A 125197-nucleotide genomic window follows, 5' to 3' on the forward strand; every position below is an offset into this window, starting at 1 on the left:
GTAGTATCATAAAATGTATGCCAAGGAGGCAGAGTGTAAGCCTTGAGGTAGTGTAGAGTAAGGTTGTGTTGTGTAAAACTTCCTGTAAGCATGCAAGACCATGTGGAGGATATGCAGCCAAGGGAAGGCATAAATGTCCTTTACAGGATGCTAATGGATGTTGAGATAGTGCCACGAGCAAGCACGGTGTTTCACCACCAGGATTGGCTTTCATTTGGGTGATCCTTGGGAAACATATAAATAACAATATTGAGAGCACAGTGAATTCAAAGATCCTTTCGGAATCTGCAGATGATCTGAGACCATTGTTATGGACGGGTATAACATTTACTTGTGCTATGGTGAAGGTTATATTGGCTGTTAAATTTCCTGTTCGGTAACAACAACAACAACAACAACAACAACACCTTCACCACCAATAATAACAGGAGGAAAAAGGCGACGAGTTTGAGAAGGGAAGGAGAAGGAGATAAGGACCACATGGAGAGAAGGCATCAACATATTATTTTAAGCTGCCATGCCCTGTTTTCAAGCGGCACATATTTTAAAACCAACATAATCAGTGAAGTAGGAATCAGGAGTCTTCTGTATGAGAACCTGGGCTTGTTCAGTGACTCACCTATTCCCTAACCATGACAGATCAACTTCAACCCACTGTGATGGTCTGTGGAGGTTCTGCTTCACTTCTTATATCACACTCTGTGAGGTATTCTTCGTTGAACTCCTTCTCCTGGTGGAACCTACCTGTCAGACATTGAACTGGTGTTATTTCAGTGACTATTTCAAAGCTGCTTCTTGTCCTTTCAGGTGATCTATGTGCCATTCACTTGGCTGGTTGACTGGTGCATACCCTTGGAACTTATTCATCCCTCCAACCTCTCCTAATCTTGAAGTAACAAATCATTCTTCACAGCTTGGAGTTTCCATCTTCATCATCTATGATACAGCTGTTGTGTTTGAGAATAATCAGGTCTGGACCAGAGGCATACAACAACAGGATTTATTCATATCTCCACCTTATCCTCTACTCTTCTTCTTATTCTTATTCTTATTCTTATTCTTCTTATTCTTATTCTTATTCTTCTTATTCTTCTTATTCTTATTCTTATTCTTCTTATTCTTCTTATTCTTCTTATTCTTCTTATTCTTCTTATTATTCTTATTATTCTTATTCTTATTCTTATTATTCTTCTTATTCTTATTCTTCTTATTCTTCTTATTCTTCTTATTCTTCTTATTCTTATTCTTCTTATTCTTATTCTTCTTATTTTTATTCTTCCTATTCTTATTCTTCTTATTCTTATTCTTCTTATTCTTATTCTTCTTATTCTTATTCTTCTTATTCTTATTCTTCTTATTCTTCCAATACCATATTGCATTGTCAAACTCCCTCGCACTTCCAAAGTGGAATTATCATTTAAATCATAAATATATGAGCAGGACACAACAACAGCTTTACCTGCAGACTTGGGCTCATTTCCATGCATCAGTGATATGCGGACTTCACCTTCTGAAGATTTGTAAAACCATGAGTGTCCAGTCGGCTTCACCCTGCGGACACCCTCCGGACTAGATCCTTTCAAGCATGCTCATCGCTGACTTTTCACCCATCAATAACCCACTGGGGTTTACCATACAAACTGCTTGCTTAAGCTAAGTTTCCACATTGATAGTCTTGAGTTAACGTATATTGGCTGCTCTTAGAGCACCCTTATTCTGGACATTTCCATCAGTCTGTCTGTCCGCGAAACTTTGGTCAAGCCTCGGGGCTAAACCACTCAACCGATTCCAATGAAATTTGGTAGGTAGGACCAATATTTCTGGGAATCGTGTGCTTTCGAATATGGGACCCCGGGCCTAGCAATGGCATAGCAATGGCCCTTTAAAGTGGTCAAAAAATCGAAGAAAATAAAAATCGAAGCTTAGAGTTCTGTGCATAATCTATCTAACTCCCTTCATGCCAATTTGCAGCCCTAGCAAAAAATATTTGAAGGAGGAGATAGGTTTTGGGCGAGTACATGTCGAACATTTCAGAAACGGTTAATTGCGATTATCTCTAAGAGAAAGAGTCTGATTTTGATGAAACTTGGGTAAAATGTGTACAATCTGGCTAGCATGTACACAAAAATGAATGGTTGCTATGCACACCTCCATTGCTTAGCAACAGCTAAAATACTTTATCGTACATCGTACACTTATTGTGGACTGTACAAAAAAATCAATACCTCCGAAACTGGACCTCCAAGGGACCTGTTTTGTTTTGTGCCCAAGGAGAATGTCTTACAGCATCATAAAAAAAAGAAAAGTTTAGCGAATAGATAAATGGAATTACCAGGGCTGCCATTTGTTAGAGTCTCTTTGGAAACATGCCTGAAATTTCACAAGGTGGGTTTCTGGGCGCAAACTAAGAGGGCTGTGATAATCATATTTATTGTGCTAAATTGATTGATAGCATGTACATGAATATCGGCTAGTCGCGTCGGCCAGCTTTCCATCTAGAGCGAGCATCCATGTCGCCTACCTGCTTGTCTGCATTATTGTCTGTGATGTTTGCACTTATTTAATTTAGGGATTATTAAGAAAGTCATTAAGTGTTACATTTAATTGGTATTATTGTGCATAATGTACACAGTCGGGATTAATAAAGATACCCTTCTGTCTCTTGTCGTATGTTGCTTTCACCGCTAAAATAACACTTAGTGTATTGTTACGGCTGTGGAAAGTCGCAATACACCATAAAGGGTCCTCAGGTGAGATGTATCGATAAGTTCATGTGTACTTAGCCCACACCTGTTGTTTAGAGGGAATATGTGTGATTCATCTGGGCTGCGACGCTTTGAGTTAGCCATTTTTCTTTCTCCATCGTTATTTTGGACTATTAAGCCGCCAACAACTCAAACACCACCACCTTCTCCTCTTTACCTTCACAACTCCATCCCGCAAACATCGCTTCACCGCCATTCCCAAACGACGCCCGCCAACAACCAAACCACCACAGCAAACCCCCCACCACCTTTGCCTTTCTCCTTCCACAACCATCAATCACACCACCAGTCAACACCAAACGTCGTGCTGTCCAGGGCCCATTCGGTAATTGATGCCGAACGCGTCGAGCCGTGGTTACGAATGCGTTCCCTTCAGGAGGGGAAAACGGATCAGGAAGGCTTCACGCCCCTTTTTGCCCGACCAATGGCTGAACGTCGGGTGGCATGGCCCTGCCTCCAAGCGCGTTTTGATCTGCGAATCTGCATGCAGGCTCCTCCCCCGATCTATAAAAGACACGAACACGACGCAGCTCGGGGGTGTGTCCAGGAAGGAGCGTGAAGAAACGTGTCCAGAAAGGTGTCTAGCTCGTGTGTGCAGAAAGTGGCGCCGGTCGGTGGGGTCATGAAGTCTGAGGCGTGTGTTTGTGGGGATCGGACGGCGAAGGGGACGGAGTTCGGAGTGGAGCAGGGACGCAGAGGAGGGCACAGGGGCGAGAGTTCGCCGGAGTCAGGTGCGGTCCCGGGACCCCGCTAGCGGGACGGAGCGTCCGCCATTCCCCTCTCCCGACCCCGAGCATCAACAATTCCCCCCCCCCCCCATCTGCGCTGAGATAGCGCCGGTAACCCCGTCCGTTCCACAACCCAACCGTGGTGCCTGCGCGACGCACGCCTGGAGGAGCTCACCGACCATACCAGGGGCACGGAGTCAAGCGCGTTACGCGGACATTGCGGCTAGCCCACCATCGCGCCACGAGGGCGCGGGTAAGACCCCTTCGGTCTCGTGGACCTGGCCAATCACCCAGGTCACACGTTCATTTGGTCCATGGACCTGTCTGCCTCCTTGCCTGTGAGGGTGGCTTGTGTTTTCTTTGCTTTTTGTGTAAATGTATGTGTGGCGCCAGTCTTGTAAGTAAACCTGCATAAGTGTGCTGAAAATAATTGCCCTTTTTATTCGGTTGTAGCTCTGCGTTGCTTTTATTGTTTTAACTGTTATATGTGCATTACTATATGACTGTAAATGCTTGCCGTGTGTGTGTGTGTGTGTGTGTGTGTGTGTGTGTGTGTGTGTGTGTGTGTGTGTGTGTGTGTGTGTGTGTGTGAGATAAAGTGCTTGCTTGTTGAACTGTTTTCCCGTTTCGTTGCGTCCTTTCCTCCGTTGAAAGTTCCATCTTGCATCATGCAAGGGATTGGTAGTGGGTTGAAACACCCGATAAGTAATCTGAACCGTCGAGGTCGACGATAACTCCGCTCGGTTATCGCTGCAGCACGGAACGAGCCGCTTAAGCGGTCCGTGTCTGAAGTCGACCTGCGGTGAGGTACGATCGCCTGGTCGACCACTCGCGCAGGCACTTAAGTAGGTCGAATTTGGCGAGCAACCCTATCCTGCGCGGGTGGGCAATTGGCACGATCATGGTGAGGTTAAACCCCCACCCATGACTGGCTCCTGGCGGTAGTTCCAGGACGGTCACGACTGAATTGTCCGTTCCGGTGGGCGACGCGTCGCGATTCGAGTTACGTGGCTGATCGCACGCCGGACGGGCTGAAATTCGTAACGGTATTTATTTATTTTCTGCCGTGGCACCCTCCTGGTCACCAGTGCACTCGCTGCGGCACCCTGAGGTCAACACCTAATAGAAATTGGGGGCTTGTCCAGGATATGAAACCAAATTGCCAATACAGTACAAATAAATTGATTAAAAGAAAACCGAGTGAAACCAACAAACGATCATAATGGTATTTGATAAGAAGTTTGTTGAGTCATCAGAGGAGGAGGAACTTGGTATCTTATATATTATTTCCGAGTTTGTGGTTTCGTGTCACGCTATCTTCGACTTTGTTCTGCGCTCGAGTAACGTGATATTCGGCTTACATTATCTCAAAGACCATATTAGGTGCATGGTACAAAAAAAGTAAATAAAATGGTTCTGAAACAGTGAAATCGTATTCCACTTACTGCATTAAAGTAAAATTACTCCTGATACTCTGCATCAGTTCCTTTCTCAAACACACCCACCCCAACATGTCGCGCAGAGCGCAGGTTATGCTAGTGTTAAATAAGTCTGAGCTTTTGGAGTTGGATAAGTATTGCAACTTTGAGGTTAGATCAACTACAGCATAAGGAAGGCTGAAATTCTGTCAATGGTAGTAAATCATTTATTTTAGGAGAATCATTTGGAGGAATCAGCATTCCAATTGTTAATGGATGAGAAGTGTGAAAGTATTGAGTTGTAGAAATTGGAGTTATAGTTCAAAGAACTGTAGATTTGTAGCCAAGAACAAGAGAAGGAATGTAGGCTCAAATAACTGGAGATTCAGGGAGAGATTAAATAAGGGAATTCGACTTACTGAGTGGAAATAGTACCACACATCTCCTTCCTGATTCTCTCGGTCATGCAGTCAAAACACTTGGGACATTACCAGGCACGTGAGACTTGTTACCACTTTTAATGTGAGAGAAGTAGATAAGTGCTTCCCTCACTTTGAAAAAGTGGCACAAACCATGGCTTGGCCTAATGAATCTTGGAATACATTAATGCAATGTGTTTTTGTAGGCAAAGGTCAAGATATTTACTCTGCTTTACTTACTGATTAGTATTCACAGTATGATGAGGTAAAATGGGCAATTCTTAATGCCTATAACCTGGTTCCAGAGGCTTACAGGTAGAAGTTCAGGCAGTGCAGGAAGAAAGATGGTAAAACTCATGTGGAATTTGCTTGGGAAAAAGAGACTGTTTGATAGATGGTGTACTTCCAAGGAAATTGTGAACAAATTTGACAGATTAAAGCAGTTGATTTTGGTGGAGGAGTTGAAGTAATGTGTGCAGTCTGACATAAGGACACATTTGGATGGATGGAAGGTGGAGGAGTTGCACACTGCAACAACTATAGCTGACAATTATGCTCTGACTCACAAAATGTATCTCCACAAACTGGGTTTTCCAAAAGCAACCTAGGGGAAAACAGTAAATCAAGTCTGATGAAAAAAAAAAACTTGTATCACGGTTATCCAGAAAACTCTCATGCCAAGTTTGATTTCTTTTTAAAGCCTGCCAATCAGAAGTTAAATTTTTCTGGTGTTCAGAAACAGACCACAAAATTTTCATCCAGACTTGTGCTTATTGCAAGAGGAGAGGACACGTAATATCTCAGTGTCGTATTTTTAAAAGGAGAAACCGAAGTGATTGTCAGCCAAAGGCTACTCCAACTGCACTTGCTAATCTTCAAAACTGCTCTTTGTGGACAGTGACTGTTGAAGGGTCACTCAAAAATGATGTGACGCCAGATCCAGACATTATTAATGAGGGATATAAACCTTTCATTACAGAGGGTTTTGTGTCAGCTGTAGGCGACACTGCCAATCAGTAACCTGTGAAAATATTATGAGACACGGGAACATTCCAGTCCTTGATGATCGAGGGCATCTTGCCACTATCGGCGAAGACAACAATTGGTGCCCAGGTACTGTTACAAGGTGTTGGTGGCTTTATTATTGCACCTGTTCAGGTCGTTCACCTAAAGTCTGAGTTCATGTCAGGACTTATTATTGTAGGCTTTTAGTCTCCTCTTTTCAGACCCCTAAAACTCCAAAGACTCTTCACAACCCCAAGACCCATTAAGACTATGCGGACCCAAAAGACCCCAAGGACCCAACATACCCAGGACCCATAATACCCTGAGGACCTAAAAGAACCAAATGACAACCAAGGATCCCGAAGACCCAAAAGCCCCTGAAGACTGAAAAGACCCAGAGGACTCAAAATATCCCAAGGACCCAAAAGACCCAGAGTACTCACAAGACCCAGAGGATCCAAAAGACCCAAAATACCCTGATGACCCAAAAGACCCTGAGGACCCAAACGACTCAAATGACCCAGAGGATGCAAAGGACCCAGAGGAGGCAACGGACCCAGAATATCCAAAAGATCCTGAGGACCGAAAAGATCCAAAATACCTTTTAAGACCCCCTAAGACTATTTAGACCCTTTAGTTTTAGACCCATTGAGACATTTTCAGACCTTTCCACCCTTCAACCTTTAGACCTACAGATAATTTGACCTTTACAATTTTTTAGACCTTTGATCTTAACACATTTACAACTAGACCATTTAGACCTTTCATTTGCAATCAAGAACCTTTCATTAAGTACATCCTTCCATTCATTTTCCGCACAAAACAGGTCCTGGTGAGGGTCTGCAATCTCTGATTGCTCTTTCTTGTTTATCACTTAAATTAGCAGAGTCGATATCGTTACTTTTTGGATTCACTTTCCGGGAGTGGGGATAACAACCTCGGCTGGACGTGTGGTGACTTGGCTAGACGTGCAATGTACTGCATAATGATTGTTTTAGCAATCGTTTTTTTTCGCAGTGTATGTACCCGTACACCACTAAAACCGGATCACCTATCGGCTTTCACAAGATAGCAGCATGTACTCATACATTTCTAAAGCCTGATGACAGGCCACAAGTAGTTACACTTTGCAGTACATTGCTAAAGCAATTCCCAATTATTGATTGAAATCATGTTATCCAATCTTTGATACCTATAGAGTAATAAGATACGAGTTAATTTTGTTACTGAGTGTACTTTTGTTGTACTTTTCTTCACACAGTTTAGAATCCGTCTGAATTTTGACATCCTCAAAAAAATACACTTCTATTGCTTGATTCCTACTTGTAGTGCTTCGGAATGTACTCGGAAGTGTTTCAATACGCAGGGTTGTGCGAGTACTCAGACAGGTGCGATGCCTTCATTTAGATGTAAGAAAGATGGATGGATTTCGTTTTGTGTTCACACTTTAATTCAGTGTGAAACCGATGTAGGAATCGAACTTGCTGACTCTCACACGATACCATCCCTAATAGTGGGGCAACTTAGCATAACAATTGTGCATTTTGTGAGGAAAGCACCAAATTTGGCACACTAGTAGCCTATCATATTATGAACAGATTTGGATATTGGGCCATCTCAAAATTTTTGATGGCAGTGGAAAATGGCCGCCACAGCCATCAGCGGCTGAATTTGAGATGGCCCAATATCCAAATCTGTTCATAAAATGATAGGCTACTAGTGTGCCAAATTTGGTGCTTTCCTCACAAAATGCACAATTGTTATGCTATATTTAGCTAAGTTGCCCCACTATAACAATTGTTTGCATACTATTTGGCATCGCCATCCCTACACACTTTTGCTTTCTTCAAAATGCTTTTTATAACCTGTTACACTCTGCAGACAAAATGTCAAAAAGTCCACCAGAGAATTTGGATGATTCGGGTTAGATCTTCTACAACTCTCTACCACAAGTATTCTGTATTTAAGTCTAACTACAGTTGTCTTCTATAACTATCACAGGTTTCCTGTACACTTTTGCACCGCATGTAGCCGACATATCTCTCGATTTATTAAAGGTGTATTGCTAGTTGTTTTATGCTTTTGCATGATCTATGTCATACTTATATTTCAATATATAAACATGAGTGATTATATGAGTATTGCACCACATATTGAGTAATTACACCTTGCCATTGCCAAAGTTTTAATAGCGCCACTAAAACAGAGTTGTGAACAGTAATTTTGTATTCTAAATTTTATTTCCCTTGTACCAGCAATTTTACGGCCTCATCAGCAACGTCGGCTTAAGTCTAAATGCCAGCCGAGGTGAATAACCCCATAATGCATTTGGGGAATTGAGTTGATTCTCATCCAGCAAGCATCTTGGAATGGAGAGAGAGGGCATCAGGCTTTTGGTCTTAACCTCGAGCGCAACAAAGGCCGTGAGTATGACGATAGCGGTACAAAGGCTGGGGGGTTATCTTTCTCTCTGCTGGAAGTTGCCTCTTGTTGACTTTGGCCGCCCCGGCTGGTGTGGCCAGGAAAGCAGTGTCGCCTGCAGCCGAGAATTTGGACTCACCGGTGTCGGGTGCACTGTAAGCAATGTTGTCCTCCGGAGATGTTGCAGCATCAGAATGTAGAAAACTCATGTCGGCAACGGCTTTCACGTAAATAACTATATAAGTAAATTAACCAGAGTACAATGCAATGCTTCATAATTTGGGAGCTTTTGAATGCCAAGTGTCTGTTAATCCAAGTTTCTAGACTCAGTTTTGTTGACATTGACAATTCCATAATGTTTGTATTTTGATATCATACCTGTAACATGAAAGCCACAATCATCCACCAACACGCCAGTGTTATGAATTACAAAATCAAAGGAATACACCGGGATGTACAGCATTTAATATATCCTGCAGCTGGACACTTGTCCACACTAAGCTTTAGACCCATTGTGCTTTGGTCACAATGTGCCGAGTTCGAGCATTCAGAACCATGTACATTCTTTCCAAGTTCCAGAACCGTGTACACTCAGACTTTCTGCTTTCACCAAATTAAAGCGAAGGTTTGTCTTATCCGAGACTACTACTCACTTAACGGTCCCAGTTCTTCCCAACTTCTTGTGGGGTCCACCAAGGAAAGTTTACCTCCAAATCGTTCACAAACTGCCTTTCCGGGTCTAACATTCAACTGAAGGTGATTTGTACGAGAAATTTGTAATTTGTAGAGAGTGTTGGGATAACTCACCTACTCTTCGCGAATGACACTGTGGGTTATTTAACGTCCACAAAAACAGTTGACACATGGGACATCCAGCTTAACATTCATCCGAGGAGGAGATTGGAACCATACTCTGTGCAGAGCGTTGGTGCTGCCTAAACAGTCTCCTTGGCTATTGGGCACAATCCTGAACAGGTCGCCACTCCGACACCAGTATACCAGCAGGCAGACACTCATTTTGCCGACCTCAGAAGGATGACAGGCCGAGTTAACCCCACCTGGTATTAATTCAACAGCTGAGCAGGATTTGAACTCAGGACCCGAGGATCCAAAGCCTGACACCCTAACCACTAACCATTAAACCAAGACCAGGCATCATCTGAGGGATGGTGTACATATTGATGTACTGCCTGTGAAACACCAGGGTGACAATGTATAGATGGGTGCGGATTGAAACCCAGACGAGACAGCTCGATAACATGCTATCTGTCCTTTTTGGCCCTATTTCTCAACGGTGAAGAATCACTTAAAAATATTATCGGATCTGGATCTGGATCTTCACCAAAATATGAACAATTCATCCTTGTCACTTTGTTCATACCCAACTCCATGATCTACCTAACGGTCATGCCGACTCTATCTGTGATATTCAACCAAGTGATCTACCACTATTTATGATACCGACTCTGTGATACCCGACTTTATTTCACACCTGACTGTGTGATATCCGACTCCATCATCTCTCTGTGATGCACTGATTCAGTAATACCTAACGCTGTGATGCAATACACGACTCTGTGATCTATATATATATATATATATATATATATATATATATATATATATATATATATATATATATATATATATATATATATATATATATATATATATATATATATATATATCTCTCTCTCTCTCTCTCTCTCTCTCTCTCTCTCTCTCTCTCTCTCTCTCTCTCTCTCTCTCTCTCTCATACATAACCGACTCTGTATAATACCCAGTTCTGTGAGAAGCTGCATAAAGTCGGATTAAAATAGCAATTCGTTATATTCATTAGGGTATATAAAAAAAATCAATGAGGGGATACACAAAAAGAGTTTGCAAAAACAACAACCGAAAAAACTTTTCATTGGCACCATTCCATCGGCTGCAATAACCCTTGGCGAGTAATTTATTGGATTTTCGAAATTGGCGGGAATGTCGTGTTGCCGCTTGGAGTGCTGCGTGTAAATCATTAAAACGAGTGCCTTGTTGTGCCCAATGTCGTGGAGAATGAAAGAAATTAAAGAAGCGTTCCATCGGACCTCTTTCAGAGCGGACTGATCTTCATTTACACGATGGACCTTGACGTCTAAGTCGAACCATATAATTGCCTTTAAACTGCGAGCGAAACCCTTTGTTTGTAATTGCAAGGACAATGTTCAAACCCGAGCCGCACGTCCCAACCTATTGCTTCCTGTCCGAGCCCAAGAGGGGGTCGCTTTGGGGGCCCACGAGACAGGGAGGAAAGGAAAACAAACCCGAGCAGGTCGTGAATCCAAGAGGCAAGCAAATCATTAACGGAAGCGAGGCATGCATCTTAGCATCCATCAATTTCCACACACGCTTTCCTTTTTGGGTTGTTTTCTCGTTTTGCTCAAATTCATTTATCTTCACACGTGATTTAGGGACAAATCCCCCACCGAATTTTCTGCTTTCAACTGCTAGGAGACTTTGGGGAATTTTGGGAGCAAAGGTCGCTGCGAGCGCCAGGTCCGCGTCTTGCTGCAGCTGAGAATACTTCGAACGTCACAATACCACTGGGGCACCACCTGTGTACTGGTGCCTTGCAGCCCTGTTTAGCAAAGCGCTCTTACAATAAGTTTGTGCACAATTATATTCAGCGTTAGATCGATATTGGTCATGTCGTTCTGCACTACCAGTGATATCCTTGTAAAATAAGTATTTTTTAAAACTTGTTGGGCGAAAACACCCAAAAGTACAGAGGTTCATTACCTAATTGGAAAGTGAGATGTCTTTGTAAATCATTCGGGGGCGGAGATTATGTTTTCACCACTGTTTGCCTGTCTGTCTGTCTGTCTGTCTGTCTGTCTGTCTGTTTTCACTCACTGTCTGTCTGTGAGCAGGATATCTCAAAAAGTTTTGGACGATATTTGGTGGACAGTTTGGGAATGTGACAAGGACGAAATGATTCGATTTTGGTGAACATCTGGATCCGGATACGGTAAACTTTAAATTTTCTCAGAGATTCTTCCTCATTGAGAGATGGGGGGGCAAAAAACGATATATATCATGATACTTCAAAATGTTGTGGATAAGTTATGACGATTGACAAAACTTGGTGTTTGAGTTGATTTGGTGACACGTACAAGCCGGTTCGATTTTGGTTCAGGTCCGGTTCGATTCAGGCAGATGAGGCCTATCGGTGGGATACAAAACGGAAACTATTCAGCTTGGCGAAGGTAGGCACTCCACCTACTGAGTGGCATTCTAGTCACTTGGTGAAAATACAATTTTTTTGACCAGTCTGTTGATCGCTTCCGTTTGTTTGTCTGTCTGCTCACCTTTACAGGTCACAAAATGAAACCAATCTTCATGAAACTTAACCAAATGGTGGAGTTGGTGGTCTGATAGAATCTTATTTATTTTTGACGTCAACAGGTCATCATAGGCCAAAGGTCAACAACTTCTAGAAATTTCTAAAATTGTCAATTTTCATCTGATTGACTTGAAATTTGAACATCATTTACATATCAGGTCACTGAATTCAATCACCAGCTATTTTTGAGATCAACATCGGCCAAAATTTGTAAAATTGTGAATTTTCAAACGATTGACTTGAAATTTGAACAGGATTTGCATATCGGGTCAATGAATTCAACATAGGCCAGAATTTGTAAAATTGTGAATTTTCATCTGATTGCCTTGAAATGTGAACAGGATTTGCATGTCAGGTCAATGAATTCAACCACCAATTATTTTTAGATCAACATAGGCTGAATTTGTAAAATTGTCAATTTTCATCTGATTGACTTGAAATTTGAACAGGATTTGCATATCATGTCACTGAATTCAATCACCAGCTATTTTTGAGGTCAACAGAGGCCAGAATTTGTAAAATTGTCAATTTTCATCCAATTGACTTGAAATTTGAACAGCATTTGCATATCGGGTCAATGAATTCAACCACCAACTATTTTTAATGTCAAAATAGGCCAAAATTTGTAAGATTGTCAATTTTAATCCGATTGACTTTAAATTTGAACAGGATTTGCATATCGGGTCAATGAATTCAATCACCAGCTATTTTTGAGGTCAACATAGGCCAAAATTTGTAAAATTGTCAATTTTAATCCGATTGACTTGAAATTTGAACAGGATTTGCATATCGGGTCAATGAATTCAACCACCAACTATTTTTAAGGTCAACATAAGCCTTCTAAAAATGGAGAGATAGCCAAAAAACTATATCCAGTACATCATGAAATCTCAAAAAGTTGTGGACAAGTTGTGACAAAACTAGGTGGATGATTTGGTTCAGTGACAAGGACAAGCTGATTAAATTTTGGTTCAGATCCAGCCCATCAGTGTGTTGCAAAATGTAAACTGTTCAGCCTGGCAGAGGTACAGTATGTGTTCCACCGAGTGCCGTTCTACTTTTTTCTGTTTTGCCAAGTGTCGCTCGATGAGTGATTTTTCATTTGTTTGTTTGCTTGTCTGTGAGCACGATATCTCAAAAAGTTACATACGGATTCGGACCAAACTTGGTGGACAAGTTGGGTGTTTAACAAGGACGAGTTGAATAGATTTTGGTAAATATCCAGATCCAGATATTTGAATTTTAAGTGATTCCTCATCATTGAGAGATGGGGCCAAAAACTATATATATATATATAACACGATATTTCAAAACGTTGTAGACGGATTATGACAACTTGTTGGATCAGTTGATTAGGTGACAATAACAGGCTATTTAGATTTTAATTAAGGTTTGGATCCAGATACTAGAATTTTAAGTGATTCTTCACCATTGAGAGATTGGGCTAACAACTATACATGACATGATATTACAAAAAGTTACAGACAGATTTTGACAAAACTTGGTGGATGAGTAGATTGTGATAAGAAAGTGACAAGAACAAGCCGATTAGATCTTGGTTCAAGCCTGGATGTAGTTCTGGCCTGTCAGTGGGATACAAAACGTAAACTGTTCAGCCTGGTGAAGGTATGCGCTCTACTGAGTGACATTCTAGTTTATAATGATTTTATGTATAACTAGCAGAAGCCCGTGGAAAATACCACGATAGAAAGAAAAAAAACAAAACAAGAAGGAAGACTTTTATTCATGCGCTGGTTGAAAAAGTTCAAAACTGGAAGGTTCAATAAGGAATGTCTTGGGTTTTTGAGTGCACCTGGCGCTTAAGGCCCAGTCACACCTTGACGTTTTAGCCAGCGATGGCAACGTATTAAAATTTATGTAAAACATTGGCTGTCGTTGAACTTTTGATGTTTTTTTTTTTTTAAAGATTCGGACGTATTCACAGCGACTTGGTCTTATGTATAACGCATTACTAACGGACACAGAACGTTTCGTTGTGTTATAGATAACTTATACCAACGAATGCTGAACCTGTTGTCGGCCTACACAACCTATGCCCAACGATAGTCTAACTTAGGCATAGCGCGTTGCACGCATCGCCGACGATGTCGTGATGTAGCCTATTAAAAGGCTGACGCACAACGATTCGAATCATAACTGCCGTAGAAATGGAAGTGTCAACATCGCAGTCACACCTTGGCGATCTTGCCAGCATATGCCGACCAAAGAAAAATGTGTCTAAAACGTTGGGGCACGTCAAATACGGTATGAGTAAGTTTGGTATACGTGAGTACAACGCTAAAGTACGCTATCATACGTCGTAGTAAGTAGAGTACGTCAAGAAATTTTAAACATGTTCAAAATTTTACGACGTACTTGGCGTATGACACACGTCCACAAAGGCTACTTATAAGCTACTCATAAGTCGAAACACGTCGCGGTAATGTCTTTTTTACGCGAAACTTATTTCTAACTTATGTTTGACGTGCTTTGAACCAATTCTTTACGTAGTCCCAACACACATTGACGTATGTAGACGTATTCCAATGACGTCTTCCGGTCGACAAAAAAAATAAATTAAAGTGTTTCTAACTTACAACTGCCATATAAAGACGTGTTCCCAGCGGTTTTGTGAATTGATATATAAAAATGCTGCTCATAAAAGGGGAACCCAACAGTGTTTTCGAGTCCTTTCTGAGTCGATGTCCATGTCAGCAGTAACAGTATCAGTATTAGTATTAGTATTAGTAGTAGTTTGTTCATGTTGGCAGTAGTAGGTGAGTGTGAGGGGGAGGTGTGGGTTATGATGGATCCTCCTTGCGTCCGCGTGTCCACGGGTAGGAGACATCTTTGCACCATTGTTCGAAGTTCTTCGCGGCTAATTTTTTATGGGGCTTTTTCAACAATGAGCTATGGCTTGTTTTTACGATTTAGGTCTATTCATAACAGGTTGGACAAATGCACAATGAACTAATAATGTGCATAGAGCGCTTCGATAACTTATAGATACGGTATACCAACTAATAATTATCGTGAAGCCGGCGTTCACAAACTATGCCCAACGATAGCCTAACTTATCCATATCGTGCGGCAGTTTATCTTTGCCGGTGACGTGGGGTTTGCTATTCATAGGCTGCCACTCAACGATTTAAATGGCTGCATCTCCACTATTGAAAGTAGACGCTTGCGCTCAACAATTGGATTTTTTTTTACACTCAACGACTTTTAAACGGTACCACTCAGCCATTTTCATTGTTTACAATGAACGATTTAAATTGCTGTCACTCGCCTTTGTTTTTTGACGCTGGCGCTCGGAAATTTTTATCGTTTCTATTGAACGTGCTAAATCGCTCAAACCCCACTGTTGAAAGTAGACACTTTCGCTCAACAATTGGATTTTTTTTACACTCAACGATTTTTAAACGGTACCACTCAACTATTTTCATTGTTTACAATGAACGATTTAAATTGCTGTCACTCGCCTTTGTTTTTGACGCTGGGGTTTGGAAATTTGAAGCGTTTCTTCTGAACGTGTTAAAACGCTCAAACTCGACTATTTTAAATAGACGCTGCCGATGGACAATTGGAATCATAGCCAAGCGAGACATCGAAGTGTGAACATCTTTGTCATGCCGAAGAAAAGTTTGAAGAATGCTGCAAATAAGTGTCCTGGCCGTGGCCATGGACGCTGACGCAAGGACGATCCATTATACCGACGTCTTTCAGCCTATGAGTAACTTAAAAGTAACGTCTGTCGACGTGTGGCAACGATCGCCGCGTAACGTGCCAACAACACGTTAATCATAGGTTAGAAATAAGTTTCGGGTACGCGAAACATTACCTCGGCGTGTCTCAACTTATGATTAACTTACAAGTAGAATGTGTTGACGTCTGTCAACGATCGCAGACCGTGCATACAACTTGTGGCCAGCGTAGCGGAACGTGTGAGTCATACGCCGGCATACGTCGTGAAATTTCAAGCATGAAAAAATTTGAGGACAACCGAAAAGTACAACGTTTAAAGCCAATGTACAACGACGTATGGCAGTGTTTTTCAGCGTGCTCTCAATGTTATCAAAACATACCCATAACGTATTCAACGTGTGCCAGCGTTTTAGAAAAAAAAAAATTCAAAAATCGGCATACGTTGGCTAAAACGTCAAGGTGTGACTGGGCCTTTAAAGAAAAGGAGATTAAAATGACTTTAACAACATATTGATTTATTCAAAACATTCAATTGGGTAAACTTATCATGGATTATATGAAGATAATTTTTGGCTTCTGAATGAAGTGCAGGTTGTGTCCACAAAGTCTTGTTCCAGGTTTAAAAATTTATTACAACCAAACCAAAAGAGATGCAATGATGCCGTTTTTTGCATTTTGTCACATAATTCATAAAGTTTTGTGTGTTCTCCAGTACACCTCAACATGTGCACCTTTAGTGACAGGGAGCACATCCAATCGATAATCCACTTCAATCCAAGTGTTGGCCAACATATCCCTTGCACAATGCTGATGCAATTAGTTGTCCTTAGATGAAGTGTTTCAATGTCAGAAAAATGAGGTTTGGAATACAATCCTTGACATAACCCCACAATAATAAGTCTAAGCATGGTCACATTGGGAGAACGTGGAGGCCAGGGGACTGCCCCACTACAACCAATCCATCAATCGGGGAGTTTCTCGGTTCTAAAGTTTGTACGATCTTCACTTCATATGCGTGAAGATGCAATCTCTTATGTACATGTTTGTTTTAAATATTATAATTTTCCAGTAGGTTTGGATTCATATTAAGCACCTTTTACTTATTATTTTTGTGCCCCAGGGAGCATTTCCATGTTTCAGGGATGGGGGAGGGGTATTTGCATTATCCTATTTATATACCGTATAGCATCGTGTCAAATTCCAAAATGATCATATTTCTTAATCTATACTAATAAATATGTGTGTCTGTGTCTGTGTCTGTGTCTGCGTGTGTCTCCACCATAACTCCAAAACTGTCAATTCCAGCAGCCTGAAACTTTGCATGCACACTCAAAAAACTCCAAGGAAATGCACGACTGAAAATTGTGTTTGGGTTAATTAAAACACCCCTTTTGAAGATAATTAACAGCTTATACAATTATATCCTTTATCAGGTGCATCCTCTGTCACCTCTCTCTATGGGGTCTTAAGGCATATCCTAGTTAACCTCGCTGGGGTCTGAAGCCGCCATGTTTTTTGGCCTGCTCAACCATGCTTTGACTTGGAACAGACCGCAACGATTTCTGAATGATAAAGTTTTTAAATTCACTTTCCTCACTCATATTATCGAATGCGTGTTCATCAGGGCTACGAATCGCTGCATACATTGCAGTGCTTATAAATGCCCGAAGAGGGCAGTGTTGGTGGCTTTATTTCATTTTCACACAAGCAATAACCTCAATAATCTCTTAAACTAAGCTGAATTACAAAAGTAAAGCTCCAGAATCGAACTTAGAAGCAGTTCTGACTCCTAAAAAAAGTGTTCATTTGTCCAATTCGGACATATTTGACATTTCAGGCATCTCTGGGAGGTGTATGTTTAACATGATGGTTCAGTGATTGCTAATCGCGTGCCAAGCGAGCCATTTCGTATCAACCTTTTTGTTGGAGTGCTTAAGCCACTTGGTGAGCACTCCACAATATTTGCAGTCACTGAATACTGTATGGTGATTGACTTGAACAAAGTTCAGGGGTCACTCATGTGAGTTGTTGTCCACGTGTTGTTCTGTGGTGCAACAGGCGGTGGCTGGCTCAGTGAAAATGAGAAATTTTATTTTCCATGACGTTTCCCCTTTTTGTTCTTCCATTACACGACCCATCACTACGACATCGATACATGTGAAAAAATCATAATAATAACATACACAACTCACATCGACTGAGCTGCATGATTGGCATGCGATCAGGTGCTGCTTTGCCGGTTGAAAATGTTGTGCAATTTTATTTTTAGATGGCATCACTTTATGTAACTTTTTGTGCAGTGTTTTGATTATCCTCTACTGCTACTCCTCTACTCTCAAACCCATCCAGGTACAGCCAAGTGAGCCTTATAAAAAATATTAAATAATTCTGGCTGCCAGACCATGCGTCCAATCAGGTTGAAATTCAAACCAAATATCCCCCCCCCCACCCCAATCACAACGAGATCATAATTGTGAAGTTTCACATCAAACAATGAAGTAGCTTCAGCAAATTTTTTGAAATATTTTCACTCAATCAAATATGGCTGCCAGACCATGTGACCTATCAATTATTTGTGAATTCCCTGGTATCCTCAAGGCTTGGGGAACATTTGTGTGAAGTTTCACCTCGATCTGTCCAGCCATTTGGAGAAGATGATTTTTATGGATTTTAGGGTAAATACAATATTGCTACCAAACCATGTGACCGATGACATCATAAGCATGAACGCTTTGTTCCTCGTGGATAAGTGGTCATAATTGTAAAGTTTCGCCTCGATCTGTTCAGTTGTTTCAGAGAAGATTGTTGAAGGTTTTTTTAAAATCCAAAAAACAATATGGCTGCCAAACCACATGACCGATGATATCATTTTTTTGTGGTCCAATTTATCCCAAGATGAGCATCAAAAATTTCATACTGATCACATGCAGTGTTCTACATATGCAATTATGATGTCATAATGAAGGCACCTATGACGACATGAAAAAAACATCACACTTATTCCCGATGAGTATTGCCATGTGTCAAGTTTCAATTTTTTCCTTGGTGCGGTTTCGGAGATGGAGGTCCAAAATTTTTCCTTATTTCCAACATGGCTGCCACACCACATGACCTCTGACATAATTATTATCATTTAAACATTCTACATCGCTCCTATGGTGAAAATTTTCTCAATCTGACAAGTGGTTGCAGAGAAAAACACTCGTGTTTTGTGCGGACAAACTGACAAACAAACAGCCAAACGGACCCAAATGCAATACCCACAACTCTGGCGAGGGTAATAAAGTAAAGAGCATGCAAATATTTACAAAAACAACGAAGGGCATAGTGCTCACTTATAGTGATATAAAGAAATTCTATAATCTTAACTTTACAGATACAAGACAGACAGGCAGGGAAAGACAGAGAAAGTACGAGGTGTTGGCAACCTCTGTTATACTTGGCATGGCCGATGGGCTCAGGTTTTCCAGTCGCTTAAGGGGGGGGGGGGAGGGAAACTGGAGGTGTCTAAGGTGTGTACAATGAGGAGCAATGGAATATGGGAAGATGTGCGTGTCTGTGGAACTCGCCCTTAAAAGAACTGTTGTTGGGACTCGCCCTTGACGATTGCTATTTTGTGTCCATAGCAGACGAGACAGAAGATAAGACACAGAACGTGTGAGAAGATAGCCTACCAATGAATATTGAGAAAGTCTGTAAGTGTAACTGCTAATGGTCTGATAACTGTGATCAGTCTGGCACTTGGTTCGCTTGCCCACTCAGCACTCTGCTCCGCCTGCTCTGTTCTACCTTCCGCCTCGTACTGCCGACGAAGCCAAAAGTATCTCTTTCTCAGAACTCTCTACTGAACTCCTTTGCAGGGTATTTTATCAATGTCCAGTGAGGGAGGAGTCCACCAAGTCAGATCAGGATGGTTGGTAGGTGTTCCCCAGCACCCCCATTGGTACACGCTTTTCCAATAATTAGCCCTGCCCCTGTGAGCACCCAATTCTGTAAGTGGCCTCATTGTCCCCCGAACTTGGTCACGCGATGGAGCTCCGATCAGAGATTAACATGGGGTGTGGGCTTCTGGAGGCACTTTCCGGCCAATGAACATGTGCTCGACACCAAATGGGGGTTGTGATTGAGCGGAGCGCTAAGGCTATACAGGCGATGTTGAACGGATTCTAGCGCATGCTTGTGCTTCAAGCTACATGCCAAAACATTCTGAACACAAGCATCTGTTATGTTAAGTAGTGTCCATGGTTCACCAATATCTTCAAAGACAGTGGTGGGTGTCCAGGGTGGTGACTGTGGTTGCGGTATTTGTTGTGGTTGTGGTGAGGTGGTTGAAGCATTGTGGCAGTTATGGTGAGGTGAGCACACTTGAATGGATGTAACGATTTTTATAACGACATTCTGATAGTTATAGACATGATGTGGTGTTGTGGTTCAAGCCAAGAGAAGATCTGAGGTGATGGTTGTTTCAGGAATGGCGCGATGCTTGAATGAGGTTTTGGCGGCATATGCTAATGAGGTCTCTGATTACTATGCGGGCATGCTTGTGTGATAGAGGGGTCATCTGTGCAGCAAAGTAAATAAAATAGATAAAGGATGCAGATAAAGACCTGCTTAGAAGCCCTCGCAATGCATTTTGTCCCATAAACCCACTATACTAGACATGAGGGAAGGGCTATTTAAAATGAACACGAATAAAATAACTGCCTCGGGACTGCTATATGTTGTATGTCATAGCCTCGGGGGAGTGCCAGCTTCGCAGAACTGAAACACTACCCCCCCCTCCCTTTTATCAGACTCGGCTTGAGTGGCCAGGCCGTCGTGTAGCATGTAGGTGTAGTCCCCCTCCAAGACAATTTACCTTTGGGTTCCTGAGTGTGACATTTCAAAAGTTCCATAGACATCCCAAACAATAATAAAACGTAATGTGTTGCATAACTAAACTAAGTGATTCACACAGACAACCTTGTGCTACATTTTCAGAATTTGAAATAAAAAATAAATAGGAGGGTTGACATTTATAACTATGCACATTTCTATGGGCTTCGATTGGTGGGGGACCCCCCACTTTTTTATCAAGGGGGGGACAACATATCGATTGTCCCCCCCCCCCACTTTTTTATTGAACGTAAGTTACGTAACACAAAACGAGCTGCTCTAGTAAACCAGGCCGAGATGCTCCTCAAATACAAGAAGAAATGTTTAAATCTCTATTAAAGTTTTATTGGTCTATTATAGTTGTATTAAAGATGATAGGTTAACAATTCAACATTGAGAATCCGTGCTTCCCAAGCCCCATGATCTCCCACCGGCCAAGCGTCCACAGCGACGTCGCTTTTCGATCCTTCCATGTCGGCTCTTCCTATCATTGCGAAGGAGAATTCGCCAAGCGTTGGATTGTTCACCCACCAACAGGGAACGTGACGTGGACATTTTGAGGTATGTTGGGACGTTTTCGGACTTTGTATCGTCATTTTATGAGTGTTTAAAGAAATCGCGGCTTCATGGCCCGGAGCGCCACGCCTCGGAAAGTGTTAGGCCGCAACGGCTCGGGGCTCCTTTAGCGACCAAAATAGTTTATTTCACCTTTCTAACTAATATCGCCGGATGCCTGATGTTATTACCTGCACGATGATGTGTGTGTTTAATTCTTGTGACTTTTCACTGTCGAGTTATAAGGCATTAAAAGATTTCACGGCCTGGTATGCTGATTGAGATGGTGAAGCTTGTGCAGGATGACGCGGTTCCACTCTCCCGGCTCGCACGAACCAACGGAAAGATATTTTGTAATTCTGTTTTCATATTTCGCAGTCGATAACAGTGGCCGAAATCCGAACGTTGAAAATCGAAGGAAAGTGGGTATTTTGGCGACTGAATTAGCTTTGAATACTTGGGAAACATTAAACATAATGCGCTGATTCACTCGCTTTTGCGTCGGTTAATGTAAAAAAAAATTTTCATCGGTACTTGGACTTAGGGGAGGTATAGACCTACAAAACGAGAGGTATCATTCGGTCGTCGGACTTATGAGTGTTTAATTATAGATTTTAAAAGGTAGCTGTTGAAAAATATGCAAAATTCACCTCAGCGGTTCGGACAAACGAACGGAAAATTATTTTTGAATTCTGTTCTCGGATTATACAGTATCTACAGGGTAGTAATGAGATTACCTCGAAAATCCGATTTAAAAAGGCTTTGGCTTCGTAGCTCAGCCGCGGCTTGCAATTTTTACTTTGTCCACGTCCATGAAAAATAACGTTCTGGAAGGAATTTCTCTTCCGCCATCATCCGAATAATTTTCCGTTTGCACGAGGACGAAGAGGAAGGATAGACCGACAGGATAAGGTGTCTCGTTAAACTGTGATTTACAATGATTAAATTAGAGATTTTAACTGCAGCGTTGAAAATAAAATAGAGGATTGTCAGCTTCTTCTTCACCATGTCGACCCCGAAACTGTTCTCGGCCCCTTTAGCGACCAAAATGGTTTATTTCACCTTTCTAACTTATATCGCACTATACTTAAACAAAACGGACGGGCACGCACTCTACTTAAACAAAGACACGCGGTTTCAAAGTTGTTGTTGTTGTTGTTGTTGTTGTTGTTGTTGTTGTTGTTGTTGTTGTTGTTGTTGTTGTTGTGTTTTTTTTTGCACGTGCGGCCACAAGAGAGGGAAGCCCCCACGGACTTCTTATAATAACCTGGACCAGCAACGGCCTCTGTCGACTGAAGTCGTCATGTTGCGTTGCCAATCCGAATTCACAGATTGAAAAAATTAATCTGTGCCGAATTTCTCGCTGGAAACAACATTTTTGTACAGCTTAATAAGAAGAACAGGATTTTCATTTCACTAACAACAGTCTCCGCCGCCCATTATCACTACCAAGCTAATATAAGCTCTGCAGCACGAATCAATAAGGTGAGTGAGTACGAGGTGTCACAATTCTCATGAATGATTATCATATCATATGTCATATGATCTGATGATAATCAATGTAATGTGTATAGCTAACCCCCTATGGCCTATAATATTTGTATTATTATAGGCCATAAGGCGGCAGCTTTCAGCTACCCCATATAATAATAGGCCTTATGGCCTATAATTGATAATATATTGACTAATCATCAAAACATTGAATAGACATCGGACAACCTTAATAAATATGATCTATAATCTACAGACTAACCTGTGGCCTCCTATTAATATGTGTATATTATAGAGGGTAGCTTTCTGTAGTCGGTCGAAGCATATTGAACCAGTACCAGTCTCATTAATGTTTTCATGATTGATCAATATATTATAGGCCATAGTGGGTAGCTTAAAGCTACCCCCTATGTGAGTAGCTTAAAGCTACCCTGTATGGCCTATAATATATTGATCAATCATGAAAACATTGAACAGACATTGGACAACCTTAATAAACATGATCTATAATCTACACACTAATGAGACTGGTTTAATATGCATTGACCTATAGAAGATGACTATCAACTATTATAATCGCAGTAGGTTGAAACAGAAGATATTGTTACGTTTGAGGGGGGGGTATGCATTCAAAGGGTAATTAGGATGTTTAATTAGGTATGCCATGCTGTTCGAGTTTACCAGGATCTCGATGTAATAAGTAGTAATTCAGTGGTGATAAGTTGTCTAGAAAATGTTCATTTCTTCAAGGGGGAAATGATAAATGTCACGTAATTAGATAGGGACACGGGATAGGGTAAGTGTGTCTGCGTAAACCCCTTTTTGGTATTCTCTGGAGACTAGCCGTGACGTCACAGTACAGTGCAGCGGATGGCTCCGCCCCGTGATCACGATTGGCAGAAGGCGACGGCAGTGGGCCAATAAACGGCTCGATTGGAGGTGACGAGGGCAGAAGGATAAAAAGGTTCTGTTCGGGGTCGAAAAAGAAGAAGAAGAAGAAGATTACAACCAGAACACTCGTGTTTTTTTGGTGTGGAACCTGTGCTGGCAGAGAGCGTCCTGGTTGCTGTGCTGAGTTGATCGTGCTCTTGATCGTGCCTGGGAGCCTTGCCGAGCCTCGTGCCTCACCTCGGTTGGCTCTGGGGTTCTGCTGACTCGGAGAGCGGGGTCGGGTGGCGGGTGGACCTGCCTCCCTCTCCTGCTCGCGGCTTGGTGCGGGAGCTGGTTCCCTGGCGGCTGTGGGCGGACTTGGGCCAGGACCAGGAGGTCGACAGCACCGCGGTTTCTCCTGCCCCCCCCCCCCCTGAGGAGAGCAAGTCCGGCGCCGATCCAGGGACAGTTGCGTCCACACCATGGTCCAGCCTGACCACCAGAGATAGCTACGTTTTGTGTGTGCGTGTGTATGTGTGTGTGTGTGTGTGTGTGTGTGTGTGTGTGTGTGTGTGTGTGTGTGTGTGTGTGTGTGTGTGTGTGTGTGTGTGTGTGTGTGTGTGTGTGTGTGTGTGTGTGTGTGTGTGTGTGTGTGTGTGTGTGTGTGTGTGTGTGTGTCTGCTTGGCGCCTTAGAGGGATTGAGAACTGTATATTCATTGGAATTGTCTGTGTTTTTCCCCACGCCCGATCCCACACCATCCCGTCGAATCGCCCCGGATCCCTCTTCTTGCCGAGTCTTGTTATTTCTGGTCAATAGTAAAAGGAATAAACATCATCAACTCAGTGAAAAGTGACTCGTGCCACCTTCCTCGTCCCGTTTGCGGTAGGGCGATTAAAACCGCCGTCTTTGGGTTATATAAAAATAAATCGCCTCCATCGTTTCGGCTCATTCTACGTTGGCGGGACTGTTCAAGTCCCTTGGACGTCACATTGGTGTCAGGGTGTTGGATGTTCGAACCCCTCTAAATTATATACCAGGATTAAAATCTCACCACGAATTAGAATATAAAAATTATTACAGGAAAGCGCGCGAGCGCGGGAAAATTTTGGCGGATTTTTCAAATTTAAATTAATTGGCGGCAAATGGGACTTCTGCACCATGGCGGATGTGCAGATGTTTGAGGAGGAAGGCCACATGTCTGGCAGCGAGTCGGGGGAAGAGGGGAGAGACGGGGGTAGGGTTGGAACCTCCCCCATTCCGAGCGTGGACCGTGCTTCATCGCCCGTAACGGGGCCGGCAGTGCCGGAAACCGGTGCGATGTCGATCCAGACAATGTTGGAACATTTAATAGGGGACATGACGGTACAAATGGCAAATCAATTCGTGACACAGAGGGCAGAAATGACGGCACAGAGGGCAGAAATGACAGATCAATTGAGGGTAATGGGGGTACAGTTGGGTGCACGGATTGATTTAATGAGGGATGAATTGGGGGAAAAGATGGAGAAAATGAAAACTGAGATGCAGGAGTGTGTGGATGTTAAATTGGGAGAAATACAAAGTAAATTCGAGGATAGATTGGAGGAAACAAAGGTAGAAATTACATTGGAGGGGGAAAATATACGGAAGAAATTGGTAGATAAAATTGATGCAACGAACATTCGGGTTGATAAAGTGGATGAAAGCCTGGAACGTCATCATGCCTGTGTGGATGCTCGTATGCAGCTGCAAGTTGAAGAGTGGGGAGAGCTGAGGAAGCAAGGGATGAATTTGGCTGAGGAGGTAAAAGGATTGGAGGCTCGTTTGGACGAACAAGATAGAATTATGAGCCAAGATGAAGTCTTGGATAAAGGCCTGGTAGAGCCGTCTTTTGTAAGTAGAGTGTCCGGGTTGGTTGAGGAGCAGCTACAAACTCGCGACGGAGCCTTGGAGGAGGTTGTGCGGGCCCAGAAGATCCTGCGGGAAGAGGTGAATCGGTCCATTCAACGTTTGGAACAGGAGGCAAAATTGACCCATGAGACCCTCACCACAAAACATCTTTGGCCACAGTGGGCTCCGAAATTGGATACGCAGCCACAAGGGTGTTTGATCCCTGGGCTGGATTCGGACAAGGGAGAAACTGAGAAGCGGGCCACCGTAAAAGTGATCCCCCTGGTAAATTTTGACGGGTCAGGGAGCGTTGAAGCTTTTCTGACGCAATTTGAGTGCATTTCCCGACTAAACGGGTGGAATGAGCGGGAACGTACAGGGAATTTGGTGGCAACGTTGCGGGGACCAGCCGCAGATGTGTTAAACGTGATCGCGGAGGGGATGTTGACCAGCTCCCACATTTGCGAGGCGTTGAGCCGTCGGTTTGGGTTCGCGGCAAACTGTGATCTGGTGCGGGCTCAGCTCCAGCACCGCAGATTAAAGCCGGGTGAGACAGTGCAGGAGCTGGCACAGGACATTTACCAATCAGTCAGGATCGCGTATCGGGACCTTACAGTCGAGGCATGGGACAGACTGGCACTCGAGAAATTTTTAGCTGCTCTTCCTGACCCTGAGGTCCGAGCACTAGTGGAGCTACAGGATCCACCCACCGTGCACCGAGCGGCCGAGTGCGCGGCCAGGCTGGCCTCGTGGAGTCGGCCGGGTCGGGTGCCCGAGAGGCCATCGGTGATGATCCGACAAGCGGAGATCCAGGATCAGGGAGGGGGGCTGGGAGAAATTGGCATTACCCAAATGTTTCAGGAAATTTGCCAGAAACTGTCAAGTTTGATAAGGGGTAATTCGGTAGTTAGTGTGCCAAAGCGGCGGGGTTCAGCCCAGCCAATAGAGCAATTTGATTATGGCCGAGGGGGTCCGGAACCGGAAGAGGCATTACACCGATACCCATGGGGGCCTTTTATGGGGAGTTGTTTCCGGTGCGGGCGAAGAGGACACATGCAACGATATTGCCGGTACCCGGCGATAGAGGGACCCTCCAATAGACTTTTAGACTCGGAGAGGGTGAATCCTCCTGCTGAACCGCCAGGTCTATCCGAGATGCCCTTTCATAGGTCGGGTCCGGAGATCACTGTTGGGGGTCCGGGAGACTAGATTGGGCTGAGCATATACGGCCATGCTCGGCTGCTGAGATTGTGGCGAAGTGCCTCCTTTAGTGGGAAAATTGGCATGGGTTTGTAAGTTCTGCTGGGTTTTAGAGTGACAATCGGGACAGTGGGTAATTGGAAACAAAGCGGGCACGAGTGGCTGTCCAATGGCTGGTGCGTGGATCGGGTGAGAAGTGCTGTGTGAGTTGTTTTCAGTGAAGAAGTGAAATGTATGGTGCACACATTGATTTTTTATTGGACATGGTGTGGTAACAGGGAAGGTCATGGTCGGCGAAGTGTTAGAAATGCAGGTGTCACATGTAAGGCCGATGGGGTGGGGGAGTCATGTGGGTTTTGTGGGTGGGGATGATGTGCTTGTCCACAGGGATTGCTGAAGCTCACTGTGAGCGTGAATTGCGACCCCCTTCAAGGAGATTCACCACCTGGTGGCTAATGGTGACAGTGTCTGGAGGCAACTGGGAGAGGGTCTGGTTGGGTGACCCAGGAAGGCCAGAGGAGCCAGTGAGACCCCTTCCAGAGTGTTGTACGGGATTAGAGCTGATGGCTACCAGGGGGGAGGGAATCAAAGGGAGCGGGGCGGAGAAGCGTCCGGGTTGGACTAAAGCTTACCTGTGGGCATGGTTGCACCTGAGATGCCCCCATCATCTTGTGGTAACCCACCCCACGGCCACGACGGGATTCAGCCTGCATGATTAAAATGAGGACCATGACCTAGAAATGTGATGATGACCATGGTGTGAGTGTTGTGAAGATGTGTGAGTCCCACCCGATCCCGCACAACTTGACAGGTGCAGCAAGGGCATGATGTCCGCATAATTTTGGGGCAAGCAAATTTGAAAATTGGCTCCCCAGGTAACGCTGGGTCTATTAGCATCCACTGGGGGAGGCGGTCAAGTGTAAATATCCTGTGAATAGTGTCGTTAAGGCTTAGAGTGGGAATGTAAAGTATAAGTGTTGTGTTTTTGTGGAACCTTTTGTTTCCCCTCCCCAGATCACTGGAAGAGTGCTGGGCAAGAGCGATGATCCGGAGGATGGAGTGCAACTTTGCTCAGTGCTCTCATGTGATAAAATAAAAAAAACAAACAAAAAAAAAAAAACGAATGATTGTTTAGGCGAGGATAAGGCCATAAGGGGGTAGTACATTAAGCAGGATAGGTAAGTTAGCTGCGACTCGCTGCCCATTGCCCCTCCTACTTTATTTCGTTAGGTTAATTAGGTGTGAGTCAGTAAGTGTTAAGGCTGGTACGGTAGCGCCTGTGATATACCTTGCAGGAGCTGCGGTACCAGAGGAGGGGGCAGTGTTACGTTTGAGGGGGGGGTATGCATTCAAAGGGTAATTAGGATGTTTAATTAGGTATGCCATGCTGTTCGAGTTTACCAGGATCTCGATGTAATAAGTAGTAATTCAGTGGTGATAAGTTGTCTAGTAAATGTTCATTTCTTCAAGGGGGAAATGATAAATGTCACGTAATTAGATAGGGACACGGGATAGGGTAAGTGTGTCTGCGTAAACCCCTTTTTGGTATTCTCTGGAGACTGGCCGTGACGTCACAGTACAGTGCAGCGGATGGCTCCGCCCCGTGATCACGATTGGCAGAAGGCGACGGCAGTGGGCCAATAAACGGCTCGATTGGAGGTGACGAGGGCAGAAGGATAAAAAGGTTCTGTTCGGGGTCGAAAAAGAAGAAGAAGAAGATTACAACCAGAACACTCGTGTTTTTTTGGTGTGGAACCTGTGCTGGCAGAGAGCGTCCTGGTTGCTGTGCTGAGTTGATCGTGCTCTTGATCGTGCCTGGGAGCCTTGCCGAGCCTCGTGCCTCACCTCGGTTGGCTCTGGGGTTCTGCTGACTCGGAGAGCGGGGTCGGGTGGACCTGCCTCCCTCTCCTGCTCGCGGCTTGGTGCGGGAGCTGGTTCCCTGGCGGCTGTGGGCGGACTTGGGCCAGGACCAGGAGGTCGACAGTACCGCGGTTTCTCCTGCCCCCCCCCCCCTGAGGAGAGCAAGGCCGGCTCGTCCGGCGCCGATCCAGGAACAGTTGCGTCCACACCACGGTCCAGCCTGACCACCAGAGATAGCTATGTTTTGTGTGTGTGTGTGTGTGTGTGTGTGTGTGTGTGTGTGTGTGTGTGTGTGTGTGTGTGTGTGTGTGTGTGTGTGTCTGCTTGGCGCCTTAGAGGGTTTGAGATCTGTATATTCATTGGAATTGTCTGTGTTTTTCCCCACGCCCGATCCCACACCATCCCGTCGAATCGCCCCGGATCCCTCTTCTTGCCGAGTCTTGTTATTTCTGGTCAATAGTAAAAGGAATAAACATCATCAACTCAGTGAAAAGTGACTCGTGCCACCTTCCTCGTCCCGTTTGCGGTAGGGCGATTAAAACTGCCGTCTTTGGGTTATATAAAAATAAATCGCCTCCATCGTTCCGGCTCATTCTACGTTGGCGGGACTGTTCAAGTCCCGTGGACGTCACAATATGTTGAAACCTAGGAGAAACACTTCAATGCAAATGGTTAGTAAACTATTGATGTGCAAATAGGATCATTTTGCTGAATTTTTTACTGATGGGTTTATCTTTCAATCCAGTGTTCATGGTTCGAACAACATGGTGGAGACGAATCTTTTGTATAGCACTAACAGATGTGCTGTATGAGAGAAAATACATGATAACAGTCTGCCTCCGTCTCAAACATGTGATCACTAAGCGAGTCAAATGCACTCGATCCTACTTCTGCCAACACTGATGCAGAAATTGCAGATTTCAGGTAACTATCACGAGGAATCTTTCCATTTGTCACCGCTAGCATTCTCTTAACACATTTCTCAGTGGCTTCACATACTTGAACAACACTTGATGATGGAACGGTAAGGCCACCCCTTGTTTTAACAGCAATCAACCTATCGGCAGGTAAATTGACTATCATTCTGTGTGAGAGCCAGCAAGCAATCTTGACATTTGAGTGTCCGCTTAACTGTCCTAACCACATATCCTGCAATGTAGGTTACAACTGACTCCAGGAACACAGAAAGTTTGTTAAATGGTGGAATATCGGCATAATCGTGGTGACTCGTCATTGGCTGGCGGAGCTGCAAATCGTAGAGTCTGGCTATGAGCCTATCCTGCATCTTATCTGGGACAGCCCTCTTAGTGATATTTTTGAATTACGCAGCTGTGAGGATGTGTGTTGCGTCCTGGGCTGAACAGTTCCCCTTGTTGGCTTTGATATCATGCCGCATCAGAAGACTCTTGTCCGCTGCGATAAACTGTCTGGCTGTTGGATTGTTATTGCCACCACATGCTAGACGGACGGCTCCAAAGAACAACTCGATGTGGTCCTGGCTGAGCTTATATGTAAGCAAATACTTTAAAGATGAATTTTGGGGCTGGACGTATGTCAGATAGAGGTTTTTAACGCTTACGATACAAGTCAGCATCCCAATAAATGCTGTTTTAAGTCTTGTCTTTGTCATGAGTTGACCAGAAGTAGTCAAGGTCGTGAGATAATTACTTGTCTTTTCCAGGATTGGCAAAAAAGCTGCCTCGCGAGCAGGATGCATCGGTACCTTGTAGTTGCGTGCCAAAGGGTTCTTGGAGTTCAACAGATCGAACAGTTGATCCAGTGTGCGGATGAAGATGCAAGTTCCCTCACTCCCTTGAAATTCAGGTAGTTTCAATTCTTCGCGGCAGAACTCAATTGCATCCGTGACACTTGAACTCAGCGTTTGAGCAGCCGTATTAACTTTCATTATATTTGTCTTCCATTCGATATGTTTCCGACTAAGTTTGTTTGCCAACCGTAGTCCTTCCTGTTTCTGCAGTTCATACAAGTTTTCTATATATTTCCAGGAGATGACCCTCTGAGAACTGTCTCTCATCGTCTTCAGTGTGCTGAGGCAATTCCTTGCAAGCTTTAACATATGACACGCGTCAAGGAATGCCCAAACGAGCTTGTGAGGATCTGCTGGGTGAGGGAACGACGAATTCATATTATCCGGGTTGATACTTGCGCCCAACTCTTTCAAAATTATCAAATGCGCTGAAGGCCCGTCACAGGTAAGCGAGATGACATTAACTCCAATTTCGTGTAGCTTTAGTAAACACTGAGACACAAGATTGGCCTGTTCTTTACCAGTCAAACCATTGATGAAGAAGTGGGCGACTGGAACTTTCCAATGATCATTCACCGCGACCAACATAATTACTAAAGCGATTTTAGCAAGTGGCGCGGTATCGTCCAGATTACCTGCTCCAATGTCCACATATCCTAGCACCTTGTCACCAGACATCTCTACTGATTCCATCAGTGACATTTCGTCCAACATTAGGGGACATAGCGTACTCCTATCCTCTTTAAATCTCACCTCCAATGCGTCAAATACTACCTGGTTGAATCCCGGTGATCCGTCTATGGCACTGTACCAGGTTCGGATCGTTGAAGGACTAGGTAGAGCGAGATCGAATACCTCACGTACATTGTCGTAGGCCTTCGCAGAATAGAAATTTAGCGTGAGGGCGAATGACTTGATCACAGTATCGTATTCTTGCCTGGATTTCTTTCCGCTCGCCTGATTCTTTAATATTCAACTCATAACCGCCAGTGGTACCCCAGAAAATGTCAAATTCAGTATCTCGACACAATTTTCCGAAACCATCCCTTTGTTTTTTAGTTCTTCAACGACAGCTTAATTTCTCTACCTTTTTCTTCAATCTTCGCGTTTTCTGCTGCGTAACCTTCAGTTTTTTCCTCAGGTTCTCGATGGTCTCGGTTGCCGTACCCAGCTTCCGTTTCATTTTACTGGGACTTGGATCGGCGCAGTACGCGTGGTCTGCTGAAGCCGACGGCCTTGGTGGTGAATCTGGCGCAGCTGTGAATTTTGGCTCTGGGGCCAGGTGTCTGTCAACCGGTGGTTTCCGATGTATCGGTTTCTGTGTAGAAAATAACATGATTAATATCGGATCAAAATTTCGAATTAACTGGTGAACACAAAACTGATAATTCACGGAAATTTTAGTGGTAAATTCAAAACAGTGCGAACCGCTTGATAGAATCACAATTGGAGCACTCTGATTCAGGATTCCATTTATTTTAATTACATATACAGGATGTCCATGAAGTTTGAAAATTTGCACTAAATTTGATTTCCGCAGGAATTTATTCATTTTATAAACATTTTGAATGTGGATGAATTTATAAATTAAATTGTTTTGAATCTATAAAAGTTTTAGAATTGATTTTTTGGGCACGAATACAAAACGACCTGCATCGTCTGACAGTCAGAATCGTACAGAAATTCATAGAAAAATCCTGGCAGCAAAGGAGGTCGTTTTCCGGGTATTCGCACCCAAAATCAATTCTTAAACTTTTATAGATTCAAAACAATTTAATGTGTCAAATAAATATTTGTATCAAATAAAAATATATAATATTTGTATCAAATAAATATGTATTTTTTTAGTGGAGACCATTGTAATAAATCGTGTATACTAACCTTCTGGAGATGAGGTGGAAATTTAAAGACGCTTGGTATGACGCCTTGTTTAAGCCGTTTCGTCTGGCCCGTACTGTCAAAGTCAGAGTTCAGGAAGTGTTCACAACAAAGTAATGTCACACCGGGCATTGGTGTAAAGTGTTCCCTTCTCTGTGCCTGGCACCATTGTCTGCACAACTTTTCATCCTTCGGGAATCTGGAGAAAAAAGATCCGAATGACGTTTTCGATTATTGGCATTTGAAGGGATGGAAGGATGGGTACTACACTTGGCGTCAGTGGAGTTAGATTTCTGATATCAAGATAGATATGACCCCCTAACCCTAAGGCGCGTAGGAAACAAAATGATTTTGGGGGTAACATCGGGTTAGATGGACCCTCGAAGCCAGGACCCTCGGAATAGGGAGGGCCTGTGCCCCCAAATGGACAAATATTGTGAGCTACCCGCCCAACTATTTACGCAGCCACGGTGGTCGATGGGGGGAATGAATCTCCGGAAAAAAATTGAATTCTAGACGCCTGGAAAACTCATTTCCGGCGTATTCCTGAATAATATCGTTTTTTTACATTTTCTTTCAAATTATCGACTGTACTTTGCCATCATTTGGATTGTTATACTGGCGTTTAGCGTTTAAATTGTAACTTCTTAAAATAATACTCTAAAAATAGATTGACGATTGAAAGAGAAAAAAAAGCATCAATAATCGCATTCTTACCGATGAAAGGTGCATGTGGAGCTCTTCCCAGACTTATTATTGCATCCAAATGCCACGCACTGTGGCATTTTTACGTTTACCGGTTCAAAATACTGGCAAAATAGTTAAAACTCTTAATGCATCTATAGGTTTTTTGAATTGCGCGCGACTAGCGAGTGGCAACGCAACATGGCCGCTGAGACATTTCCGGTGACTTCAGTTCTCACTGCTGCGAGTAGATGGCATTGCTGGTCCAGGTTATTATAAGAAGTCCGTGGAAGCCTCAGAGGAACGAACGGCCACGCACGTACGGGCACGCACTCGTGGAAATGATGAACGTATTTACAAATCGACAAACTATGTACAATAATTGGAAAGAAGAGAGTGCACGTCCGGACGGCAACAGATCTTAATCCCTCGTCTCCTGGTCTCGTGGTTTGTGAGAGGTAAAGAATTACATAAATGTTCACATTACAACTGATTTTAGCTCATTCCTTTGGTGAACCCTTTTGATGGCATGCAAATCAAGAACACAATCTTTAACGACGACGCTAACTATGAACCAATAATATTGTTATGGTTTCCACCACTCCAGCGTATGAGCGACCGCTTTTAGCTAATCGCAGCCGCGCGCCCACCAGACGTGGCAATCCTAGTCGCAGCTTTCGGATCAACGCCGAAATCCAGCTACGGGTGTGTTTTTAATCACACCGTAAATCAGCCAACTATTCTGTCCACGCGCGACAGGGTCCGATCGCCGAATTGTCGATTTACCTAAGTATGCGCGCAGACAGAAATGCCGGGGATTTACACCTCAACGGGACCTGCTTGGAAACGAGCCGCTTAAGCAGCTCGCTCCGTTTGCAATTTGCTGAGCGGTGTATTATCGCGAGGCCCCGTTGGACCCGATTATCTTATCAGCTATTAAAAGCCAGCTAATATTCCGTACGTAATAATGGCAGTCAATGACAGGAAAGGACGCAACGAACAGGTGAACATTTAAACAATGACATTTATTTCACACACCTATGCAATCAATGAAGGCACGTATGCAATGGGGGTAAGGGACAGGACACGAGCAAACAAAGACCTACAGCCGTTTGTCTATTATTTCTGTACACTTATAACAATTCTCTACTTAAGGACACTTATAACAATTCTCTACTTAAACCTCAGGAAAGGAAAGGGCAGAACTTGACCCGTAGGCCTTTAATGTTCGCGGAGCTGTGGAGACCGCAAGAGCTCCGAGAGGCCGAGCTGGTTACCTGCCACTCTCGTGGTGACTCGTTGGGTGACCCTCGATGTTTTGCCGTAAACACGGCAGCTCGGTTGGTCCAGGCCCCGCCGTGTGGCCTGGTGGATTGGCCTAGCCGACGATGCCTCAGAGGAACGAATGGGCCTTGCTCTCTTTTACGAGTTGATGCTCTTTTAAAAGCCCGCCCGCTCCTCAGCGTTGCTCGGACCGTCTCGGGGCCGGCTGGCGACTTCTCTCCGGCTGTGTCCACTGACCCACGGTTCGGCACCGTACTGCCGGCTTGGCTGCGCTCCGGGCTTCGCTGCGCTCCGATGACCCCGACTGCCTTCTACTGGACTCAAACCTTGACAGACTGCTCACAGACTTCTCGGCGAACCCAGACCGACTCCAGGCAAAACTACACTGACTCCTGGCGAACTCCGGGCAAAACTCCAGGCAAAAACTCATGAAACTCGGCGGTTCAGCCCTGCCTTTTATGGGGTCCGGGGGGGGGGTGAGTTTGATCCCCCACCTTCGATCTTTCACCCCCCGCTGGCTCTGCCCCTTTTGGTATTTTGATCCGATCTCGTCACGAAATGCGGAGAAAGCGGACATGGCAGAGATCACCGGCCGTGGAAAGCGGACGTCGCAGAGATCATCAGCTCCCACCCTAACGAGGGAGTCCCCGCGTATGTCGGCGGATGGTGTTCTTCGTGGGTATTCGCCGTGGCTGGTGAAAAGATGGCGGCACAATGGAGATGAAGGTGAGGCGATGTTGTTCGTTTGTGGAGATTTTGTTGAGGAGATGGTGAGATGTCATGGTTGGCGCTGTGGTGGGGATTGCGTGGTTGTTGAGATGCGGTTGTGGTTGTTGAAGTAGTGCTTGTTCCAAAATAAAGATAGCAAAAGAATAATGGCTGACTCAAAGATCACAGCCTGGTTACACGAATAAATCTCTTTAGACATCGGTGGGGAAATCTAATCTGAACACACACTTATCGACATAACTGATCTCTGGGAAACCTGAATGGTGTTCTGTGAATTTCCACAACTGTAACAATATCATAATCATCTCGCTCAACTTTAGCTCATTGGTTAATTAAATGCAGATTAAATAAAATGATGAATATTAATAATCCCAGGTAATAAAATACCAGGGTATCTGACCCTAACCAAAAGTAATAAAAGTAATAAGCACGTAGCCGGGAACTAAGCGAGTAATGGAATGCTAAATTGGGAGCTCAGATGCTAAATTAAGAACTGAACTCGTATCGGCGCTCTTTTAATAATACATGTGCTACGCAAAGCTTATCACACGTCAGCATTGTGCCTGGAGGTATAGTGACCTTGCCAAAAGTATGTTGACCTTAAAAATGCCCTGTTACGCAAAAATAACCCTTATAATTCACATGTCAAAATTTATTCAACTGAAATGTAATTCCCTTCTCGTTTCATAGAGGATATGGATGTCACAAAGTTTTTTGTGACAGCATCAAGTAGCGCATCCCCGACCACTCTCCTGGAGCAATCAAGTTCCCATAAAGAGGTGGACGATTCAAAGGAGAAGATGGTAGAAAAGGGTGCATGTGCGAGTACTCGGCCTAATTTCCCAGATCAGCCTTTTCAACCTCATGATGTCAGTTGTATCCCAGTCCAAATACTGCCAAACCGAAAGTTGAAGTTTCAACAACAGTGGTTAAAAGATTTTCCGTGGCTTCATTTTGATCAGAGCATCGGCGGTGTACTGTCACACCTGTACGGACGCTTCTCATGAAAAACTTACCGAACTTGCCCGCTGTGCAGAAGACGCATTTGTTTCAAAGGGCTTTCGTAACTGGAAAAAGGCTACAGAAAAATTCAGACAACACGAACGATCGAACACACATAGGCTTGCCTCTGAAAATCTGAAATGTCGCAGAAGTCAACCTGGTGTCCATGTGCAGCTGAGCAGCAAACTGCTAGAAAAGCAAAGATCTGCACAGTCAGTACTTCTGAAGATTATCACCTCACTGCAATATTTAGCCCGACAAGGTTTTGCAATTCGTGGGAAGGATGTTCAAGAAGATCTCATCGGCCTCTACCAAGTATCGTCAACAACAGGAGTATCACTTTGTAAGATGCTTCAGGATGTCCTAATTCGGTGTCAACTCCCTATTGAACACCTTAGAGCGCAGACTTACGATGGGGCAAGCAACATGTCCGGAAAGTACAAGGGCTGTCAAGCACAGCTAAAAAAACTCCAACCGCTGGCCAATTATGTTCACTGTGGAGCTCATGTCACCCAACTCATTACATCCAAAGCCCGACAAACACCCTTGTTCATGAGAGACGCCCTTGATTATGTACAGGTACTCAGCAACATCTACAACAACTCTGGAAAATTCAAGCATCTGTACTTGAATATCCACGCTGACGATGCTGACACTCCTTGCCCTACACGCCTGAGGCCAATTTGCCCGACTCGTTGGTTAACTCATTCTCCTGCCGTGAAACCGATATTGGATAACGATGAAGCGGTACTGGATACCCTTCAACAAGCAAGTGATGACTTTGGTACGAACACTGCATCGTGTGCCAACGGTATTCGAAGCTGTCTTTCATCAGGAAAGTGTGTTCTCGGTCTGTTTGTATCATTGCCCGTTCTCCAATCCCTTGAATACCTCAATAAGGCACTTCAGGGTTCACAAGTTACCGTCTCTGGTATGCTTACTGCTGCAAAGGTAACTGCACAGAATCTCCAATCTCTGTTTACCGATCAGACGTTTAAAGGTCCCCTGACATGCAAAATAAACTTATGTATGTATGTATATATATATATATATATATATATATATATATATATATATATATATATATATATATATATATATATATATATATACACACTAGCCGAAACCCCGTCACAGACGGATTCCGTTCATTCAACCACCCTCACCAGCTCACCCACACTCGAGGGACATGGACTGGACAGGGCGTGCTTGCCCCCGCCTACTCATCCCCCGCCCCTGCCCCATTCCCCCCGCCCCCGCCTTCAATGTGCTTACCCCCACCCAAAAATTTAATCACCCCGCCCCGCCTCTTCACTCCCCGCCCCCTGTCCACCCCCTCACACTCAACCCCGCCTAATTCATCCCAGCCCCCACCCACTCATTCCCCGCCCCATTTCCCCCCATCTCCCACTTTCAATTTGCTTACCCCCGCCCAAAAAATTGCTTACCTTGCCTCCTGCTTCTTCACTCCCCCGCCCCCATCTCTTCATCCCCCGCCCCTGCCTCTTCATTCCTCGCCCCCGTCTCAACGAAAAGTGTTTATTCTGCTTCAGATTTAAAAGTTGACTATTGCTACTATGTGTGATGCACTCTTACAGGTACGAAGTTTCTTTCGGTCCAGGTCACAGTACCGAGAAAAACGTGACGTGACCACTAGGAGGAGCAAAAAATTGGTCCTTCAGTATTAATATATATGTAGAAAATACAATGTTTCTTGTTACATTTTTTGTGTCAAATTCACATTCTGAGGTAGTCAGCATGTGCAGAAGAGGGTTTTACATTGCAGATGCTATTTTCGAGGAGTGGAATTACACCTCTTAGCGGTAACGGTCTGTCGACGACAGACATAATGACGTCACCGAATGACTGATGATGTCATGACGTCCCGACGCCTCTCAGCGGTGACGTCACACGTCGCCATGTAAACGAATGTAAAACGAAAAGTGTTTATTCTGTTCAGAGTTGAAAGTTGACTCTTGCCACTATGTGCGATGCACTCTTACAGGTACGAAGTTTCTTTCAGTCCAGGTCACAGTACCGAGAAAAACGTGATGCGACCGCTCGGAGGAGCACAAAATTGGTCCTTCAGTATTAATATATAGATACAACGTTTCTTGTTTATATATATATAACAGTATATATAACTGAATATACTATAACTATAATATACTGTGGTGCCCCCAGAATCCGAACGCCCCATTGTTTGAACAAATTGGAATCCGAACAATTTTTTTTGAGAAAATTTTGCCCTAAAAACCTAATACATTTTAAAAAACCGAACACAACGTAGTGTTCATGTTTGTTCACGTGTCTCCCCCACCTATTCGAGCCGCATCTTCGCTATATGTTCTGTGTGTTCACTCTTACACAAGCCTCAACATGGTATATTAAAATAAAAATAAAAAAGTGATATGATCTGGTGTTAAATGATGTGATTAGGGGCGGAGTGATATTGTTGTGGGGCCGAGTCTCGGTGGCGAGCACGACCGCTCGGCAGAGCAGTAGAGTCTGCTCCACCAAACACCCGGAATTTAGGTCGTACCTTTCAGATAAATCCGAAAGGTCACGGGTCCCTTAGCGGACCGAAGATTGCCAATAGGTCGACCATGTGGATAGGGTCAATTGCCAATTTCAATATACCTAAATACCCACACAGTCTAACTTCCGGGGAACCACACCCTCGGCCGACTCTGTCCGATCAGAGTCGCAGGATCCGGCGTAACCGAGCAGAGTTACCAGAGCCGCTCCGGACCAAATGAACAATTTGCTGCTTCGCTATTTCCCAACACGTACCATGCTAAGCCAATGAAAGAAACACAGAAATGAGCTGGTACATTAAACAAAAAGGGGGATATTTATCTACTATCCTAAAAAAATAGAATATGTTTGTATGTGTGTGTGTTTGTTTGTTACTTACGAAATCTAAAGATTTCGTAAGTATATTGATGACTTCCGTTTCTGTATGTTTGTTTGTAGGCACGATAAGTCGAGAACGGAAGAAGCTACCAATGTCAAATTGCACCACGTGATTCAGGAGGGTGGTGGCTAGCGCTGATTAGATTTTGGTCAAAATCGGTCAAGGTCACAGTGAGGTTAAACATCCAAAAAATGATAACTCGAGAACGGAAGAAGGTACCAATGTCAAATTACACCACGTGATTCAGGAGGGTGGTGGCCAGCGCTGATTAGATTTTGGTCAAAATCGGTCAAAGGTCCAGGTCACAGTGAGGTCAAACATCCAAAACATTTGATTTTTGATGGTTTGGTACAGAATCATCGTAGAAACTTCTGGTTTGCGTCGCTACCTTCTCGAGACAGCTTTTATTCGACAAGGTCAGAGGTCAAGTTGACGATTTCGTAAGTACCAGTCTATGACTGCTTGTTTGTTTGTTTGTTTGTAGGCACGATAACTCGAGAACGGAAGAAGCTACCAATGTCAAATTACACCACGTGATTCAGGAGGGTGATGGCTAGTGCTGATTAGATTTTGGTCAAAATCGGTCAAAGGTCAAGGTCACAGCAAGGTCAAATATTCAATTTTTGATGGTTTGGTTCAGATAACTCGAGAACGGAAGAAGCTACCAATGTCAAATTATACCACGTGATTCAGGAGGGTGGTGGCGAGCGCTGATTAGATTTTGGTCAAAATCGGTCAAAGGTCAAGGTCACAGTGAGGTCAAACATCCAAAACATTCGATTTTTGATGGTTTGGTACAGAATCATCTTAGAAACTTCTTGGTTTGCGTCGCTACGTTCTCTCGAGACAGCTTTTATTAGACAATGTCAGTGGTCAAGTTGACGATTTCGTAAGTACCAGTCTATGACTGCTTGTTTGTTTGTTTGTTCGTCCTTTATAGGCGGCCGAACCGTTGGATGGAATGAGATGAAACTTGGCATGAGTGATCCTTGGGACATGAGAACGGACATGGGGGGGGGGGGGTCAAGGTCATGGGGTCAAGGGGTCAAGGTCACCGGGTAACTTCAATTTCTCAATTTCATCCGATCGAGACGGGACCAACGCCATTCGACAGATAGTCAAAATTAAATGACACAGTTCATTGACAACATTCACTTCCGACTTCCAGTTTTCGAGTTATGACGTCATAAATTGACTAAAACGTCAATTTTTCATGTTTGCTTGTCCTTTATAGACGGCCAAACCGTTGGATAGAATGAGATGAAACTTGGCATATGTGATCCTTGGGAACGGACAGAAGGGGATCAAGGTCAAGGTCAAAGGTCACGGGGTCAAGGTCACCGGATAACGTCAATTTCTCAATTTCATCCGATCGAGACGGGACCAACGCCATTCAACAGATAACTGTACCCGCCCATGGGCGGGTACTTTGCTAGTTTATAACAATAATCGGGGAGGAAGCACACAGAGCAGAGTTATCCGAATATGAAAAAGTAATGTACAAGGAGCATAGGCACTTAACAGTTTCTACTTATCAGACGGGCCCACACCAGACACACACCCAAAGAAATGGACCCCGTCAGGTCTTTATTGAAAGCTTCCAGCTTGAGGAAAGGTGAGCTGGAGACCAGAGCTAGCTTGGACCTGTCCGCCTCGTGCTGTCTTTGACGTTCTGGCTCGGCGGGACTCGAACCCACAACAACGATGCCACTCCAAGCACCAGGGACGGAGGGTGAAGGACGGACACCAACCAGCACGAGGGCGGACAAGGCAGGGAGCGCCAGCAGGCAAGGCGAGGCGATCCGAGACGATCCAGCAGGCAAACCCCAACTGCCCCCAGTCGGATCGCGCCGATCAATTATTCACTCCCCGTCCAGGGAGGAGGGGACTCCCTCATGTAACCCGCCCCCCCCATACTGGACGGTTTTGGCGTGCGATCCGCTCATTGCCCCTGTGATGGATGCCCCCTCATTGCTCATCCCCTGTGATGGATGGCGGGCGTCACGGCGGACCGCCCCTCAAACAGGAAGATAAGTAATATTGTCCTGCGTTGGCTCCCATTGGCCGAACGACGGCAAACTCGCTTGCATCTCTCTGATTGGTCGAGAGAGACACCAAGTCCTTCATTGAACTCCGCCCTCCGCGAGTGTTATGGCGTCCAGATGGAGCGAGGCGAAGGTGTTGTTGTTGTAGTTGAAAATGTAAAAGAAAACCCTGGCTATCAAAATAACACCGCAGTGCACGAACATTTAATCACCCATTAAACAAAGGGACAGGACCCTGACGACTAACACATACTGATATAACTGATCTTTGGGACCTGAATGTTAAGTGCTCATGGTTTTCAAATTCGTAACAATATGATCTGGTGTTAAATGATGTGATTAGGGGCGGAGTGATATGATCTGGTGTTAAATGATGTGATTAGGGGGCGGAGTGATATGATCTGGTGTTAAATGATTCGATTAGGGGCGGAGTGATATGATCTGGTGTTAAATGATGCGATTAGGGGCGGAGTGATATGATCTGGTGTTAAATGATGTGATTCGGGGCGGAGTGATATGATCTGGTGTTAAATGATGCGATTAGGGGGCGGAGTGATATGATCTGGTGTTAAATGATGTGATTAGGGGTGGAGTGATATGACCTGGTGTTAAATGATGTGATTAGGGGCGGAGTGATATGATCTGGTGTTAAATGATGTGATTAGGGGTGGAAGGATATGATGTGATATGATCTGGTGTTAAATGATGCGATTAGGGGTGGAGTGATATGACCTGGTGTTAAATGATGTGATTAGGGGGTGGAGGGATATGATATGATGTGATTAGGGGCGGAGTGATATGATCTGGTGTTAAATGATGTGATTAGGGGCGGAGTGATATGATCTGGTGTTAAATGATGTGATTATGGGTGGAGTGATATGATCTGGTGTTAAATGATGTGATTAGGGGGCGGAGTGATATGATCTGGTGTTAAATGATGCGATTAGGGGCGGAGTGATATGATCTGGTGTTAAATGATGCGATTAGGGCGGAGTGATATGATCTGGTGTTAAATGATGTGATTATGGGTGGAGTGATATGATCTGGTGTTAAATGATGTGATTAGGGGTGGAAGGATATGATGTGATTAGGGGCGGAGTGATATGATCTGGTGTTAAATGATGTGATTAGGGGCGGAGTGATATGATCTGGTGTTAAATGATGTGATTATGGGTGGAGTGATATGATCTGGTGTTAAATGATGTGATTAGGGGGCGGAGTGATATGATCTGGTGTTAAATGATGCGATTAGGGGCGGAGTGATATGATCTGGTGTTAAATGATGCGATTAGGGCGGAGTGATATGACCTGGTGTTAAATGATGTGATTAGGGGCGGAGTGATATGATGTGATTAGGGCGGAGTGATATGATCTGGTGTTAAATGATGTGATTAGGGGCGGAGTGATATGATCTGGTGTTAAATGATGTGATTCGGGGTGGTGATGATCTGGTGTTAAATGATGTGATTAGGCGGCGGAGTGATATGATCTGGTGTTAAATGATGATTCGGGGCGGAGTGATATGATCTGGTGTTAAATGATGATTCGGGGCGGAGTGATATGATCTGGTGTTAAATGATGTGATTAGGGGGTGGAGTGATATGATATGATGTGATTAGGGGCGGAGTGATATGATCTGGTGTTAAATGATGTGATTAGGGGCGGAGTGATATGATCTGGTGTTAAATGATGTGATTAGGGGCGGAGTGATATGATCTGGTGTTAAATGATGTGATTAGGGGCGGAGTGATATGATCTGGTGTTAAATGATGTGATTAGGGGCGGAGTGATATGATCTGGTGTTAAATGATGTGATTAGGGGCGGAGTGATATGATCTGGTGTTAAATGATGTGATTAGGGGGTGGAGTGATATGATATGATGTGATTAGGGGCGGAGTGATATGATCTGGTGTTAAATGATGTGATTAGGGGCGGAGTGATATGATCTGGTGTTAAATGATGTGATTCGGGGTGGTGATGATCTGGTGTTAAATGATGTGATTAGGCGGCGGAGTGATATGATCTGGTGTTAAATGATGATTCGGGGCGGAGTGATATGATCTGGTGTTAAATGATTCGGGGCGGAGTGATATGATCTGGTGTTAAATGATGCGATTAGGGGGCGGAGTGATATGATCTGGTGTTAAATGATGTGATTCGGGGCGGAGTGATATGATGTGATTTGGGGTGGAGTGATATGACCTGGTGTTAAATGATGTGATTAGGGGCGGAGTGATATGATCTGGTGTTAAATGATGTGATTAGGGGCGGAGTGATATGATCTGGTGTTAAATGATGTGATTAGGGGCGGAGTGATATGATCTGATGTTAAATGATGTGATTAGGGGCGGAGTGATATGATCTGGTGTTAAATGATGTGATTAGGGGGCGGAGTGATATGATCTGGTGTTAAATGATGTGATTAGGGGCGGAGTGATATGATCTGGTGTTAAATGATGTGATTCGGGGTGGAGTGATGATCTGGTGTTAAATGATGTGATTAGGCGGCGGAGTGATATGATCTGGTGTTAAATGATGATTCGGGGCGGAGTGATATGATCTGGTGTTAAATGATGATTCGGGGCGGAGTGATATGATCTGGTGTTAAATGATGCGATTAGGGGGCGGAGTGATATGATCTGGTGTTAAATGATGTGATTCGGGGCAGAGTGATATGATGTGATTTGGGGTGGAGTGATATGATCTGGTGTTAAATGATGTGATTCGGGGCGGAGTGATATGACCTGGTGTTAAATGATACGATTTGGGGCGGCGTAATATGATCGGGTGTTAAATGATGTGATTGGGGGCGGAGTGATATGATCTGGTGTTAAATGATGCGATTCGGGGCGGAGTGATATGATCGGGTGTTAAATGATGTGATTAGGGGCGGAGTGATACGATCTTCGTGTTAAATGATGTGATTAGGGGTGGAAGGATATGATGTGATTTGGGGTGGAGTGATATGATCTGGTGTTAAATGATGCGCTTAGGGGCGGAGTGATATGATCTGCTGTTAAATGATGTGATTCGGGGTGGAGTGATGATCTGGTGTTAAATGATGTGATTAGGCGGCGGAGTGATATGATCTGGTGTTAAATGATGTGATTCGGGGCGGAGTGATATGACCTGGTGTTAAATGATGTGATTCGGGGCGGCGTAATATGATCGGGTGTTAAATGATGTGATTGGGGGCGGAGTGATATGATCTGGTGTTAAATGATGTGATTGGGGCGGAGTGATATGATCTGTTGTTAGATGATGTGATTGGGGCGGAGTGATATGATTTGGTGCTAAATGAAGTAATTGAATCACATTTGGTGTAGTTATTGAGGATTTTTTTTTTTTTTGATGCTACCAATTTACAGGGTTATATTAAAGCGAGAGTTTAGCCACTGGTCCGAAGATTTTAACTTTCTCAGCATTTCACCGACATCATGCAGGGAAAGTCCCAGTGCCGAGAATTACAGGTGAACTTGACCATTGTGACGGACAATGGAATAACAACGCAGCGGTGAAGACAAACATTGCGTGTGGAAACCACATCTGTACACTGTTATTGGACGGAAACTACGCTTCAAAAACAGGCCCAAGCAGCTTGCTGTAATCAGATGGTCATTATTAGGGTAGAATATACAGGGTGGTGCCCCCTTTATCACCGTGACGCATCGTGAGGTTCTGCACTCTCTATCTCCATCATTACTTGACCACCCTTCACCACAGGCTATATGGGGTCAATCAATCGGTGAGGTCCACTCTTCACACACAAACACCATACGGTTGGACATCTGATCAATATGACGAGTGACCTGATGTACAAATCTGGATCTACGGTGAGGGAACAAGGGCATCAGGCCAAGGAGAGGATGGTGCGAAATGAAAACATGGACCTGTTGATGTTTCACAAGACACGATTAAACTCCATGTGATGGTGCATTGCAATCAGGAGTACAAGGTCATTTTGTTAAAAGGTCAAACATTGAACCTAGCAAGGTCAACGGTGGTTGGTCATGAAGATCGCGGTAAATTAATGAATGAATGTTCATGAATCAGATAATATCAGTTGGAAGTAATAGCGCGGATCACAGGGTGTGATGATGGGGGAGAAGGTGAGCGTGAAGCTCACCGGGCGAGGGGAGAGGGTGAGCGTGAAGCTCACCGGGCGAGGGGAGAGGGTGAGCGTGAAGCTCACCGGGCGAGGGGAGAGGGTGAGCGTGAAGCTCACCGGGCGAGGGGAGAGGGTGAGCGTGAAGCTCACCGGGCGAGGGGAGAGGGTGAGCGTGAAGCTCACCGGGCGAGGGGAGAGGGTGAGCGTGAAGCTCACCGGGCGAGGGGAGAGGGTGAGCCTTTAGCAAATGCTCTCCAGACCTGCAGTGTTTGTAGATGAGTGTTGAACGGACTTTTCTCTCAGCCTATCTCTGGATCGCAGCCACTCGAGGGCAGGAAGCCACGGCCCGCCAAGGCAGCCCTTCCTTCCTCGCCGGAGCCCCGTCGCGCCTCCATGCATCACGCCGACCTCTAATTGCAGACCACCGCTGACAGGTGGACTATAACCTCTCTCACAATGTGAACTCCCGTCAGCACTTGTGCGCCGCAAAAGGAAAACAAAGCGAGAGTGGAACTCAAACAAAATGGGGGGGGGGGGGAAACGCGCTGTCCTGCCCGAAAGGGAAAGCACCAGATCGCGTTATCTCTGGACGTGTTCGTGGTTTGTCCGACTCCCGCTCGGGGACACGAGTCGCGGGTGCCTCGAGTTGGGGCGAAGCTTGACGGGCTCATAAAGCGGGAAGGTTACCGTGATAAGAGCCACGTGCTCTGGGCAATACAACCTATAATTGGCAATTTCCTATTGTTTATTGGTTCCTTCATTTTGTTTACACATGGTCACGGCTCTCAAACACACGTGGTTAAACACGAACGTGCTCGTGACGTACGTTATCAGCGCACGAATCATTGTGATCGTGATCATGAACTCGCTGTTCAAACAATTACATGAAACAAAGGACAAAATGTACCCGGCATGCATTGCGCTCCCATGGTGAGGGTCTCAACTGCTCGGATGTTCGATGGTGACGCATCCTCGAAGCAGCAATTTACCCTCAGTGGAAAATCTTTCACTCCCGATTTACTATTTACCGTAAAATGGGAAACAAAACTTTACTGCTCATCCACTCCATCTATGGTCGGTCCATCGTGTGACGCGGTGCGAAAACAAGACCATTGGTTTGGGAACCGCCCCTGCCTCACCAATCGGGTGCATGCTCATAACCGGGCGTTTCCGTTTCACGTCACGTGATGCCAGACGTCGCTCTTCCCCTCACTAACGCGTCACTTGTGCCTCATCATCGTCATACGAACACGTCACGTGGCGTGAACAAGTTCTGATGCGTCACGTGGCGTGAACAAGTTCTGATGCGTCACGTGGCGTGAACAAGTTCTGATGCGTCACGTGGCGTGAACAAGTTCTGATGCGTCACGTGGCGTGAGGGCGAACCGGTGCACAAACGTGCTTCGAACGCGCCACATGGAGGAAACCGACATGCCAAGTGGTCATTAACGCATCACGTGGTGGGTGGTGCAACGCGGTGTATGAACGCATCATTAACGTATCACACAGCTCCAACCGTTGTGTTAATGCATCACATATGTGCCACGTAGCTCCAACCGGTGTGCTAACACATCACTAACGCATCATGTGTCGTTAACCAGTGAGTTCACGCGTCACTTCGGCCTCACGGGCACATTAAAGCGTCACAAGCCGGTGCACCAACTCGTCACACGGCGTGAGCCGGTGCACTGACGCGTCACGCGGCGAGAGCCGGTACACTGACGCGTCACGCCGCGCGAGCCGGTGCACTGACGCATCACGCGGCGCGAGCCGGTGCACTGACGCGTCACGCGGCGCGAGCCGGTGCACTGACGCGTCACGCGGCGCGAGCCGGTGCACTGACGCGGCGCGAGCCGGTGCACTGACGCGTCACGCGGCGAGAGCCGGTGCACTGACGCGTCACGCGGCGCGAGCCGGTGCACTGACGCGTCACGCGGCGCGAGCCGGTGCACTGACGCAGCAAGCGGCGCAGGCCAGTGCGCGAGCGGGTGCACTGATGCGGCGCAAGCCGGTCCTAAGACGTGGTACGTGCCACGAGCCGGTGCACTAACGTGGCGTGAGTCGGTGCATTGACGCGGCACGTGGCGCGAGCCGGCGCACCGACGCGGCGCGAGCCGGTGCACCGACGCGGCGCGAGCCGGCGCACCGACGCGGCGCGAGCCGACGCGGCGCGAGCCGGCGCACCGACGCGGCGCGAGCCGACGCGGCGCGAGCCGGCGCACCGACGCGGCGCGAGCCGGCGCGGCGCGAGCCGGCGCACCGACGCGGCGCACCGACGCGGCGCACCGACGCGGCACGCGGCGCACCAACGCGGCACGAGCCGCGAGTCGGCGCACTAACGCGACACGTGGCTTGAGTCGGTGCACTAACGCGACACGTGGCGTGAGTCGGTGCACTAACGCGACACGTGGCGTGAGTCTGTGCACAAACGCATCACACAGCGAGAGCCAGTGCATTTAAGTGTCACGTGCCACAAATCAGTGTACGAAGGCGTCACTAATTGATCACATCATGTTCAAACCTCAGCTTCCACAACCTTGGCGCTCATTTTTGTTTTTGAATGTAATTTGTCCATGAATAAGGATAACCGAAGGTAAACACACTTGCACGGCCATCTTTACTATAATTCACCGTCTGTCCGTCTGTCTGTTCCCAGGTTCCGCAAAAACAGCTGAACCAATTGCAACCATTTTTTGGGTGTGTAATCCTGGGACCCCTTGGAGTAAAATAGGCATAAATATAATAACATGACCCCCTTGACGGTTGCCGTTGGGAGCGGGTACTTCTCGTTTATCAAATTCACTCCGCAAAAAAAAAAAAAGTTCTTGAGAAGTATGTTGATCACTTCCATTTGTTTGTCCACTCACTATTAATCGTCTACAAGTCACAATTTTAAACCGATCTTCATGAAACTTCACCAAATGGTCGTATTGGTGGTCCGACAAAATGCTATTTATTTTTGAGGTCAAAAGTTCATCATCGGCAAAAGGTCAACAACTTTTTCAAATGTTCTAAAATCCTCAATTTTCATCCGATTGACTTGAAACTTGAAGAGAATTTGCATATCAGGTCGCTGAATTCAACCGCAAACTATTTTTGAGGTCAATATTGGCCAAAAGGTCAACACCGGCTGAAATTTCCGAAATCCTCAATTGTCATCTGATTGACTTGAAACTTGAACAGGATTTGCATACCGGTATCAGGTCAATTAATTGAACCACCAATTATTTTTAAGGTCAAAAGGTCAACATAGGCCTGTTTTCTCAAGGGCCAAAAACTAAATACATCACTATATCTCATAAAGTTGTGGTCGAGTTATGACAAAACAAGGTGGATGAGTTGAATAGGTGAAAAGAACAAACGGATTGGATTTTGGTTCGAATCCAGCCCATCAGTGGGATACAAAATGTAAACTGTTCCGTGGAGGAATACGCTCTACCGAGTGCCATTCTACGTTGTGCTGTTTTTCCAAGTGTCGCTCTATGAGTGATTTTTCATTACATTATTTTCACCGGGACACATTGGAAAACAGTTTTACAAACGCAATTGTATAAAATGATCGTGTAGTGCAATCACGAACCCCCTCCCCCCCGCACTCCCTCCCCCCCGCACCCCCCCCCCAAGGATCATGCAGATCACCGATGTGATTTACCATTCTCACTACCGGCAATGACAAACACCGGCACGTTTACTACAATTTACAACTGCAGTGCTCTTTAAAACTGATAGATTAAGCAATAGTGTAATTTAGCACAATCGCATGACGTCATAAAGCCCACGTGGTGCGGTGTTATACCGGGATTATCAGGTACAGATAAACCTGTTTCTATACACAACCATGCCAACACCGCAATATAAAACGTTGAGACGTCACGTGTGTGGTGAGTCCACATACCATGCATTTACCTATTAACCAGATGCCTAACACCCGTTCAAAATGAACCCTCCTCTCCTGACCTCACCTGTTACCTCCACATGACGAGCTGCGCTAAACCTTAGCCTTTACAGAGCATAGGTGCTGCCGAGGTAGTTTCTTGTCATGGGTTGTACTGGCTGGTTTGCCATTGCCTTCTCAGCAGTAGTCAGGGCAGGACTTTGTAATTTTCAGGGTGCCGGCGATAACTCGTCTTCTCTTAGCAAACACCGTGGGAACTTTAACGTCAACTTTTAAGCAATCTACTCTTCACCATCGAACGACACCGTTGGGTCTCCGACGTCAACTAACTAATATAATGCTAATCCGGTCGTCCGCAGTTTAATGTCCATCCTCGAGACGGCACACACATCGTCCTGCATAAAAAACGTCAGTATGAGAGTTTGTTGCTGGGTCGGGATTGGAACCTCCAAGGTGCAAGGCATCCTAAAAGCCTGACAACGCCATTACCTCGCGTCTTTTTACGCGTGAAAATCCTATTGTAATTTATTAGTCCGAAAGTCCATTCCAACGAGAGAGAGAGAATCTTTAAAGTCTCGTGACTACAGGTCGTTGGGGCCGGTTTACTTAGTCCCTCCCGGGAAAGGGGTACTCCGCAATGCATCGCACCCTGCTGTCACCGAACTCGCCCACAGAATCACGATGTATATGTTATTAACGAAGGCATTGCTGAACTTCAGGCGGGAAACAAGGTCGGACGATTTCAAGGATTCTAACCCGGCATGACCGCCGGACGTTCATGCGCAAAAGGCGGACTCTGCACACCACCTGGATGTGCTCACAAACTGCGTACACAAAGGTCTGCAGCCCACAGGACTCCGACAAAGCACGTAAAGCACCATACGGCATCGTCGGTGAGACCACCCAAACGATGTGCCACTTTCAGACAGACAAAGCGAGCAGACACCATCACGGGCAGTAAACAGCCTCTCGTAAACATAGCCCGCTGTCTAGACAGGAGAAAATGCCCTCTCGGCTTGAGTCTCGATCACCTCGTGGGCACTAACACCCCCTCCCTGCCTAGCTCCTCACGCCCTCACCTCCACCCTATCTGGCCACGCAGATCTCCTCTATTTCCTAATTAAACTTGACCCATCTCTCTGTCTGGACCCAACGAAAGAAAAAAACAAACTCTCTGCCTTTATCGGTTCCCAACTCGGGAGTTTGATTGACGTTATCAAGATCGATCACAAATCGATGAAACCTCGGCATGTTAATGGCGTGGTCCTGGAAACCGTCTCGGAAAGAGTTTCACTGTTCATTTTTGGGAAAAGGCTGTCAGGAAATCAATCGATTATTCCTGACAACGAACCCCCCCCCCCCCGTACCCCAACTCCCTCGGCCACTCCTCCTCCCCCCCAATCACAAAATAAATGGAAAACTTCTTCGAAAAAAATCTTCGACAAGACTATCGTTGCAGGGACACCCGAGAGGGGTGTTCGAAACTTCGTGAACGTGTGTACACGGGACAAAGTTTTGATAGGTCCTCGTAGTTCCTCTCGCACCTCATCATTTTGACCTCCTCGTGGGAAAGTTAACCCTCATGCATTCAAGTAAAACAGGTGCACAGATACCTTTCGAACTACCATGTAGTTGTCCGTCTTCTAACGACAAAACCCGATGAAAACCCAACAAAACGGCCAACACGTCGCAAACCAAAGCCGAAGACATCATCCCAAGACCCTCGGTGGATTCCAACCCATCCACGAGGGACAGTTTCTGAAAACGTCTGAAAATTTATTTAAAAAATGGGGGAAAACGGGACAAAACGGAGACGTCGGCGACATCAGCAAAAACTTCAGGACAAGGCGAGGATATCAAAGGACGTCGAGAGCAGGAGCGATAACAAAACAAGCAAATAAAACATCTCTGCTTATGAGCAAAACGTCCCCATTTGAATTGATCCTGCACCTCAAAGCGAAGCGCGCTCTTCCTTTCGATCGTTATCGCACTTTGTGACGCCTTTACGAGCGAAATCGGTGCATACGAGCTCTTTTTACGGTCGGGCCGGAAAATTGAGTTTCTTTCAACCTGTCCTTGTGCAATAAACCATTAAAGGAATGCGAGGCACGAGGGAGAGAGAGAGGGAGAGGGAGAGAGAGAGAGGAAGAGGGAGATAGCACAATAAAATAATCCCTCCCATCCTATATTCACTCGAGCATTCAGTGACCCTTACTTTGGAGCTTTCGAACGACGTTTGGCCAGTATGGGAGACGATCAAACGAACGAATGGAGTCGTCGAGAAACTCACTGGTATCTGGTGTTTCGTTTGTGGAAGCGAACGACGAACGTGGGCTCTCGACACCAGGGAGAGAAACTTTGTTGGTGTTTGTTTGAGACGTGTAAATTAATTAATGTAACTTTTTAGATTGTATTTATTTGTTGTTTTTGTGCATTCAAAGGATCACCTACCGACCGAGATATCTTGAACAAAGTTGCATTGATTCACGACCTGAAAATCCGTGACACTTACATCATGAACTGAGTCGATCCGTTTGAAAATACTGACCATTTATGGTAACATATCATTACATGAAATAACTAGAAAGACACTCGGTGGAGCGCATACCTCCACCAGGCTGAACCAGTTGACGTTGTATATCCCACTGATAGGCTGGATCCGAATCCGGTCCTTAACCAAAATCGAATCGGCTTGTTCTTGTCACCAAACCAACTCGTCAACCAAGTTTTGGTATAATCTGTCCACAACTTTTTTAAATATCATGCTGTACTGCACATCGCTTTTGGTCCCATTCTCTCCAAAGATGAAGAATCACTTATGTCATTAACAAAATAAATTCTCATATCGGGATCCAGACTTGGATGTTCACCAAACTCGAATCAATTCATCCTGTTCACCCACCAAACGTGTCCTCCAGGTTTCGTCCGAATCCGTCCATAACTTTGTGAAATATCCTGCTCACTGACGAACAAACAGACAAAGACAGGAGTGAAAACATAAACTCCGTCCACTGTCGGTGGTGGACGTAAAAATAATTTTGTTACACTTGGTATCATTTTTTGTCAACGACGTAAGTAGGCTCATAGACTAGACAGGTGACAAAGGGCCGAAGGCAACGCACTGGCAGTGGGACAGTTTGGGCAACAGGTGGAGGCAACACGGAAAAGGGTATGAACGAACAGGAGGAGAGAGAAGAGGGAAGGAAGCACAGTAAACTGTAAGTGGATGGGGAAAGAGCTTCCATTTAATTTCAGGAACAACTGGCTTGGTTTGTTGGTGTTTCATCTGAACCCCCAGCTCCTGTAAATGTGAGGAACTCTGTTCAAATCCCATATTCTGTTTGTGTATCCATTGTCTACTATCCTTGTGATTCACGTTGAAGTACACTGATATGTACTAATGTCTTTGCCTTGTATGTGATTGATGAAAAAAACTCCTCTACGAGCCTGAGATTAACGTAAAAATAATACTCGCGAGAAGGGCACACGGAAGGGTGCATACCTCTGCCCGGATCCGGATTCGGATCTTCACCAAAATTGAATCAATTCTTCCTCGTCACACACCCAATGTGTCCACCAAGTTTCATCCGAATCCATCCACAAGTTTTTTTTGGTATTGTGCGATATATCGTTTTTGGCCCTGTCTCTCAATGGTGAAGAATCACTTAAAAAATTATTATAGTATCCGAATTCGGATCCGCATCTTCACCAAAATCGAATCACTTCGTCCTTGTTTTTCACCCATGTCCACCAAGTTTCGCTCGAGTCCATCCATAACTCTTTTAGATATCCTGCACATCAACAAACAGACGGACAAACGCAGACAGGGACGAAAACATTACCTCCATCCACCTTCGTTGGGTGGAGGTAATAACTAGTAATAGGCGTCTACAACCATCCTTGACCCTGTTGTGGAACGTCGGCCGAGGCCCTCACTTTTTCACCTTAAAATTTTTCTCCACAACCGCTTGAGCGATTGACATGAAACTTTTAACATAGGAACGCCTATACATGGATAATGTATAAATATATTTAATAATGTCATATGAGGATTGGATGAAAAATGTGGCCAGCGTTCCAAAAAGGCTGTTTTCTGTAGGCAAGGGTTGCAGGGTGTTTCACGTATCAAGAATAAACGGCCTCGATCTCGCTTCGCTCGGCCCCAAATAGTAAAGAACAAAATAAACTCTCAAGCACGTACGCATTCCTAATTCATAGAATATGTAGGTTTTGTAGGTGTTTATTAAAAAAACCCCAAAATTAACACTTGGTCACATCTTGGTAACCACTTAAGGTATTGATAATATCGTTAGACCTGCAGGGCAGAACCCGAAACAGAAAGCGAAATGGACTCAGGGTTTTGTCTGAAAGAACAAAGGCTCAGAAAGTGTGACGTTTCAACCGCAGAACTGGCCTTCATCGGGTCTGTGGTCGGATCTTGAATGACCTTCTGGTAGAGCAGAGTGACGTATTGCTTGTACTGGAGCACGAGACCCAGGTAACCATTATCATCAAGGTGGTTATTACGTTTGTTATGAATGATTTATCCTAACCAAAGACTCTTCTTTCACGACTTCATAGTATAACTTGCGGCGTTTGTATATTGTTAGTACAATGGAAATATCAGGGTTTGTAGTTATGACAATAATGTGCATTGTTTCAGTTCTCTATACCGATCTTAAAACGTAATCAACTCGCTACGATTCGGGATCAATCAGAGATAGGACGTAGAATTGGACACAATTTCAACTTGGTACAACTACACTGGAAACAGACAAAGATATATCAACAAACTTTTCAGTAAGTTCGTGGCCGAGCATCAAAAACATGCACCAAACTTTTTTTCTTGATTTTATTTTCTAAAAATTATTTCAACCAAATTTCTCAAGACATTCACCATTTACAACACTTTTAACCCTTCAACCAAACAACCATTTCGCCTGTTTTTTTTTCTAATTCTCTGACGGGCTACGAACTTATTTATCAGGCCTTGTAGAAAGAGGGAAGTTTTGAAGGAACGATCCTCTACGCCCTAACCTTCCTCTCCCCCTCTTCGCCCTCCCCCCAACCCCCACCCCCACTAGTGGAACAAAGGAACCATTGGGACGACACTGTGCAAACCCATAAAGCATGTCGTTTGCTGGTTCGTGGATGATGAGGTGGAACTAATTATTCTGGGGAAACGTTTTCAGTGGTTTTGTAACAGACAAGACAGTTAATAATCCTTAATTACTCATTGTGCATCACACATGCACAGACAAAATGTTTTTCAATTCATAGAAGGAGATTTATGGGTGAAAAATGCACCGTTTAGTGGCAAATAGAAATTTGTGCATTTCCTGTTTAATTGTATGGAGGGCCACCATGCTTCTAAGCTCGGATCCCCGATTGGCTGTGGAACATCACGTGCTTTTTGCAGCGAACCATGAAATTCAACAAGTTCCATTTGCTGCGGAATGGTGCACTTTTTATTTTAAAGAAGCAAAGCGAAAGTTTCTAAAATGATCAGAAATGGTCATACACGATTTGATGCGCACGCCCGAAGTTTTCGGTGACAAACGCATGGCCGTGCACAGGTACCGGCGATAGGTGGCAGGCAGGGTGCACCTCCTTTCCTGTTTTGCGCAGAGCCATGCCAATCCATTTGTCTTTCTGGAAGGGACATCAAAGGGCACCGCGGGCTTGATGGGAGGGGAGGTTGGCCTGATAACACCATAATCTATGGCTGCAGGTGGACACGTCAGGAAAGAAGGCAGAGAATTGGCAAAAAGATCATTATCCGCCTGTTTTTTGCCACTGCTGGAGACTGCAGGGTACCTGTGAATGTCCAGATCTCTGGAAACACTCGAGTACAGGAGGGTAACATCAGACGCTTCTTGTCGTTTGGATCGTCGTTTTGTCGCCTTCCGCCCAGCCCCAACCCCTGCCCAGCCCCCCTTTATCTTTCTTTTAAACAATAGAGCTTTCAACTTTAATCACAATGGTACTGACTTCTGCACTCTTTAAAAAAGGTGTAAGGCAAACACATGATATTCATCAGATACCTTAAAATAACTTTTCAAAAGAAGGATAAAAATTTCAAAACATGTTTTTATCTATGTCCAGCAGGAACATAAAGAATAGTTTTGGGTTGTTACTTGCATTCAGTTCTGATTATTTACCGCAATCCATTGAGACTCCAGTGCACAGAGAAACTTGTGTGGCCACTTGGAATGAAAACCATTAACCTGGCTGACATCCTTATTATTAATTAGTGTTGGAAAGCACACTTTTGGAAACAAAGGCATTTAAAAGAAGGAAAAACACATTCAGAATGGCAAATAATCTCAGTTTGTAAAATATACCAAGCACACGATATGGCCAAAAGTATGCGGACACCCCTTCTAATTAGTGGATTCAGCTATTTCAGCCACACCCATTGCTGAGAGGTGTATGAAATCAAGCACACAGCAATGCAATCTCCATAGACAAACATTGACAGTGGAATGGGCCATACTGAAGAGCTCAGTAACTTTCAACGTGGCACCGTCATAGGATGCCACCTTTCCAACAAGTCAGTTCATCAAATTTCTGCCCTGCTAGAGCTGCCGCGGGCAATTGTAAGTGCTGTTATTGTGAAGTAGATATATATCGGAGCAACAACAGCTCAGCCGTGAAGTGGTAGGCCACACAAGCTCACAGAATGGGACCGCTGAGTGCTGAAGCGCATGGCGTGGAAAAATCATCTGTCTTCAGTTGCAACACTCACTACCGAGTTCCAAACTGACTGGCAGCAACGTCAGCACAAACACTGTTCCTCGAGAGCTTAATGAAATGGGTTTCCATGGTCGAGCAGCCGCACACAAGCCTAAGATCACCATGAGCAATGCCAAGTGTCGGCTGGAATGGTGTAAAGCTCACCGCTATTGGACTCTGGAGCGGTGGAAACGCGTTCTCTGGAGTGATGAATCACGCATCACCATCTGGCAGTCTGATGGATGAATCTGGGTTTGGTGGATGTCAGGAGAACGCTACCTACCTGAATGCATAGTGCCAACTGTAAAGTTTGTGGAGGAGGAATAATGGTCTGGGGCTGTTTTCATGGTTCGGGCTTGGCCCCTTAGTTCCAGTGAAGGGAAATCTTCACACTACAGCATACAATGACATGCTATATATGATTCTGTGCTTCCGTCTTTGAAGCAACAGTTTGGAGAAGGCCCTTTCCTGTTTCTGCATGACAATGCACAAAGTGAGGTCCATACAGAAATGGTTTGTCAAGATCAGTATGGAAGAACTTGCTTGGCCTGCACACAGCTCTGACTTCAACCCCATCGAACACCTTTGGGCTGAATTGGAACGCCAACTGCGTGCGAGACATCATCGCCCAACAACATTGCCTGACCTCACTAATGCTCTTGTGGCTGATTGGAAGTGAATCCCCGCAGCAATGTTCCAACATCTCGTGGAAAGCCTTCCCAGAAGAGTGGAGGCTGTTATAGCAGCAAAGGGGGGGGGGGGACCAGCTCCATATTCATGCCCATGATTTTGGAATGAGATGTTGGACAAGCAGGTGTCCACATACATTTGGCCATGTAGTGTATATCGAGATTTACTTTTTTTGGGTTCAGTTTCTTCATTGTTGTTTTGCATCCGTCAACATTGACTCCATCCTTGCAAAAGTGGATGTGCTGGATGCAGACATGGCAGCAGTTCACGTCAAATCCTGAGGGCACCATCTAGCAACAGAGTTGTGATTATCAAAGTCCAGCTGTAAAAGGAATTGCAAAATGTGATCTGGTAGCACAGTGGTAGAAGAAAGTACTGACAGATCATGGTGACCCAAAGAATGCTATCCAACTCTACAAGGAGATTAGAAATTCCACCAGTATCAGAAACATCAGATGAGTCCATTTCCTCTTGTTTGCTGTTGCACAAGTTGAACAGAAAACGTTAAAAGGGGTCAAACATACCCTATCATAGAGGGAGACATGCACCAATGTGCAATGCCCTTGTTTGCGCTGAATCAGAATGGAAGTTTTAATCAGAATCAGACAAATCCAGTACCAGACAGATGAGTGTTGAGCACACTACCAAACTTGAACGGCACTCGGTAGAGCGCATACCTCTGTTAGGCTGAACCATTTACGTTTTGTGTCTCACTGATGTGCCAGATCTGAATCCGGACCTTAACCAAAATCTAATCGGCTTGTTCTTGTCATCGACCCAAATCATCCACCAAGTTTTGTCTTAATCCGTTCAAAACTTTTTGAAATATCATGCTATATATCGTTTTTGGCCACATCTCTCAATGGTGAAGAATGACTTGATAAATGTAAAAAAATTCTTGTGTCTGGATTCGTATCTGGATCTTCACCAAAATATATTAAAATCGTACTTGTTACACACCCATCCTGTCCACCAAGTTTGGTCCAAATTCACCCACAACTTTTCGAGATATCTTACTCACAAACATGCGGACAAAAAACAGGGGTGAATACATAACCTCCGTCCACCTTCCGTGGTGGAGGTAATTACATGATCAACCATTCTACTCAAAGGAAAACATCAAAATAAAATAACAGAAATTCTCAATTTGTGACATTATGTTATAAAAGTTTTCAGCATCGAGCAACCGGAGCTGATACAGTAGGCGTTTGTTACAAGGAAGGATTACAGAATATAAAATGTTATTTACATGACAGAAAGATACTTGAAGACATCATAGAGGTATCCACACTCTCCAAGAAGACTGAAAAGGTAAATGGAGGTTGAGTTTTTGAGATCGCAGAAGGTTGAAAATTAATATTGAGCAAGAACAGAAGTAAGAAATGTGTTTCAGTTTAACAGAGGCAAGTTTTGGCATGTAGAACAGTTTGCCAGGAATAGTAGTGAGAGGAAGGGAAGTTGATAGTTTCAAAGAATTTTGACAAGCATGGAGAGACAAAGGAGCGGAAGATGTCTGTTAAAGGTGGAAAAAATGCCTTTCAATGTTATTTAATTTTCCCTTGCAATCATTCGCGTAACTTATGAATGCGTTCATTGATGTCAATTAAAATGAATCATTTGATCTGATGAGGAAGAAATTATCACAGTCATTCCAGTATTACCCACAATAAACCAAACACTCAAATCTTGGTTCCTCATGTATACAAATCTATCCAATTAGGTATCTTTTTTAACCTCCGCCATGGAAGATGGACGGAGGTTACTGTTTTCACCCCACTCTGTTTGTTTGTTTGTTTGTGAACACTATTATGGAAAAAACTCCTTGACGGATTTCGACGAAACTTGGTGGGGGGATTAGGTATGGTCCAAGGATCATGCCGTTAGATTTTGGACTTGGTCCAAAGTCCAATATGGCCGCTATGGTGGCTATTTTGAAAAAAATATTTGAATTTTTGTTTTTGCATTTCTACATGTTTTAAGTGATTTTCAACCCCCCCCCCTGCCCCCCCCCCCCAAAAAAATTGAGTATGTGGAGTACGAATTGAGTAGTGAGTACGAATGAATTGAGTATGTAAAAGGGAAAGTTGCAAACTATAACTTTGTGAGCACTGTTGACGTCAAATTGAATGAATAGGATATCAGGTTCATTTGAGTGAACCAGCAGTATTGGCGGCGGAGGTTTTGCACTCTACAGAGTGCTCCCCCTCTAGTTCAATAATGTTTTGGGAAATGAATAAAGTTGTCTTTTTAAAGGTTTGAACCATCATATTTACTGGGCTGGCAGGATAGCCTAAAGTATGTGGTCTCACTTTTCAGTTGTCTCACCTGGGTTCGGATCTCGATCAACCTATTAACTCTACCCTGGGGCATCACATGCAGGACGAGGCATCGATATGTGCACCGTCCGTCGTGACAGTACTGTGTTTGGTGAACGTTGAATATCCATTGTTGTCTTTTGGGAATAATTTGTGAGTTATCTCGTGCACCATAAACAATTCTGAATTCCTGCCAAAATCGCCTTCAGTCGAACATCAGTCCTGGCCAGTTTTGGGATAAAAACGTTCCTCGACTGACCCCATAAGTAGTTCTGAAAAATCTGAGCAAGAGAGGAAGAGAGGAGAAGAGAGAGAGGGAGAGAGAGAGAGATAGAGAGAGAGATAGAGATAGAGATAGAGATACTACCTTATTTTGTTGTCCAATTAAACCTCCAAATTACTAGTCTTCGTGTGTGACAATAACAACTTGCTAGATTACAATATTGACAGCATCGCACATGGGCCACAAAAGCTCAGTGTGAGAATTACCTGTCCACTTTGTAAGAAATATTAACAGATGTCCTCCTCTTTCATAATCCCTCACAAATGAATTTATGCAAAGATGATCCTTCAACAACAGCGGTCAACCTTCGTTCCACAATAAAATCAGGGTGATGGAATTGAAAAAGGAGGCCATTCGTTTCTCTAACCTCCCCAACGATGGACCAGCAGTTCGGATTTCATCTTTTCACTCAATGTGGCTTTGCTTCTGGGAAATGATCATTGCGTAAATGATCGAGGATGGTACTTCTTATGACTATACAAAGAAATATAAGGAACTTGATCGGAAGATGAGGCCACTCGGCCCATCGAGCCTGTGCAACCCTGCCAGCTCTATGTTGTAACCTCTCCATGATAGCTATGCCATTCCTCAGTTGTGCTGACCAAAACTGAACACAATATTTCAGATGAAATCTCACTAAATTTCTATAAAGTATTCACACTAACTCTTTCAATTTATAACTTATCCCCCAAGAAATGCAACCTAAACCCCGATTAGCTTTACCAATAGCTGCCTGGCATTGTTCTGTCTGCTTACCCACCGTGTCTATTGCTACCCCAGATCCTTCTCCTGTGTGACATGCTCCGAGATTGTTCGTTACATCATGTAATCTCTATTTCCATTATTCTATGCATCCCCAGCACCATACGTTTCCGAATGTTAACTTCATTAACAGCCACAATTATTCCCACGTTCTTGTGGGGTTGGCCGGGGAAGCTTGGGCCAATAATTTTTCATAAAGCCAGTGCTGATGTTCGACTCAGGTTCGGGCAGGAATTTGGAATTTGTCCATGGTGCCAGTGATAGCTCATCTACTCTTGGGGAAGAATACCATGAGATTTATTATGTCCACCAACTAATGCCAGCAGACAGGACACCCAGTTTATCATCCATCCGAGGGAGGGCACACACATTGATGACCCACCCTGCATTCATGGCCATGTGCTTCACGTATTCACGTTTTTTCATGGCTGTATTCATGGTTTTTCTGATGTGCTTCTACATTTGCGGCCATGTGCTTCACGTATTCGCGGTTTTTCATGGCTGTATTCAGGGTTTTTCTGATGTGCTTCTACATTCGTTTCCATGTGCTTCATGTATTCGCAGTTTTTCATGGCTGTATTCTGGGTTTTTCTGATGTGCTTCTACATTCGTGGCCATGTGCTTCACGTATTCACTGTTTTTCATGGCTGTAATCTGGGGTTTTCTGACCTGCTTCTACATTTGCGGCCAGGTGCTTCATGTATTCACCATTTTTCATGGCTGTATTCAGGGGATTTCTGACCTGCTTCGACATTCGCGGCCATGTGCTTCACGTATTCGCGGTTTATCTTGGCTGTAATCTGGGGTTTTTTGACCTGCTTCTGCATTCGCGGCCATGTGCTTCACGTATTCACCATTTTTCATGGCTGTTTTCAGAGGATTTCTTTCCTGCTTCTGCATTTGCAGCCATGTGCTTCACGTATTCGCTGTTTTTCTGATCTGCTTCTCCATTCGCGGCCAGACGCTTCACGTATTCCCCGTTTTTCATGGCTGTATTCTGGGTTTTCTGATGTGCTTCTGCATTCGCGGCCATGTGCTTCACGTATTCACCGTTTTTCATGGCTGCATTCGGGGTTTTTCTGATGTGCTTCTACATTCACAGCCATGTGCTTCACGTATTCGCAGTTTTTCATGGCTGTATTCTGAGTTTTTCTGATGTGCTTCTACATTCGTGGCCATGTGCTTCATGTATTCGCGGTTTTTCATGGCTGCATTCAGGGATTTTTTCTGACCTGCTTCTACATCCGTGGCCATGTGCTTCATGTTTCGCGGTTTTTCATGGCTGTATTCTGGGTTTTTCTGATGTGTTTCTATATTCACGGCCATGTGCTTCACGTATTCGCGGTTTTTCATGGCTGTATTCATGGTTTTTCTGACCTGCTTCTACATTTGTGGCCATGTGCTTCACGTATTCACGGTTTTTCATGGCTGTTTTCAGGGTTTTTCTGATGTGCTTCTACATTCGCGGCCATGTGCTTCACGGATTCACGGTTTTTCATGGCTGGATTCAGCGTTTTTCTGATGTGTTTCTATATTCACGGCCATGTGCTTCACATATTCGTGGTTTTTCATGGCTGTGTTCATGGTTTTTCTGACCTGCTTCTACATTTGTGGCCATGTGCTTCACGTATTAACGGTTTTTCATGGCTGTTTTCAGGGTTTTTCTGACCTGCTTCTGCATTCGCGGCCATGTGCTTCACATATTCGCGGTTTTTCATTGCTGTATTCAGGGTTTTTCTGATGTGCTTCGACATTCACGGCCATGTGCTTCACGTATTCGCGGTTTTTCATGGCTGTATTCAGGGTTTTTCTGATGTGTTTCTACATTCGCGGCCATGTGCTTCACATATTCATGGTTTTTCATGGCTGTATTCGGGGTTTTTCTGACCTGTTTCTACATTTGCGGCCATGTGCTTCACGTATTCGCAGTTTTTCTGACCTGCTTCTACATTTGCGGCCATGTGCTTCACGTATTCGCAGTTTTTCTGACCTGCTTCCACATTTGCGGCCATGTGCTTCACGTATTCACCGTTTTTCATGGTTGAATTCAGGGTTTTTCTGACCTGCTTCGACATTCGCGGCCATGTGCTTCACGTATTCGCAGTTTTTCATGGCTGTATTCAGGGTTATTCTGATGTGCTTCCACATCCGTGGCCATGTGCTTCACATATTCGCGGTTTTTAATGGCTGTATTCAGGGTTTTTCTGACCTGCTGTTACATTTGCGGCCATGTGCTTCACATATTCGCGGTTTTTCATGGCTATATTGAAGGTTTTTCTGATGTGCTTCTACATTCGCGGCCATGTGCTTCACGTATTTGCGATTTTTCATGGCTGTATTCTGGGTTTTTCTGATGTGCTTCCACATCCGTGGCCATGTGCTTCTTATATTCACGGTTTTTCATGTCTGTATTCAGGGTTTTTCTGATCTGCTTCTCCATTTGCGGCCATGTGCTTCACGTATTCACGGTTTTTCATGGCTGTTTTCATGGTTTTTCTTATGTGCTTCAACATTCGCGGCCATGTGCTTCATGTATTCATGGTTTTTTATGGCTGTATTCATGGGTTTTCTGATGTGATTCTACAGTCGCGGCCATGTGCTTCATGTATTTACGGTTTTTCATGGTGGTATTCATGGTTTTTCTGATGTGCTTCTTCATTCGCGGCCATGTGCTTCACATATTCGCGGTTTTTCATGGCTGTATTCATGGTTTTTCTGATGTGCTTCTACATTCGTGGCCATGTGCTTCTCGTCTTCAAGGTGTTTCATGGCTGAATTCATGATTTTTCTGATGTGCTTCTACATTCATGGCCATGTGCTTCACGAATTCTCGGTTTTTCTGATGTGCTTCTGCATTTGCGGCCATGTGCTTCACGTATTCGCGGTTTTTCATGGCTGCATTCAGGGTTTTTCTGACCTGCTTCGACATTCGTGGCCATCTGCTTCATGTATTCGTGATTTTTCATGGCTGTATTCTGGGATTTTCTGATGTGCTTCTCCATTGGCGGCCATGTGCTTCACGTATTCAGCGTTTTTCTGATGTGTTTCTATATTCACGGCCATGCGCTTGACGTATTTGCGGTTTTTCATGGCTGTATTCAGGGTTTTTCTGACCTCCTTCTTCATTTGCGGCCATGAGCTTCACGTATTCGCAGTTTTTCTGACCTGCTTCGACATTTGCGGCCATGTGCTTCACGTATTCACGGTTTTTCATGGCTGTATTTAGGGTTTTTCTGACCTGCTTCTACATTCGTGGCCATGTGCTTCACGTATTCGCGGTTTTTCATGGCTGTATTCAGGATTTTTCTGATGTGCTTCGACATCCGTTGCCATGTGCTTCACTTATTCGCGGTTGTTCATGGCTTTATTGAAGTTTTTCTGATATGCTTCTACATTCGCGGCCATGTGCTTCACGTATTCAAGGTTTTTCATGGCTGTATTCATGGTTTTTCTGATGTGCTTCCACATTCACGGCCATGTGCTTCTCGTATTCACAGTTTTTCTGATGTGCTTCTCCATTTGTGGCCATGTGCTTCATGTATTCACGGTTTTTCATGGCTGTTATTCTTGGTTTTTCTGATCTGCTTCTGCATTCGCAGCCATGTGCTTCATGTATTCACAGTTTTTCATGGCTGTATTCAGCGTTTTTCTGATGTTTCTTTATTCACGGCCATGTGCTTCACGTATTCTCGGTTTTTCATGGCTGTAGTCAGGGTTTTTCTGACCTGCTTCTTCATTTGCGGCCATGTGCTTCACGTATTCGCAGTTTTTTGACCTGCTTCGACATTTGCGGCCATGTGCTTCACGTATTCGCGGTTTTTCATGGTTGTATTCTGAGTTTTTCTGAGGTGCTTCTCCATTCGCGGCCATGTGCTTCACGTATTCGCAGTTTTTTGACCTGCTTCGACATTTGCGGCCATGTGCTTCACGTATTCTCGGTTTTTCATGGCTGTAGTCAGGGTTTTTCTGACCTGCTTCTTCATTTGCGGCCATGTGCTTCACGTATTCGCAGTTTTTTGACCTGCTTCGACATTTGCGGCCATGTGCTTCACGTATTCGCGGTTTTTCATGGTTGTATTCTGAGTTTTTCTGAGGTGCTTCTCCATTCGCGGCCATGTGCTTCTCGTATTCACAGTTTTTCATGGCTGTATTTATGGTTTTTCTGATGTGCTTCTCCATTTGTGGCCATGTGCTTCATGTATTCACGGTTTTTCATGGCTGTTATTCTTGGTTTTTCTGATCTGCTTCTGCATTCGCAGCCATGTGCTTCATGTATTCACAGTTTTTCATGGCTGTATTCAGCGTTTTTCTGATGTGTTTCTTTATTCACGGCCATGTGCTTCACGTATTCTCGGTTTTTCATGGCTGTAGTCAGGGTTTTTCTGACCTGCTTCTTCATTTGCGGCCATGTGCTTCACGTATTCGCAGTTTTTTGACCTGCTTCGACATTTGCGGCCATGTGCTTCACGTATTCGCGGTTTTTCATGGTTGTATTCTGAGTTTTTCTGAGGTGCTTCTCCATTCGCGGCCATGTGCTTCACGTATTCGCAGTTTTTTGACCTGCTTCGACATTTGCGGCCATGTGCTTCACGTATTCTCGGTTTTTCATGGCTGTAGTCAGGGTTTTTCTGACCTGCTTCTTCATTTGCGGCCATGTGCTTCACGCATTCGCGATTTTTCATGGCTGTATTCAGGGGTTTCTGATGTGTTTCCAAATCCGTGGCCATGTGCTTCACATATTCGCGGTTTTTCATGGCTGTGTTCAAGGTTTTTCTGATGTGCTTTCACATTCACGGCCATGTGCTTCACGTATTCGCGGTTTTTCATGGCTGTATTCAGGGTTGTTCTGACCTGCTTCCACATTCGCGGCCATGTGGTTCACGTATTTGTGGTTTTTCATGGCTGTTTTCAGGGGATTTCTGACCTGCCTCTACATTTGCGGCCACGTGCTTCACGTCTTCGCGGTTTTTCTGATCTGCTTCTCCATTCGCGGCCATATGCTTCACGTATTCACCGTTTTTCATGGCTGTATTCAGGGTTATTCTGACCTTCTTCGACATTCGCGGCCATGTTCTTCACGTATTCACCGTTTGTCATGGCTGTATGCAGGGTTTTTCTGACCTGCTTCTACATTCGCGGCCATGTGCTTCACGTATTCGCGGTTTTTCATGGCTGTATTAAGGGTTTTTCTGATGCACTTCTACATTCACAGCCATGTGCTTCATGTATTCGCGGTTTTTCATGGCTGTATTCAGGTTTTTTCTGATGTGCTTCCACATTCGCGGCCATCTGCTTCACGTATTCACTGTTTTTCATGGCTGTATTCAATTTTTTTCTGATCTGCTTCTACATTCGCGGCCATGTGCTTCACGTATTCACGGTTTTTCATGGCTGTATTCAGAGTTTTTCTGATCTGCTTCTACATTCACGGCCATGTGCTTCACGTATTCGCGGTTTTTCATGGCTGTATTCAGGGTTTTTCTGATCTGCTTCTACATTCACGGCCATGTGCTTCATGTATTCGCGGTTTTTCATGGCTGTATTCAGGGTTATTCTGGTGTGCTTCTACATTCGTAGCCATGTGCTTCATGTATTCACAGTTTTTCATGGCTGTATTCAGGCTTTTTCTGACCTGCTTCTACATTCGTGGCCATGTACTTCATGTATTCGCGGTTTTTCATGGCTGTATTCTGGGTTTTTCTGATGTGTTTCTACATTCGCGGCCATGTGCTTCACGTATTCACAGTTTTTCATGGCTGTAATCAGCGTTTTTCTGATGTGTTTCTATATTCACGGCCATGTGCTTCATGTATTCGCGGTTTTTCATGGCTGTATTCAGGGTTTTTCTCACCTGATTCTACATTTGCGGCCATGTGCTTCACGTATTCGCAGTTTTTCTGACCTGCTTCTTCATTTGCGGCCATGTGCTTCACGTATTCACTGTTTTTCATGGCTGTATTCAGGGTTTTTCTGATGTGCTTCTACATTCGCGGCCATGTGCTTCACGTATTCGCGGTTTTTCATGGCTGTATTCAGGGTTTTTCTGATCTGCTTCTTCATTCGCGGCCATGTGCTTCACGTATTCACGGTTTTTCATGGCTGTTTTCAGGGTTTTTCTGATGTGCTTCTACATTCGCGGCCATGTGCTTCACGGATTCACGGTTTTTCATGGCTGGATTCAGCGTTTTTCTGATGTGTTTCTATATTCACGGCCATGTGCTTCACATATTCGCGGTTTTTCATGGCTGTGTTCATGGTTTTTCTGACCTGCTTCTACATTTGTGGCCATGTGCTTCACGTATTAACAGTTTTTCATGGCTGTTTTCAGGGTTTTTCTGACCTGCTTCTGCATTCGCGGCCATGTGCTTCACATATTCGCGGTTTTTCATTGCTGTATTCAGGGTTTTTCTGATGTGCTTCGACATTCACGGCCATGTGCTTCACGTATTCGCGGTTTTTCATGGCTGTATTCAGGGTTTTTCTGATGTGTTTCTACATTCGCGGCCATGTGCTTCACATATTCATGGTTTTTCATGGCTGTATTCAGGGTTTTTCTGACCTGTTTCTACATTTGCGGCCATGTGCTTCACGTATTCGCAGTTTTTCTGACCTGCTTCCACATTTGCGGCCATGTGCTTCACGTATTCACCGTTTTTCATGGTTGAATTCAGGGTTTTTCTGACCTGCTTCGACATTCGCGGCCATGTGCTTCACGTATTCGCAGTTTTTCATGGCTGTATTCAGGGTTATTCTGATGTGCTTCCACATCCGTGGCCATGTGCTTCACATATTCGCGGTTTTTAATGGCTGTATTCAGGGTTTTTCTGACCTGCTGTTACATTTGCGGCCATGTGCTTCACATATTCGCGGTTTTTCATGGCTATATTGAAGGTTTTTCTGATGTGCTTCTACATTCGCGGCCATGTGCTTCACGTATTTGCGATTTTTCATGGCTGTATTCTGGGTTTTTCTGATGTGCTTCCACATCCGTGGCCATGTGCTTCTTATATTCACGGTTTTTCATGGCTGTATTCAGGGTTTTTCTGATCTGCTTCTCCATTTGCGGCCATGTGCTTCACGTATTCACGGTTTTTCATGGCTGTTTTCATGGTTTTTCTTATGTGCTTCAACATTCGCGGCCATGTGCTTCATGTATTCATGGTTTTTTATGGCTGTATTCATGGGTTTTCTGATGTGCTTCTACAGTCGCGGCCATGTGCTTCATGTATTTACGGTTTTTCATGGTGGTATTCATGGTTTTTCTGATGTGCTTCTTCATTCGCGGCCATGTGCTTCACATATTCGCGGTTTTTCATGGCTGTATTCATGGTTTTTCTGATGTGCTTCTACATTCGTGGCCATGTGCTTCTCGTCTTCAAGGTGTTTCATGGCTGAATTCATGATTTTTCTGATGTGCTTCTACATTCATGGCCATGTGCTTCACGAATTCTCGGTTTTTCTGATGTGCTTCTGCATTTGCGGCCATGTGCTTCACGTATTCACGTATTTTTCATGGCTGTATTCTGGGTTTTTCTAATGTGCTTCTGCATTCGCGGCCATGTGCTTCACGTATTCACCGTTTTTCATGGCTGCATTCGGGGTTTTTCTGATGTGCTTCTACATTCATGGCCATGTGCTTCACGAATTCTCGGTTTTTCTGATGTGCTTCTGCATTTGCGGCCATGTGCTTCACGTATTCGCGGTTTTTCATGGCTGCATTCAGGGTTTTTCTGACCTGCTTCGACATTCGTGGCCATCTGCTTCATGTATTCGTGATTTTTCATGGCTGTATTCTGGGATTTTCTGATGTGCTTCTCCATTGGCGGCCATGTGCTTCACGTATTCAGCGTTTTTCTGATGTGTTTCTATATTCACGGCCATGCGCTTGACGTATTTGCGGTTTTTCATGGCTGTATTCAGGGTTTTTCTGACCTCCTTCTTCATTTGCGGCCATGAGCTTCACGTATTCGCAGTTTTTCTGACCTGCTTCGACATTTGCGGCCATGTGCTTCACGTATTCACGGTTTTTCATGGCTGTATTTAGGGTTTTTCTGACCTGCTTCTACATTCGCGGCCATGTGCTTCACGTATTCGCGGTTTTTCATGGCTGTATTCAGGATTTTTCTGATGTGCTTCGACATCCGTTGCCATGTGCTTCACATATTCGCGGTTGTTCATGGCTTTATTGAAGTTTTTCTGATATGCTTCTACATTCGCGGCCATGTGCTTCACGTATTCAAGGTTTTTCATGGCTGTATTCATGGTTTTTCTGATGTGCTTCCACATTCACGGCCATGTGCTTCTCGTATTCACAGTTTTTCATGGCTGTATTTATGGTTTTTCTGATGTGCTTCTCCATTTGTGGCCATGTGCTTCATGTATTCACGGTTTTTCATGGCTGTTATTCTTGGTTTTTCTGATCTGCTTCTGCATTCGCAGCCATGTGCTTCATGTATTCACAGTTTTTCATGGCTGTATTCAGCGTTTTTCTGATGTGTTTCTTTATTCACGGCCATGTGCTTCACGTATTCTCGGTTTTTCATGGCTGGAGTCAGGGTTTTTCTGACCTGCTTCTTCATTTGCGGCCATGTGCTTCACGTATTCGCAGTTTTTTGACCTGCTTCGACATTTGCGGCCATGTGCTTCACGTATTCGCGGTTTTTCATGGTTGTATTCTGAGTTTTTCTGAGGTGCTTCTCCATTCGCGGCCATGTGCTTCACGTATTCGCAGTTTTTTAACCTGCTTCGACATTTGCGGCCATGTGCTTCACGTATTCTCGGTTTTTCATGGCTGTAGTCAGGGTTTTTCTGACCTGCTTCTTCATTTGCGGCCATGTGCTTCACGTATTCGCAGTTTTTTGACCTGCTTCGACATTTGCGGCCATGTGCATCACGTATTCGCGGTTTTTCATGGTTGTATTCTGAGTTTTTCTGAGGTGCTTCTCCATTCGCGGCCATATGCTTCACGTATTCACCCTTTTTCATGGCTGTATTCAGGGTTTTTCTGATATCCTTCTACATCCGCGGCCATGTGCTTCACATATTCGCGGTTTCTCATGGCTGTATTAGGGATTTTTCTGATGCGCTTCTGCATTCACAGCCATGTGCTTCACGTATTCGCGGTTTTTCCTGGCTGTATTCAGGGTTATTCTGATGTGCTTCCACATTCTCGGCCATGTGCTTCATATATTCGCGGTTTTTCATGGCTATATTCAGGGTTTTTCTGATGTGCTTCCACATTCGCGGCCATCTGCTTCACGTATTCACTGTTTTTCATGTCTGTATTCAATTTTTTTCTGATGTGCTTCTACATTCGTGGCCATGTGCTTCACGTGTTTACGGTTTTTCATGGCTGTATTCAGGGTTTTTCTGATCTGCTTCTGCATTCACGGCCATGTGCTTCATGTATTCGCGGTTTTTCATGGCTGTATTCTGGGTTTTTCTGATGTGCTTCTACATTCACGGCCATGTGCTTCACGCATTCGCGATTTTTCATGGCTGTATTCAGGGGTTTCTGATGTGTTTCCAAATCCGTGGCCATGTGCTTCACATATTCGCGGTTTTTCATGGCTGTGTTCAAGGTTTTTCTGATGTGCTTTCACATTCACGGCCATGTGCTTCACGTATTCGCGGTTTTTCATGGCTGTATTCAGGGTTGTTCTGACCTGCTTCCACATTCGCGGCCATGTGGTTCACGTATTTGTGGTTTTTCATGGCTGTTTTCAGGGGATTTCTGACCTGCCTCTACATTTGCGGCCACGTGCTTCACGTCTTCGCGGTTTTTCTGATCTGCTTCTCCATTCGCGGCCATATGCTTCACGTATTCACCGTTTTTCATGGCTGTATTCAGGGTTATTCTGACCTTCTTCTACATTCGCGGCCATGTTCTTCACGTATTCACCGTTTGTCATGGCTGTATGCAGGGTTTTTCTGACCTGCTTCTACATTCGCGGCCATGTGCTTCACGTATTCGCGGTTTTTCATGGCTGTATTAGGGGTTTTTCTGATGCACTTCTACATTCACAGCCATGTGCTTCATGTATTCGCGGTTTTTCATGGCTGTATTCAGGTTTTTTCTGATGTGCTTCCACATTCGCGGCCATCTGCTTCACGTATTCACTGTTTTTCATGGCTGTATTCAATTTTTTTCTGATCTGCTTCTACATTCGCGGCCATGTGCTTCACGTATTCACGGTTTTTCATGGCTGTATTCAGGGTTTTTCTGATCTGCTTCTACATTCACGGCCATGTGCTTCACGTATTCGCGGTTTTTCATGGCTGTATTCAGGGTTTTTCTGATCTGCTTCTACATTCACGGCCATGTGCTTCATGTATTCGCGGTTTTTCATGGCTGTATTCAGGGTTATTCTGGTGTGCTTCTACATTCGTAGCCATGTGCTTCATGTATTCACAGTTTTTCATGGCTGTATTCAGGCTTTTTCTGACCTGCTTCTACATTCGTGGCCATGTACTTCATGTATTCGCGGTTTTTCATGGCTGTATTCTGGGTTTTTCTGATGTGTTTCTATATTCACGGCCATGTGCTTCATGTATTCGCGGTTTTTCATGGCTGTATTCAGGGTTTTTCTCACCTGATTCTACATTTGCGGCCATGTGCTTCACGTATTCGCAGTTTTTCTGACCTGCTTCTTCATTTGCGGCCATGTGCTTCACGTATTCACTGTTTTTCATGGCTGTATTCAGGGTTTTTCTGATGTGCTTCTACATTCGCGGCCATGTGCTTCACGTATTCGCGGTTTTTCATGGCTGTATTCTGGGTTTTTCTGATGTGCTTCGACATTCACGGCCATGTAATTCACGTATTCACTGTTTTTCATGGCTGTATTCAGGGTTTTTCTGATCTGCTTCTTCATTCGCGGCCATGTGCTTCATGTGTTCACGGTTTTTCATGCCTGTATTCAGGGTTTTTCTGATGTGCTTCTACATTCGCGGCCATGTGCTTCACGTATTCGCGGTTTTTCATGGCTGTATTCAGGATTTTTCTGATGTGCTTCTACATTCGCGGCCATGTTCTTCACGTATTCACCGTTTTTCATGGCTGTATTCAGGGTTTTTCTGACCTGCTTCTACATTCGCGGCCATGTGCTTCACGTATTCGCGGTTTTTCATGGCTGTATTTGGGGTTTTTCTGATGCGCTTCTACATTCACAGCCATGTGCTTCACGTATTCGCGGTTTTTCATGGCTTTATTCAGGGTTATTCTGATGTGCTTCCACATTCTCGGCCATGTGCTTCATGTATTCGCGGTTTTTCATGGCTGTATTCAGGGTTTTTCTGATGTGCTTCCACATTCGCGACCATCTGCTTTACGTATTCACTGTTTTTCATGGCTGTATTCAATTTTTTTCTGATGTGCTTCTACATTCGCGGCCATGTGCTTCACGTATTCATGGTTTTTCATGGCTGTATTCAGGGTTTTTCTGATCTGCTTCTACATTCACGGCCATGTGCTTCATGGATTCGCGGTTTTTCATGGCTGTATTCAGGGTTTTTCTGATGTGTTTCTACATTCGCGGCCATGTGCTTCACGTATTCAGCCTTTTTCTGATCTGCTTCTACATTCACGGCCATGTGCTTCACGGATTCGCGGTTTTTCATGGCTGTATTCTGGGTTATTCTGATGTGCTTCAACATTCGTAGCCATGTGCTTCATGTATTCGCAGTTTTTCATGGCTGTATTCAGGCTTTTTCTGACCTGCTTCTACATTCGTGGCCATGTGCTTCATGTATTCGCGGTTTTTCATGGCTGTATTCTGGGTTTTTCTAATGTGCTTCGACATTCGCGGCCATGTACTTCACGTATTCACTGTTTTTCATGGCTGTATTCAAGGTTTTTCTGATCTGCTTCTACATTCGCGGCCGTGTGCTTCACGTATTTGCGGTTTTTCATGGCTGTATTCTGGGTTTTTCTGATGTGCTTCCACATTCACGGCCATGTGCTTCTTATATTCACGGTTTTTCATGGCTGTATTCATGGTTTTTCTGATGTGCTTCCACATTCACGGCCATGTGCTTCTCGTATTCACAGTTTTTCATGGCTGTATTTATGGTTTTTCTGATGTGCTTCTCCATTTGTGGCCATGTGCTTCATGTATTCACGGTTTTTCATGGCTGTTATTCTTGGTTTTTCTGATCTGCTTCTGCATTCGCAGCCATGTGCTTCATGTATTCACAGTTTTTCATGGCTGTATTCAGCGTTTTTCTGATGTGTTTCTTTATTCACGGCCATGTGCTTCACGTATTCTCGGTTTTTCATGGCTGTAGTCAGGGTTTTTCTGACCTGCTTCTTCATTTGCGGCCATGTGCTTCACGTATTCGCAGTTTTTTGACCTGCTTCGACATTTGCGGCCATGTGCTTCACGTATTCGCGGTTTTTCATGGTTGTATTCTGAGTTTTTCTGAGGTGCTTCTCCATTCGCGGCCATGTGCTTCACGTATTCGCAGTTTTTTGACCTGCTTCGACATTTGCGGCCATGTGCTTCACGTATTCTCGGTTTTTCATGGCTGTAGTCAGGGTTTTTCTGACCTGCTTCTTCATTTGCGGCCATGTGCTTCACGTATTCGCAGTTTTTTGACCTGCTTCGACATTTGCGGCCATGTGCTTCACGTATTCGCGGTTTTTCATGGTTGTATTCTGAGTTTTTCTGAGGTGCTTCTCCATTCGCGGCCATATGCTTCACGTATTCACCCTTTTTCATGGCTGTATTCAGGGTTTTTCTGATATCCTTCTACATCCGCGGCCATGTGCTTCACATATTCGCGGTTTCTCATGGCTGTATTAGGGATTTTTCTGATGCGCTTCTGCATTCACAGCCATGTGCTTCACGTATTCGCGGTTTTTCGTGGCTGTATTCAGGGTTTTTCTGATGTGCTTCCACATTCTCGGCCATCTGCTTCACGTATTCACTGTTTTTCATGTCTGTATTCAATTTTTTTCTGATGTGCTTCTACATTCGTGGCCATGTGCTTCACGTGTTTACGGTTTTTCATGGCTGTATTCAGGGTTTTTCTGATCTGCTTCTGCATTCACGGCCATGTGCTTCACGTATTCGCGGTTTTTCATGGCTGTATTCAGGGTTATTCTGATGTGCTTCTACATTCATAGCCATGTGCTTCATGTATTCGCGGTTTTTCATGGCTGTATTCTGGGTTTTTCTGATGTGCTTCTACATTCACGGCCATGTGCTTCACGCATTCGCGATTTTTCATGGCTGTATTCAGGGGTTTCTGATGTGTTTCCAAATCCGTGGCCATGTGCTTCACATATTCGCGGTTTTTCATGGCTGTGTTCAAGGTTTTTCTGATGTGCTTTCACATTCACGGCCATGTGCTTCACGTATTCGCGGTTTTTCATGGCTGTATTCAGGGTTGTTCTGACCTGCTTCCACATTCGCGGCCATGTGGTTCACGTATTTGTGGTTTTTCATGGCTGTTTTCAGGGGATTTCTGACCTGCCTCTACATTTGCGGCCACGTGCTTCACGTCTTCGCGGTTTTTCTGATCTGCTTCTCCATTCGCGGCCATATGCTTCTCGTATTCACCGTTTTTCATGGCTGTATTCAGGGTTATTCTGACCTTCTTCTACATTCGCGGCCATGTTCTTCACGTATTCACCGTTTGTCATGGCTGTATGCAGGGTTTTTCTGACCTGCTTCTACATTCGCGACCATGTGCTTCACGTATTCGCGGTTTTTCATGGCTGTATTAGGGGTTTTTCTGATGCACTTCTACATTCACAGCCATGTGCTTCATGTATTCGCGGTTTTTCATGGCTGTATTCAGGTTTTTTCTGATGTGCTTCCACATTCGCGGCCATCTGCTTCACGTATTCACTGTTTTTCATGGCTGTATTCAATTTTTTTCTGATCTGCTTCTCCATTCGCGGCCATGTGCTTCACGTATTCACGGTTTTTCATGGCTGTATTCAGGGTTTTTCTGATCTGCTTCTACATTCACGGCCATGTGCTTCACGTATTCGCGGTTTTTCATGGCTGTATTCAGGGTTTTTCTGATCTGCTTCTACATTCACGGCCATGTGCTTCACGTATTCGCGGTTTTTCATGGCTGTATTCAGGGTTTTTCTGATGTGTTTCTACATTCGCGGCCATGTGCTTCACATATTCATGGTTTTTCATGGCTGTATTCAGGGTTTTTCTGACCTGTTTCTACATTTGCGGCCATGTGCTTCACGTATTCGCAGTTTTTCTGACCTGCTTCTACATTTGCGGCCATGTGCTTCACGTATTCGCAGTTTTTCTGACCTGCTTCCACATTTGCGGCCATGTGCTTCACGTATTCACCGTTTTTCATGGTTGAATTCAGGGTTTTTCTGACCTGCTTCGACATTCGCGGCCATGTGCTTCACGTATTCGCAGTTTTTCATGGCTGTATTCAGGGTTATTCTGATGTGCTTCCACATCCGTGGCCATGTGCTTCACATATTCGCGGTTTTTAATGGCTGTATTCAGGGTTTTTCTGACCTGCTGTTACATTTGCGGCCATGTGCTTCACATATTCGCGGTTTTTCATGGCTATATTGAAGGTTTTTCTGATGTGCTTCTACATTCGCGGCCATGTGCTTCACGTATTTGCGATTTTTCATGGCTGTATTCTGGGTTTTTCTGATGTGCTTCCACATCCGTGGCCATGTGCTTCTTATATTCACGGTTTTTCATGGCTGTATTCAGGGTTTTTCTGATCTGCTTCTCCATTTGCGGCCATGTGCTTCACGTATTCACGGTTTTTCATGGCTGTTTTCATGGTTTTTCTTATGTGCTTCAACATTCGCGGCCATGTGCTTCATGTATTCATGGTTTTTTATGGCTGTATTCATGGGTTTTCTGATGTGCTTCTACAGTCGCGGCCATGTGCTTCATGTATTTACGGTTTTTCATGGTGGTATTCATGGTTTTTCTGATGTGCTTCTTCATTCGCGGCCATGTGCTTCACATATTCGCGGTTTTTCATGGCTGTATTCATGGTTTTTCTGATGTGCTTCTACATTCGTGGCCATGTGCTTCTCGTCTTCAAGGTGTTTCATGGCTGAATTCATGATTTTTCTGATGTGCTTCTACATTCATGGCCATGTGCTTCACGAATTCTCGGTTTTTCTGATGTGCTTCTGCATTTGCGGCCATGTGCTTCACGTATTCGCGGTTTTTCATGGCTGCATTCAGGGTTTTTCTGACCTGCTTCGACATTCGTGGCCATCTGCTTCATGTATTCGTGATTTTTCATGGCTGTATTCTGGGATTTTCTGATGTGCTTCTCCATTGGCGGCCATGTGCTTCACGTATTCAGCGTTTTTCTGATGTTTCTATATTCACGGCCATGCGCTTGACGTATTTGCGGTTTTTCATGGCTGTATTCAGGGTTTTTCTGACCTCCTTCTTCATTTGCGGCCATGAGCTTCACGTATTCGCAGTTTTTCTGACCTGCTTCGACATTTGCGGCCATGTGCTTCACGTATTCACGGTTTTTCATGGCTGTATTTAGGGTTTTTCTGACCTGCTTCTACATTCGCGGCCATGTGCTTCACGTATTCGCGGTTTTTCATGGCTGTATTCAGGATTTTTCTGATGTGCTTCGACATCCGTTGCCATGTGCTTCACATATTCGCGGTTGTTCATGGCTTTATTGAAGTTTTTCTGATATGCTTCTACATTCGCGGCCATGTGCTTCACGTATTCAAGGTTTTTCATGGCTGTATTCATGGTTTTTCTGATGTGCTTCCACATTCACGGCCATGTGCTTCTCGTATTCACAGTTTTTCATGGCTGTATTTATGGTTTTTCTGATGTGCTTCTCCATTTGTGGCCATGTGCTTCATGTATTCACGGTTTTTCATGGCTGTTATTCTTGGTTTTTCTGATCTGCTTCTGCATTCGCAGCCATGTGCTTCATGTATTCACAGTTTTTCATGGCTGTATTCAGCGTTTTTCTGATGTGTTTCTTTATTCACGGCCATGTGCTTCACGTATTCTCGGTTTTTCATGGCTGTAGTCAGGGTTTTTCTGACCTGCTTCTTCATTTGCGGCCATGTGCTTCACGTATTCGCAGTTTTTTGACCTGCTTCGACATTTGCGGCCATGTGCTTCACGTATTCGCGGTTTTTCATGGTTGTATTCTGAGTTTTTCTGAGGTGCTTCTCCATTCGCGGCCATGTGCTTCACGTATTCGCAGTTTTTTGACCTGCTTCGACATTTGCGGCCATGTGCTTCACGTATTCTCGGTTTTTCATGGCTGTAGTCAGGGTTTTTCTGACCTGCTTCTTCATTTGCGGCCATGTGCTTCACGTATTCGCAGTTTTTTGACCTGCTTCGACATTTGCGGCCATGTGCTTCACGTATTCGCGGTTTTTCATGGTTGTATTCTGAGTTTTTCTGAGGTGCTTCTCCATTCGCGGCCATATGCTTCACGTATTCACCCTTTTTCATGGCTGTATTCAGGGTTTTTCTGATATCCTTCTACATCCGCGGCCATGTGCTTCACATATTCGCGGTTTCTCATGGCTGTATTAGGGATTTTTCTGATGCGCTTCTGCATTCACAGCCATGTGCTTCACGTATTCGCGGTTTTTCGTGGCTGTATTCAGGGTTTTTCTGATGTGCTTCCACATTCTCGGCCATCTGCTTCACGTATTCACTGTTTTTCATGTCTGTATTCAATTTTTTTCTGATGTGCTTCTACATTCGTGGCCATGTGCTTCACGTGTTTACGGTTTTTCATGGCTGTATTCAGGGTTTTTCTGATCTGCTTCTGCATTCACGGCCATGTGCTTCACGTATTCGCGGTTTTTCATGGCTGTATTCAGGGTTATTCTGATGTGCTTCTACATTCATAGCCATGTGCTTCATGTATTCGCGGTTTTTCATGGCTGTATTCTGGGTTTTTCTGATGTGCTTCTACATTCACGGCCATGTGCTTCACGCATTCGCGATTTTTCATGGCTGTATTCAGGGGTTTCTGATGTGTTTCCAAATCCGTGGCCATGTGCTTCACATATTCGCGGTTTTTCATGGCTGTGTTCAAGGTTTTTCTGATGTGCTTTCACATTCACGGCCATGTGCTTCACGTATTCGCGGTTTTTCATGGCTGTATTCAGGGTTGTTCTGACCTGCTTCCACATTCGCGGCCATGTGGTTCACGTATTTGTGGTTTTTCATGGCTGTTTTCAGGGGATTTCTGACCTGCCTCTACATTTGCGGCCACGTGCTTCACGTCTTCGCGGTTTTTCTGATCTGCTTCTCCATTCGCGGCCATATGCTTCTCGTATTCACCGTTTTTCATGGCTGTATTCAGGGTTATTCTGACCTTCTTCTACATTCGCGGCCATGTTCTTCACGTATTCACCGTTTGTCATGGCTGTATGCAGGGTTTTTCTGACCTGCTTCTACATTCGCGGCCATGTGCTTCACGTATTCGCGGTTTTTCATGGCTGTATTAGGGGTTTTTCTGATGCACTTCTACATTCACAGCCATGTGCTTCATGTATTCGCGGTTTTTCATGGCTGTATTCAGGTTTTTTCTGATGTGCTTCCACATTCGCGGCCATCTGCTTCACGTATTCACTGTTTTTCATGGCTGTATTCAATTTTTTTCTGATCTGCTTCTCCATTCGCGGCCATGTGCTTCACGTATTCACGGTTTTTCATGGCTGTATTCAGGGTTTTTCTGATCTGCTTCTACATTCACGGCCATGTGCTTCACGTATTCGCGGTTTTTCATGGCTGTATTCAGGGTTTTTCTGATCTGCTTCTACATTCACGGCCATGTGCTTCATGTATTCGCGGTTTTTCATGGCTGTATTCAGGGTTATTCTGGTGTGCTTCTACATTCGTAGCCATGTGCTTCATGTATTCACAGTTTTTCATGGCTGTATTCAGGCTTTTTCTGACCTGCTTCTACATTCGTGGCCATGTACTTCATGTATTCGCGGTTTTTCATGGCTGTATTCTGGGTTTTTCTGATGTGTTTCTACATTCGCGGCCATGTGCTTCACGTATTCACAGTTTTTCATGGCTGTAATCAGCGTTTTTCTGATGTGTTTCTATATTCACGGCCATGTGCTTCATGTATTCGCGGTTTTTCATGGCTGTATTCAGGGTTTTTCTCACCTGATTCTACATTTGCGGCCATGTGCTTCACGTATTCGCAGTTTTTCTGACCTGCTTCTTCATTTGCGGCCATGTGCTTCACGTATTCACTGTTTTTCATGGCTGTATTCAGGGTTTTTCTGATGTGCTTCTACATTCGCGGCCATGTGCTTCACGTATTCGCGGTTTTTCATGGCTGTATTCTGGGTTTTTCTGATGTGCTTCGACATTCGCGGCCATGTAATTCACGTATTCACTGTTTTTCATGGCTGTATTCAGGGTTTTTCTGATCTGCTTCTTCATTCGCGGCCATGTGCTTCATGTGTTCACGGTTTTTCATGCCTGTATTCAGGGTTTTTCTGATGTGCTTCTACATTCGCGGCCATGTGCTTCACGTATTCGCGGTTTTTCATGGCTGTATTCAGGATTTTTCTGATGTGCTTCTACATTCGCGGCCATGTTCTTCACGTATTCACCGTTTTTCATGGCTGTATTCAGGGTTTTTCTGACCTGCTTCTACATTCGCGGCCATGTGCTTCACGTATTCGCGGTTTTTCATGGCTGTATTTGGGGTTTTTCTGATGCGCTTCTACATTCACAGCCATGTGCTTCACGTATTCGCGGTTTTTCATGGCTTTATTCAGGGTTATTCTGATGTGCTTCCACATTCTCGGCCATGTGCTTCATGTATTCGCGGTTTTTCATGGCTGTATTCAGGGTTTTTCTGATGTGCTTCCACATTCGCGACCATCTGCTTTACGTATTCACTGTTTTTCATGGCTGTATTCAATTTTTTTCTGATGTGCTTCTACATTCGCGGCCATGTGCTTCACGTATTCATGGTTTTTCATGGCTGTATTCAGGGTTTTTCTGATCTGCTTCTACATTCACGGCCATGTGCTTCATGGATTCGCGGTTTTTCATGGCTGTATTCAGGGTTTTTCTGATGTGTTTCTACATTCGCGGCCATGTGCTTCACGTATTCAGCCTTTTTCTGATCTGCTTCTACATTCACGGCCATGTGCTTCACGGATTCGCGGTTTTTCATGGCTGTATTCTGGGTTATTCTGATGTGCTTCAACATTCGTAGCCATGTGCTTCATGTATTCGCAGTTTTTCATGGCTGTATTCAGGCTTTTTCTGACCTGCTTCTACATTCGTGGCCATGTGCTTCATGTATTCGCGGTTTTTCATGGCTGTATTCTGGGTTTTTCTAATGTGCTTCGACATTCGCGGCCATGTACTTCACGTATTCACTGTTTTTCATGGCTGTATTCAAGGTTTTTCTGATCTGCTTCTACATTCGCGGCCGTGTGCTTCACGTATTTGCGGTTTTTCATGGCTGTATTCTGGGTTTTTCTGATGTGCTTCCACATTCACGGCCATGTGCTTCTTATATTCACGGTTTTTCATGGCTGTATTCAGGGTTTTTCTGATCTGCTTCTCCATTTGCGGCCATGTGCTTCACGTATTCACGGTTTTTCATGGCTGTTTTCATGGTTTTTCTTATGTGCTTCAACATTCGCGGCCATGTGCTTCATGTATTCATGGTTTTTTATGGCTGTATTCATTGGTTTTCTGATGTGCTTCTACAGTCGCGGCCATGTGCTTCATGTATTTACGGTTTTTCATGGTGGTATTCATGGTTTTTCTGATGTGCTTCTTCATTCGCGGCCATGTGCTTCACATATTCGCGGTTTTTCATGGCTGTATTCATGGTTTTTCTGATGTGCTTCTACATTCGTGGCCATGTGCTTCACGTCTTCAAGGTGTTTCATGGCTGAATTCATGATTTTTCTGATGTGCTTCTACATTCATGGCCATGTGCTTCACGAATTCTCGGTTTTTCTGATGTGCTTCTGCATTTGCGGCCATGTGCTTCACGTATTCGCGGTTTTTCATGGCTGCATTCAGGGTTTTTCTGACCTGCTTCGACATTCGTGGCCATCTGCTTCATGTATTCGTGATTTTTCATGGCTGTATTCTGGGATTTTCTGATGTGCTTCTCCATTGGCGGCCATGTGCTTCACGTATTCAGCGTTTTTCTGATGTGTTTCTATATTCACGGCCATGCGCTTGACGTATTTGCGGTTTTTCATGGCTGTATTCAGGGTTTTTCTGACCTCCTTCTTCATTTGCGGCCATGAGCTTCACGTATTCGCAGTTTTTCTGACCTGCTTCGACATTTACGGCCATGTGCTTCACGTATTCACGGTTTTTCATGGCTGTATTTAGGGTTTTTCTGACCTGCTTCTACATTCGCGGCCATGTGCTTCACGTATTCGCGGTTTTTCATGGCTGTATTCAGGATTTTTCTGATGTGCTTCGACATCCGTTGCCATGTGCTTCACATATTCGCGGTTGTTCATGGCTTTATTGAAGTTTTTCTGATATGCTTCTACATTCGCGGCCATGTGCTTCACGTATTCAAGGTTTTTCATGGCTGTATTCATGGTTTTTCTGATGTGCTTCCACATTCACGGCCATGTGCTTCTCGTATTCACAGTTTTTCATGGCTGTATTTATGGTTTTTCTGATGTGCTTCTCCATTTGTGGCCATGTGCTTCATGTATTCACGGTTTTTCATGGCTGTTATTCTTGGTTTTTCTGATCTGCTTCTGCATTCGCAGCCATGTGCTTCATGTATTCACAGTTTTTCATGGCTGTATTCAGCGTTTTTCTGATGTGTTTCTTTATTCACGGCCATGTGCTTCACGTATTCTCGGTTTTTCATGGCTGTAGTCAGGGTTTTTCTGACCTGCTTCTTCATTTGCGGCCATGTGCTTCACGTATTCGCAGTTTTTTGACCTGCTTCGACATTTGCGGCCATGTGCTTCACGTATTCGCGGTTTTTCATGGTTGTATTCTGAGTTTTTCTGAGGTGCTTCTCCATTCGCGGCCATATGCTTCACGTATTCACCCTTTTTCATGGCTGTATTCAGGGTTTTCTGATATCCTTCTACATCCGCGGCCATGTGCTTCACATATTCGCGGTTTCTCATGGCTGTATTAGGGATTTTTCTGATGCGCTTCTGCATTCACAGCCATGTGCTTCACGTATTCGCGGTTTTTCGTGGCTGTATTCAGGGTTATTCTGATGTGCTTCCACATTCTCGGCCATGTGCTTCATATATTCGCGGTTTTTCATGGCTATATTCAGGGTTTTTCTGATGTGCTTCCACATTCGCGGCCATCTGCTTCACGTATTCACTGTTTTTCATGTCTGTATTCAATTTTTTTCTGATGTGCTTCTACATTCGTGGCCATGTGCTTCACGTATTTACGGTTTTTCATGGCTGTATTCAGGGTTTTTCTGATCTGCTTCTGCATTCACGGCCATGTGCTTCACGTATTCGCGGTTTTTCATGGCTGTATTCAGGGTTATTCTGATGTGCTTCTACATTCATAGCCATGTGCTTCATGTATTCGCGGTTTTTCATGGCTGTATTCTGGGTTTTTCTGATGTGCTTCTACATTCACGGCCATGTGCTTCACGCATTCGCGATTTTTCATGGCTGTATTCAGGGGTTTCTGATGTGTTTCCAAATCCGTGGCCATGTGCTTCACATACTCGCGGTTTTTCATGGCTGTGTTCAAGGTTTTTCTGATGTGCTTTCACATTCACGGCCATGTGCTTCACGTATTCGCGGTTTTTCATGGCTGTATTCAGGGTTGTTCTGACCTGCTTCCACATTCGCGGCCATGTGGTTCACGTATTTGTGGTTTTTCATGGCTGTTTTCAGGGGATTTCTGACCTGCCTCTACATTTGCGGCCACGTGCTTCACGTCTTCGCGGTTTTTCTGATCTGCTTCTCCATTCGCGGCCATATGCTTCACGTATTCACCGTTTTTCATAGCTGTATTCAGGGTTATTCTGACCTTCTTCTACATTCGCGGCCATGTTCTTCACGTATTCACCGTTTGTCATGGCTGTATTCAGGGTTTTTCTGACCTGCTTCTACATTCGCGGCCATGTGCTTCACGTATTCGCGGTTTTTCATGGCTGTATTAGGGGTTTTTCTGATGCACTTCTACATTCACAGCCATGTGCTTCATGTATTCGCGGTTTTTCATGGCTGTATTCAGGTTTTTTCTGATGTGCTTCCACATTCGCGGCCATCTGCTTCACGTATTCACTGTTTTTCATGGCTGTATTCAATTTTTTTCTGATCTGCTTCTACATTCGCGGCCATGTGCTTCACGTATTCACGGTTTTTCATGGCTGTATTCAGGGTTTTTCTGATCTGCTTCTACATTCACGGCCATGTGCTTCACGTATTCGCGGTTTTTCATGGCTGTATTCAGGGTTTTTCTGATCTGCTTCTACATTCACGGCCATGTGCTTCATGTATTCGCGGTTTTTCATGGCTGTATTCAGGGTTATTCTGGTGTGCTTCTACATTCGTAGCCATGTGCTTCACGTATTCGCGGTTTTTCATGGCTGTATTCTGGGTTTTTCTGATGTGTTTCTACATTCGCGGCCATGTGCTTCACGTATTCACAGTTTTTCATGGCTGTAATCAGCGTTTTTCTGATGTGTTTCTATATTCACGGCCATGTGCTTCATGTATTCGCGGTTTTTCATGGCTGTATTCAGGGTTTTTCTCACCTGATTCTACATTTGCGGCCATGTGCTTCACGTATTCGCAGTTTTTCTGACCTGCTTCTTCATTTGCGGCCATGTGCTTCACGTATTCACTGTTTTTCATGGCTGTATTCAGGGTTTTTCTGATGTGCTTCTTCATTCGCGGCCATGTGCTTCATGTGTTCACGGTTTTTCATGCCTGTATTCAGGGTTTTTCTGATGTGCTTCTACATTCGCGGCCATGTGCTTCACGTATTCGCGGTTTTTCATGGCTGTATTCAGGATTTTTCTGATGTGCTTCTACATTCGCGGCCATGTTCTTCACGTATTCACCGTTTTTCATGGCTGTATTCAGGGTTTTTCTGACCTGCTTCTACATTCGCGGCCATGTGCTTCACGTATTCGCGGTTTTTCATGGCTGTATTTGGGGTTTTTCTGATGCGCTTCTACATTCACAGCCATGTGCTTCACGTATTCGCGGTTTTTCATGGCTTTATTCAGGGTTATTCTGATGTGCTTCCACATTCTCGGCCATGTGCTTCATGTATTCGCGGTTTTTCATGGCTGTATTCAGGGTTTTTCTGATGTGCTTCCACATTCGCGACCATCTGCTTTACGTATTCACTGTTTTTCATGGCTGTATTCAATTTTTTTCTGATGTGCTTCTACATTCGCGGCCATGTGCTTCACGTATTCATGGTTTTTCATGGCTGTATTCAGGGTTTTTCTGATCTGCTTCTACATTCACGGCCATGTGCTTCATGGATTCGCGGTTTTTCATGGCTGTATTCAGGGTTTTTCTGATGTGTTTCTACATTCGCGGCCATGTGCTTCACGTATTCAGCCTTTTTCTGATCTGCTTCTACATTCACGGCCATGTGCTTCACGGATTCGCGGTTTTTCATGGCTGTATTCTGGGTTATTCTGATGTGCTTCAACATTCGTAGCCATGTGCTTCATGTATTCGCAGTTTTTCATGGCTGTATTCAGGCTTTTTCTGACCTGCTTCTACATTCGTGGCCATGTGCTTCATGTATTCGCGGTTTTTCATGGCTGTATTCTGGGTTTTTCTAATGTGCTTCGACATTCGCGGCCATGTACTTCACGTATTCACTGTTTTTCATGGCTGTATTCAAGGTTTTTCTGATCTGCTTCTACATTCGCGGCCGTGTGCTTCACGTATTTGCGGTTTTTCATGGCTGTATTCTGGGTTTTTCTGATGTGCTTCCACATTCACGGCCATGTGCTTCTTATATTCACGGTTTTTCATGGCTGTATTCAGGGTTTTTCTGATCTGCTTCTCCATTTGCGGCCATGTGCTTCACGTATTCACGGTTTTTCATGGCTGTTTTCATGGTTTTTCTTATGTGCTTCAACATTCGCGGCCATGTGCTTCATGTATTCATGGTTTTTTATGGCTGTATTCATTGGTTTTCTGATGTGCTTCTACAGTCGCGGCCATGTGCTTCATGTATTTACGGTTTTCATGGTGGTATTCATGGTTTTTCTGATGTGCTTCTTCATTCGCGGCCATGTGCTTCACATATTCGCGGTTTTTCATGGCTGTATTCATGGTTTTTCTGATGTGCTTCTACATTCGTGGCCATGTGCTTCACGTCTTCAAGGTGTTTCATGGCTGAATTCATGATTTTTCTGATGTGCTTCTACATTCATGGCCATGTGCTTCACGAATTCTCGGTTTTTCTGATGTGCTTCTGCATTTGCGGCCATGTGCTTCACGTATTCGCGGTTTTTCATGGCTGCATTCAGGGTTTTTCTGACCTGCTTCGACATTCGTGGCCATCTGCTTCATGTATTCGTGATTTTTCATGGCTGTATTCTGGGATTTTCTGATGTGCTTCTCCATTGGCGGCCATGTGCTTCACGTATTCAGCGTTTTTCTGATGTGTTTCTATATTCACGGCCATGCGCTTGACGTATTTGCGGTTTTTCATGGCTGTATTCAGGGTTTTTCTGACCTCCTTCTTCATTTGCGGCCATGAGCTTCACGTATTCGCAGTTTTTCTGACCTGCTTCGACATTTACGGCCATGTGCTTCACGTATTCACGGTTTTTCATGGCTGTATTTAGGGTTTTTCTGACCTGCTTCTACATTCGCGGCCATGTGCTTCACGTATTCGCGGTTTTTCATGGCTGTATTCAGGATTTTTCTGATGTGCTTCGACATCCGTTGCCATGTGCTTCACATATTCGCGGTTGTTCATGGCTTTATTGAAGTTTTTCTGATATGCTTCTACATTCGCGGCCATGTGCTTCACGTATTCAAGGTTTTTCATGGCTGTATTCATGGTTTTTCTGATGTGCTTCCACATTCACGGCCATGTGCTTCTCGTATTCACAGTTTTTCATGGCTGTATTTATGGTTTTTCTGATGTGCTTCTCCATTTGTGGCCATGTGCTTCATGTATTCACGGTTTTTCATGGCTGTTATTCTTGGTTTTTCTGATCTGCTTCTGCATTCGCAGCCATGTGCTTCATGTATTCACAGTTTTTCATGGCTGTATTCAGCGTTTTTCTGATGTGTTTCTTTATTCACGGCCATGTGCTTCACGTATTCTCGGTTTTTCATGGCTGTAGTCAGGGTTTTTCTGACCTGCTTCTTCATTTGCGGCCATGTGCTTCACGTATTCGCAGTTTTTTGACCTGCTTCGACATTTGCGGCCATGTGCTTCACGTATTCGTGGTTTTTCATGGTTGTATTCTGAGTTTTTCTGAGGTGCTTCTCCATTCGCGGCCATATGCTTCACGTATTCACCCTTTTTCATGGCTGTATTCAGGGTTTTCTGATATCCTTCTACATCCGCGGCCATGTGCTTCACATATTCGCGGTTTTTCGTGGCTGTATTCAGGGTTATTCTGATGTGCTTCCACATTCTCGGCCATGTGCTTCATATATTCGCGGTTTTTCATGGCTATATTCAGGGTTATTCTGATGTGCTTCTACATTCATAGCCATGTGCTTCATGTATTCGCGGTTTTTCATGGCTGTATTCTGGGTTTTTCTGATGTGCTTCTACATTCACGGCCATGAGCTTCACGCATTCGCGATTTTTCATGGCTGTATTCAGGGGTTTCTGATGTGTTTCCAAATCCGTGGCCATGTGCTTCACATATTCGCGGTTTTTCATGGCTGTGTTCAAGGTTTTTCTGATGTGCTTTCACATTCACGGCCATGTGCTTCACGTATTCGCGGTTTTTCATGGCTGTATTCAGGGTTGTTCTGACCTGCTTCCACATTCGCGGCCATGTGGTTCACGTATTTGTGGTTTTTCATGGCTGTTTTCAGGGGATTTCTGACCTGTCTCTACATTTGCGGCCACGTGCTTCACGTCTTCGCGGTTTTTCTGATCTGCTTCTCCATTCGCGGCCATATGCTTCACGTATTCACCGTTTTTCATGGCTGTATTCAGGGTTATTCTGACCTTCTTCTACATTCGCGGCCATGTTCTTCACGTATTCACCGTTTGTCATGGCTGTATGCAGGGTTTTTCTGACCTGCTTCTACATTCGCGGCCATGTGCTTCACGTATTCGCGGTTTTTCATGGCTGTATTAGGGGTTTTTCTGATGCACTTCTACATTCACAGCCATGTGCTTCATGTATTCGCGGTTTTTCATGGCTGTATTCAGGTTTTTTCTGATGTGCTTCCACATTCGCGGCCATCTGCTTCACGTATTCACTGTTTTTCATGGCTGTATTCAATTTTTTTCTGATCTGCTTCTACATTCGCGGCCATGTGCTTCACGTATTCACGGTTTTTCATGGCTGTATTCAGGGTTTTTCTGATCTGCTTCTACATTCACGGCCATGTGCTTCACGTATTCGCGGTTTTTCATGGCTGTATTCAGGGTTTTTCTGATCTGCTTCTACATTCACGGCCATGTGCTTCATGTATTCGCGGTTTTTCATGGCTGTATTCAGGGTTATTCTGGTGTGCTTCTACATTCGTAGCCATGTGCTTCATGTATTCACAGTTTTTCATGGCTGTATTCAGGCTTTTTCTGACCTGCTTCTACATTCGTGGCCATGTACTTCATGTATTCGCGGTTTTTCATGGCTGTATTCTGGGTTTTTCTGATGTGTTTCTACATTCGCGGCCATGTGCTTCACGTATTCACAGTTTTTCATGGCTGTAATCAGCGTTTTTCTGATGTGTTTCTATATTCATGGCCATGTGCTTCATGTATTCGCGGTTTTTCATGGCTGTATTCAGGGTTTTTCTCACCTGATTCTACATTTGCGGCCATGTGCTTCACGTATTCGCAGTTTTTCTGACCTGCTTCTTCATTTGCGGCCATGTGCTTCACGTATTCACTGTTTTTCATGGCTGTATTCAGGGTTTTTCTGATGTGCTTCTACATTCGCGGCCATGTGCTTCACGTATTCGTGGTTTTTCATGGCTGTATTCTGGGTTTTTCTGATGTGCTTCGACATTCGCGGCCATGTAATTCACGTATTCACTGTTTTTCATGGCTGTATTCAGGGTTTTTCTGATCTGCTTCTTCATTCGCGGCCATGTGCTTCACGTATTCACGGTTTTTCATGGCTGTTTTCAGGGTTTTTCTGATGTGCTTCTACATTCGCGGCCATGTGCTTCACGGATTCACGGTTTTTCATGGCTGGATTCAGCGTTTTTCTGATGTGTTTCTATATTCACGGCCATGTGCTTCACATATTCGCGGTTTTTCATGGCTGTGTTCATGGTTTTTCTGACCTGCTTCTACATTTGTGGCCATGTGCTTCACGTATTAACAGTTTTTCATGGCTGTTTTCAGGGTTTTTCTGACCTGCTTCTGCATTCGCGGCCATGTGCTTCACATATTCGCGGTTTTTCATTGCTGTATTCAGGGTTTTTCTGATGTGCTTCGACATTCACGGCCATGTGCTTCACGTATTCGCGGTTTTTCATGGCTGTATTCAGGGTTTTTCTGATGTGTTTCTACATTCGCGGCCATGTGCTTCACATATTCATGGTTTTTCATGGCTGTATTCAGGGTTTTTCTGACCTGTTTCTACATTTGCGGCCATGTGCTTCACGTATTCGCAGTTTTTTGACCTGCTTCGACATTTGCGGCCATGTGCTTCACGTATTCGCGGTTTTTCATGGTTGTATTCTGAGTTTTTCTGAGGTGCTTCTCCATTCGCGGCCATATGCTTCACGTATTCACCCTTTTTCATGGCTGTATTCAGGGTTTTCTGATATCCTTCTACATCCGCGGCCATGTGCTTCACATATTCGCGGTTTCTCATGGCTGTATTAGGGATTTTTCTGATGCGCTTCTGCATTCACAGCCATGTGCTTCACGTATTCGCGGTTTTTCGTGGCTGTATTCAGGGTTATTCTGATGTGCTTCCACATTCTCGGCCATGTGCTTCATATATTCGCGGTTTTTCATGGCTATATTCAGGGTTTTTCTGATGTGCTTCCACATTCGCGGCCATCTGCTTCACGTATTCACTGTTTTTCATGTCTGTATTCAATTTTTTTCTGATGTGCTTCTACATTCGTGGCCATGTGCTTCACGTATTTACGGTTTTTCATGGCTGTATTCAGGGTTTTTCTGATCTGCTTCTGCATTCACGGCCATGTGCTTCACGTTTTCGCGGTTTTTCATGGCTGTATTCAGGGTTATTCTGATGTGCTTCTACATTCATAGCCATGTGCTTCATGTATTCGCGGTTTTTCATGGCTGTATTCTGGGTTTTTCTGATGTGCTTCTACATTCACGGCCATGTGCTTCACGCATTCGCGATTTTTCATGGCTGTATTCAGGGGTTTCTGATGTGTTTCCAAATCCGTGGCCATGTGCTTCACATATTCGCGGTTTTTCATGGCTGTGTTCAAGGTTTTTCTGATGTGCTTTCACATTCACGGCCATGTGCTTCACGTATTCGCGGTTTTTCATGGCTGTATTCAGGGTTGTTCTGACCTGCTTCCACATTCGCGGCCATGTGGTTCACGTATTTGTGGTTTTTCATGGCTGTTTTCAGGGGATTTCTGACCTGCCTCTACATTTGCGGCCACGTGCTTCACGTCTTCGCGGTTTTTCTGATCTGCTTCTCCATTCGCGGCCATATGCTTCACGTATTCACCGTTTTTCATAGCTGTATTCAGGGTTATTCTGACCTTCTTCTACATTCGCGGCCATGTTCTTCACGTATTCACCGTTTGTCATGGCTGTATTCAGGGTTTTTCTGACCTGCTTCTACATTCGCGGCCATGTGCTTCACGTATTCGCGGTTTTTCATGGCTGTATTAGGGGTTTTTCTGATGCACTTCTACATTCACAGCCATGTGCTTCATGTATTCGCGGTTTTTCATGGCTGTATTCAGGTTTTTTTCTGATGTGCTTCCACATTCGCGGCCATCTGCTTCACGTATTCACTGTTTTTCATGGCTGTATTCAATTTTTTTCTGATCTGCTTCTACATTCGCGGCCATGTGCTTCACGTATTCACGGTTTTTCATGGCTGTATTCAGGGTTTTTCTGATCTGCTTCTACATTCACGGCCATGTGCTTCACGTATTCGCGGTTTTTCATGGCTGTATTCAGGGTTTTTCTGATCTGCTTCTACATTCACGGCCATGTGCTTCATGTATTCGCGGTTTTTCATGGCTGTATTCAGGGTTATTCTGGTGTGCTTCTACATTCGTAGCCATGTGCTTCACGTATTCGCGGTTTTTCATGGCTGTATTCTGGGTTTTTCTGATGTGTTTCTACATTCGCGGCCATGTGCTTCACGTATTCACAGTTTTTCATGGCTGTAATCAGCGTTTTTCTGATGTGTTTCTATATTCACGGCCATGTGCTTCATGTATTCGCGGTTTTTCATGGCTGTATTCAGGGTTTTTCTCACCTGCTTCTACATTTGCGGCCATGTGCTTCACGTATTCGCAGTTTTTCTGACCTGCTTCTTCATTTGCGGCCATGTGCTTCACGTATTCACTGTTTTTCATGGCTGTATTCAGGGTTTTTCTGATGTGCTTCTACATTCGCGGCCATGTGCTTCACGTATTCGCGGTTTTTCATGGCTGTATTCTGGGTTATTCTGATGTGCTTCTACATTTGTAGCCATGTGCTTCATGTATTCGCGGTTTTTCATGGCTGTATTCTGGGTTTTTCTGATCTGCTTCTACATTCACGGCCATGTGTTTCATGGATTCGCGGTTTTTCATGGCTGTATTCAGGGTTTTTCTGATCTGCTTCTACATTCACGGCCATGTGCTTCATGGATTCGCGGTTTTTCATGGCTGTATTCAGGGTTTTTCTGATGTGTTTCTACATTCGCGGCCATGTGCTTCACTTATTCAGCCTTTTTCTGATCTGCTTCTACATTCACGGCCATGTGCTTCACGGATTCGCGGTTTTTCATGGCTGTATTCAGGGTTATTCTGATCTGCTTCTTCATTCGCGGCCATGTGCTTCATGTGTTCACGGTTTTTCATGCCTGTATTCAGGGTTTTTCTGATGTGCTTCTACATTCGCGGCCATGTGCTTCACGTATTCACCGTTTTTCATGGCTGTATTCAGGGTTTTTCTGACCTGCTTCTACATTCGCGGCCATGTGCTTCACGTATTCGCGGTTTTTCATGGCTGTATTTGGGGTTTTTCTGATGCGCTTCTACATTCACAGCCATGTGCTTCACGTATTCGCGGTTTTTCATGGCTTTATTCAGGGTTATTCTGATGTGTTTCTATATTCATGGCCATGTGCTTCATGTATTCGCGGTTTTTCATGGCTGTATTCAGGGTTTTTCTCACCTGATTCTACATTTGCGGCCATGTGCTTCACGTATTCGCAGTTTTTCTGACCTGCTTCTTCATTTGCGGCCATGTGCTTCACGTATTCACTGTTTTTCATGGCTGTTTTCAGGGTTTTTCTGATGTGCTTCTACATTCGCGGCCATGTGCTTCACGGATTCACGGTTTTTCATGGCTGGATTCAGCGTTTTTCTGATGTGTTTCTATATTCACGGCCATGTAATTCACATATTCGCGGTTTTTCATGGCTGTGTTCATGGTTTTTCTGACCTGCTTCTACATTTGTGGCCATGTGCTTCACGTATTAACAGTTTTTCATGGCTGTTTTCAGGGTTTTTCTGACCTGCTTCTGCATTCGCGGCCATGTGCTTCACATATTCGCGGTTTTTCATTGCTGTATTCAGGGTTTTTCTGATGTGCTTCGACATTCACGGCCATGTGCTTCACGTATTCGCGGTTTTTCATGGCTGTATTCAGGGTTTTTCTGATGTGTTTCTACATTCGCGGCCATGTGCTTCACATATTCATGGTTTTTCATGGCTGTATTCAGGGTTTTTCTGACCTGTTTCTACATTTGCGGCCATGTGCTTCACGTATTCGCAGTTTTTCTGACCTGCTTCTACATTTGCGGCCATGTGCTTCACGTATTCGCAGTTTTTCTGACCTGCTTCCACATTTGCGGCCATGTGCTTCACGTATTCACCGTTTTTCATGGTTGAATTCAGGGTTTTTCTGACCTGCTTCGACATTCGCGGCCATGTGCTTCACGTATTCGCAGTTTTTCATGGCTGTATTCAGGGTTATTCTGATGTGCTTCCACATCCGTGGCCATGTGCTTCACATATTCGCGGTTTTTAATGGCTGTATTCAGGGTTTTTCTGACCTGCTGTTACATTTGCGGCCATGTGCTTCACATATTCGCGGTTTTTCATGGCTATATTGAAGGTTTTTCTGATGTGCTTCTACATTCGCGGCCATGTGCTTCACGTATTTGCGATTTTTCATGGCTGTATTCTGGGTTTTTCTGATGTGCTTCCACATCCGTGGCCTTGTGCTTCTTATATTCACGGTTTTTCATGGCTGTATTCAGGGTTTTTCTGATCTGCTTCTCCATTTGCGGCCATGTGCTTCACGTATTCACGGTTTTTCATGGCTGTTTTCATGGTTTTTCTTCTGTGCTTCAACATTCGCGGCCATGTGCATCATGTATTCATGGTTTTTTATGGCTGTATTCATGGGTTTTCTGATTTGCTTCTACAGTCGCGGCCATGTGCTTCATGTATTTACGGTTTTTCATGGTGGTATTCATGGTTTTTCTGATGTGCTTCTTCATTCGCGGCCATGTGCTTCACATATTCGCGGTTTTTCATGGCTGGATTCATGGTTTTTCTGATGTGCTTCTACATTCGTGGCCATGTGCTTCTCGTCTTCAAGGTGTTTCATGGCTGAATTCATGATTTTTCTGATGTGCTTCTACATTCATGGCCATGTGCTTCACGAATTCTCGGTTTTTCTGATGTGCTTCTGCATTTGCGGCCATGTGCTTCACGTATTCGCGGTTTTTCATGGCTGCATTCAGGGTTTTTCTGACCTGCTTCGACATTCGTGGCCATCTGCTTCATGTATTCGTGATTTTTCATGGCTGTATTCTGGGATTTTCTGATGTGCTTCTCCATTGGCGGCCATGTGCTTCACGTATTCAGCGTTTTTCTGATGTGTTTCTATATTCACGGCCATGCGCTTGACGTATTTGCGGTTTTTCATGGCTGTATTCAGGGTTTTTCTGACCTCCTTCTTCATTTGCGGCCATGAGCTTCACGTATTCGCAGTTTTTCTGACCTGCTTCGACATTTGCGGCCATGTGCTTCACGTATTCACGGTTTTTCATGGCTGTATTTAGGGTTTTTCTGACCTGCTTCTACATTCGCGGCCATGTGCTTCACGTATTCGCGGTTTTTCATGGCTGTATTCAGGATTTTTCTGATGTCCTTCGACATCCGTTGCCATGTGCTTCACATATTTGCGGTTGTTCATGGCTTTATTGAAGTTTTTCTGATATGCTTCTACATTCGCGGCCATGTGCTTCACGTATTCAAGGTTTTTCATGGCTGTATTCATGGTTTTTCTGATGTGCTTCCACATTCACGGCCATGTGCTTCTCGTATTCACAGTTTTTCATGGCTGTATTTATGGTTTTTCTGATGTGCTTCTCCATTTGTGGCCATGTGCTTCATGTATTCACAGTTTTTCATGGCTGTATTCAGCGTTTTTCTGATGTGTTTCTTTATTCACGGCCATGTGCTTCACGTATTCTCGGTTTTTCATGGCTGTAGTCAGGGTTTTTCTGACCTGCTTCTTCATTTGCGGCCATGTGCTTCACGTATTCGCAGTTTTTTGACCTGCTTCGACATTTGCGGCCATGTGCTTCACGTATTCGCGGTTTTTCATGGTTGTATTCTGAGTTTTTCTTAGGTGCTTCTCCATTCGCGGCCATATGCTTCACGTATTCACCCTTTTTCATGGCTGTATTCAGGGTTTTTCTGATATCCTTCTACATCCGCGGCCATGTGCTTCACATATTCGCGGTTTCTCATGGCTGTATTAGGGATTTTTCTGATGCGCTTCTGCATTCACAGCCATGTGCTTCACGTATTCGCGGTTTTTCGTGGCTGTATTCAGGGTTATTCTGATGTGCTTCCACATTCTCGGCCATGTGCTTCATATATTCGCGGTTTTTCATGGCTATATTCAGGGTTTTTCTGATGTGCTTCCACATTCGCGGCCATCTGCTTCACGTATTCACTGTTTTTCATGTCTGTATTCAATTTTTTTCTGATGTGCTTCTACATTCGTGGCCATGTGCTTCACGTATTTACGGTTTTTCATGGCTGTATTCAGGGTTTTTCTGATCTGCTTCTGCATTCACGGCCATGTGCTTCACGTATTCGCGGTTTTTCATGGCTGTATTCAGGGTTATTCTGATGTGCTTCTACATTCATAGCCATGTGCTTCATGTATTCGCGGTTTTTCATGGCTGTATTCTGGGTTTTTCTGATGTGCTTCTACATTCACGGCCATGTGCTTCACGCATTCGCGATTTTTCATGGCTGTATTCAGGGGTTTCTGATGTGTTTCCAAATCCGTGGCCATGTGCTTCACATATTCGCGGTTTTTCATGGCTGTGTTCAAGGTTTTTCTGATGTGCTTTCACATTCACGGCCATGTGCTTCACGTATTCGCGGTTTTTCATGGCTGTATTCAGGGTTGTTCTGACCTGCTTCCACATTCGCGGCCATGTGGTTCACGTATTTGTGGTTTTTCATGGCTGTTTTCAGGGGATTTCTGACCTGCCTCTACATTTGCGGCCACGTGCTTCACGTATTCGCAGTTTTTCTGACCTGCTTCTTCATTTGCGGCCATGTGCTTCACGTATTCACTGTTTTTCATGGCTGTTTTCAGGGTTTTTCTGATGTGCTTCTACATTCGCGGCCATGTGCTTCACGGATTCACGGTTTTTCATGGCTGGATTCAGCGTTTTTCTGATGTGTTTCTATATTCACGGCCATGTAATTCACATATTCGCGGTTTTTCATGGCTGTGTTCATGGTTTTTCTGACCTGCTTCTACATTTGTGGCCATGTGCTTCACGTATTAACAGTTTTTCATGGCTGTTTTCAGGGTTTTTCTGACCTGCTTCTGCATTCGCGGCCATGTGCTTCACATATTCGCGGTTTTTCATTGCTGTATTCAGGGTTTTTCTGATGTGCTTCGACATTCACGGCCATGTGCTTCACGTATTCGCGGTTTTTCATGGCTGTATTCAGGGTTTTTCTGATGTGTTTCTACATTCGCGGCCATGTGCTTCACATATTCATGGTTTTTCATGGCTGTATTCAGGGTTTTTCTGACCTGTTTCTACATTTGCGGCCATGTGCTTCACGTATTCGCAGTTTTTCTGACCTGCTTCTACATTTGCGGCCATGTGCTTCACGTATTCGCAGTTTTTCTGACCTGCTTCCACATTTGCGGCCATGTGCTTCACGTATTCACCGTTTTTCATGGTTGAATTCAGGGTTTTTCTGACCTGCTTCGACATTCGCGGCCATGTGCTTCACGTATTCGCAGTTTTTCATGGCTGTATTCAGGGTTATTCTGATGTGCTTCCACATCCGTGGCCATGTGCTTCACATATTCGCGGTTTTTAATGGCTGTATTCAGGGTTTTTCTGACCTGCTGTTACATTTGCGGCCATGTGCTTCACATATTCGCGGTTTTTCATGGCTATATTGAAGGTTTTTCTGATGTGCTTCTACATTCGCGGCCATGTGCTTCACGTATTTGCGATTTTTCATGGCTGTATTCTGGGTTTTTCTGATGTGCTTCCACATCCGTGGCCATGTGCTTCTTATATTCACGGTTTTTCATGGCTGTATTCAGGGTTTTTCTGATCTGCTTCTCCATTTGCGGCCATGTGCTTCACGTATTCACGGTTTTTCATGGCTGTTTTCATGGTTTTTCTTATGTGCTTCAACATTCGCGGCCATGTGCTTCATGTATTCATGGTTTTTTATGGCTGTATTCATGGGTTTTCTGATTTGCTTCTACAGTCGCGGCCATGTGCTTCATGTATTTACGGTTTTTCATGGTGGTATTCATGGTTTTTCTGATGTGCTTCTTCATTCGCGGCCATGTGCTTCACATATTCGCGGTTTTTCATGGCTGTATTCATGGTTTTTCTGATGTGCTTCTACATTCGTGGCCATGTGCTTCTCGTCTTCAAGGTGTTTCATGGCTGAATTCATGATTTTTCTGATGTGCTTCTACATTCATGGCCATGTGCTTCACGAATTCTCGGTTTTTCTGATGTGCTTCTGCATTTGCGGCCATGTGCTTCACGTATTCGCGGTTTTTCATGGCTGCATTCAGGGTTTTTCTGACCTGCTTCGACATTCGTGGCCATCTGCTTCATGTATTCGTGATTTTTCATGGCTGCATTCTGGGATTTTCTGATGTGCTTCTCCATTGGCGGCCATGTGCTTCACGTATTCAGCGTTTTTCTGATGTGTTTCTATATTCACGGCCATGCGCTTGACGTATTTGCGGTTTTTCATGGCTGTATTCAGGGTTTTTCTGACCTCCTTCTTCATTTGCGGCCATGAGCTTCACGTATTCGCAGTTTTTCTGACCTGCTTCGACATTTGCGGCCATGTGCTTCACGTATTCACGGTTTTTCATGGCTGTATTTAGGGTTTTTCTGACCTGCTTCTACATTCGCGGCCATGTGCTTCACGTATTCGCGGTTTTTCATGGCTGTATTCAGGATTTTTCTGATGTGCTTCGACATCCGTTGCCATGTGCTTCACATATTCGCGGTTGTTCATGGCTTTATTGAAGTTTTTCTGATATGCTTCTACATTCGCGGCCATGTGCTTCACGTATTCAAGGTTTTTCATGGCTGTATTCATGGTTTTTCTGATGTGCTTCCACATTCACGGCCATGTGCTTCTCGTATTCACAGTTTTTCATGGCTGTATTTATGGTTTTTCTGATGTGCTTCTCCATTTGTGGCCATGTGCTTCATGTATTCACGGTTTTTCATGGCTGTTATTCTTGGTTTTTCTGATCTGCTTCTGCATTCGCAGCCATATGCTTCATGTATTCACAGTTTTTCATGGCTGTATTCAGCGTTTTTCTGATGTGTTTCTTTATTCACGGCCATGTGCTTCACGTATTCTCGGTTTTTCATGGCTGTAGTCAGGGTTTTTCTGACCTGCTTCTTCATTTGCGGCCATGTGCTTCACGTATTCGCAGTTTTTTGACCTGCTTCGACATTTGCGGCCATGTGCTTCACGTATTCGCGGTTTTTCATGGTTGTATTCTGAGTTTTTCTTAGGTGCTTCTCCATTCGCGGCCATATGCTTCACGTATTCACCCTTTTTCATGGCTGTATTCAGGGTTTTTCTGATATCCTTCTACATCCGCGGCCATGTGCTTCACATATTCGCGGTTTCTCATGGCTGTATTAGGGATTTTTCTGATGCGCTTCTGCATTCACAGCCATGTGCTTCACGTATTCGCGGTTTTTCGTGGCTGTATTCAGGGTTATTCTGATGTGCTTCCACATTCTCGGCCATGTGCTTCATATATTCGCGGTTTTTCATGGCTATATTCAGGGTTTTTCTGATGTGCTTCCACATTCGCGGCCATCTGCTTCACGTATTCACTGTTTTTCATGTCTGTATTCAATTTTTTTCTGATGTGCTTCTACATTCGTGGCCATGTGCTTCACGTATTTACGGTTTTTCATGGCTGTATTCAGGGTTTTCTGATCTGCTTCTGCATTCACGGCCATGTGCTTCACGTATTCGCGGTTTTTCATGGCTGTATTCAGGGTTATTCTGATGTGCTTCTACATTCATAGCCATGTGCTTCATGTATTCGCGGTTTTTCATGGCTGTATTCTGGGTTTTTCTGATGTGCTTCTACATTCACGGCCATGTGCTTCACGCATTCGCGATTTTTCATGGCTGTATTCAGGGGTTTCTGATGTGTTTCCAAATCCGTGGCCATGTGCTTCACATATTCGCGGTTTTTCATGGCTGTGTTCAAGGTTTTTCTGATGTGCTTTCACATTCACGGCCATGTGCTTCACGTATTCGCGGTTTTTCATGGCTGTATTCAGGGTTGTTCTGACCTGCTTCCACATTCGCGGCCATGTGGTTCACGTATTTGTGGTTTTTCATGGCTGTTTTCAGGGGATTTCTGACCTGCCTCTACATTTGCGGCCACGTGCTTCACGTCTTCGCGGTTTTTCTGATCTGCTTCTCCATTCGCGGCCATATGCTTCACGTATTCACCGTTTTCCATAGCTGTATTCAGGGTTATTCTGACCTTCTTCTACATTCGCGGCCATGTTCTTCACGTATTCACCGTTTGTCATGGCTGTATTCAGGGTTTTTCTGACCTGCTTCTACATTCGCGGCCATGTGCTTCACGTATTCGCGGTTTTTCATGGCTGTATTAGGGGTTTTTCTGATGCACTTCTACATTCACAGCCATGTGCTTCATGTATTCGCGGTTTTTCATGGCTGTATTCAGGTTTTTTTCTGATGTGCTTCCACATTCGCGGCCATCTGCTTCACGTATTCACTGTTTTTCATGGCTGTATTCAGGGTTTTTCTGATCTGCTTCGACATTCACGGCCATGTGCTTCACGTATTCGCGGTTTTTCATGGCTGTATTCAGGGTTTTTCTGATCTGCTTCTACATTCACGGCCATGTGCTTCATGTATTCGCGGTTTTTCATGGCTGTATTCAGGGTTATTCTGGTGTGCTTCTACATTCGTAGCCATGTGCTTCACGTATTCGCGGTTTTTCATGGCTGTATTCTGGGTTTTTCTGATGTGTTTCTACATTCGCGGCCATGTGCTTCACGTATTCACAGTTTTTCATGGCTGTAATCAGCGTTTTTCTGATGTGTTTCTATATTCACGGCCATGTGCTTCATGTATTCGCGGTTTTTCATGGCTGTATTCAGGGTTTTTCTCACCTGCTTCTACATTTGCGGCCATGTGCTTCACGTATTCGCAGTTTTTCTGACCTGCTTCTTCATTTGCGGCCATGTGCTTCACGTATTCACTGTTTTTCATGGCTGTATTCAGGGTTTTTCTGATGTGCTTCTACATTCGCGGCCATGTGCTTCACGTATTCGCGGTTTTTCATGGCTGTATTCTGGGTTATTCTGATGTGCTTCTACATTTGTAGCCATGTGCTTCATGTATTCGCGGTTTTTCATGGCTGTATTCTGGGTTTTTCTGATCTGCTTCTACATTCACGGCCATGTGCTTCATGGATTCGCGGTTTTTCATGGCTGTATTCAGGGTTTTTCTGATGTGTTTCTACATTCGCGGCCATGTGCTTCACGTATTCAGCCTTTTTCTGATCTGCTTCTACATTCACGGCCATGTGCTTCACGGATTCGCGGTTTTTCATGGCTGTATTCAGGGTTATTCTGATCTGCTTCTTCATTCGCGGCCATGTGCTTCATGTGTTCACGGTTTTTCATGCCTGTATTCAGGGTTTTTCTGATGTGCTTCTACATTCGCGGCCATGTGCTTCACGTATTCACCGTTTTTCATGGCTGTATTCAGGGTTTTTCTGACCTGCTTCTACATTCGCGGCCATGTGCTTCACGTATTCGCGGTTTTTCATGGCTGTATTTGGGGTTTTTCTGATGCGCTTCTACATTCACAGCCATGTGCTTCACGTATTCGCGGTTTTTCATGGCTTTATTCAGGGTTATTCTGATGTGTTTCTATATTCATGGCCATGTGCTTCATGTATTCGCGGTTTTTCATGGCTGTATTCAGGGTTTTTCTCACCTGATTCTACATTTGCGGCCATGTGCTTCACGTATTCGCAGTTTTTCTGACCTGCTTCTTCATTTGCGGCCATGTGCTTCACGTATTCACTGTTTTTCATGGCTGTATTCAGGGTTTTTCTGATGTGCTTCTACATTCGCGGCCATGTGCTTCACGTATTCGCGGTTTTTCATGGCTGTATTCTGGGTTTTTCTGATGTGCTTCGACATTCGCGGCCATGTAATTCACGTATTCACTGTTTTTCATGGCTGTATTCAGGGTTTTTCTGATCTGCTTCTTCATTCGCGGCCATGTGCTTCACGTATTCACGGTTTTTCATGGCTGTTTTCAGGGTTTTTCTGATGTGCTTCTACATTCGCGGCCATGTGCTTCACGGATTCACGGTTTTTCATGGCTGGATTCAGCGTTTTTCTGATGTGTTTCTATATTCACGGCCATGTGCTTCACATATTCGCGGTTTTTCATGGCTGTGTTCATGGTTTTTCTGACCTGCTTCTACATTTGTGGCCATGTGCTTCACGTATTAACAGTTTTTCATGGCTGTTTTCAGGGTTTTTCTGACCTGCTTCTGCATTCGCGGCCATGTGCTTCACATATTCGCGGTTTTTCATTGCTGTATTCAGGGTTTTTCTGATGTGCTTCGACATTCACGGCCATGTGCTTCACGTATTCGCGGTTTTTCATGGCTGTATTCAGGGTTTTTCTGATGTGTTTCTACATTCGCGGCCATGTGCTTCACATATTCATGGTTTTTCATGGCTGTATTCAGGGTTTTTCTGACCTGTTTCTACATTTGCGGCCATGTGCTTCACGTATTCGCAGTTTTTCTGACCTGCTTCTACATTTGCGGCCATGTGCTTCACGTATTCGCAGTTTTTCTGACCTGCTTCCACATTTGCGGCCATGTGCTTCACGTATTCACCGTTTTTCATGGTTGAATTCAGGGTTTTTCTGACCTGCTTCGACATTCGCGGCCATGTGCTTCACGTATTCGCAGTTTTTCATGGCTGTATTCAGGGTTATTCTGATGTGCTTCCACATCCGTGGCCATGTGCTTCACATATTCGCGGTTTTTAATGGCTGTATTCAGGGTTTTTCTGACCTGCTGTTACATTTGCGGCCATGTGCTTCACATATTCGCGGTTTTTCATGGCTATATTGAAGGTTTTTCTGATGTACTTCTACATTCGCGGCCATGTGCTTCACGTATTTGCGATTTTTCATGGCTGTATTCTGGGTTTTTCTGATGTGCTTCCACATCCGTGGCCATGTGCTTCTTATATTCACGGTTTTTCATGGCTGTATTCAGGGTTTTTCTGATCTGCTTCTCCATTTGCGGCCATGTGCTTCACGTATTCACGGTTTTTCATGGCTGTTTTCATGGTTTTTCTTATGTGCTTCAACATTCGCGGCCATGTGCTTCATGTATTCATGGTTTTTTATGGCTGTATTCATGGGTTTTCTGATGTGCTTCTACAGTCGCGGCCATGTGCTTCATGTATTTACGGTTTTTCATGGTGGTATTCATGGTTTTTCTGATGTGCTTCTTCATTCGCGGCCATGTGCTTCACATATTCGCGGTTTTTCATGGCTGTATTCATGGTTTTTCTGATGTGCTTCTACATTCGTGGCCATGTGCTTCTCGTCTTCAAGGTGTTTCATGGCTGAATTCATGATTTTTCTGATGTGCTTCTACATTCATGGCCATGTGCTTCACGAATTCTCGGTTTTTCTGATGTGCTTCTGCATTTGCGGCCATGTGCTTCACGTATTCGCGGTTTTTCATGGCTGCATTCAGGGTTTTTCTGACCTGCTTCGACATTCGTGGCCATCTGCTTCATGTATTCGTGATTTTTCATGGCTGTATTCTGGGATTTTCTGATGTGCTTCTCCATTGGCGGCCATGTGCTTCACGTATTCAGCGTTTTTCTGATGTGTTTCTATATTCACGGCCATGCGCTTGACGTATTTGCGGTTTTTCATGGCTGTATTCAGGGTTTTTCTGACCTCCTTCTTCATTTGCGGCCATGAGCTTCACGTATTCGCAGTTTTTCTGACCTGCTTCGACATTTGCGGCCATGTGCTTCACGTATTCACGGTTTTTCATGGCTGTATTTAGGGTTTTTCTGACCTGCTTCTACATTCGCGGCCATGTGCTTCACGTATTCGCGGTTTTTCATGGCTGTATTCAGGATTTTTCTGATGTGCTTCGACATCCGTTGCCATGTGCTTCACATATTCGCGGTTGTTCATGGCTTTATTGAAGTTTTTCTGATATGCTTCTACATTCGCGGCCATGTGCTTCACGTATTCAAGGTTTTTCATGGCTGTATTCATGGTTTTTCTGATGTGCTTCCACATTCACGGCCATGTGCTTCTCGTATTCACAGTTTTTCATGGCTGTATTTATGGTTTTTCTGATGTGCTTCTCCATTTGTGGCCATGTGCTTCATGTATTCACGGTTTTTCATGGCTGTTATTCTTGGTTTTTCTGATCTGCTTCTGCATTCGCAGCCATGTGCTTCATGTATTCACAGTTTTTCATGGCTGTATTCAGCGTTTTTCTGATGTGTTTCTTTATTCACGGCCATGTGCTTCACGTATTCTCGGTTTTTCATGGCTGTAGTCAGGGTTTTTCTGACCTGCTTCTTCATTTGCGGCCATGTGCTTCACGTATTCGCAGTTTTTTGACCTGCTTCGACATTTGCGGCCATGTGCTTCACGTATTCGCGGTTTTTCATGGTTGTATTCTGAGTTTTTCTGAGGTGCTTCTCCATTCGCGGCCATGTGCTTCACGTATTCGCAGTTTTTTGACCTGCTTCGACATTTGCGGCCATGTGCTTCACGTATTCTCGGTTTTTCATGGCTGTAGTCAGGGTTTTTCTGACCTGCTTCTTCATTTGCGGCCATGTGCTTCACGTATTCGCAGTTTTTGACCTGCTTCGACATTTGCGGCCATGTGCTTCACGTATTCGCGGTTTTTCATGGTTGTATTCTGAGTTTTTCTGAGGTGCTTCTCCATTCGCGGCCATATGCTTCACGTATTCACCCTTTTTCATGGCTGTATTCAGGGTTTTTCTGATATCCTTCTACATCCGCGGCCATGTGCTTCACATATTCGCGGTTTCTCATGGCTGTATTAGGGATTTTTCTGATGCGCTTCTGCATTCACAGCCATGTGCTTCACGTATTCGCGGTTTTTCGTGGCTGTATTCAGGGTTATTCTGATGTGCTTCCACATTCTCGGCCATGTGCTTCATATATTCGCGGTTTTTCATGGCTATATTCAGGGTTTTTCTGATGTGCTTCCACATTCGCGGCCATCTGCTTCACGTATTCACTGTTTTTCATGTCTGTATTCAATTTTTTTCTGATGTGCTTCTACATTCGTGGCCATGTGCTTCACGTATTTACGGTTTTTCATGGCTGTATTCAGGGTTTTTCTGATCTGCTTCTGCATTCACGGCCATGTGCTTCATGTATTCGCGGTTTTTCATGGCTGTATTCAGGGGTTTCTGATGTGTTTCCAAATCCGTGGCCATGTGCTTCACATATTCGCGGTTTTTCATGGCTGTGTTCAAGGTTTTTCTGATGTGCTTTCACATTCACGGCCATGTGCTTCACGTATTCGCGGTTTTTCATGGCTGTGTTCAAGGTTTTTCTGATGTGCTTCCACATTCGCGGCCATGTGGTTCACGTATTTGTGGTTTTTCATGGCTGTTTTCAGGGGATTTCTGACCTGCCTCTACATTTGCGGCCACGTGCTTCACGTCTTCGCGGTTTTTCTGATCTGCTTCTCCATTCGCGGCCATATGCTTCACGTATTCACCGTTTTTCATGGCTGTATTCAGGGTTATTCTGACCTTCTTCTACATTCGCGGCCATGTTCTTCACGTATTCACCGTTTGTCATGGCTGTATGCAGGGTTTTTCTGACCTGCTTCTACATTCGCGGCCATGTGCTTCACGTATTCGCGGTTTTTCATGGCTGTATTAGGGGTTTTTCTGATGCACTTCTACATTCACAGCCATGTGCTTCATGTATTCGCGGTTTTTCATGGCTGTATTCAGGTTTTTTCTGATGTGCTTCCACATTCGCGGCCATCTGCTTCACGTATTCACTGTTTTTCATGGCTGTATTCAATTTTTTTCTGATCTGCTTCTACATTCGCGGCCATGTGCTTCACGTATTCACGGTTTTTCATGGCTGTATTCAGGATTTTTCTGATCTGCTTCTACATTCACGGCCATGTGCTTCACGTATTCGCGGTTTTTCATGGCTGTATTCAGGGTTTTTCTGATCTGCTTCTACATTCACGGCCATGTGCTTCATGTATTCGCGGTTTTTCATGGCTGTATTCAGGGTTATTCTGGTGTGCTTCTACATTCGTAGCCATGTGCTTCATGTATTCACAGTTTTTCATGGCTGTATTCAGGCTTTTTCTGACCTGCTTCTACATTCGTGGCCATGTACTTCATGTATTCGCGGTTTTTCATGGCTGTATTCTGGGTTTTTCTGATGTGTTTCTACATTCGCGGCCATGTGCTTCACGTATTCACAGTTTTTCATGGCTGTAATCAGCGTTTTTCTGATGTGTTTCTATATTCACGGCCATGTGCTTCATGTATTCGCGGTTTTTCATGGCTGTATTCAGGGTTTTTCTCACCTGATTCTACATTTGCGGCCATGTGCTTCACGTATTCGCAGTTTTTCTGACCTGCTTCTTCATTTGCGGCCATGTGCTTCACGTATTCACTGTTTTTCATGGCTGTATTCAGGGTTTTTCTGATGTGCTTCTACATTCGCGGCCATGTGCTTCACGTATTCGCGGTTTTTCATGGCTGTATTCTGGGTTTTTCTGATGTGCTTCGACATTCGCGGCCATGTAATTCACGTATTCACTGTTTTTCATGGCTGTATTCAGGGTTTTTCTGATCTGCTTCTTCATTCGCGGCCATGTGCTTCATGTGTTCACGGTTTTTCATGCCTGTATTCAGGGTTTTTCTGATGTGCTTCTACATTCGCGGCCATGTGCTTCACGTATTCGCGGTTTTTCATGGCTGTATTCAGGATTTTTCTGATGTGCTTCTACATTCGCGGCCATGTTCTTCACGTATTCACCGTTTTTCATGGCTGTATTCAGGGTTTTTCTGACCTGCTTCTACATTCGCGGCCATGTGCTTCACGTATTCGCGGTTTTTCATGGCTGTATTTGGGGTTTTTCTGATGCGCTTCTACATTCACAGCCATGTGCTTCACGTATTCGCGGTTTTTCATGGCTTTATTCAGGGTTATTCTGATGTGCTTCCACATTCTCGGCCATGTGCTTCATGTATTCGCGGTTTTTCATGGCTGTATTCAGGGTTTTTCTGATGTGCTTCCACATTCGCGACCATCTGCTTTACGTATTCACTGTTTTTCATGGCTGTATTCAATTTTTTTCTGATGTGCTTCTACATTCGCGGCCATGTGCTTCACGTATTCATGGTTTTTCATGGCTGTATTCAGGGTTTTTCTGATCTGCTTCTACATTCACGGCCATGTGCTTCATGGATTCGCGGTTTTTCATGGCTGTATTCAGGGTTTTTCTGATGTGTTTCTACATTCGCGGCCATGTGCTTCACGTATTCAGCCTTTTTCTGATCTGCTTCTACATTCACGGCCATGTGCTTCACGGATTCGCGGTTTTTCATGGCTGTATTCTGGGTTATTCTGATGTGCTTCAACATTCGTAGCCATGTGCTTCATGTATTCGCAGTTTTTCATGGCTGTATTCAGGCTTTTTCTGACCTGCTTCTACATTCGTGGCCATGTGCTTCATGTATTCGCGGTTTTTCATGGCTGTATTCTGGGATTTTCTGATGTGCTTCTCCATTGGCGGCCATGTGCTTCACGTATTCAGCGTTTTTCTGATGTGTTTCTATATTCACGGCCATGCGCTTGACGTATTTGCGGTTTTTCATGGCTGTATTCAGGGTTTTTCTGACCTCCTTCTTCATTTGCGGCCATGAGCTTCACGTATTCGCAGTTTTTCTGACCTGCTTCGACATTTACGGCCATGTGCTTCACGTATTCACGGTTTTTCATGGCTGTATTTAGGGTTTTTCTGACCTGCTTCTACATTCGCGGCCATGTGCTTCACGTATTCGCGGTTTTTCATGGCTGTATTCAGGATTTTTCTGATGTGCTTCGACATCCGTTGCCATGTGCTTCACATATTCGCGGTTGTTCATGGCTTTATTGAAGTTTTTCTGATATGCTTCTACATTCGCGGCCATGTGCTTCACGTATTCAAGGTTTTTCATGGCTGTATTCATGGTTTTTCTGATGTGCTTCCACATTCACGGCCATGTGCTTCTCGTATTCACAGTTTTTCATGGCTGTATTTATGGTTTTTCTGATGTGCTTCTCCATTTGTGGCCATGTGCTTCATGTATTCACGGTTTTTCATGGCTGTTATTCTTGGTTTTTCTGATCTGCTTCTGCATTCGCAGCCATGTGCTTCATGTATTCACAGTTTTTCATGGCTGTATTCAGCGTTTTTCTGATGTGTTTCTTTATTCACGGCCATGTGCTTCACGTATTCTCGGTTTTTCATGGCTGTAGTCAGGGTTTTTCTGACCTGCTTCTTCATTTGCGGCCATGTGCTTCACGTATTCGCAGTTTTTTGACCTGCTTCGACATTTGCGGCCATGTGCTTCACGTATTCGCGGTTTTTCATGGTTGTATTCTGAGTTTTTCTGAGGTGCTTCTCCATTCGCGGCCATATGCTTCACGTATTCACCCTTTTTCATGGCTGTATTCAGGGTTTTCTGATATCCTTCTACATCCGCGGCCATGTGCTTCACATATTCGCGGTTTCTCATGGCTGTATTAGGGATTTTTCTGATGCGCTTCTGCATTCACAGCCATGTGCTTCACGTATTCGCGGTTTTTTGTGGCTGTATTCAGGGTTATTCTGATGTGCTTCCACATTCTCGGCCATGTGCTTCATATATTCGCGGTTTTTCATGGCTATATTCAGGGTTTTTCTGATGTGCTTCCACATTCGCGGCCATGTGCTTCATATATTCGCGGTTTTTCATGGCTATATTCAGGGTTTTTCTGATGTGCTTCCACATTCGCGGCCATCTGCTTCACGTATTCACTGTTTTTCATGTCTGTATTCAATTTTTTTCTGATGTGCTTCTACATTCGTGGCCATGTGCTTCACGTATTTACGGTTTTTCATGGCTGTATTCAGGGTTTTTCTGATCTGCTTCTGCATTCACGGCCATGTGCTTCACGTATTCGCGGTTTTTCATGGCTGTATTCAGGGTTATTCTGATGTGCTTCTACATTCATAGCCATGTGCTTCATGTATTCGCGGTTTTTCATGGCTGTATTCTGGGTTTTTCTGATGTGCTTCTACATTCACGGCCATGTGCTTCACGCATTCGCGATTTTTCATGGCTGTATTCAGGGGTTTCTGATGTGTTTCCAAATCCGTGGCCATGTGCTTCACATATTCGCGGTTTTTCATGGCTGTGTTCAAGGTTTTTCTGATGTGCTTTCACATTCACGGCCATGTGCTTCACGTATTCGCGGTTTTTCATGGCTGTATTCAGGGTTGTTCTGACCTGCTTCCACATTCGCGGCCATGTGGTTCACGTATTTGTGGTTTTTCATGGCTGTTTTCAGGGGATTTCTGACCTGCCTCTACATTTGCGGCCACGTGCTTCACGTCTTCGCGGTTTTTCTGATCTGCTTCTCCATTCGCGGCCATATGCTTCACGTATTCACCGTTTTTCATAGCTGTATTCAGGGTTATTCTGACCTTCTTCTACATTCGCGGCCATGTTCTTCACGTATTCACCGTTTGTCATGGCTGTATTCAGGGTTTTTCTGACCTGCTTCTACATTCGCGGCCATGTGCTTCACGTATTCGCGGTTTTTCATGGCTGTATTAGGGGTTTTTCTGATGCACTTCTACATTCACAGCCATGTGCTTCATGTATTCGCGGTTTTTCATGGCTGTATTCAGGTTTTTTTCTGATGTGCTTCCACATTCGCGGCCATCTGCTTCACGTATTCACTGTTTTTCATGGCTGTATTCAATTTTTTTCTGATCTGCTTCTACATTCGCGGCCATGTGCTTCACGTATTCACGGTTTTTCATGGCTGTATTCAGGGTTTTTCTGATCTGCTTCTACATTCACGGCCATGTGCTTCACGTATTCGCGGTTTTTCATGGCTGTATTCAGGGTTTTTCTGATCTGCTTCTACATTCACGGCCATGTGCTTCATGTATTCGCGGTTTTTCATGGCTGTATTCAGGGTTATTCTGGTGTGCTTCTACATTCGTAGCCATGTGCTTCACGTATTCGCGGTTTTTCATGGCTGTATTCTGGGTTTTTCTGATGTGTTTCTACATTCGCAGCCATGTGCTTCACGTATTCACAGTTTTTCATGGCTGTAATCAGCGTTTTTCTGATGTGTTTCTATATTCACGGCCATGTGCTTCATGTATTCGCGGTTTTTCATGGCTGTATTCAGGGTTTTTCTCACCTGCTTCTACATTTGCGGCCATGTGCTTCACGTATTCGCAGTTTTTCTGACCTGCTTCTTCATTTGCGGCCATGTGCTTCACGTATTCACTGTTTTTCATGGCTGTATTCTGGGTTATTCTGATGTGCTTCTACATTTGTAGCCATGTGCTTCATGTATTCGCGGTTTTTCATGGCTGTATTCTGGGTTTTTCTGATCTGCTTCTACATTCACGGCCATGTGCTTCATGGATTCGCGGTTTTTCATGGCTGTATTCAGGGTTTTTCTGATGTGTTTCTACATTCGCGGCCATGTGCTTCACGTATTCAGCCTTTTTCTGATCTGCTTCTACATTCACGGCCATGTGCTTCACGTATTCACGGTTTTTCATGGCTGTATTCAGGGTTTTTCTGATCTGCTTCTACATTCACGGCCATGTGCTTCACGTATTCGCGGTTTTTCATGGCTGTATTCAGGGTTTTTCTGATCTGCTTCTACATTCACGGCCATGTGCTTCATGTATTCGCGGTTTTTCATGGCTGTATTCAGGGTTATTCTGGTGTGCTTCTACATTCGTAGCCATGTGCTTCACGTATTCGCGGTTTTTCATGGCTGTATTCTGGGTTTTTCTGATGTGTTTCTACATTCGCAGCCATGTGCTTCACGTATTCACAGTTTTTCATGGCTGTAATCAGCGTTTTTCTGATGTGTTTCTATATTCACGGCCATGTGCTTCATGTATTCGCGGTTTTTCATGGCTGTATTCAGGGTTTTTCTCACCTGCTTCTACATTTGCGGCCATGTGCTTCACGTATTCGCAGTTTTTCTGACCTGCTTCTTCATTTGCGGCCATGTGCTTCACGTATTCACTGTTTTTCATGGCTGTATTCTGGGTTATTCTGATGTGCTTCTACATTTGTAGCCATGTGCTTCATGTATTCGCGGTTTTTCATGGCTGTATTCTGGGTTTTTCTGATCTGCTTCTACATTCACGGCCATGTGCTTCATGGATTCGCGGTTTTTCATGGCTGTATTCAGGGTTTTTCTGATGTGTTTCTACATTCGCGGCCATGTGCTTCACGTATTCAGCCTTTTTCTGATCTGCTTCTACATTCACGGCCATGTGCTTCACGGATTCGCGGTTTTTCATGGCTGTATTCAGGGTTATTCTGATCTGCTTCTTTATTCGCGGCCATGTGCTTCATGTGTTCACGGTTTTTCATGCCTGTATTCAGGGTTTTTCTGATGTGCTTCTACATTCGCGGCCATGTGCTTCACGTATTCACCGTTTTTCATGGCTGTATTCAGGGTTTTTCTGACCTGCTTCTACATTCGCGGCCATGTGCTTCACGTATTCGCGGTTTTTCATGGCTGTATTTGGGGTTTTTCTGATGCGCTTCTACATTCACAGCCATGTGCTTCACGTATTCGCGGTTTTTCATGGCTTTATTCAGGGTTATTCTGATGTGCTTCCACATTCTCGGCCATGTGCTTCATGTATTCGCGGTTTTTTATGGCTGTATTCAGGGTTTTTCTGATGTGCTTCCACATTCGCGACCATCTGCTTTACGTATTCACTGTTTTTCATGTCTGTATTCAATTTTTTTCTGATGTGCTTCTACATTCGCGGCCATGTGCTTCACGTATTCATGGTTTTTCATGGCTGTATTCAGGGTTTTTCTGATCTGCTTCTACATTCACGGCCATGTGCTTCATGGATTCGCGGTTTTTCATGGCTGTATTCAGGGTTTTTCTGATGTGTTTCTACATTCGCGGCCATGTGCTTCACGTATTCAGCCTTTTTCTGATCTGCTTCTACATTCACGGCCATGTGCTTCACGGATTCGCGGTTTTTCATGGCTGTATTCAGGGTTATTCTGATGTGCTTCTACATTCGTAGCCATGTGCTTCATGTATTCGCAGTTTTTCATGGCTGTATTCAGGCTTTTTCTGACCTGCTTCTACATTCGTGGCCATGTGCTTCATGTATTCGCGGTTTTTCATGGCTGTATTCCGGGTTTTTCTAATGTGCTTCGACATTCGCGGCCATGTACTTCACGTATTCACTGTTTTTCATGGCTGTATTCAAGGTTTTTCTGATCTGCTTCTTCATTCGCGGCCATGTGCTTCATGTGTTCACGGTTTTTCATGCCTGTATTCAGCGTTTTTCTGATGTGCTTCTACATTCGCGGCCATGTGCTTCACGTATTCGCGGTTTTTCATGGCTGTATTCAGGATTTTTCTGATGTGCTTCTACATTCGCGGCCATGTTTTTCATGGCTGTATTCAGGGTTTTTCTGACCTGCTTCTACATTCGCGGCCATGTGCTTCACGTATTCGCGGTTTTTCATGGCTGTATTTGGGGTTTTTCTGATGCGCTTCTACATTCACAGCCATGTGCTTCACGTATTCGCGGTTTTTCATGGCTTTATTCAGGGTTATTCTGATGTGCTTCCACATTCTCGGCCATGTGCTTCATGTATTCGCGGTTTTTCATGGCTGTATTCAGGGTTTTTCTGATGTGTTTCTACATTCGCGGCCATGTGCTTCACGTATTCAGCCTTTTTCTGATCTGCTTCTACATTCACGGCCATGTGCTTCACGGATTCGCGGTTTTTCATGGCTGTATTCAGGGTTATTCTGATGTGCTTCTACATTCGTAGCCATGTGCTTCATGTATTCGCAGTTTTTCATGGCTGTATTCAATTTTTTTCTGATCTGCTTCTACATTCACGGCCATGTGCTTCATGGATTCGCGGTTTTTCATGGCTGTATTCTGGGTTTTTCTAATGTGCTTCGACATTCGCGGCCATGTACTTCACGTATTCACTGTTTTTCATGGCTGTATTCAAGGTTTTTCTGATCTGCTTCTACATTCGCAGCCATGTGCTTCACGTAGTCGCGGTTTTTCATGGTTGTCTTCTGGGTTTTTCTGATGTGCTTCCACATTCACTGCCATGTGCTTCACGGTTTTTCATGGCTGTATTCAAGGTTTTTCTCATCTGCTTTTCCATTTGCGTCCCTGTGCGTCATGTATTCGCGATTTTTTTTTTGTGGCTGCATTTACGGTTTTTCTGACCTGCGGCTTTGTACTTCACATATTTGCAGCTTTGTGCTTCACATATTCACGGATTTTCATGGCCGTCTTCATGGTTTCTCCATCCTGCTTCTAATTTGGCGGTCCTTTTCTTTGCGTATTTGTTGTTTTTTTGACCTGTTTCTGCATTCATGGCCATGTGCTTCACGTATTCACGGATTGTTAACCTCCGGCATCTTCGAAGATGGATGGAGGTTACTGTTTTCACCCCTTTCTGTTTGTTTGTTTGTTTGTTTGTGAACAGTACTGCGGAAAAAACTCCCCGACGGATTTCACCGAAACTTGGTGGGGGGATTAGGTATGGTCCAAGGATCATCCCATTAAATTTTGGACTTGGTCTGTTGCTCTTTTCTAGCTGCTCTTCCGGACCCTGAGGTCCAAGCGCTAGTGGAGTTAAGGGATCCACCCACCGTTCACAGAGCGGCCGAGTGCGCAGCCAGGCTGGCCTCGTGGAGGCGGCCGGGTCGGGTGCCAGAGAGGCCATCGGTGATGATCCGACAGGCGGAGATTCGGGATCAGGGAGGGGGGCTGGGAGAAATTGGCATTACCCAAATGCTTCAGGAGATGAATCCTCCTGCTGAACCGCCAGGTCTATCCGAGGTGCCCTTTCATAGGTCGAGTCCGGAAATCATCCGGGAGTCGGGGAGACTAGATCGGGCTGAGCATTTCTGGCCATGCTCGGCTGGTGAGAGCAAGAAAAGAGCAACAGACCCCCCCCCAAAAAAATTGTTCGAGAAAATTTTTTTTAAAATTTCATTTCTACATGTCTTAAGTGATTTCCAACCCCCCCCCCCCAAAAAAAAAATTGTTAGCGAAAAAAAAATATTTTTTGCAATTCTACATGTTTTAAGTGATTTCCAACCCCCCCAAAAATTGTTCCTCCCCCCAAAAAAAATTTGTTTGAGAAAATCTTTTTTTTTTGCATTTCTACATGTTTTGAGTGATTTCCAACCCCCCCCCCCCCAAAAAAAAATTTTTAGAGAAATAAATTTTTTTTTTGCTTTTCTATATAGTGATGTCCACGGGACTTGAACAGTCCCGCTAACGAAGAATGAGCCGAAACGATGGAGGCGGTTTATTTTTTATAACCCAAAGATGGCGGTTCTAATCGCTCTACCGCAAACGGGACGAGGAAGGTGGCACGAGTCACTTTTCACTGAGTTAATAATGTTTATTTCTCTAACAGAAATAATAATAAGACTCGGCAAGAGGAGGGATCCGGGGCGATTCGACGGGATGGTGGTGTGGGTTCGGGCGTGGGGAAAAAACAAACAATTCCAATGGATATACAAATCTAAAACCCTCTAAGGCGCCAGGTACACACACACACACACACACACACACACACACACACACACACACACACACACACACACACACACACACACACACACACACACACACAGCGTAGCTGGTCCTGGTGGTCAGGCTGGCTCGTGGTGTAGGCGCAACAGTCCTTGGATAGGTGCCGGACGAGCTGGCGTTGCGCTCGTCAGGGGCAGGAGACACCGTGGTGCTGTCGACCTCCTGGTGTCGGCCCAAGTCCGCTCACAGCCGCCTGGGAGCCAGTTCTGGCGCCAAGTTGCGAGCAGGAGAGGGAGGCAGGTCCGCCCGCCGTTCGACCCCGTACTATGAGCCAGCAGAACCCCAGAGCCAACCGAGGTGAGGCACGAGGCACAGCAAGGCCACGAGACACGATCAATCCAGGAACGAACCAGCGCAACAATAGAGCACGCTCCGAGCCCAACAGCCTCCACCAAAACGGTTTCTCTCTATCAATCTTCTTCTTCTACCCATTTTCCCCGAACAGAACCTTTTTATCCTCGAGTCCTCGTCACTTCCAATCGAGCCGTTTTTATTGGCCCTCCGCCGTCACTTCCGCCAATCGTGATCACGGGGCGGAGCCATCCGCAGCACTGTCCTGTTAAGTCACGGCAAGCCTCCAGGGAATACTAAAAGCGTTTACGCAGACACACTTACCCAAACCCGTCTCCCTATCTAATTACGTGACAATTATCATTTCCCCATTGAAGAAATGGACATTTACTAGACAACTTATCACCACTGAATTGCTACTTATTACATCGAGATCCTGGTACAACTCAAACAGCATGGCATACCTAATTAAACATCCTAATTACCCTTTGAATGCATACCCCCCCCCTCAGACATAACACTGCCCCCTCCTCTGGTACCAAAGCTCCTGCAAGGTATATCACAGGCGCTACCGTACCAGCCTTAACACTTACTGACTCACACCTATTTAACCTAACGAAATAGAGTAGGAGGGGCAATGGGCAGAGAGCCGCAGCTAACTTACCTATCCTGCTTAATGTACTACCCCCTTATGGCCTTATCCTCGCCTAAACAATCATTCATTTTTTTTTTTTTTTTTTTATCACATGAGAGCACTGAGCGAAGTTGCACTCCATCCTCTGGATCATCGCTCTTGCCCAACACTCTTCCAGTGATCTGGGGAGGGGAAACAAAAGGTTCCACAAAAACACAACACTTATATTTTACATTCCTACTCTAAGCCTTAACGACACTATTCATGGGATATTTACACTTGACCGCATCTCCCAGTGGATGCTCATAGACCCAGCGTTACCTGGGGAGCCAATTTTCAAATTTGCTTGTCCCAAAATTATGCGGACCTCATGCCCTTGCTGCATATGTCAAGTTGTGCGGGATCGAGTGGGACTCACACATCTTCACAACACTCACACCATGGTCATCATCACATTTCTAGGTCATGGTCCCCATTTTAATGATGCAGGCTGAATCCTGTCATGCCCGTGGGGTGGGTTCCCACAAGATGATGGGGGCATCTCAGGTGCAACCATGCCTACAGGTAAGCTTTAGTCCAACCCGGACGTTTCTCCGCCCCGCTCCCTTTGATTCCCACCCCCCTGGTAGCCATCAGCTCTAACCCCGTACAACACACTGGAAGGGGTCTCACTGGCTCCTCTGGCCTTCCTGGGTCGCCAAGGTCCTACCCGCCTTGGTTGCCCAACCAGACCCTCTCCCAGTTGCCTCCAGACACTGTCACCATCAGCCACCAGGGGTGAATCTCCTTGAAGGGTGTCGCAATTCCCGCTCACCGTGAGCTTTAGCAATCCCTGCGGACAAGCACATCATCCCCACCCACAAAACCTACATGACTCCCCCCACCCCATCGGCCTTACATGTGACACCTGCATTTCTAACACTTCACCGACCATGACCTTCCCTGTTACCACACCATGTCCAATAAAAAAATCAATGTGTGCACCATACATTTCACTTCTTAACTTGAAACAACTCACACAGCACTTCTCCTCACCCGATCCACGCACCAGCCATTGGACAGCCACTCGTGCCCCCTTTGTTCCCAATTACCCACTGTCCCTATTGTCACTCTAAAACCCAGCAGAACTTACAAACCCATGCCAATTTTCCCACAATTCACTTTTTTCACCAAAGGATTCACTTCGCCACAATCTCACCAGCCGAGCATGGCCAGAAATGCTCAGCCCGATCTAGTCTCCCCGACCCCCGACAGTGATTTCCGGACTCGACCTATGAAAGGGCACCTCGGATAGACCTGGCGGTTCAGCAGGAGGATTCATCTCCTGAAGCATTTGGGTAATGCCAATTTCTCCCAGCCCCCCTCCCTGATCCCGACTCTCCGCCTGTCGGATCATCACTGATGGCCTCTCTGGCACCCGACCCGGCCGCCTCCACGAGGCCAGCCTGGCTGCGCACTCGGCCGCTCTGTGAACGGTGGATGGATCCCTTAACTCCACTAGCGCTTGGACCTCAGGGTCCGGAAGAGCAGCTAGAAATTTCTCTAGTGCCAGTCTGTCCCACGCCTCCACTGTTAGGTCCCGATACGCGATCCTGACTGATTGGTAAATGTCCTGTGCCAGCTCCTGCACTGTCTCGCCCAACTTTAATTTGCGGTGCTGGAGCTGGGCCCGCACCAGATCACAGTTTGCTGCGAACCCAAACCGACGGCTCAACGCCTCGCAAATGTGGGAGCTGGTCAACATCCCCTCCGCGATCACGTTTAACACATCTGCGGCTGGTCCCCGCAACGTTGCCACCAAATTCCCTGTACGTTCCCGCTCATTCCACCCGTTTAGTCGGGAAATACACTCAAATTGCGTCAGAAAAGCTTCAAGGCTACCTGACCCGTCAAAATTTACCAGGGGGATCACTTTTCTGGTGGCCCGCTTCCCAGTTTCTCCCTTGTCCGAATCCAGCCCAGGGATCAAACACCCTTGTGGCTGCTTATCCAATTTCGGAGTCCACTCTGGCCAAAGATGTTTTGTGGTGAGGGTCTCATGGGTCATTTTTGCCTCCTGTTCCAAACGTTGAATGGACCGATTCACCTCTTCCCGCAGGATCTTCTGGGCCTGCACAACCTCCTCCAAGGCTCCGTCGCGAGTTTGTAGCTGCTCCTCAACCAACCCGGACACTCTACTTACAAAAGACGGCTCTACCAGGCCTTTATCCAAGACTTCATCTTGGCTCATAATTTTATCTTGTTCGTCCAAAAGAGCCTCCAATCCTTTTACCTCCTCCGCCAAATTCATCCCTTGCTTCCTCAGCTCTCCCCACTCTTCTACTTGCAGCTGCATACGAGCATCCACACAGGCACGATGACGTTCCAGGCTTTCATCCACTTTATCAACCCGAATGTTTGTTGCATCATTTTTATCTTCCAATTTTTTCCGTATATTTTCCCCTTCCAATGTAATTTCTTCCTTTGTTTCCTCCAATCTATCCTCGAATTTACTTTGTATTTCCCCCAATTGAACATCCACACACTCCTGCATCTCAGTTTTCATTTTCTCCATCTTTTCCCCCAATTCATCCCTCATTAAATCAATCCGTGCACCCAACAAGTTCCCCCATTACCCCCAATTGATCTGTCATTTCTGCCCTCTGTGTCACGAATTGATTTGCCATTTCTGCCCCCTGTGCCGTCATTTTTGCCATTTCTGCCATTTCTGCCCCATGTGCCGTCATTTTTGCCCCCTGTGCTGTAATTGCACTCATTAAACGTTCCAACATTGTCCAGATCGACATCGCGCCAGTTTCCGGTGCTGCCGGCTCCATTTCGGGCAATGAAGCACGGTCCACACTCGGAATGGCGGAGGTTTCGATCCTACCCCCGTCTCTCCCTTCTTCCCCCAACTCGCTGCCAGACATGTGGCCTTCCTCCTCAAACATCTGCACATCCGCCATGGTGCAGAAGTCCCGTTTGCCGCCAATTAAATTTAATTTGAAAACTCCCGCCAAAATTTTCCCGCGCTCGCGCGCTTTTCTGTAGTAGTTTTATATTCCAATTTGTGGCGAGATTTTAATCCTGGTATATTCTCCCGACACCAAATATAATTTAGAGGGGTTCGGACATCCCACTCCTGACACCAATGTGACGTCCACGGGACTTGAACAGTCCCGCTAACGTAGAATGAGCCAAAACGATGGAGGCGGTTTATTTTTTATAACCCAAAGATGGCGGTTTTAATCGCTCTACCGCAAACGGGATGAGGAAGGTGGCACGAGTCGCTTTTCACTGAGTTAATAATGTTTATTTCTCTAACAGAAATAATAATAAGACTCGGCAAGAGGAGGGATCCGGGGCGATTCGACGGGATGGTGGTGTGGGTTCGGGCGTGGGGAAAACACAAACAATTCCAATGGATATACAAATCTAAAACCCTCTAAGGCGCCAGGTACACACACACACACACACACACACACACACACACACACACACACACACACACACACACACACACACACACACACACACACACACACACACACACACACACACAACGTAGCTGGTCCTGGTGGTCAAGCTGGCCTGTGGTGTAGGCGCAACAGTCCCTGCATTGGCGCCGGACGAGCTGGCGTTGCGCTCGTCAGGGACAGGAGACACCGTGGTGCTGTCGACCTCCTGGTGTCGGCCCAAGTCCACTCACAGCCGCCTGGGAGCCAGTTCTGGCGCCAAGTTGCGAGCAGGAGAGGGAGGCAGGTCCGCCCGCCGTTCGACCCCGTACTCCGAGCCAGCAGAAACCCAGAGCCAACCGAGGTGAGGCACGAGGCACAGCAAGGCCACGAGACACGATCAATCCAGGAACGAACCAGCGCAACAATAGAGCACGCTCCGAGCCCAACAGCCTCCACCAAAACGGTTTCTCTCTATCAATCTTCTTCTTCCACCCCTTTTCCCCGAACAGAACCTTTTTATCCTCAAGTTCTCGTCACTTCCAATCGAGCCATTTTTATTGGCCCTCCGCCGTCGCCTTCTGCCAATCGTGATCACTGGGCGGAGCCATCCGCAGCACTGTCCTGTTACGTCATGGCATGCCTCCAGGGAATACTAAAAGGGTTTACGCAGACACACTTACCCTATCCCGTGTCCCTATCTAATTACGTGACAATTATCATTTCCCCCTTGAATAAATGGACATTTACTAGACAACTTATCACCACTGAATTGCTACTTATTACATCGAGATCCTGGTAAACTCGAACAGCATGGCATACCTAATTAAACATCCTAATTACCCTTTGAATGCATACCTCCCCTCAGACGTAACAATATTTTAAGTGATTTCCAACCTCCCCCCCCCCCCAAAAAAATAATTGTTTGAGAAAAAAAATTTTTGCAACTTTTTTTTCAACAAAATTTCGATTTTTTTTTTTTTGAATTTCTACATGTTTTAAGTGATTTCCAACCCCCCCCTCCCCCAAAAAAAAAATTGAGAAAAGAACGATAACTCTGTCAGCACTGTTGACATCATATTTAATGAATAAGATACAAGGTTCACTTGAGTGACCCAGCAGTATTGGCGGCGGAGGTTTTGCACTCTCCCGAGTGCTCCCCCTCTAGTTCGACGTGTTTCTGCATTTGAGGCCATGTGCTTGACATAGTTGCGGCTTTGTGCTTCACGTATTTATGGATTTTATGTGGCCGTTTTCACGGTTTCTCCAACCTGCTTCTACATTGGCGGTCCTTTTATTCGTGTATTCGTGGTTTTTTGCGGGCGTATTCATTGCTTTTCTGACCTGTTTCTACATTTGAGGCCATGAGATTCACATATCCATTGCTTTGTGAGTCACATATTCGCGGATTTTCATGGCCATATTCACGGTTTTTCTGACTTGCTTCTACATTTGCAGCCCCGTGCTTCGCATATTCATGGTTTTTCACGGGATTTTTGATTTTCCCTTCTGAATCACAAACCGCCAGGACCCTATTCCCCTTTTTCCATTGAAACAATGCCCCAACATTCGTGGATTCGACCTTTGCCCCATTTTTCAGGAACGTTTCCCCCGCTAATGTCGGGGTCCGACAGTGTTGCTAAAAGAAGAAGTATCCATCTGTGTGTCTATCATGCTTCAAAATATATGGTTCCTGCTGTCGTAAAATAATACAAATGGTGCAATTTGAAACCTAATAATCCATATTCCTGGTTTGGAAAATAATAATCGATTTAATTGAATCAAAAAATTTGTGTTCGTTTAATCACAAACAAGCCTGTTTTAAAAGCCCTTACTTACTTGTTTGAGGACGAAGAAGAAGCTGGATGGCTGTCTTTTGATTAAACTTGTCAGCCAAGCGATTAGTGGGCATGCTGAGTACTTTCAAAGTTTCAGTATGATGTACTGACAGATGCAATATACCTCTCTCCTTGTGTGTTTATGCAGTTTACGATGTGCACCGAGAGAGAAAAGGAGACACAATGTTTGCAGCAATAGAGAGAAAGGAAAAATGTGATGCTGTAAAGGAATCGAATGAAGGAAAGAAAACTGAACAAGAAACGAAATTGACTCATACCAAAACACTGAAGGTCCTTAAGGTCTTGAATACCCATACCATGACAATGAAAGTACTCATGTCAAGACACTGAAGGCCCTGAATACTCATACCAAGATGGGATCGAATGACAGAACGAGAACAGTGATGTCACCGACGTGACAGAAAGAATGAATGAGAACAGCGATGTCACTGATTGATGAGAACAGCAATAAAAGATTGAGACCTGAACGAAGAATAATATCAGGATGGGGTCAGATAAATAATGAATCACCTTCATCAGAATGCCAATGAGTTCAACAGGGACCGTACACAAAAATATTACATTGGATTAGAACGAAGGGAACATACCTCTCCTTATGATGGGAGAAATAAAATGGAGGAAATGGCAGTGAAAGAAGTGCCTCGTGAGGAGAGAGGATGGAGACCTGAACAAGGAACAAGAGGATGATGGAGCCATGGAAATAATCACCTTCAGCAGAATGCCAATGAGTTCAACAGGGACCGTGCACAAAAATATTATATTGAATTAGAACGAAGGGAACATACCTCTCCTTATGATGGGAGAAATAAATTTGAGGAAATGCTAGTGAATGCAGTGCCTCGTGAGGAGAGAGGATGGAGACCTCAACAAGAAACAAGAGGAGGATGGAGCTACATAAACACTCATGTTCAGCAGAATGTGAATGAATCAAATTGGGGCCGAAGATATGATCTGAAGCCACTGGGCTGCACCATCTTCATCACATTACTCACCAACTATCCTCTCCAACTCCTCAAATGAAACCTTCCTGTCGGTTAAAATGTAAGTTTCCAAGATTCTTGCCTTACATTATAAATTATTCCAAACTTTGTATAAACTACATGTTCTTCTCCTCCATTGTGTCCCTTTTTGGCTCTACATCAGAAGCATTGAGAACAAACAAATATTCTGCACTCAAAGCCAGACAAGCATCAAATAAATCTTCCAATTGGTGAAAGTCTGGCATCAGTGTTAATGTATGTCTAAAAGTCAGTGGGTACACCTGGATGATCATTACAATTAATGGTTTGGAAAACTTCAATGTAAATCCAGTGGGAGTTTGAAGAAGAATCAAGATGTGATAATGAATGCAAAAGAAAAGAGAAATTGAACTGAGATTCAGAATTCAATCGAGAGAATACAGTATATCCAGGATTGTGTTGAAAGGCATAATAATGATGGAGATCATGATGACAGTGTTAATTGAATGTTTTTGACTTCCTTTTGTTGACGTGTGTGTGCAGTGGATCTATCATTGATCATTCCGTTGTCCAAGTGCTCCAGGAACCTAAGATGAAACATCAGGCTCTTACAGGTGGTGATTCAAGATTTTCTTTTAAACGTAAACACCAGTCTGCAGAACTACAGGTACTTAAACCTTCCAATGACTTTCATCACTTGCACTCTTTTTGTCCATATTTGTCACTTCCTTGTTCAAAATAGCGTGACAAGAACTTTATCATTCCGAGGAAAGATAATTTAATAATTATAATGAATACATGAAGCAGGTGAGGTCTCTCCCTCATTTGCACAATCAATGTCACTCAAGAAGGGAAGTGCAGCCATTAACCCTTTGTGATTGCTGCATTATTTCATGACTGCACAAACACATTTACACTCCAACATTATCTTTAACTTCTTTAAATATTCCTCCGAAACATCTCCAACCCGAGCTGTGGTCATCTCCAGCCCAGCCCTAGCTGTTGTCATCTCCAGCCCTTCTACCTTGATGTCTCTTCAAGCTCATCAACTCCCACTTGGTCAATCAGAAATACCCTTCGTTTTTTTTTTTTACCAACAACCTTCACGATTACCAGCTCACCAAACCGACCTTCAGATTCCTTTTGAATGATTTCAATCAGGTTCTACCTCAAATACTGCACTAAACTACCTCTGCAGTTATAGGTATTTAAAATGGCTCTCCTCATTGATATGCGTGAAGGATGTTTTCCACAAGAATCTTCCCATGGTTCTCTAATAATGGCTTTACTTTTCACTCTGTCATCAAAGCCTCCACTCTTGAATTGCCTTGCATAAACAGTCTCCCCCGACTACCTCTGCTGATTTATATTTCCAAATCGATGTGTTGGACTGAAACCTCAACAATGTTGAGAAGATTGTATTGGAGATATGAAATGAAAATATCCTCACCAAAAACTTGGAGTGAAATCATTGACTTGTTTGAAGAGCTTTTGAATGAAAAAGACCGAGGTAAACGAGTTCCACCTTGATGACCCAGCATACGAATTCTACCTTGCAGACTCACAAAATTTGGGGAAATCAGGAAAAGAGTTCTGCCTAGATGGCTCACAATGTGAGACCAACGTTGGAGACTCGGGAAATTTAGGAAAATCAGGAAAAGGGTTCTGCATTGGAGACTTGAAAAGCAGGTTATATTTTCGAGAATACGTTTGGATTCCACTTTGGAGGCCTTTGGAGTTTTAAACCATTTGGTCATTCTGCGATGTATGGTGCTTGATGAGAGGTAAGTTCAGTTCATCAAAAATTAATTAAACTAGCCAAACCCGCGCTCTGCACGAAGTTTCAAAAGTGAGGGTTTGTTAGGACGTCAATATATCCAGTGGTCACAATGTGATTTATAGAATTTCTTTAAATACAATGCTTCTTGTTACATTTTTTACGTCAAATTCATCTTCTGAGGTAGTCAGCATGTGCAGAAGAGGGTTTTACATTGCAGATGCTGTTTTCTAGGAGTGGCATTACGCCTCTCAGCAGTGACGGTATGTCGACGACAGACGTAATGATGTCACCGATTGACCGATGATGTCATGACGTCATTACGCCTCAGCGGTGACGTCACACATTGCCATGCAAACGAATGTAAAAATTAGAAAATCGCCAAAAATTCTCAAATTTGTCCGTCTGGCATGACATCACATAGCCCATGCTGTTCATTAGACCACAGGGCACCCGCATGCCGAAAGTGGCGACAATCCGTATGGCAGATTCGGAGGAGATGCGTCAAATTACGCGCAGACGTTAACAGAATATTAATATTAATTAAATGATATATTATTTAATTCGATATTAGATAAGTAATGTATTTATTTATTCTTTTTCAGCAATATCAAGAAGTGCTGGGAAGACCTGGGATTTTGTTGAGACAAATTTATGATATATCTCCCCCTTTCTACTTCTTAAAACTTAAAAAACTGAAACTTCATTTTCAAGATAGAACCGTCAGAAAAAAAATATTGACAATGAAAGACTGTATTCACCTTGTGCAGGATTATTATTGACGTGTCAAAAAAAATTGAACTGTTTAAAGATATATAAACGTTGTATGGTGCTTGATGAGAGGTACGTCCAGTTCGTTCAAAATGAAATTACATATTATTTAATTCGATATTAGATAAGTAATGTATTTGTTTGTTCTTTTTCAGCAATATCAAGAAATGCTGGGAAGACCCGGGATTTATTGAGACAAATTTACGATATATTTACTTATTCCTTTCAACTTATTCAAACTTTAAAGAACTGAAACTTAATTTATTCTCAATACAAAACTGGAATAAAAGACAAAAAAAATACTTTACTTTGAAGACTGTATTGACGGTTGTACAGTATTATTGAACTGATAAAAAAAAGTCATGAAGCTGTTTAACAAAAAATTCCAGTTAGGATTAGGGTTTGGTTTGGGTTGTTAGTGTAAGGTTTGGGTTTGGGTTGTGTTGGAATGTGAAGGTTTGGGTTGGTTTTGGGGTGTTTGGTTAGGGATGGGCTTCATTTTCTTATATGATTGTGAATTTTGTCTTTTGTAATTCCTGTGAATCAAATGTACCTAAAATCTCTTCTCCTTTCAAATCCTATAATTAATAAGTCCAAGGAACTGTATCTAAAATATTGTCCTTGGGGATATCAATCTCATATGTAATTTCAAGTGTTTCGACGTATGTTTGTTACTCTTTTTTTGGCCAAACTGTAGCACCGAGATGCTTCAAATTTTGGTTGTAGGTACGACAGAATTTGGCAAGGTTTTAGCTTCCACACGTTGGCCTTGACGTCTGTTTGAGGCTACCAAAGGCTGCTATAAAGTGTATATTGGGATGTGGGGCCAGGCAATCCTACCGTCAGCCCGCAGGCAAAAGGTAAACACCATGAGGCCAATAACTCCATGGCTTTTCAATATCCAACATTTCCCAAAACCCTTTATTTCTTATAAAGTATAATCTTATGAACAATTTAAAGTAGCTGGGTACCTTTTTTGCTGGGCAGCACCCCCTTCCCCCAGCCTCCCCTCATGTTATGTGTATAATGTGAAGTCAAAAAAAGTTGAGTATTGTTTTTTTTTTTTAATCGCTCGAAAATGCTTAAGCCTTTGGAGCAACATGAAAGGTAATATTAAATGATCCCCGACCCCATTCCATAGTGGGTGTAGGGAAGTGTTTTAGGCCCCCACAAAAACGACACAGGGCAATGTCTGGTAGTCCTGTTAGATTTCTTAATAGAGTGTTTTATAATGTACAAATTTAATGTTAAAATTAGAAAATTCCCCTTCCATAGGAGGGGGAAACCCCTCTCAGACCCTCCACCCCTTGGTCGCTTCACTCCCTCGCACCATGGATCCTTTCCATCCAACCTCGTTTTCTTCTCTTATTGTTGGCAACTATGATAAACACGTGGTTCTCCTGTAACCTTGCCTCTTTTCCTTAACATGAGAACTTTAAATGGTGGCACCGGTTTTTCAACACATCTTGGACACACACACACACACACACACACACACACACACACACACACACACACACACACACACACACACACACACACACACACACACACACACACACACACACACACACACACACACACACACACACACACACACACACACATATATATATCCGTCAAGCCTGGTGTTGGCTTAGTGGTTAGGGTGGTGGCTTGGGATCCCAGGGTCCTGAGTTCAAGCCCCGTTGGTTGCTGAATTAACACCAGGGCATTGACTCAGCCTGTCATCCTTTCGAGGTCGGCGAAATGAGTGCCAGTGTACTGGTCCCGGTGTATGCCCCGGTTAGAATAGGTGTACCATATCCCTGTGTGTCGTAAGAGGCGACCAGGGTTGGCGTCAGGAAGGGCATCCGGCCATAAAACATTGCCTCAAGAAAAAGCCAAACCCCTGCACAGCAGGGAAAAATGGCTGTAAAACCGGTCATTTTATATATATATATCTGTCGCGATAACAACGAACTGTTTTTTTTCCCGCACCTTTTTGAATGTTTGATTCGTTGCCGGTGTCACAGCTACCGCTTATAATGGCTGCTCAGTTCGGAACTCCACGCATGGACTAGACCATGCCCAATTTGGGAGTGGCGTTCAAGATGTTTCAGCAGTGATTGGAACTATATTTTCAGGTTAGAGGCATTATTAAATGTAGTCGTGGGTATAAATGACCCGGCATGATTTTTGTTTCACTCCAACTTCATTATAAAAACTTTTTTATGCATGACCTTTTCTCTTTTTTTCATGACCTTTTCTCTTTTTTTTCCTCTGTCTGTCCTTCATTGATTGAGTTGTCATGGTGCATTGTGCTGTGAAGAATGACTGCTTTGTTGTTTTTTTTTGGCACAATGCTCACCACGGTAATGTCTGAAACCACTGCTGAAGCGATCTTGGTATTTGGCTACCATCACCAGTGTGACATGGGCCTTCTTGTTTCTGAGTGTTCCTACAAGTGTCAGGCCTTTGTCGAGCATTATCTCAGCCAGTGGCACACTCGTAAATAATTGTCGATCATCACATTCCTTCTGCTAGACCTCAAATTTGTACACAATGGTGTGACAACATTGGATGTCATATTCGTTGGTACAGGTTGTCCAGGCTGTCTCCCTGTGTATGCAATACCATCCAGAGCATCGGAGGTCTTGGAATCGTAAACTCAAAAAACCTTGAGTCCAAAATATATATCCATATTTTGCCTGCTTGCTCGGTATGCATTGCACAAATGAACAATGACCCCTAAAAGGCATGAGTTGTTCATCCACTGTGATGGACTCATGGGGAATGAAATTTTTACATTTGTCCAAGAAAAGCTTCCAAATGTCCTGGAAGGCTGCCATTTTGTCCAACTGAAGGTGAGTGTGTCCTGTCTGCTTGTGATCGAACTGCAAGTAACGCTGAATCTCTTCAAATCGAGAAACTGACATTGCGGCACAGTACATCGGATTGGATAAGTTGTCACTGGAAAGTCCCAGCTCCTTCGATAGTAGGTCAGGCCAGATTAGATCTGTGACTTGCTACAGGTACCATGTAAACCTATACTACCCTTTTCCATGGTCGGGCTATCGGTGACTAAACCGTCTCCCCAACCAGGTTTCCTGGTGAGTATGGTGTATGATATGGACACCCAGCAGGATTAAAAACAAAACCTGTCAGAGGAGCTCCTTGTGAACCATCCATATCTAGTGCCCAACTGTGTCTGTGGATGTCATGTGTATATACATACAGAGACATGACAGAAGTAAATAGACACCGTGATTTTAAAAGAATTTATGTATTGAACATTTGAAGTATATTTCATCCATTTTAATGTACATTAGTATTTTGTAGAATTGCCATTTGCAGATTTCAACGCTTTTACTCTTTCAGGCATAGAACGAACGAGTTCCGAAATTTTCTCTTGTGGGATTTCTGCCCAGACTTCCTGCAAAAGGTTTATCAATTCTGCATGTGATGTTGGTTTCCTGGAATTTTTCTGCACAACTCGATCCAATATGGCTCAGAGGTGTTCAATGGGATTCATGTCAGGAGACATTTGGCCATGGAAGTCACTTGATCCCATTTCTGTCCTGCAATTCTTTGGTCTTTTTTGTAGTGTGGCATGGAGCTCCATCTTCCATGAACAGTGTTGTTTCTGATGATCTGACCAGTGGAGAAGACAGGGAGAAGTCCATCCTCGAGCATAGAAATGTATATCATGGATTTGATGTTGCCAACACATTCCACAAACTCTGACCATCCAGCACTCCAGATTGTTCCCCACACCATCACTGAAAAAAACCACCGTGTTTGACCGTTGGCTGCAATCGGTTCAAGGAACTCTTGATTGGGAAGTCTCCAGATCCATACGTGTCCACTTTCAGAAAATTGAGTAAATTGGGACTCACCTGAAAAAATGACAGTTTTCCAAAACTCCAAGGCTCTGTTGGCCATCTCTTTAGCCCACTTCTTTCTCCTTTGAATGTT

General features: G+C 44.5%; 1 long non-coding RNA gene and 1 pseudogene across 1 annotated transcript; both read left to right on the forward strand.

The window, feature by feature from the left end:
• The first annotated feature begins 34748 nt into the window (after positions 1–34748).
• Positions 34749–121542, forward strand: LOC147030269 (uncharacterized). The gene is made up of 4 exons (XR_015056285.1): positions 34749–34905; positions 117861–118774; positions 119236–119359; positions 121396–121542. It is a non-coding gene; the product is annotated as an uncharacterized LOC147030269 (long non-coding RNA).
• A 2040-nt stretch (positions 121543–123582) lies between these two features.
• Positions 123583–125197, forward strand: part of LOC147030270 (uncharacterized) — a 25196-nt pseudogene continuing 23581 nt past the window's right edge.

The sequence above is a fragment of the Eptatretus burgeri genome, chromosome 3 (assembly GCF_056783735.1).
Source record: "Eptatretus burgeri isolate ZD-2024b chromosome 3, Ebu_testis_v1, whole genome shotgun sequence".
In the NCBI taxonomy this organism is placed as follows: Eukaryota; Metazoa; Chordata; class Myxini; order Myxiniformes; family Myxinidae; genus Eptatretus; species Eptatretus burgeri.